Genomic DNA, 144179 nt, shown 5'->3' on the forward strand with positions numbered 1-144179 from the left:
CCTAGTGCTGTCCCATCTGGATTACCAACTCTTTATCAGGGTCTAAATCTCTTTCAAATCCGATTGTTGCAACTCATTCAAAATACTTCTGTTAAACTGCTTCACAGTGCTAAATGCTTTGATAGGGCTATCCCTCTGCTGCACTCTGAACGCTGGTTTCTAACTTCCTGTTGCATTCCTTTTAATACACCTTCACTTACCAAGCTTTCTATTCTGGGACTCCATTGGCCCTCTATAATTCTGGGCAAACCAAATGGACTGTATAGGTCTTTATCTGTCGTCATTTACTATGCTACTTGTATCAGTGTGATACCTGTATGGGACTCTGATGAAGATCTACTTTTCAGTGTTCCGTACTGTATTCATGGCTTACATGTATGAGTGTGACACTTGCATGAGGCAGCATTCCGTGCTGTATTCATGGTTTGCATGTATCAGCGTGACACCTGCATGGAGCTCTGATGATTTACATACAACATAAGCTATATGAAGTGAACCTAAGTATTTATGCCACTGGGGACATGAGAGAAAAGCATATGACATGATTCAAGGAATTATAACGAGGCAGGATGGTGGTTGCACTGCACAATTTTTTGATGGAGGTGGTGGAGAGAAAACCAATTACAGGATTCAAGAAAGCACGGGACAAGGACAGAGCAATGGGGAAGTGAGGGGCACTGCTGGAGAGAAGATCTTTGATACTGCAGCAGGAAGGGGAAAGGGCAGAGCTTATCTGTTACCCAATGTCTTCAGCAGAATTCATATTCTACAAGACCAGAGCTTTAGGTGGAAATGATGTTTAAGGGCACTTTTAGCCATACTGGATTGTGCAGGACCAGTGTGGCAAAAGGGTTCATCTGGTTTCACTAATGTGCAGTGCTGTATCTCTATTTATAATGTCTCAATATTTGGGCAACTGACAGCTGCTGTTATTTTAAAAAGCATGAAAAGTCTCTGGCAACGATAGCTTCAAAGGTTTCTGACATTTCAGAGCTTCAGGCTGGACTCAGAGGATTTTGTTTTTTCAAAATGGGGGGCTGGATCCTTGCATTATTTTCTAGGTGATCAAAAAAACATGTTATTCAAGCTAGCAGAAAGAGCACAGGGATTCAAAGATTAGATACTGGGAATGGTGTGAGTAACATAGTAGATGACGGCAGAAAAAGACTTGCACAGTCCATCCAGTCTGCCCAACAAGATAAACTCATATGTGCTACTTTTTGTGTATACCTGACTTTGATTTGTATCTGCCATTTTCAGGGCACAGACCGTAGAAGTCTTGCCCTGCACTAGCCCCGCCTCCCAACCACCAGCCCCGCCTCCCACCACCGGCTCTGTGAGTGAGGGAGACACACTGCATTGGGCTCTGGGGTTACAGGAATGGTATATATGAGTGAGAGAAGCTCCCTGCCTCTGAGGTGTGCAGACAGGCTGCAGTGGGCATTTCCCAGAGGAAAGGGGATGGGATTTGATAGATTGCCTTTCTGTGGTTACAATTGAAGTAGTTTATGTATTATATATTTTATCCACTCCTACCCTAGCTGAGAAAATATTTAGCCGACCTCATGTGCAACTTTTTTTAGATTAGTCACCTTACTTTCTTACTCTCTTACCATCTTTGCTTTGCCCTTCACTATCAATTAAAATGTTCTATTACGTATTGTGTTGACATTGTAAGTAGTGTACTATGCCATACTTTTTATCGTTATTTGAATATTTTTACTGCTGTAAATGTCTATTGCTCATGTTTGATTTATTCTTACTGTACACTGCCTTGAGTGAATTCCTTCAAAATGGTGGTAAATAAATCCTAATAAGTAAATAATATACAAGTACTTATTTTGTACCTGGGCATGATTACCGCGTGAGTAGCATGTCAGCCCTTACGCTAGATCAATGGGTGGTGGTAAGGGGTCAGGCAGTAAATAGCCACAAGCTACTTTTTGCCCCCATTGAAAAATGCCTTTTTGCCAGCCGCAGTACAGTAAAAGGACCCCTCAATTGCTAAGCAGTTGGAATGCATTAAGACTTCGGATTCTTTCAGGATATGACATCATTCGATTCCTTCTTTCTTGATGATGTCACAGAACTTGATTACTGCACACTTTTGTGAATACAGTACTTATGGAACTCGCATGATTTCTCACATGTGATGACAGGGTAAGCCAGTGACCAGGGCCAGCCTAACCATTAGGTATGACTAGGCAGTCGCCTAGGGCAGATGCTTTGTAGGGGAAGCGATAAAGAAATACAGCCTGACCGCCACCAAACAAAGAGGTACTTTTACCAGTAGAGAGGGTGGGCAGCTTTCAAAAAGCACTTTAATGAGATATTTCAAGGACGGGTGATATTGGGTGTTCATGATTGTTTAGCCCAAGAGGCCTAAATGTTAATGGGGGGGGGGGGGGGTACATAAGATTTGTCTATGGCATCTAATATCCTTGTGCCAGCCCTTTCAGCAACTAAGGTGGCCGGATCATATCCCACTGCTGCTCCTTGTGATCTTGGGCAAGTCACTTAACCCTCCATTGCCTCAGGTACAAACGTAGATTGTGAGCCCTCCTGGGACAGAGAAATATCCAGAGTACCTGAATGGAACTCACCTTGAGCTACTACTGAAAAAGGTGTGAGCAAAATCTAAATAAATAATTATGGCCATGCAGTGAAACTTTAGTAGAAGTTACCTAGTAGATGATGACAGCGGATAAAGACCTGTATGGTCCATCTAGTCTGCCCAACAAGGAACCTCATAGCATAAGGTACGATGTGAGCTTGAACCTGATGGTGAGAGGCAGAAAAATCGCATAACCTTGCGGTGGACCTGGGAGATTGTACCTTCAGGTCTGATATGAGCCATCTTTATTGTGCCACGTCAGTCACCTGCCAGAAGTTCTTCTCACACCATCAGCCTGCGTAGGAAGGGGGGAGGCGGTGGGGGGTTCCACCCCGGGTGCACGCCGCTGGGGGGGGGGGTGTTGGCTCTGTTGGTTCCTTGCTCCCTCTGCCCCAGAACAGGTTACTTCCTGTTCCGGGGCAGAGAGAGCAAGGAACCAACGGAGCCGACGCAGCTCCCAGCAACGTGGACTCAGGGGCGGATTGGCCCTGCCGCCCACCCCTCGCTTCTAAATCAATTAAGAATGTGCTCCGGGGGGGGGGAGGGTGCTCTCCGGAGGGGGGGGGTGCGCGCTGAGGGGGGGCGCCGTGCTGCACCCGGGGGGGGGGGGGTGCGCAGCGGCGACCCGCCCCGGGTGTCAGCCGCCCTCGCTACGGCACTGGCTGGACACATTGACTTTTGTCCCTACCACCCATTTCCAGTTTCCAGATTACTCCTTAATCTGTTTACAAGTGCGAGATACCATTTCTGGGTAACTCTCCTTTGGGAAACATCCTTTACTTAATCCACCATCTGTGACTTCATAAACCTGCGTTTCAAAACTGGCTACAGATCAGCCCCTAATGCAGGGTTCTGGTAGCCGTAAAGTCACGGAGAAAACTGGATTCCTTACAGGCTGTTAGTCCCTGTATGGGACCAGTTAAAGAATTGTCACAGCCCTACAGGCTAACCCCAGTGATACAGGACACAAAGAACTGTAAAACACGCAGAAGGAGTAGATTTGAATTATGAGATAAAAGTCTCATACTTTATTTGAAACCTGGTTAAAAATATACTCTACATTTTCAGCTTGCTTCTAAACGTAAAAGTCATTGCTCCTCTGTTTTGTGGGTATATATTATTTAAAAAACAGGGCCCCGGGTGCTCCCACCTCTTGTATGTATGCATATATTGTCGTGTGTGAGTGTGTGTGTGTGTATGTATGTATGTAAATGTATATATATATGTGTTTGTGTGTGTCTCTTTATAAGGAAGGACCCTTCCTGCATGATTATTCCAGGTAGGTGACCCTACGTGGAAGTATGCACAAAACTGGAGATTTTAAACATATTTTCCCTCCATCTCTTGAGGAGATCGCTGACAGTTTGATGTTACACTTGGAAGGAATTTCCAAGGTAGGTGCAGCCAGCGAGCAGCGTCATTAGTCCAACTCCGAGCAGTGTCCTCCGGGTTCTCACATTAATAATAAGTCTCTTTTTCAACCCAACCTGCCAAGGGATTAAAAAAAAAAAGAGAGAGAGAGAGATAATAAGCAACTTGCGCTGCAAACCAGACACTGCCAGAGATCATGGGAAGCAGAGTGGAGCCAGCAGGGATTCCCAATATTCTTTATTTTTTAAGGTTGAAAAAAATTTGCTTAAATCCCATATGCCCAAATTTGCAAGCATTCTGCTTCCCCTGAAGTCAAATTTATCAAGAGAAAGCCAGGAAGACTGGAACAGACAAGTGTTCACTTCCAGTGTGACATAATGGCGCATTTCCCCTTTCTTTCATTTGCAGACTCGGGCCCAGGGCCGGCCCAAGGCAAGATGCCGCCTGAGGTGGAGCTAACATGCCACTCCCCCCCCAGGCTGAGATGCTGCTCCCCCTGTAGAAATATGCTCCCCACCCCATGCCGAGATGCCTCCCCCTTCCGGGACAAGATGCTGCCTCCCTTCCTACCTCCAGCCCGTTCGTGGTGTTTACCTCATCACTTTTTTTTTTTGTTACATTTGTACCCCTCCCACTCATGGCAGGCACTATGCGGCAGGCAATGGAGGGTTAAGTGACTTGCCCAGAGTCACAAGGAGCTGCTTGTGCCGGGAATCGAACTCAGTTCCTCAGGACCAAAGTCCACCACCCTAACCACTAGGCCACTCCCCCCCAGGCTGAGATGCTGCTCCCCCTGTAGAAATATGCTCCCCACCCCATGCCGAGATGCATCCCCCTTCCGGGCCAAGATGCTGCCTCCCTTCCTACCTCCATCCCGTTCGTGGTGTTTACCTCATCACTTTCCAAACCCGGCAGTGACAGCGATTCCCATATGCTGCCCTTCCACCGGCATCCGCCTCTTCCCTTTACTGCGGCTGCCTGAGCCTCTGATGAAACTGGAAGTTACATCAGAGAGGCAGCCACAGTAAAGGGAAGAGGTGGGTGCCAGCGGCAGGGCGGTGTATGGGAATCGCTGCCGCTGCCGGGTCTGGAACATGACGAGACAAAACACAGCAAAGGGGGAGATGCCTCTCCTGAAGAGTGCCTCAGGTGGCCTAATGGTCGGGCCGTCCCTGTCTGTGTGGGAGACTCAGTGGAAACAACCTGGGAAAGTGTGTCTCGTAGGGTAGCAGGGGCTCTTTCCTTTACAGAATACTAGTCTAACAGGTGAAACATATGCCATAGAGTGGGGTGTAAATGTCAGAGGTATGCATGAAATGTACCGGCTGATATAGCCAGGAACAGCTCCTGGCTGGATAAATAGCACTTAACTGACTAAGGACTAATATTCAGCACGAGATAGCTGGTTATCTCCGCTGAAAATGACTGCTTAGTGCATAGGACTAGCTTCTATATATGGCGCCTGAAAAATCTTTGCAGAAAATCATTTCTGCCTAAGCATATTCTATAAGCAGCTCTTAGATTTAGGCACGGTGTATAGAATACGCTTAGTTGATAACCTAGCGCCTAAAAGTGCCTGCCTCCATTTAATGTGGCGTAACTCCCAACGTGTAGATTTAGGCACAGAGAGTCATATTCTATAACCGTGCGTGTAAATTTTGGAACGCTCATAAAATGCCCATTTCCCCACCTATAACCATGTCTCTTTTTGCCTGAACACATTAAAATTTAAGTGCGGTGCGTTACAGAATACGCTTAGGGAGTTCTGTGCGTAAATTCTAATTATTGCCATTTAGTGCTCATTGTTTGCCTGTTAAGTGCTGTTAACACTGCTGATTGGCTTGTTAAATCAATTAAGTTATGCGTGCTGTTATAGAATATGCTTGCACTTTGGCGCAGAACGCTAGGCACACTGTATAAAATCTGGGGGATAGCGGCTAACTGGCTATATTGCGCAGTATAACCGGCTAGCTGTGAATATTCAGCACATTGCCGGCTAAGGGGTTCTTTTACTAAGCTGCGGGTTTGGGGGGGGGGGAAGGGCCCTGCGCTGGTGGCGGGGGCTCTCACCACGTGGCCATGCGGCAGGGAGCACTTACCACCACCCATTGAAGTTGGAATAAGGGCTGTGGCACTAACCGGGCGATGCCCGATTACCGCCGTGCTAGTCATTTCCTGGGGTTTTCTTTTTCCCCTGGAAATGGCATGTGATCAGGTCAGGACTACTGCCAGCGGCCATGTTGGGCTTACCACCGCTCTGTAAAAGGGCCCCTAAGTTTGGTGACCAAATCGGGCCACCCGAATAACAGGCCCTTAGTTGAATGCTATAAACTTAACTATCCTGGCTAGCGCTGAAAATTAACTTGGCTGGTTAAGATTAAAAACAAACTGGAGATTCAAGGCTGGTCACCAGAAACAGCCTGGCATTGAATATAGTAACATAGTAAATGATGGCAGATAAAGACCTGTACGGTCCATCCAGTCTGCCCAACAAGATAAACTCATTTTACATGGTATGTGTTAATATCTGGGATCAATGCTGACCACAGGATTTAGCCGGCCTGCCTCCCACAGGCTGAATATTGACTGGGCAGAGCATTCTGTAAGTTACATGTGTGTGAGCCCCGCCCAGACCCCACCTATGTGCACACCTATCTGTAAAATGCACTGTATGTAAGATATGTGCATAAATCTACAGAATAGTGCTTAGGCAGAATTTTGGCAGTTATGTGCCTCTATGCACACATATGTGGAAATACGCCTTCATTGTAATCATTGAGCCTGCAAATAGGTGGGAAAATGTGGGATACAAATACAACAAATAAATTCAGGAGTGCATTTGGGTAGAAATGTTTGTGTGCATTTTATAGAACTATGTTCAAAAGTCACTCCTAGAATAAACTTGTCAAAAGTCTGATTAATTTCACTTTTTAAAGCACCTAATTCACCCATGACTGAATGAGACCGCCAGGGCCACCGAGAGACAAAGCCAGCCCTGGGGCAAACAATGAGAAAAGCTCTTGATCCTCTTACAGTCAGTCTCCCTGCAACCTCAATCCCTCTAAGACATGCCTCCCCCCCATTCTGAACATAACCCCAATCCGATCGCCCTAGCCATCACCTCCAACACCCAAATCGTCATCCAAGGTCAGACCACTGCAGCACATATCCTGCAGGACCCTCAGGACCAAGAGCCCTCTCAGAATAAAATTCCCCTTGAGTCAATTTCTCTTTCAGCCATCCTACCTGCCCCCCCTACCAGGGATCTCCATGACGTTAACGCGCCTATATCATTGCATTTTTATAGGATGTTTGTGTGATAAAGGGGCTTGGAAATTAGGGGTGGGGTTGGGAAAGGCTGAAGATCTGCCCACAGCACCCTCAATTCCTGCTTTGGCTCTGCCAAATCTAGAACTGTGTTGATCTGAATCAGCTGGCAGACCTCTGTGATGCAACAGTTGCTAAAGAGTGTACACCCCTGAATGGAAAACCAGAACTGGCTCTATCTGATTTCTCTCACCTCCTGGATCACGACGCAGGATCAGCTTGCGGACTTCATCATACACAAAGATCAAAAGGCTGTAGGGGAAGGCACAGAACCACCACGTGACCCTGTGGGTTGGGGGAAGGGTGGATGGAAGAAAAGATGTACAGATGACGCCCCCATCGATAGCAGACTCTTGACAACATCTCAATACTCCCCCCACCCCCCACCTGCGGAGTCGGAGGAGAGATTGAATGAGGATGGCTGCCCATCAGTTCCTCCTCCTAAGCAAGTTAATGGTCAGCTCTACGCCAAACTCTAGGCAGTGCCAGGCAGTGAACATATGCCAAAGGGTTTTGCCACCAAACTGTTTTAAGTAGTGAAAAATCAGCAGGAGGGTGGGAAGAGTGGATTGTGTGTGCAGCAAAATCCTGGGCAGCTCCTCAGAAATTGAAAATGAATCCGAGCAATTCTGAATTGGATTCTTTAGCTATACCTTTTGGATGCAGAGAGGTAGGACTACATCTGCAACACACTGACATTGTGTGAGAGGAGCACCAGGTGTTACATGCAAACGCTGCATGGTTATTTACTACTACTACTTATCATTTCTAAAGCGCTACTAGACGTACGCAGCGTTGTACATTTGAACATGAAGAGACAATCCCTGCTCGACAGAGCTTACAATCTAATTAGGACAGACAAACAGGACAAACAAGAGATAAGGGAATATTAAAGTGAGGATGATAAAATAAGGGTTCTGAACAAGTGAATAAGGGTTAGGAGTTAAAAGCAGCATCAAAAAGGTGGGCTTTTAGCTTAGATTTAAAGACGGTCAGAGATGGAGCTTGACATACCGGCTCAGGAAGTCTATTCCAGGCATATGGTGCAGCAAGATAAAAGGAATGGAGTCTGGAGTTAGCGGTGGAGGAGAAGGGTGCAGATAAGAGAGATTTACCCAGTGAACGGAGTTCCCGGGGAGGAATGTAGGGAGAGATGAGAGTGGAGAGGTACTGAGGAGCTGCAGAGTGAATGCACTTATAGGTCAATAAGAGGAGTTTGAACTGTATGCGGAAACGGATAGGAAGCCAGTGAAGTGACTCGAGGAGAGGGCTAATATGAGCATAACGACACTTGCGGAATATTAGTTGTGCAGCAGAATTTTGAACAGATTGAAGAGAAAATGACTTTTTATAAAATGCCAACCAGCATATAAATATGTGTGTTTGCATGGCATGTATTTTTATTGTGGGCGTGCACATGGGAAGAGTTTGGACTCCCCTTGCACAGTGTAAGCATGAGCAGTGTGAGCAAGTATGCACATGGATTATACAATACAATGATTTAAATGCATTGGCCCCGATATTGAGACAGCAGGAGTTAGACAGGCTAACTCTTGCTATCTCTGGCAAAACCAGAAATTCAATGCCGGGGCCATATGCGGCCACCAGCATTGAATTTCCGTGGGTTTTTTTGGTGCCTCAAACATAGCTGGGTTAAGCCGATATTCATCAGCTGACCGGCTAGGCTCTAGTGGCCAAAGATAGACCTGCTATTTACGTGGGTCTATCTGGCCGCTAAGCTTAACCAGTCAGTCGCTGAAAATCAGCGGTAACTGGCTATTTTATTTATTTATTTTAAAGATTTCTAACCCGCCTACTAACTAGGTGGCTGCCATAAAAACTTACAAAATGGACACAGCTGCTAACTGGGATATTCAGTGGGAGATAGCCGGATTGAGGGCATTTAATTGGCCAGGTGCCATTCCTGGCCGGTTAAATACTTTTGAATATTGGGCGGATTCTTGCAAAATTTAGATGCGTTCATTTATATTAGCTATAGGACTGATGTAAACAATGAAGGTGTGCATTTCATAAAGAAGCCACCTATGTTTTTTTATAAAAGAAGCCTTAAAGTAGACACCGATGTTCAAAGCTTACCATGGTCGCAATGTTTGACTGAGACTGGTTGTAGCCAGTCTAGCATGCACATTATTCAGTGTCCAATGCACAAAGGATTTCTGCATCGCTTTTACTGTTCGCCGCAGCAGCTACTAATAATCCTATGCAAATGTATTTCAACGAGCTCATTAGTATTACAATGAGCATTCCGTCCGATGCACAGACATTTCCAAGTACTGCACAGAGAAGAGCGACTACCTTAAATGTTCAAAATTTTCCGGCAGGTCTGGAGCTGTCGTTGAATGAGGATGACTTCTCGATGCAGCAGTCTGCTTCCACAATTTCTGCTTACATTTTTTAACAGTATCTGCACGTGTGTGACATATGCCATGTGCATGTATTTTGTGTGTGTGTGTGTCCCGCACATAAGAGTAGTATTAAAAGTTGTTGTAGAGCAAAAGAAAAAAGGAAACTCCAATGTGACATCACTGGATGCACACCTTTTTTTTCCTGGGCATACGAAGAACACGGATGCTTACTTGCAGAATTTCCGTACATCTTATGCATCCGATTTCCTTTGAGGATCGATCAATATTTCAAAATCAGTAAGTTCAACCACAGTATTTAATGGTGACATTTGAGCATTGGGGCCACAGTTCCATAATTACCCTCTGAGCGTGCAGTGAGGAACCTCTATGCTGTCATCAGTGGAAGGTATTCCTGGTCTGGTCTTTCTTACACATAGCCCTGAGTCCATGCAGAAACCTCAACATTGCTGATTAGGAGAGAACTGTATAGAAACAGCGACTTGATGTGCTTTTATTTCATCAGGTTTATTTGGAAGAATGAATGTAGATCTATTTTTTACGTCAAAGGTCCGAAATTATGGAATGCGCTGCTCATTGAAATTCGTTTAATACAGAATATGGATCAGTTTAAAAAAGCTTTAAAAACTCATTTATTCTTTTAGGCCTTTGGTTCCCTTGATGGATGATATTATTTTGTACTATACAAATCTAAACCGCTGTATGTTTTATTGTTACAGTAATTTTTATAGTTTGTTGAGTAAATAAATATTTTTTATTGTATTGTCCTTTTATACTTTGTATATGGCTTGTTCCCCGCTTAGACTCTTGCAGATATAGTGGGTTATTATAGCTAAAAGCTTTGCGTGTGTTCTTCTTTGTGTAGATTCTGCCAGTGTTTCATAACAAAAGTACGTGTATACATCATCTTTGAAAAGTACTCATGGGACTGGTCTTTTCTGGGTTAAATTATGTGCATATATTTGAATTTTCAAAACTGTGAACATAAGTGAAATTTCCTACCCAAAACTGCCTTCGGGAACACCTCTTCATACCCGAGGTGGCGGAACACTTTGAGGTTGGAGAGGCCAAACAAACCAATCTCCAGCCCTTCCTCAAAGTTCTTTGGTTGCTGATGCTGGGTTGGACCATGGCCCCAGTGGCTCACCCTATTCCGCTGACCTGCGTTAAACAGCAGGTGAAATTATGCATATATAGGCTGTCTATGTATAAAGTGATCCGCATATTGGGTGGCTAATTTTTGTAAAAAGATCACTTCTCCACTTAAAGCACTGCTTTGCCTGCAAAACACCTTTGAAAACGATCTTCCGTACTTACTTGAGGGGGTACATTCGGAGTGCCACATCCATGCCAGGGCAGTACGAGAGGAAGGCAGCCAGTGCGGTTTCTTCCAGAAGGCCAAAGATTAGAATCTTGTTCCTGAGAGAAAGTGCAATCATAAAGCAGGCATCACTTTTAGTCTCCTTGCAGAGTTGTCATGGCAAGTTGCTTTAAGAATGGTATTTGCCATTCCTCCCACTGTGATCACTACTTTAGCAGTGGCCTCACTTCAAGATGCAATATAACCCACCCATTACTAGTTACCCTCAGAATGGCAAAGACAAGCTGAATCAGGTCTGGTATTGCCCCATTCACACAATGGAACTCAGTCATGCCCCATAATCTTGGGGCCATCTGGTACAACCCAAGCACCCAGCAGTGCAGAGCTGTTACCAAAGAATCAGCTTCCCCCCAGTCCGTCATGCATTCCGAGAACATACTTCATTCCTTGCTGGAAGACAGAGTTCCTCCGGGTCTTGCAGATGATCAGATCGGCCCACTGAACCACCACAATGCTTGCAAAGAAGGCCGTGTGACATGTGAACTCCACCACCTTGCGCTGCTCGTAAGTCTGCAAAGACAGGTCATATGACATCGATGCTCAACCTCTGCATTGTGTCTCAGTATATTTAAGAAAGGGTGAAATCATGTGGAGAATGGCTCATGGAACTCTCTCCGCCCTCTGTACATGTGTGTGTGCATGCTTTCTTTAACCCAGAAAAAGAGTCAAAACCACACAATGTGGAGGAACCAAAACCTTCTACAGAACACAACAGAAAATAACCAGTGCGCAGCGTAACTCTAAAGCGACTCTCTTTAGAGTTATGCTACGTGCTGGTCATTTTCAGTATTGTGCTTCTGAATTTGTGCATTGGAAGACCTTTTGACTCCACTCCTCTCTCTACTCATTGGGCATAGATTCACAAGACTCCTGATGTGGCGGATATGCCAAAACCGGCATTGTGTCGAGTCTAATCAAGTCAAGCCCCTGTGATGAGTTTAATCAAGTCAAGACCCTGTACTTTGTATATCTACAAATAAAGGACTTTTTATAAGTTATGCGGTGTTGGAAGATTCATCGTTGCCCTTCATCTCATTAACCCAGAAAACAGGTTCAGGGGAAATGGATTCAGCCCCTTCAGGGGGAGCGATTTCTCTACCGAACCAATGCTAATGTTGAAGGAAAATTTTGATGGTGACTTGTCTCAGTTCCTTTTCTCTTTCTTACCAGGAAACTGTCTGGGACTCACCCATTCTTGCCCATAACTGTCTTCCAAGTCATTGCGGGACCGATCATCCCAGTCTAGACGGATGCCCAGCAATCGCGAAGGCAAGAAGCCATTTTCTGCCAGGATTACAAAGTAGGTGAAAAAACCTCCCAGAGCCTGAATCATCCCTGGAGGAGGAAGACAGACACAGAATTAACAAAGGAAAAGGGAATCAGGTTGGGGGGAGGGCGAGATGAAGTATTACAGAGGACATCCATGATCTAACCCAACTTCATGTAAATGCCCTAGTCCAGTGGTTCCCAAACCTCTCCTCAGCAACTCCACAGTTGCTCAGGATTTAGGATATCCAATTGAATATGCATAGTATAAATTTAACACAAATATGTTTCATGCAGTGGCGTAGGAAGGGGGGGGGGTGGTGGGGCGGTCCGCCCTGGGTGCACGCCGCTGCTTGCTCTGCCTCGGAACAGGTTACTTCCTGTTCCGGGGCAGAGAGAGCAGGGAACCAGCGGAGCCGACGCAGCTCCCAGCAATGTGCAGTCGGGGCGGATCAGCCCTACCGCCCGTCCCTCGCCGCTTTGCGAGGTAAGTACGCGCTCTAGGGGGGTGCGCTCCAGAGGGGGGAGGGTGTGCCGTGCTGCACCGGGGGGGGGGGGGGGGGGGGGTGGCAACCCGCCCCGGGTGTCAGCTGCCCTCGCTACTGCACTGGTTTCATGCATATTCATTGTGGATATCCTAAAAATCCAACTGGTTGGGGCCCTCTCAGAAGACCCTCTGCCCTAAGCCTCTTGCACATTTAGACGGCTTGGAGTAACTTTGTAAATAATTTTGTCCGTGTGTAAAGCATGTTTTATAGATGGAAGATTGTTGTGTTAAAATTGCATGGGGGTGGAGTTGTGCTGAATGTTCATACTTTATAAAATCCATGTGAATACATGTAGAGAGCATGCACACATGTTCACCTGCCTCACAGCAGATATTAATCTATGTTACAACATTTATGTATTAGGACTATTGTAGGAATCTATTTTATAAAAGGACATAGGCATGTAAATAGTACATTTAAAACAAATCGGAGAAAATTTTTCTTCACCCAACGCATAATTAAACTCTGGAATTCGTTGCCGGAGAACGTGGTGAAAGCGGTTAGCTTAGCAGAGTTTAAAAAGGGGCTAGACGGTTTCCTAAAGGACAAGTCCATAAACCACTACTAAATGGACTTGGGAAAAATCCACAATTCCAAGAATAACATGTATAGAATGTTTGTACATATGGGAAGCTTGCCAGGTGCCCTTGGCCTGGATTGGCCGCTGTCATGGACAGGATGCTGGGCTCGATGGACCTTTGGTCTTTTCCCAGTGTGGCATTACTTATGTACTTATGTAATAGGCGTGGTTTTTGACCTTTCACATAGATGACCCCCGTCGATCAGTTGCCTCTAGTCACAGTATTTCAGCTTCCTTCTCCAAGGAAAGTCAAAGCAGGGAGCCAGAAATGAAGGAGGCCACAAGAAGCTCTGATGTGTTTCGATCCGATTGAGTTCCTGCTGCTGGAAAGGGTTTCTTGGACTGGGTGCTTCTGAATACCAGTGAGACTCTCAACCCTCCACCAACCTCACAGATGATTACAGTCAGCACTGACCATCCCCTCCACTGTCCCCACCAATGACTTCAGTCAACATAAACCATCTCATCGATATCCCTCAGAGTGTAACAACTCTCAGATGGCATATTCCAGTGACTAAGTACATACCGCCCGAGATTCAAAAGTATTTAACCGGCCAGGAACAGCACCTGGCTGGTTAAATACTCTCAAGCTGGCTATCTGCCGACATTCAGAGGGAGATAACCGGCTATCTCCCGCTGAATATCCCGGTCACTGGCTATGTCACATGACATAGCCGGTTACCACTGATTTTCAGTGGCTAACCGGTTTAAGTTGAGCAGCCAGATAGACCCGCGTAAATAGCAGGTCTATCTTTGGCTGCTAGAACCTAGCCGGTCAGCTGATGAATATCGACTTAACTGGCTAGGTTTGCAGCTCCAACCCCCCCCCCCCCCCCCTGAAATTCAATGCTGGTAGCTAGATACAGCCTCAGCATTAAATTTCCTGGTTCGCCGGTGACAGCGGGAGTTAGCCGGTCTGACTCCCGCTGTCTTAATATCAGGGCCTTAATGCACATTCAAGTGGTTCTCCCCTCTCTCCATTTCAAACTGAAGTCAGTAAAATAACGTCAGATTTGCTAATTACTGTACCCAGACTGACACTTGAGCATCCGGCATGCCGAAAATGGTATAGAAATTTTAAGCAGCAGAGTTGGAGGAGGAGGAAGCAGTGTGCATCAAGGGAAGCATGAGCAGTCATAGCAGGAAGGTATTTCCAAGCCACAAATGCAATGGAGGGTATATAAGAGAGAAGGGCTCAGGGACAGGGGAAAATAACACCACCAGTAAAGCAGGGTGAGACTGAAGTGCTGAAAGCCAAATCAAGAATCAAAACTCATTGAGTTTCCAAGGGAAAAATCGCTGAGTTCGTTGCAAATGAAAAATACAATTTTTTTAAACTTTATTTTTTTGGCTATGCTGGTTGACTATTTTAAAAGTTTCTTCTGCAGTTGATACACCCCTCCCCCATGGTCCACTATTTTTCTCCTTCAACAAGTGCAGTCTAGTGAGAAATGAACTCTTTGATTCGCAGAGGTCGTCAGATTTTTACATGCTAAGATTCAAGGACTGGGCCTTTTTCTTATATGCTACGTTATTTTATTTGAACTAAGAAGATCTTGCTGATGTTAATTTTGGGGGGTGGGGGCTGCTCACCGATCTGGCCATAGGCCATGCTGATCAGGCGTTCGTTCACCAGCTTGTCTGTCTTGGGGTTCCGGGGCTGTCGCTTCATAATGTCACTCTCCGCAGCTTCATATGCCAGAGAAATGGCAGGGACCTGCAAGAATTGGTTTTGAGGATGGGGGGAAGAAGGAAAATCAGGAATTTAGTTGATTTAGAATCTTTGTGCTCCTTATCATACGCTCACATCAGTACTTATCAGGTTCTTATCCTGACACACAATACTCTCTAAACAACCAAACAAAGCAAACACTGGGCCTTCAGGATTGAGAAAAATGTAGTTCTTTATTTATAATGGAGACCCGACACGGTCCGTGTTTCGGCGCACAAACGCCTGCATCAGGGGTCAAGGGACTCCTATAGGTCAGCAAGATAATAAGTTGACAAAGATGTGGATTGTTCATTCCACATCTTTGTCAACTTATTATCTTGCTGACCTATAGGAGTCCCTTGACCCTTGATGCAGGCGTTTGTGCGCCGAAACACGGACCGTGTCGGGTCTCCATTATAAATAAAGAACTACATTTTTCTCAATCCTGAAGGCCCAGTGTTTGCTTTGTTTGATTGTTTAGTTGTTCTTGTATACTGTATTCCTTCTCTTTTGTGACTGTACACAATACTCTCTACCAGGCGCATAGCCAGATCTCGGCGGGAGGAGGGGCCAGAGCCCAAGGTGTAGGGGCACTGTTTAGCTGCCTCCCCCTGCCGCCGACCCCCATGCCGCTTTGGACCCCCCTGCCACTGCAACCCCGCACAGCTGCTGCCGCCCCCCGCCACTTTGGACCCCCCCACTGCCGCCCGCCCCCTGCCCCGCCGCCGCATCAGGTACCTTGTTTGCTGGCGGGGGTTCCCAATCCCTGCCAGCTGAAGTCTTCTTCAGCGCCGGTCGACTCCGGTGCCTTCGTTGTATGATCATCTGTTTCTGACACCTTATACCCTGCACCATGCATGCAGGACGTAAGGCGTCAGAAACAGATGATCACACAACAAAGGTGCCGGAGTCGACCAGCGCTGAAGAAGACTCTTCGGCCGGCGGGGATTAGGGACCCCCGCCAGCAAACAAGGTACCTGATGCGGGGGCGGGTGGCGGCGGGGTCAAACGTAGAGGGGGCCAGGGCATAATCTGAGGGGGCCCATGCCCCTGTGGCCCCATGTAGCTACGCTCCTGCTCTCTACACTGCTATGCCTTCTTATCTGGCAGCTTTGACTATTCCTTATACATCAGCTCGCGCTCTATGATCCCTTACTGATAATAGATTGGTTCTTCCACCTCCTTCTAGGGCTAGAAGGGAATCAACATTGCCTCAGCTTTTTTCTTTCTTTCTCCAGCGCTGTGGAATTCATTACCCTAATCTATTGCATTAGAAAGATCCTATCCACTTTTTCGCACTACTTTAAAAACACGTTTTTTTCAATTAGTTTTTGGCTCCTATTGATTTTTTTTGTAATCTATTTGTCTGGCAGTATTCCTGCAGCAAGGAACGATCAGGAACATTTTGTGACATATTCTGGGCTGTGTTGTTTGATTTTATTTTGAACGAATGAATTGATTTATGTTTCTTGTTTGAATGGAGTATTTGTCTACTTTCCTATAATTTTATGGCGTTCTTTTAGATAGTTTTATTTTATTTTGTACATTGTAAACCGTTCTGACTTGCTTTGCGCATAGTAACGGTATAGCAAAAATAATAAACGATAAATGATTTCTAGGCTCTAGGTTGTGTCCCTAAAGTGCTGGACAAAGAAGAAGAAGCAAGATATAGCCAAAGGCGAGGTTTACACACAGAGAGGTTAAGCAATATGATCCACCAGCCATGGCATAAACACACCCATCCAAATGTGAATAACACAGTAACAGGACAGGTAAAGACCAATTAGCCCATCCAATCTGTCCAGCTTTACCGATCTCTACTGCTGCCAGACATAGAAGCTTGAGTGTTGAATCACTTTTGGTTGTCTTCCACTTTGGTTCTCAACCATCCGGGGTAAATAAGCAAAGAAGTTTCTATTTTAAATCCAACACCCAGGCCCTCCACCCTAGGTGTTAACACCAAGCTTCGGAATAACCTAAACAGCTACCAAAAATAATGATGTTGTTGCCCGAACATGCACGCCTTGTGTGCCCTTGTGGTCTTCCTGGATGATACCTGGCCGCCATTGACCTGCCAGCATTGACTCAGTTGATTTCTAGCAAGTTGTAGCTTGCTGATTCTAACCCGGCTACCCCATGGCCTGCAGATTCACCAGGTCAAACTTTCGTTATTGTTTTCTCCTTTTCTCTTCTCCTCTTGTTTCTGCCCTTGAGGAAGTAACGGGTGGGTTGTTTGCAGCCTCCCAATACTGTTCCTATCACTGGCCTCTACCTGTCACAGGCTTGCTTGAATTCTGTCACCACCTTTCCCAGCACCCACTACCCTCTCAGTAAAGACGAATTTCTTTGTCTTTCTTCTGCCCCTTTCTCTTTGCAATTTCAGATCAGGGAGGAAGGTTTAGAGGAAACGTAAAATAAATAATAGTGGCAAGGGAGGGGGACTCTCTGTGGTAGTCCCACTCTTCAGATCTCATCTCCGTGTTATTTATTTATTTATATTTATTGCATTTGTATCCCACATTCCCCCACCTATTTGCAGGCTTACATAAATTTGTTGACATTGTCATATCAAGATATCTGATCCAGTTAGTAATGTGTAGCGATCAAGGAAGGGAAGAGGGAAGAAAGGAAGAAGGGAAGAAGGAAGGGAGTGCTTAAGATAGTTGTATAAGGTGAGCTTTCATGATTGAGTGGGTTGGTGAGGTGACTTAGTAACATAGTAACATAGTAGATGACGGCAGAAAAAGACCTGCACAGTCCATCTAGTCTGCCCACGATAAACTCATATGTGTATACCTTACCTTGATTTGTACCTGTCTTTTTCAGGGCACAGACCGTATAAGTCTGTCCAGCAGTATTTCCCGCCTCCCAACCACCAGTCCCGCCTCCAATCACTGGCTCTGGCACAGACCCCGTATAAGTCTGCCCTCCCCTATCCTAGCCTCTCAACCACCAACCCCTCTTCCCCCCGCCACCCAATTTCAGCTAAGCTTCTGTGGATCCATTCCTTCTGCACAGGATTCCTTTATGCCTATCCCACGCATGTTTGAATTCCGTTACCGTTTTCATGTCCACCACCTCTTGCGGGAGGGCATTCCAAACGTTCGCCACCCTCTCCGTGAAGAAATACTTCTTGACATCTTTCCTGAGTCTGCCCCTGAGTGAGGTTATAGGTGTTCATTGTAGGCCTTGTTGAAGACGAATGTTTTCAGAGATTTTCGAAAGATAGTTGTTTCGTTGATTGCTTTCAAGTCTGTGGGTAATGCATTCCATAGCTGCGTTCTCATGCCTAGGGAGAGGCTGCAGAGATCCCTTATGCTTGACAGAACAGGTTAAGGCTGTGAGCTAGTATTACGTGCTGCCTTTCTCTGTGGGTTCCTGCCCTTTTTAATCCAACAAAATCCTGGGGCTCCTGAGGTCCCTTGGGTGGGGGAGAAAGAGGAGGAGGAGGGAGTCTCTGATATGAGCAGCAGATGCTTGCCAGCTCACAGGTACAATCTACAAGGAACTAAAGCCACAGCCTTCCAGTCTGAACTAATAACTAGGATAAAAGAGAGTTAACATTAGGTCCTCAGTTTGTCTGTCATTTTTTTTGATTTTGGGGCATTTCTTTTTCAGTCTGTTTCACACATTTGTTTTAATAAAACATTTTAACATGCCTTAAACGTTTTTATCACATGCCAGTCAACTTCATGCCCATTAATTCTTAGGTTAACAGGTGTTAAATTGATTTAGTATGCACTAACAGGACAAGGCCTCGTGATGCAATTGGTAGGTCACTTGAACACTGCACCTATGTCCTAAGTTCAAACGCCACTCTGGGATTTCCATCAGGCAGTTCAGCCTCTGGCCAACTTAACCAGCCATCCACTTTCAACTGATGAATGAGTACCAGGGCTTAGCCAGGAGGTGTTACGGCCACCCTGGACCTACCTGTCATGAGTGCCGTTGCTGCTGCTACTGCCCGGGTGAAGCTGAGAGGATTTTAAGGGGGAGGCTGGGTCTGACAAGGGTGTGTGTAGACCACAACGCACCTACCTTAAATATGCCACTGACTCGAGTATAAACTGGCACGTGATATTTTAGGTAATTTTTATGGAAAAGAATTCTTAGTTTATACTTGAATATATATGGCATATTATCTGACATTTTGTGTATGGTGCCAGTACTGTGAGTATATGGTGTCTGGAAAAAAATGGGACCCCTTACATAGTTTGGAAATACTTTACAATTGTTAAACCTTTAGTATGACCTTTGAAAATACATTAGTATAATGGTTTTTTCTTAGTTAATTCATAATTTGTATTCAAAGTGTCTTCCTTCAACCTCGACATATTCATGAAGTCTTTGATGCCACTGAGTTGTTGGCTCAATGAATTCTGAGATTTCATTAATTAGGAGCTCAACTGTTTTGCAAGCTCAATGCGCTGGAGCTCCATCCTGTTGGAAAATAAAGTAGTCAGAAACGTCTCGAATTTCAGGCAGATGTTTCTGCTGCAGTAAGACATTTTTGGGTTATTTGGAAAAATGTTGGGGGGGGGGAGGGTCCATAGGCGCCCCGTATAAGAGGCTTGGGGAGGCTAAGCCTCCCCAGCCGAATCGTCGACTTCCGCTTGTTGTGGAGCCCACCCTCCCGCCCCGCGGATTTTTATCTTTTATTTCCGTGGCAGCGACGTCAATGAAGAAAAAGACTACAGGCTCGCCGCCAGCTTCTCCCTTCTCTCTGCTCTCGCGGAAACAGGAAATGCATCACGGGACACTGTGTGCAGAGAGAAGGGAGAAGCTGGTGGCGAGCCTGTACTCTTTTTCTTCATTGACGTCGCTGCCACGGAGCGTATGGAGGTAAGCTCCGCCCCCTTTAGCCTCCCCAAACAGTTGGGCTACCGACCGTCTATGGGGGGGTCCCCTTGTTTTCCAGACATCACGTATTTATATATATATATAAAACATTTAGAGGGCTGTTTACTAAAGCTTAGCTCGAGTTATCTGCAGCAGAGCCCATTTTATTCCTACAGGCCCTGCTGTAGATAACTCGAGCTAAGCTTTAGTAAACAACCCCCTTAGTAAGAGATTAGAGATGTATCTTGCCCTTAATATCTTGTTGGTATGGGCTTTCATCTGGTTGACAAAGCCAAGAAGCACCAGCTAAATCCATGTGCCACAGCTGTTGCAGTGGAATGGCTGCACCGTCACTGTTTTCTAGCTTGCAAAATGGTACAATATAGCCTATAACAAAACCCAAACAGAAGGATACCTTTCACAGGATAAACAGAAGAAACAATGGAGGTAGGGGAGTGAACCTGCGACGCTAGGGTTCTGTTTATAAGAATTCTTACATTTTTATCTATTTTTTTAAAATATTTATAAATTTTGTGTGTTGGTACTGACTAGCGGTAGTGCTCATTTTTTCAAAAGTTGGTTAAAGGATTTTAAATTTCATTAAATCTGCCCCCCTCAGTTGATCCGAAATATAATAGTAACCAAGCTCCCTTTACTCCTTCGTCTTTTGCACAATTTCTCCTACAAATATGGCACTTTGACGGGAACTAGGCCTTCTCTGGAGGCCTGATGAACTCACCATGTCAGTGCCAAGGTCAATACACAGGATGGTGACGGTGCCCAGGGGCAGAGGAATGTTGGCAATGATGAAGAGGAGGAATGGAGTGATCTCCGGGATATTACTGGTCAACGTGTAGGCAATGGACTTCTTCAGGTTATCGAAAATGAGTCGACCTGTGGGAGACAAGTTGCTCACAGTTATGTTAAATTCTGTAAGGTGTTTTTAATTTAGCTCACACCTTTTTCAACAGTAGCTCAAGGTAAGTTGCATTTGGGTAGGGTCATGGATTTGATATACCGCCTTTTGTGGTACAACCAAGCAGTTTACATTTATTATTACATGCAGGTATTTTCTCTGTGCCTAGTGGTCTCACAATGTAAGTTTTTGTACCTGGGGCAATTGAGGGTTAAGTGACTTGCCCAAGGTCACAAGGAGGCACAATAAGAATTGAACCCAGTTCCCCTGCTTCTCAGCCCACTGCACTATACATTAGGCTACTCCTTCACTCATTCAGGTACACTAGGTATTTCCCTGTCATAAGAACATAAGTGATTTCCTTATTGTCTAATTTCATGACCCCGTAACAACATAAGTATTGCCATACTGAGACAGACTGAAGGTCCATTAAGCCCTGTATCCTGTTTCCAACAGTAGCCAATCCAGGTCACAAGTACCTGTAAGATCCCAGAACAGAAAAACAAATTTTATGCTGCTTATCCTTGAATATGCAGTGGATTGTCCCCAAGTCCATCTTAATAATGGTTTATTAACTTTTCTTTTAAGAAATTATCCAAACTTCTTTAAACCCTGCTAAGCTTACTGCTTTTACCACATTCTTTGGCAACAAATTCCAGAATTTAATTACTCATTGAGTGAAGGAATATTTTCTATGATTTGTTTTAAATGTACTACTTAGTAGCTTCATTGTGTGCCCCTTAAGAGTTATTCTTTTTGGAAAGAGTAAATAAGCAAGGTGGGTGGATATAACTGTATAAACCCTGTTATGCAATTGTCTTTTAATCTTGTATGTGAGAAAATGGAAGGATAAGTGAGTTCTCCAAGATCACAAGGAGACACAGTGAGATCTGAACCTTGACTTCCTTGGTTCTCAGCCCACTGCTCTAACCATTAGACCACTCTTTGACTCAAATGATTTTGGTAGTGGTTTGCCCAGGCCTTTAAATCTGGCCAAAAGATTCATTTTGACTATATCTACCTAATTTCTGTTTATTACACCTCTTATTCACATCATACTACCACCTATCATCTGATATATAGAAATGCAACGTGCTCTATATTAGAGAGGACAGGAGTAAAAGTACTGAGAACCTGTGGTCCTATTTACTGGCATTTTTCTGAGGGTTTTGCCAAAGTCATACGTAATCCCATTCTTCTCAACATCAGACTTACCTTCCTCCACTCCCGTCACAATAGAGGCAAAGTTGTCATCCAGAAGAATCATATCTGCTGCCTGCTTAGAAACGTCAGAGCCAGCAATGCCCATAGCAATTCCAATGTCTGCTTTCTTCAGAGCCGGGGAGTCGTTCACTCCATCTCCCGTCACCGCCACAATGGCGCCCTGAAGTGGAAATGGAAATTAGGTCAATTATATTGAAGTTACAGGGTATCTTCCATCCCAATGAGATGCTTCTACACCACAACAGCAGCACATCAGAGTTATACGTAAATGGTACCAGACACAGCATCTGTTCATTGAGTCAACAAAGGCAGGGGGTGGGGGGTTGGAAAGAAAGGATGTTCCACTCAATACTTGGCCTTGACCTCATCCATTGAGGGAGTGTTAATGTGACAATGGTTATTTAGATCTTCAGTTGTGCCTGATTAAGTGGATGCATAGCAATTGTTCAGAGTGAATGGGTTGAACAAATGATAAAGGGATTAAATTATAGGTTGAATGGTATGAGGTGTGGTATACAATAGGGTATATGGAAATTACTCTATACAAGTAAAGGCCTTTGTAGAGGTTTTGATGTCTGGAGAGATTGTTCAAAGTATGTGGTGTTGTACTGGTCAGAAATGAAACAGTTAAAGGACTAAAAATGGACGTTCCAGTCATCACCCAATACAATGTCTAAAGAACAGGATAGGGGTGTACACACCCACTGAGGTCTGAAGGGGAACCATGGTGAGTGTTGCTGGTCCCTCACAAGGGACCATGATTCAGAAGCATTGATTACAGAGGGGGGAAGGGGAAAATAACCATGAAGATAATAGAAAATGAAGGTTCATGGCACAGCAGCCCAACAGAGGCAGGTTCCAACGGAGCTGAAAGCCCCATGGAGCAGTAGGGAAACTGCAGGATTAAAACTAAAGAAGGTGTCCTAGTTTATTTTTCTTCTAGATAGCTCTGGGAAAATAATTACTAAATGATTATTCATTTTCCCAGCATTTTGAGTTGGCTTGGGTGATTTGGTGGGAAATGCTGTGCGCTGTTATGTGCAGGACCCTGGTTTGATTACTGGGTCCTGCAGGAGGTGGCAATTTAAATTAATTATAGACTCTTCTAGACAGCCTATTCAATAAACAACTGATCTAGACAATTTACAGTAGTACGTAGCCAAAAGAAGATAAGCATTACATGATACTTAAAAACAACTATTCCATCTATTCACCAAATCCAATCAAACACTACCCATAAGGCAGTGCAAACAAATGAGCTGCAGTGGTAGCACTTGGAGTCCCTCAGGCTCTGGGGGGGTGGAATCAAATCCTGAGCATCATAGAAAGATTGGCATATTGTGGCCATGGCTAGGCTTAAAGTCATGTTGTTTGGGTCTCTGGAGGGAGTTGTGATCTGTGGCCCCCGGCTGAGATATGCCACTGTAATGGTTATGTTAAGATGGTAATGTATAAATGGGAGGAGGGAGGGGAGGTGGAAGGTTGTGTCATTGTAAGTAAAGGCTTATGGCATTATAGCCTGATATAAGCTGGTCTCAGCTGAGCTGAAAATATAAAGATGAAAGAGGAAACTGTCAGGCAGCCCTCAAAAATATATAGCTCAGAGCTACCCAAACTCACATCAGGGGTCATGGCCTAGACGGGCCCTCCATAGGACATCACTGGTCTGTATCGCCAGGGGGACGCATGCTTGGTAATGGGCCATAGAAAGATTGATAAGCGCTGCTGTAGCCTGTGCTATGTCAAATTATGAATTAAACCTTCTTGCAAACTTTCCTACAAATGGGTTTTTTATGATTGGAAAGGTTGAAACATTAGAAAGTTTGGATTAGAGATCCTTGGGTATAAAGATCAGTACAATGACGAGGAAGGACTTTCAGTGGAAGATCAGGCCATCAGGGTGATGCTCTGAGATCAAGGATGGGTCAGTGAGGATGTACATGGATGACACTATGGTACTGGAAACGGGGCAGTAAGGAGTAGGGTTTGATGATGCTTTGGGGGAAAGAATAGGGTACGAGCAACACAGGTTGTATTAATGATCCTTTTAGGCTTTGTGCCTAAATTGAAGTTATGCATAAAACACTAGCAGATGAGTCATAGAAGGTGGTCTTTCTATGCCTGTCCTGTCTAGTAATTGATGCACCCTAGTTTCCAAGTTTATTAAAATTTGATATACCACCTACAAACCAGCCTAGGAGGTTAACAATGTTAAAAACAATAATAATCTAAAAATGAAAGGAATGCCATTTGTATCAGGAAAGAAAGACGAAAGAAACACACACACACAAAATATCAGCAGATATAGGGTAGCTTCCACAGATGCCCACCCGGGGGCATGATGCAAAAGGGAGCACCCTCCAAAAACTTTAAGTACCAAAAGCAACAGTAAATAAAAAAAAAAATCTTCAATTGCTTCTTAAAAAGTGGTAAGGACAAAGGAGCCAGCTCTGTGGGTGCTTGAGCACCTCCAATATTGAACAAAGTCTTGGACTGTGTCCAGGAAGAGGTGATTTCTGTTAGGCTTAGCATCCCCAATAATTTAGAAAAGTTGGCTCCTCTGAGTAAGGACATTTCTAAGCATAAAGTAAGTGGCAATATATTCCACAAAGAAGGGCCAGACGCATGAAATGATCTGGCTCACAATAGAGCAGAAACAATTGCCCTAACGGAGGGAAGTACTAGTTGGTTCTATGAGGACGACCTAAGCACCCTCACAGGAATATAAGGAACCAACTGGCTCAAAAGATAATGAGGAATTCCTGAATTAAGTATCTTACAAACTAGATAAAGGATCTTAAAGGTTATGCTATAGTAACATAATAAGTGAAGGCAGATAAAGACCTGTATGGTCCATCCAGTCTGCCCAACAGTCCCATTCATTATCAATTCAAGATTAAATCAACAATGAACGTAAGAGGTGTGACATGATTATATTTACAAGAATTCATCAATAACTTAATGGCTAGTGTGCTGCAACCTGTATGACATCCACAATCCTGACCTGTCTTTGGCAGCCTTCCACAATGATGAGTTTCTGCTGTGGGGAGGTGCGGGCAAACACAATTTCAGTGTGGTTTTTAAGAAGGTCATCCAGCTGCTCGGCGGTCATATCTTTCAGGTCAGAACCATGGATCACACAGGCTTTGGCTTCCCTGGGTACCACAGACAGAAAAAAGGAACAGTGACAGGGTGTGTTAGTTACAGACCATCGGGAAGCTATGTCAGAGAGTCTAAGACAGAACTATTGACTGCTAGAGTAACCCAGTGCCAAGGGCCTCTTCCATTTATTTCAAAGCTCCTAAGTACATCACTTTATTTAACCTGTGTCTTGCTTAGCTTTCCTTTGTTCTACCTCTTGGTACCCTTCCTCCTTCATGCACCATCAAGCAGCAGAAGACATGAGACTTAACATGAAATGTTCAATACTGGTAGTAGTGGGGGAAAAAAAGATTAGCAAATCAATTTACAGACTGGTCAATATTCAAAATGATTTAACCGGCCAGTAATGGCCGCTGACCGGTTAAATCACTTGTGCAGGGCTATCCAGTAATTCTGCTGAACATTAGTAATTAGTGTCTAAGTGAAAGCCAGCTATTTTAGGGATGTTCCAGGGGCGGAGTCAGCACTTGGTTGGTTAAGTGCTGACTCCGCCCCTACCCTAGCTGAGCTATTTAACCATCTCTCTGACCTCATGTGCAACTTTCTTTAAATTAGTCCCCTTACTTTCTAACTCGCAGTGGCATTCCTAGGGGGGCTGGCACCCGGGGCAGATCGCCGATGCGCCCCGCCCCCCGGGTGCAGCGCCCCCCCCCCCCCCCCCCCCGATGCAGCGCGGACCCCCCCCGGCAAAACAACACCCCCGCGAAGGAACCCCCTCCCCCCCGCCGGGTGCACACTGCCGGGGGGGGGGGGGGTGCCGCGCGCGCCTTTCCTCTGTTGTTCGATGCTTCTTCTCTGCCCCGGAACAGGACCGCACCCACCGCCCCCCCCCCTAGGAACGCCACTGCTAACTCGGCTTACTCTTTTACCTATCTATATGTTCCATCTTTGCTTATACCCTACACTGTCAATTAAAATGTTCTATTACGTATTGTGTTGACATTGCAAGTAGTATACCATGCCATACTTTGTATTGTTACTTGAATATTTTTACTACTGTAATTGCCTATTGCTCATGTTTGATCTACTTTTACTGCACACTGCCTTGAGTGAATTCCTTCAAAAAGACTGTAAATAAATCCTAATAAATAAATAATTCAGCACTTAACCAGCCAGGGTAACCACATAAAATGGGATCACAGAAAACACAGTCCTATATTTATGCAACAATCCATGGCTAGTGAAGTTCTGAATATCAACTTAAGTGGCCATGTGGTAGCTGGCATTGCATAAACCAAATATCAAATGCCGAAGCCCTGACATGGCCAAGCATTGTCTATCCAGAGGTCAAGAAAACATTGTGTGTGCAGTCAGTCTTTTGTTTCCCCCAAATGTAATTCTATGCAAAATAATCCCTGTTTCAAAATGAATTTCACTGGAAAATTAGGGCCTGTGCAGGATGGTTGGTTTAGTAGTGACAGTAGTATGCCTGTGTCTGAACTGAGCTGGTTTTTATGGTCAAGCAGGGAGGGAAAGTTCAGTTTTCTTCCCCTGGATCTGGGCATGATCCATCTTGAGTTTCCACTTTGGCCCGATTGATACCTATGTGACTCCTGTGCCGTTTCCGGGGCCTCAGAGATATTCTCTTTTGGAGTGGCAAGTTGTGCAGGAAGATCAGAGCCCTCCTCAGAGGGTGTCATCATATCCCCTGAAGAGAGAGTCCTTTGCGCCAATATAGAGAACAGTCAGTTGCTGCCCCCGGTGATGTGGTTCCTGTGACTGCAGGCAGGAGGAGAGAGAATCCACCCTGACTCCAGAAAGGTGAAATTTTTATCTGCAGGCCACGGAGGTGTAAAGAGGAGTCCAGAGGTGCTCATGTGTGTTTGGAGCAGAAGATGAATTATTGGACTTTGTGCATAAGATCTTGCTAAAACCTCTGAGAAATCCTCTACCCTTGTCAGAACACAGCAACCAGGCTTTCGTTATTCCATTCTAATTCAGAAGCCAGGATCCAGAATTGTATGGCATAGTTACCCAGGGTTTGTGATCCTTGTTGTAGTTTAAGAAGCTCTGAGGCTGTGGAAAAGGTCTTATCAGGCTACTCAAAAATCCTGCAGAACTGATCCAGAAACCCACTTAAGTTGTTCAGCACAACATCATTCCGCTCCCACAGTGCAGATGCCCACGCTAGGGCCGGAACTGAAAGAAGTGAAATAATATATGCCACTCGGGCTCTGTCAGAGGTGGTCCATGCGTGAAACTCAATGATTTGGCACTGATTGAGGAACCCCCCTGCAGGTTTTCAGGTCCCCATCATACTGGGGGGGGGGGGGGGGGAATTGAATGCCAGAGGTAGTCAGAGCAGCAACTGGGACAGAACTGGCTCCCATGGCCTGATGCGCTACAGTCCCTTGGAGGTGATCCATGTGCTGAGTCAAGTTCTGGACCGTACCTGAAAGCTGCTGGAGCAACTGCCCAGCTGGTGACTCAGTTCAGCTCATGGTTTCCGCAAATCCATCACAGGATTAGAAGGTGAGCCCTTGGGCCACCGCTGAGCCCCACCTGGCAGATCAGGAGGGTCCTGCCCTGGTTGATGGTGGAAGAGTCCAGCCCAGGGAAACTGGTGGCAGGAACTCGTGAGTGAAAGGCAAAGGTGTCAAGCAGTACTGAAACTGAGGTGTAGCGCAGAGCTGGGGATTAGGGCGCTGAGCTGAGACTAGAGCACTGAGTAGAGACTGGAGCGCTGAACAGAGGCTGAGACTAGAAACTGGATGGAAGGCAGGCAGGTCCGAGGAGAGGACAAGGCAAGGAAAGCCGGCAGCAATATGCACATACAAGCGCTAGGTGACCTTACAGAAGTAAGGCGGAGGGGAATCTGAGTGTTTAAATACCCCCCACCAGATGATATCATCGAGGAACGCAGGAAACTGCTTCGGACTGCTGGGCCTTTAAATCTAGTGCTGTGGCCCCCTACTGACGTCTCGATGCTGAGGGGCGAGGCTGGAGAGCGTCGGGCCAGTTGAAGATGGCACTCGCTGATGAGGGCGATGAAGATGTCCCGCGGTGAGTTGGGGGTCCAGAGCACGGCCGGGGGCATGACTGCTTATCATCAAGCACCCTAGAGATCTGCCCAATTAGTACTTTAAAAATTGTTTCCTTCTGGTTATGTCTGCCTCACATCCTCCTTACATTCCTCTGGTTCTGGCTGTTCCATTGTATCTCTCTACTGGTTGGTACCAAACAGTTTCTCTGCCTCTCCTGTGAACTTCTCCCTCGGATTTCTGCTCCCCAGATGCATAACTGTATATTGTTTTGCACTAAACCTTAACTGTCAAGCACTCAAGCATCCCTTGAGGTTCTTTCAGATGACTCATTCTCAGGCCTATGTACCGAGCTGTGAAAAGGCAAACAATGCATGAAATCAGAAAATTATGCATCTTATTGGCAATTTGGCAGGTTAAATCAGGTGCACCCTGAATTCTAAAGTAATGAGGTCTGTTGCATGCAAAGCAGATCATTATTATGCAAAAGGAGTAGCACAGTTTCTGAAAACTTTGCAGAATGAGCTACTCCTGAAAAGTTGCTATTATTATTATTATTTATTGCATTTGTATCCCACATTCCCCCACCTATTTGCAGGCTCAGTATGGCTTACATAGATTTGATATCATTGTCATAGCTGGACATCAGATACAGTTAGTTATGTGCGGCGATTAGGAAGGGGAGAGGGAAGAAGGAAGAGAGTTGTTAAGGTAGTTATAGAGGGTACATAAGTACATAAGTATTGCCATACTGGGAAAGACCAAAGGTCCATCAAGCCCAGCATCCTGTTTCCAACAGTGGCCAATCCAGGTCACAAATACCTGACAAGATCCCCAAAATGTACAAAACATTTTATACTGCTTATCAACAGAAATAGTGGATTTTCCCCAAGTCCATTTAATAACGGTCTATGAACTTTTCCTTTAGGAAGCTGTCCAAACCTTTTTTAAACTCCGCTAAGCTAACCACCTTTACCACATTCTCTGGCAACGGATTCCAGAGTTTAATTACACGTTGAGTGAAGAAACATTTTCTCTGATTCGTTTTAAATTTACTACATTGTAGCTTCATCGCATGCCCCACGGTCTTAGTATTTTTGGAAAGCGTGAACAGACGCTTCACATCTACCCGTTCAACTCCACTCATTATTTTATAGACCTCTATCATATCTCCCCTCAGCCGCCTTTTCTCCAGGCTGAAGAGCCCTAGCCGCTTTAACCTTTCCTCATAGGGAAGTCATCCCATCCCCTTTATAATTTTCGTCACCCTTCTCTGCACCTTTTCTAATTCCACTATATCTTTTTCGAGATAACAATCTCTGCCTTGTTCCATAATTGAGTGGACTTAGTGAAGTTATAGGTTTTCATTGTAGGCCTTGTTGAAGAAGAATGTTTTCAGAGATTTTCGAAACATAGTTGTTTCTTTGATTGCTTTCAGGTCTGTAGGTAATGCATTCCATATCTGCGTGCTCTTGTAAGAGAAGGTAGTGGCGTGCATCAGCTTGTATTTAAGTCCTTTGCAGCTGGGGTAGTGCAGGTTGAGAAATTTGCGGGATGATCTTGTGGCGTTTCTGGGAGGTAGGTCCACGAGGTTTAGCGTATAGATTGGGGCGTCTGCATGAATGATTTTGTGTACAATTGTGCTATACCTCAAGAGGTATACTTAACTGTCTTTCATGAGCATCACCATGCTTTGGTGCCTGGCATTGGTCCTGGGAGGGACTGTATTGTTAAAGAGGCTAAAACCTCTATCGTGTAACACTCTTCCAAAAATCCCTAGTGGTCAATGTTACCAAAAAGAAGTCCCCTCGCTTCTCTTGTCAACTTGGCATATAAGTATTTATTTATTTATTTATTTATTTATTTGTAACATTTATATCCCACATTTTCCCAGCCATTAGCAGGCTCAATGTGGCTTACATAATACCGTAAAGGCAATCGGCAAGTCCGGTAGATGTTAAACAAATACAATTTAAAATAAGGGTTAGGTAAGGTTAGAGTAAAAAGGTACAAAAAGAGACAAGGAAATAAAGGAATATATAATGTCCAATGCGATGTAAGGTATTGATGAATTGTAGAGTTGAGGCCGGTAGGGTAGGCCTTGCAAAACAGATAGGTCTTTAATGATCGCCTGAAGTTTTGATGGTCGTGAATCGCTTTCACACTCTTTGGTTGTGCATTCCACATTTGTGTACTTAAGTAAGAAAAATTGGATGCATAGGTTGATTTGTATCTGACTCCAAAGCACCTTGGATAGTGGAGGTTCAAATAAGTACATGGCACTCTGGTTCTGTTTCTGGTTGGAAGATCTATCAAGTCAATCATATATCCTGGGGCATCACCGTAGACAATCTTGTGGACCAACGAGCAGATTTTGAAGGTAATGCGTTTCTTGATTGGGAGCCAGTGCAGTTTTAATCGGAGAGGTTTAGCGCTATCGAATCATGTTTTATCGAATATCAGCCTGGCAGCTGTGTTTTGGGCTGTCTGGAGTTTCTTCAAAAGCTGTACTTTACCCGCATATAATCCATTGCAGTAATCTGCGTGGCTCAAAACCATTGATTGTATCAAGTTACGGAATATTTCCCTCGAGAAGTAAGGTCTTATACGTTTAAGTTTCCACATAGAATGAAACATCTTCTTTATAATGGAGTTATCTTGGCTCTCAAGTGTAAGATGGCTATCAATAGTAACACCTAAGATTTTGAAACTATCAGAAATATGAAGAGAATAAAAAGATAGGGTTGTGGGTTTATAATTATTGTATGGAGATGAGAGGATAAGACAATGTGTTTGTAAAAGCTGCAGGCCGTCACATTAACCCCACTCAGTATAAGATTCCCCCTTCCCCTGCACAGTTCCCCCCATGACACCCAACCAGCTTACCCCATAGCCTGGGATTTTTATGGGGCAGATGTACAATTAAATAAGAGTTGGCCTACTGGGTCAGATCAAAGATCCATCTAGCCCAATATCTTGTTTTCAACAGTGGCCAGTCAAGGTCACAAGTACCTGGCAGAGTCCCAAAAAGTGGCAAGGTTTCATGCTTCTTACCCCCGGTGATAAGCAGCATCTTTCCCCAGGTCTGCCTTAATAACGGTTTCCTCCAGGAATTTTCCAAACATCTAAACTCAGCTCAATAACTACTTTTACCACATCCTCCAGCAATGAGTTCCAGAGCTTCAATATTTGTTGAATGAAAAATGTTTTCCTGTTTGGTTTAAATAGACTATTTAGTAGCTTAAGAACATAAGCATTGCCATACTGGGACAGACCGAAGGTCCAACAAGCCCAGTATCCTGTTTCCAACAGTGGCCAATCCAGGTCACAAGTACCTAATAAGATCCCAGAACAGCAAAACAGATTTTATGCTGCTTATCCTAGACTATGCAATGGATTTCCCAAATCCATCTTAATAATGGCTTAATTTTCTTTTAGGAAATTATCCAAACCTTTTTTAAACCCTGCTAAGCTAACTGCTTTTACCACATTCTCTGGCAACGAATTCCAGAGTTTAATTACATGTTGAGTGAAGAAATATTTTCTCCGATTTGTTTTAAATGTACTATTTAGTAGCTTCTTTGCATGCAATTCACATCTACCTGTTCCACTCCACTCATTATTTTATAAACCTCTATCATATCTCCCCTCAGCTGTCTCTTCTCCAGGCTGAAGAACCTTAGTCACTTTAGCCTTTCCTTATAGGAAAGTCATCCCATCCCCTTTATCATTTTCATCACCCTTCTCTGTACCTTTTCAAATTCCACTATATCTTTTTTGAGATGCTGTGACCAGAACTGCACAAAGTATTCAAGGTGCGGTCGCACCATGGAGCGATACAAAGGCATTATAACATTCTCAGTTTTGTTTTCCATTCCTTTCCTAATAATTCCTAACATTCTATTTGCTGTCTTAGCTGCTGCTGCACATTGAAATGAGGGTTTCAACGTTTCATCAACGATGACTCCTAGATCCTTTTCCTGGGCAGTGACTCCTAATGTGGAACCTTGCATCACGTAACTATGGTTTGGGTTCCTCTTTCCCACATGCAGCACTTTGCATTAAAAGTTATCTGCCATTCGGATGCCCAGTCTTTCAGTCTCATAAGATCCTCTTGCAATTTGAATAATTTTGTGTCATCAGCAAATTTATTTACCTCACTAGTTATTTCCAGCTCTAGATCATTTATAAATATGTTTAAAAGCAGCGGTCCCAGCACAGACCCTTGGGAAACCCCACTATGTACCCTTCTTCATTGAGAATACTGACCATTTAACCCTACTCTCTGTTTTCTATCTTTTATTCAGTTTTTAATCCACAATAGGACATTGCCTTCTATCCCATGACTTTCTAATTTCCTCAAGAGTCTTTCACGGAGTACTTTGTCAAATGCCTTTTGAAAATTCAGATACACAATATCGACCGGCTCACCTTTATCCACGTGTATGTTCACCCCTTTATTATAGTTTTTGTATGTTTTGAACGAGTAAATAATTGATTTGCGTTTGCTCGTTCCACTGCATTCAGGATTTTACAGACCTCTATCATATCTCCCCTTAGCTGCCTTTTCTCCATCACTCCTTCATCCCCTCCCCAATAGTGAAACCAAAATGGCACTGCTGACCCTAGGCTCTCCTTTGCCTTGCTTGGCACATCAATCACAATCAAAAGATTTTGAGAGCTCCATAAAAGCCCTACCTGGGGTTGACCTGATTGAGGGGAATGTTCAGTCGGTCAGCTATGTCCTCCACTGTTTCGTTGCCTTCTGAAATGATACCTACTCCTTTGGCTATGGCTTTGGCTGTGATGGGATGGTCACCAGTAACCATGATCACCTTGAAAGAAAATTTAAAACAACACATTAAAAGATGCCAACTGGTCTAGAATACTTTGATGAAGGAATATGGGGAAGTTGAGTTCATCGGTGTCAAACTTAAACCCAGTGCACTGCACTGAGCCCGGATACTCAAGGCTGAGCTGTTTCCGGTCACCGGCACTGAATATCTGTTTTAATCTGGCCAGTTTCAATTTAACCAGCCACGCCGATTTTCAAAGTTGGTGAAGTTGGAGCCGGCCAAAATTATTCTATGTATTGCAGTGGCCAAATATGACCACCAAACTGAGCCAGCTCAGCGGTGAAAATCGCTGGATATCCAGTTATATCGGCCGATATAACCGGCTATCTTTAAACAGCGATATTCAGCGCCGGATAGCCGGCGAAGTGCCGTTTCGCCGGCCAAATCGTTTTCAATATTGGCTCATAGAGAATTTGAGTAGAACCAAAATTAGAACTTAGTCACGAAGAGACAGCGACCCGGTTCTAATTCCATCTCTTTAATAACTGCTGGGGAGAACCATTTGACTATAGAGTCCTCTGACTGCCATAGTACTCTTGCCAGAGTGGTCTATAGACAGAGCTGGGGAGGAGCTGGTGCTTATCTGGACAGCAGCAATTTTTAGTACCACTATCCATATATAGGTATCGGTGTAATACAGGCCACAGAAAAAGCCATGCTACTTGTATCTTGATTGGCTATCCAGATAGAGGCTGAATATCGCTGCTACTGGCTCTGACTGCAAGCTCCAGATGTTCGACAGTAGCCATTCTATGGATATGCCTGGAATTCTAGTGGAAACAGCACCACCCACTGGCAGGACTGTAGATGGAGGACCCCTGCTGAGCTTAGAGGGAACAGTGACCTGCCTCCACTGCATGCAAATCTCTCTCATGAATATTCATTGTGGATATCCTGAAAACCTGACTGGCAGAGGTGCCTCCAGGACCAGGTTTGGGCACTAGCTGGTTAAGAGCCAAGGAATATCAGCAGATATCCCCCGCACGAGTAATTCAAACAGTCAGGAACCTCTCCCCGGTTAACTTGTTTTGAACATCAACCCCAATGTTTATTAACAGACTTGCTAGGGTTTGACGGCTAAGCCATTTACAAAGAAAGCTGTGATAATATGGGAGATCCTGGTGAGAGAGAAAGAGACAAAGTGAGACAAAAAAGACAGGAATTAGAAAAAGAAAGATGGGAAAAGGTAAAGGAACTGTGAAAGGTAGAAAATAGAATGAAGATAGAATAGGTGAGAAAGGAATGAAAGATGTTTGAGGGAACATGATAGAGGGGTGGCCAGGTACACCAGGATGGGCTTTTGGGGTTTGTACCTTGATCCCTGCACTCCTGCACTTCCCCACCGCGTCTGGCACAGCAGCCCGAGGGGGGTCGATCATGGACATGAGGCCGACGAAACACAGGTTGTCTGTGGGGAAGTTGAGTTCATCGGTGTCAAACTTAAACCCACGAGGAAACTTATCGTGTGGCAAATAGCTGTGACAGAAACCTAGGGGGAGAAAAGAAGGAGAATTAATGGGGAACTGCTGGGCAACAAAAATCTTCTGCAGCATCGTAGTCTCCTTTCAAAGGGATCTGTCGGAATTTCTGCATGTCTTTTAGCCGACCAAGGGATTCCTTTGTACAAGAAAATGTGGGTTTTAGCACACTAGACTGCAGTAACACCTAGCTCGTGTTGAACAGCCTGTGTAATAAAAGTCCAACATTAACTATTTAGCATGGGATGGAGCGAGAACCAGGCAGGATACGGGCAGAGATTGGGCACGTTGCAGTCAGCGCACGGTAGATACTGGGTGCTGTCAAGTGTGCACGTAACGCAGATGCACCTAACGCCAACTCAATAGATTAGGAGCATCCGCACTCATAGAGCCTGAAAGTAAAACGTGTTAAAGAACACGTCTCTGCGAAAACTGCAGGGGGAATGCTGGACAGGCCTCCAACAGTTACTGGAGTTGCTTTTAGCTATTAACCCATGTTAGGTGCAAGACCCTAAAACTCTTTAGTAAACATACCTCATAGAGATTAATTAGGCACTTCGCGGTTTTGTATGTACATATGTGTGTGTCTGTGGAAGTTCTTGTCTGAGAGATAAAGAAACTCATCCGAACATTACATGCAGAGTCAGCGGCAGAGCTGGGATTAGAATCAAAGCTAACAGAGTTAGTGTGACTTTCCCCCAAGTTCATATAAGATCAGGGGCAGAGCTGGGATTAGAACTGAGGCATGAGGAGATACTGGCCCAAGGTCACATACCTCCAGATATTCAGACCACGGGAGATAGCGTGCACTGCACTGAGCCCGGATACTCAAGGCTGAGCTGTTTCCGGTCACCGGCACTGAATATCTGTTTTAATCTGGCCAGTTTCAATTTAACCAGCCACGCCGATTTTCAAAGTTGGTGAAGTTGGAGCCGGCCAAAATTATTCTATGTATTGCAGTGGCCAAATATGACCACCAAACTGAGCCAGCTCAGCGGTGAAAATCGCTGGATATCCAGTTATATCGGCCGATATAACCGGCTATCTTTAAACAGCGATATTCAGCGCCGGATAGCCGGCGAAGTGCCGTTTCGCCGGCCAAATCGTTTTCAATATTGGCTCATAGAGAATTTGAGTAGAACCAAAATTAGAACTTAGTCACGAAGAGACAGCGACCCGGTTCTAATTCCATCTCTTTAATAACTGAGGGGTCTTCTAATCAGCTGCGTTAGGCGCTAATATTGGCCTAACACGGGATGCATTAAACTGTTCCGTGCTGGTTTTGCCATGTGCACATGTTAACCATGCAGTAATTGGGTTTTCTAGTATATTTTATTTGAGGGGGCGTGTCAAGGGGCGGAGAGTGGGTGTTCCTGCGCTAACCAGTTAACACATCTACGTTACCAAGTGCTAATTGGTTAGTGCAAGGATAACATGGGATCCCTTACCGTGGAGGAGTGGCCTGGTGGTTAGGGTGGTGGACTTTGGTCCTGAGGAACTGAGTTCAATTCCCGGCACAGGCAGCTCCTTGTGACTCTGGCAAGTCACTTAACCCTCCATTGACCACCGCATAGAGCCTGCCATGAGTGGGAAAGTGCGGAGTACAAATGTAACAAAAAAAAAATAGGTGGTGGTCAGTGCGCCCGCGGTAATTGTTTTAAAATGCCACATGCTAATGGCAACATTAGCACATGGCCATTATTGGAAACAATAGAAAATTGAGGTTTTAATGGCCTTAGCGCACAGAAAAGACCCGCTTAAGGGCATCCTAAGGCCAATTTTTACCGCAGCTTTAGTAAAAGGAACCCAGAGTGATCTAATCACATCTTTAAAACTTAAATCTGGAATCTAGAACTGCATCTCCCTCAAGGACTCCTTTCTTTTTGGTTCTTCTATACTCCCCTGGCAGGGCCGTGCCAACACAGTAAGCGCGGTAAGCACCGCAGGGGGGCGCCTGCCTTCAAGGGCGCCGCGCCGTAGTTGTATTTTTTTTAAAAAAACCTTACTCCTCCGCTCCATCCCCGATTCCCCGGTGCTTTAAATTTACCTCACTCCGCCTGTCTGACGTCTCTCCACCAGCCTTCCCTTCGCTCGTTCGTTCCCTCTGTGTCCCGCCCTCAAGGAAATGACGTCAGAAGAAGGCGGGACACAAAGGGAACGAACGAGCAAAGGGAAGGCTGGTGGAGAGACGTCAGACAGGCAGCGCTTTCACTGACGTTGCGCAGATGTCGGAGGCGGAGAGAGGTAAATTTAAAGCGCCGGGGAATCGGGGGGGGGGGGGCGCGCCAACTAATAGTCTGCAGGGGGGCGCCAGAGACCCTAGGCACGGCCCTGTCCCCTGGAGTCAGATCTGGCAACTCTGACACCCAGTCCCGGATAATTGCGACTCTTTTGGGAATGGACTCACCTAGGACTCTTTCCCCAAGTCCTCCCAGTTCGAAATAGGCATTCTGAAAGGCTTCTTTCAGCTCCTCATCCAGCGGCTGCTCCTGGCCCTGAAGAAGGATGGTAGAGCAACGGTCCAGGATCCTTTCAGGTGCTCCTTTCATCACCAGAATGTACCCCTCAGGGTTATCTGCCCGCTCGTGAATCGACAGCTGGAAACAAGCAGGCAACACTTAACACCCGCACCGCACGCAGTCACCACACTGAAAACAAGCATTCAGACTCTTCACAGCAAAATAGGGGCCAGCTTTTCAGAATGAAAAAAATATCCCTTGTAAATTATACATTTTGTTCCCTCACCTTCCATTAAAATGCATCAAACCTGATTAATACATGTGAGGGTTTTGTTCAGTGCTGTTTCAGAAGTCTGTGGCAGGTTTTTTAATTAAGTTTTTATTTGCTTTATGAGTTTTTGCCCCCCCCCCCCTTCCCACCATGTTCTTTCCTGGACCCTGTAACTGCACAGTGCATTCGTGTTCTCAGCCCCTGGGGCTTCCATAAAATGAAACAGCAGTAACACGTGAAATTAGTTTGTGGTGGTGATGTTCCCAGAAAGTTTGGGAGGCTCATCTGAGCTCCGAGTTCTGATTTTAATGTCTCAGAACTACACATTGATAAAGAAAAATACGTAGACCCTGAATCTTTAACAGGATGCTTGCTTACAGAATACTGCCGTCTATATGGGTAGCCTAATGGTTAGTGCAGCAGCCTATGGAACTGGGTTCAATAACCCCTGTAGTTCCCTGTGACCCCAGGCAAGTCACCTAACCCCCCATTGCCCCAGGTATGAAATTCAGATTGTGAGCCCACTGGGGATGAATAAAGTACCTGCATATAATAAATGTAGATGATTTGAAAAGAAGCTGACTCAATTTTCAAGTGAGCAAACGCAGTGATTGCTAAGATCGGTCCCTGTCAGTGGCGTAGGAAGGGGGGGCGGTGGGGCGGTCCGCTCCGGGTGCATGCCGCTGAGTGGGTGTCGGTTCCTCTGGTTCCATGCTCTATCTGCCCCGGAACAGGTTACTTCCTGTTCCGGGGCAGAGAGAGCAGGGAACCAGCGGAGCCAACGCAGCTCCCAGCGACGTGCACTCGGGGTGGAGCGGCCCTCCCTCCCGTCCTTTTTCCTACGCCAGTGGTAAGAATGCGCTCCGGGGGGGGGGGGGGGTGCCGTGCTGCACCCGGGGGGGGGGGGGGTATGCAGCGGCGACCCGCCCCGGGTGTCAGCCGCCCTCGCTACAGCACTGGTCCCTGTAATCCCTGAAGCAGCAGTTCAGCAAAACGCTGGCCGCCGTCAGAGGGATCAAGTCTTCAGTTAAAACAGATAAGTTCTGTTTCTAATCCATTTTCTATGGAGAGAGTGGTTGAGGCCTGGAATGTCCTCCCGAGGGAGGTGGTGGAGAAAAAAAGCTGTGGCAGACTTCAAAATGGCGTGGGATGAACACAGAGGATCTCTAATTAGAAAATGAATGGTATAAAAAAAACAAAACTTAAAGGGCTGCAAGTGTATTTGCATTTCAAATGGTGCTTAGATGGTGACTCTGGCTGTATCAACTAAGGCTGGTGCTGGTCTGGCTTGTACGGTCTGAGTCCTGCATATAGCAGTCCAGTTTAGGATGGGCTGGAGAGAGCTTTGACGGAAACTCCAGCAATTTGGAACGCGAGGACAGAGCCGGGCAGACTTTTACAGTCTATGTTCCAGAAACGACAAAGAAAGACCATGACTACTACTACTACTACTATTTAGCATTTCTATAGCGCTACAAAGCGTAGGCAGCGCTGCACAAACACAGAAGAAAGACAGTCCCTGCTCAAAGAGCTAATAATCAAATAGACAAAAAATAAAGCAAACAAATCAATTAATGTGTACAGGAAGGAAGAGAGGAGGGTAGGTGGAGGCGAGTGGTTACAAGTGGTTACGAGTCAAAAGCAATGTTAAAGAGGTGGGCTTTCAGTCTAGATTTAAAGGTGGCCAAGGATGGGGCAAGACGTAGGGGCTCAGGAAGTCTATTCCAGGCATAGTATATAATATAAAGTATATAATCTCACGTTTATTGCTGATTTAATCTTGAACTGATAATGAGTATGGCTGTTGAGCAGACTGGATGGACCAATCAGGTCTTTATCTGCCATCACTTACTATGTTACTATGTAATGATTTTTCACTGCAGTTTTTTTTTTATGCCTCTGAAGTAATTGCCCAAAATCTGCTGCTGGAGGTTGGGCTCTGAACCTTTTTCCTCCATTTTGTTGTTTAATTTTTACTTTAGCTCTGTCTTTGTATTGCGGTATTGAGCATAACGAATGGGGGTAAATTAATAGGCCTAGTCTTGTTTTGTTGGTATATAATTTATTTATTTATTTATTTATTTATTGCATTTGTATCCCACATTTTCCCACCTATTTGCAGGCTCAATGTGGCTTACATAGTTTTGTTAACATTGTCGTTCCAGGATATCAGATACAGTTAGTAATGTGCAGAGATTAAGTAAAGAAGAAAGAAGGGAGTAATTAGGGTAGGTATAGAAGCTGGGCTTTCATAACTGAGTGGGTTGGTGAAGTGGATTAGTGAGGTTATAGGTTCTCATTGTAGGCCTTATTGAAGAAGTATGTCTTCAGAGATTTGCGAAAGATAGTTGTTTCGTTGATTGTTTTCAGGTCTGTAATTAATAAATGTAAACCACTTTGGTGTATCAAATTCATGACCCTTTACATAAATGGCAGTTGCATGCTTAGCCGTGATTCTCTAATTACAGGCTAAAATGCTATTGCATGTAAATTGCTAGAGGGCAGAGACAACATTTATGCAGACGACTTCCAGAATACTCTAAACTGCACACACAAATGTCACATCTAAGTGCTAACATTTACAGGAGCCACAGACCTGTTGTAAACATCAGCGCCTACATTTCAGCACAGGATGAAACAGGGTAGGGCTAAATGGCAATTTTTCTCATTAGAGGAGGGTGAATAGTGGAGTGCCACAGGGATCTGTATTGGGACTGGTGTTATTTAACATATTTATAAATGATCTGGAAATCGGAACAACGAGTGAGATGATTAAATCTGCAGAAGACAGAAAACTATTCAAAGTTGTTAAAATGGAAGACTGGACATCAAAATGGCAGATGAAATTTAATGTGAACAAATGCAAAGTGATGCACATTGGGAAGACAAATCCAAAGCATAGTTACCTGATGCTAGGGTCCACGGTAGGAGTCAGCACCCAAGAAAAAGATCTAGGTGTCATTGTAGATTAGATTGTCTATTAGATTGTAAGCTCTTTGAGCAGGGACTGTCTTTGTTCTATGTTTCTGCAGCGCTGTGTACGCCTTGTAGCGCTATAGACATGCTAAATAGTAGTAGTAGTAGTAATAAGTAGTAGTAGTAGTCTTTGAGATTCCGGAATCTTGCTGCTCTTTGGGATTCTGCACAGAATGTTGCTACAGTGGGACTCCGGAATCTTGCTACTCTTTGAGATTCTGCACGGAATCTTGCTACTCTTTGTCCTTTTCCCTTATTTGTCCTGTCTGTCCTGATTAGATTGTAAGCTCTTTGAGCAGGGACTGTCTTTCTTCTATGTTTCTGCAGCGCTGCGTACGCCTTGTAGCGCTATAGAAATGCTAAATAGTAGTAGTAGTAGTAATTGTAGATAATACACTGAAATCTTGTGCCCAGTGTGCAGCGGTGGCCAAAAAGCAAACAGGATGCTAGGAATTATTAGGAAAGGGGTGGCAAATAAGACCAAGAATATTATAATGCTTCTTCATCTCACTTTGAGTATTGCATTCAGTTCTGGTCGCTGTATCTCAAAAAACATATAGTGGAATTAGAAAACGTTCAAAGAAGAGCAACCAAAATGATAAATGGGATGGAACTCCTCTCGTATGAGGAAAGGCTAAAGAGGTTAGGGCTCGTCAACTTGGAAAAGAGATGGATGAGTGGAAATATGATTGAGGTCTACAAGATCCTGAGTGGTGTAGAACGGGTAAAGGTGAATCAATTCTTCACTCTTTCTAAAAGTACGAAGACTAGAGGACACCCTATGAAATTACATGGAAATACTTTTAAAACAAATGGGAAGGGAAATGGGACTTGATATACCGCCTTTCTGAGGTTTTTGCAACTACATTCAAAGCGGTTTATATATATTCAGGTACTTGTTTTGTACCAGGGGCAATGGCGGGTTAAGTGACTTGCCCAGAGTCACAAGGAGCTGCAGTGGGTATTGAACTCAGTTTCCCAGGATCAAAGCCCACTGCACTAACCACTAGGCTACTCCTCCAGAATGGCTATTCTTATGTTCATATGCTAGCATGCTATAAGGACGCTTATGTACATAGGTGACCTTAGTACTGCTCCCGCTAAGCTGAGCGGGAGTACTCCACTGACAGTCCTGCCAGTAGGGGGCGCTGTTTCACTAACACATCTAAAATAGTGAGGGACAGGTAAGCTCTGCAGGACTCCAGGGAACCTGCCTGTCCCTAGCGACTAATAACACAATATTGAAGCACTGCCCCCACTGGCAGCAATGCAGCGGGAGGACTCCAACTCAGCTTACAGGGAACAGCGTAATAGGCTCACTACCTATGTTATTCTGGCATCGAAGTGGTGGAGTCCTGTTATAGAATTGTCTATTTAGCTTCCACGCATATCCTTACTCCAGTTAGGGTTTCCAGCTGACCCAGCCCTGCTTTTGCCCCTGCTGTGTAGCAGGGTTTCTAGTTCTGATTTACAGATGTTTAGGGGGGGGCAGGGAAGAGCAAATTAGGATGTCGGAGGTAGGCAAAGTGAGACAGGGAGGATAGAGAAGACAGGAAATGGCTTTTTTTTCTCCAGCCTTTGGACATATGATTTTAGGTTAGAGATGGAACTGAGTGGCGGCCTGGCTTGAGAGGGGGGTTGTCTTTGTCTTTTCTTTATCTCTTGAAATGCATATTTTTCCCTTGGCAAACAACATTTTGCCAACCTTTCTTTGGGGGTCTTGACTTGCATGTTTCACTTCAGTCCATAGACCATTATTAAATTGACTTGGGAAAATCCACTGCTTATTTCTGGGATAAGCATCATAAAATATATTGAGCTTTTCTGGGATCTTGCCAGGTATTTGTGACCTGCATTGGTCACTGTTGGAAACAGGATACTGGGCTTGATGGACCTTTGGACTGTCCCAGTATGGCAATACTTATGTACTTATGAGGTAGAGAGGAACAGAGAAACTGGAAGGTGGGAGAAGTGAGATGAGGAGGAACAAGGAACTCAGGATTTTGGTGGCATAAGATAGTAGAGATCTGGGAGCAGATGGAGAGGTAAAGGAAATGTTGGAATGAGGGAGTTAGGATATAGAAGGGGTAAGTTAGGAAAAGGAGAGTAGGGTAGGGTGGGGAAACTAGTAGGAAGCAGGATAGATACAGAATAGGGTAGAGTGAGGGAAACAGTATGAAGTAGGGTGGGATGAACAGGAGATGGGATAGGGGGGTTTAAAAGTAGAAGAGGTAAGATGGAGAGGGGAAGGACGTGGTGGGATGGAAAGAGATGAGTTGGTAGGGGAGAGATAATGTACTAGGCCACAGCTGATTCTGAATTGTTAGGAAGTGCCAGGCCCCAGCCTTTGCCAGCTCTGAGTATCGCTTCAGGCTTCCTGGAATGGAAGCCACTTAATAATATATCAGAGACTCTCTCTTGTTAAATGCCTTCCAGTGGGCTGCATGCAGGATATCAAGGGGCAGGTGAGGAGCCTGTACCTGCTGGCCTACAGATTTATGATCATTATTTATTAATGGACCCTCGGAATTGCAATGGGGTTCTTTGAAACGAATAACTGTATTATTCTGATAATTCTCTGCCTCGCTTGTGCTCTCAAATCTCACACCCGCCTTCCGTGCTTCCCCAGGACTCTCTCACAGAGAATGGCAGAGTGTAGCAACCACCCAAAAATGTGCCATTATTTGTAAGCGGTAGAAAGGTGAATTGTTCTGACAGTATTAAATGCTGGCTGGAGGCTTTTATGCCTTACAAAGCTTTGGAAATCAGGAGTTGGAGGGAGAAACAGAGTGAACAGTCTTAGAACATAATTTAAGTCCTGGCCAAACCCCCTCCCCCCTCCTGCCAAAGCAGAAAGACATGCAGAGCTCCAGACTGAATTTCCTGCAATATACAGAAAGAAAAATGTTCCGCAGCAAAATCTGTGAATGCAAAACTTTGGGTTCGTGACTCCACCCTAAAGTGGGGGTCTTTTTTAACCTGACCTAAAAGCGAAGGGCTCGATGTTCAGCCAGTGGCGGTCAGCAATGTGCTGATTGCCACCGGTGTTAACCTTGGAAATTCTGCAAGGCCATGTCTGGGCTCTGGCATTGAATTCCCAGGTGCACAGAGGTGGTGAAAACATAGCCGGTGAAGTGCGATATTCAGCACTTAACTGGCTATGGTGGATCTCGTAAAGATAGGACTGATTTTTATGTGTGTACAATCGATTTTTCACTCTTTCAAAAAGTACAAAGACCAGGGGACACTTAATGAAATTACATGGAAAGACTTGTAAAACAAATAGGACGAAATATTTTTTTACTCAAAAAATAGTTACGCTCTGAAACTCATTGCTGGAGGATGTGGTAACAGCGGTTAGCATATCTGGGTTTAAAAAAGGTTTGGGCAATTTCCTGGAGGAAAAGTCCATAGTCTGTTATTGAGGTGGACGTGGGGGAAGCCACTGCTTGCCCCAGGATTAGTAGCATGGAATGGTGCTATTAACTGGACTTTTGCCAAGTACTTGTGACCTAGGGCAGTATTATAGGACATTAACGTTTTTAACGTGTGTTAACCATGTATGTGCATTAACCATGTACATGCCTACAATATCCCTATAGGTGCCTACATGGCTGACATGCATGCTAAGTGTAGGCATTCTATAAACCCTAACGCACCTTAGTAAACAGGGCCCTTAGATTGTCCACTGTTGAAAGCAGATACTGGGCTAGACAGACCAATGGCCTGACCCAGCAGTGGCGATCATTGGTCGGCTGCCACCCAGGGTGGATTGCCGCTGAGCACCCCCTCCCCTACCCCCCACCGGTGCAGCATGACACCCCCCCCCCCGGCGCATCAACACCCTCCCAGGCGCATCAACACCCCCCCCCCCCCCCCGGGTGCATTCTTACCTGCTGGGATCAGCCGCGCGGCTGTCGGTTCTGCAGGTTCCCTGCTCCCTCTGCCCCGGAACAAACCTGTTCCAGGGCAGAGGGAGCAGGGAACCAGCGGAGCCGACAGCCATACGGCTGCTTTCTGCACCCCTCCAGCGGCATGCACCTGGTAGGCCACTGTGACCCAGTATGGCTATTCTTATGTTCATATGCTAGCATTCTATAAGGACGCTAATATACATAGGTGACCTTAGTAATGTTCCCTCTAAGCTGAGCAGGAGCACTCCACTGCAGGGGCGTAGCCAGACATCCAACTTTGGGTGGGCCTGGACTCAAGATGGGTGGGCAGAAGAACCCCTCCCTGTCCCACAGGTGATTTGGTCTCTCCTTGTTTCACCTGCATGCCATCTGCTATTTACAAGGTATGCAGGAGGGACAGTAGTTGGGAGTTTTCAGCTGGTGAGGCTAGGGAATCAGCATAGGTGTGCTGCTACTAGGTGGGCCTGGCCCACCTAGGCCCACCCTTGGCTATGCCACTGCTCCACTGACAGTCTTGACGGTGTGGGGGGGCACTGTTTCACTAGCACATTTACAATAGTGAGGGACAGGTAAGCTCAGCAGGACTCCAGGGAACCTGCCTGTCCCTAGCAACTGAAAACACAATATTGAAGCACTGCCCCCACTGGCAGCAATGTAGCTGGAGGACTCCAAATCAGCTTTTATGCGGTTACCTTGGCTGGTTAGGTGCTGGCTCCATCCCTGGAACACCCTCAAAATAGCTGTTTTTAGCTTGGGTGCTAACTGGAGATTTTCAGCGGCAGCAACCAGTTAAGTGCAACTGAATATGCCCGGTTAGCCCTGGACAAGTGATTTCAATTGGTTAAATATCAGGCCCTAAAATTTTGTGACTCTGCCTCAGAAAGAGAATATTAATTCTATGACCGGCCCATAAGCTAGGTTATTCCTTTCGTGTCATACCTGATATTTGTTGGTGGAGTTGAATGGGATCTCAGCCACTTTTGGGTTCTTTTCCCTCATCTTCCTAACAGACCCACAGGAGAGTTCGATACATTTCAGCAGTGCTGACTCCGAGGCATCCCCTGCTGTGTCTCGCTACAGAAGGACAACAGAACCACAAGTCATGCAAAACCAAACAGGACTATTTCTGTTCAGTAGAGACAGGAGCAGGACAATAAATCTCTTCATAAAGGCAGTTAATAAACCCCACTAAATAAGTAAAAACAAATATAATGGGTAATGCAAGAGAGGGTGAATGAGTTGGCTCCTTCTGAGTTTAATTTTCCTACTTGTGTAACCATTCAGTTTTTTCAGTAATCTGGGTACCTTTGAAATAGCCACTTTGTCTTGTCCAGCCTTGAAGACCGCACGATTGCACAAGCCAGCAATGCGGGCCAAGGCAGCCCATGTTGGAGAGCGCTTGTCAAAAGTTGCACCTGAAAGGCAAAATATCAAATGAGATACAATTCCGAACCTCTAATCCATCTGAACCATACAAACCACTGGTCAGACAATCTAGGTCTCCTGGCTTTAGAGTTCATTCGGAGCTAGCGTTATCAGTTTTAGCGAGTGCAGGAGCTATGAGTTTCTCCTGCTCACTTCTAAGCCAGTTCTCCTGCTGGGAGAGGCTGGGAATGTAGGAGCTGTGAGCTCTCATGCACTTTTCCCTACAGCACCTCCTACTGGGAGAAGATGAATGCAGCAGCTGTGCTCTCTTGCACCGTTCTCTACACCACCCCTTGCTGTGAGAGGCTGTGAATGCTGGAACTGTGCGCTGTCTTGTATTCTTCCCTAGAGCACCTCCTGCTTAGAGAAGCTGGTAATGCAGGAGCTGTGTGCTCCCTTACACTCTTCCCCATAACACTTCCTACTGGAGAGGCTGGGAATGCAGTAGCTGTGAGCTCTCTTGCACCCTTCTCTATGGCACCTCCTGCTGGGAGACTGGGATTCTACAAGCTGGGAATGCAGGAACTGTGTGCTCCCTTACACTCTTCCCCATAGCACTTCCTGCTGGGAGAGGTTGGGAATGCAGGAGCTGTGTGCTGTCTTGTTGACTTCTCTATAGCACCTCCTGCTGGAAGACTGGGATTCTACCAGCTGTAACCTCTCTGAAGCCAGCATACTGTACAGTAATTACAGAGTGTGAATACACCTGGAGAATGAATGACTTCTCGGCTATCACCATGGCCAAAAAATAGCAACAGCCTGTGCCTCTCACCTGACTGATCCTCTGTGGTGTCGGCCTCATGGATCTGGTTGTCAAACCACATATGTGCCACGGTCATGCGGTTCTGAGTCAGGGTCCCCGTCTTGTCCGAGCAAATGGTGGAAGTAGAACCCAGTGTCTCCACAGCTTCCAGGTTTTTCACCAGACAGTTTTTGCGAGCCATTCGTTTGGCAGTGAGGGTCAGACACACCTATGGTGTAAAGACACCGTCAACTGAATGAGGTGGAGCGAGGACGAGAGGCCAAAAGAGAGAGGGAGAGAAGAGAGAAAAACAAGTACAGGTGTAGGGCGACTGTGATAGACACCAATAAGGTCACCCAGACTTTGATTCCCCTTTCTACCCCTACTACAGCTTGCCTGGACCCCCCCCCCCCCTCCCAAAATAAGACTGCCCCAGTCCTGATGTCTCCAAGTCAGCTTTCCTGTTGCTGACATTTTGACACCAGCTCAGTGTCAGCTCATGCTTTGATCACGCAGGGGTAAAAGTCTGAAGTTATGCTGAGCTGACAACATTTTCACAGTGATGGGAAAGCGGGCAGGAAGTACACACGTTCTCCTATGGGCGGCAAAGGTGGCCTAAGGGAGACGACTTGGGAAGGCCTGGATCTGTTGAGGGTGTCCAGGAAGCAATGTTTTGGGAACAGAGGCAGGAGATCTTGGGTCTGGATGTATCTGTTGTTGTGTTGTTGGGGGTGGGGGGAGGGTGCCAGTTTGGCTGATGCATTGTACTCATTGACTATTCTACTCTGTACTAGTGATGTTACATCCTGGGAGAGAGGAAACAGGCACCGAAGAAATAGACAAAAGAGAGAGAGAGAGAGTATTAAAAGTGAATCAAAGAGCCAGCAAACAGTTGACCATATCTGCACTAAAATGGCCACAATTTCCACACCCAAGGTTAGCTACCTACCGTGACTGTTGCCAACAGACCCTCAGGAACGTTGGCCACTATGATGCCAATGAGGAAGATGACGCCCTCCAGCCAGCTGTAACCAAGGATGAGGGAGAGGATGAAGAAGGAAATACCCAAGAAAACAGCCACGCCCGTGATGATGTGAATAAAGTGCTCTATCTCCATGGCAATGGGAGTGCGGCCCACTGCCAGCCCCGAGGCCAGAGTGGCGATGCGCCCCATCACTGTGCGGTCCCCCGTTGCAATCACAATGCCCCGAGCCGTTCCTGCAGTGAAGAGCCAAAGGAAACGAGGACAGTGGTTTGACTCATTTTTGCAACATTAAACACTGGTCAGAGTCTTTTATGCCTGATACTGACTTTGAACTAGAGGGAGAAAAAGCCAAGGTGATACAGAAAACTGTATCTCAGCTGAGACTGAAGAAGCCTCTAACAAACCTAAGGAATTATTTCAAATTATTCCAGTGAAGGTACATGAGAGCGGCTCTGATATATTGGTTGCTTACATTTGTCAAAAGATTATAACTCTCAAGGAGGGTTTGGGGAGGAGCGATAAAGCTGTTGGTGATTCTAACTCCCTTATAAGTGTCAGGGATTTAGGTAGGAGAGACAGGGAGAAGTACTGAAGGAAGGTAAATTCTCAAATTTTCATCTGTTATCCTTGAAGGATTTGAAAAGTGTAATAAAGAGTAAAATGGTAGAGACTATTATAAAGAACAAAATTACAGAGCATTTATTTATTTCTTGCATTTGTATCCCACCTTATCCCACCTCTTTGCAGGCTCAAAGTGGCTTACAATATATCATGAGTAGTGGAAGAATGTTAGTAAATGAACATTTAGTATTGCAGGGTTTTGGTCGACATGATGATAATAAAACAAAGTAATAGTATACAGGCAGATATTAAGAGACAGTTCTGAATAAAGGTGGGCGAGTTGTGCATATTCACATTGGTTGATCTTTTGGTAGGCTTTATTAAAGAGATGGGTCTTCAGTAATGAGCGGAAGTTCGTTCTTTCGTAGATCGATTTCAAGCTGCACGGCAGTGTGTTTCATAACCGTGTGCTCAGGTAGGTAAAGTTTGACACATGCATTAGTTTGTATTTCATTCCTTTGCAGCTGGGGAAGTGCAGATCAAGGAATGTGCGGGATGATCTTTTGGCGTTCCTAGGTGGTAGGTCTATCAAGTCTGACATGTAAGCTGGTGCGTCTCCATGGATAATTTTGTGAACTAGTGAGCATACCTTGAACGCGATGCGTTCCTTAAGTGGGAGCCAAAAACATGGATTAATGAGACAAAGCCAACATGAATTTAGTGAAGGGAAATCTTCCCTCACCAATCTGTTACATTTCTTTGAAGGGGTGAACAAATATGTGGATAAAGGTGAGCCAGTTGATAGTGTGTATCTGGATTTTCAGAAGGTGTTTGAAAACGTACCTCATGAAAGACTCCAGAGGAAATTGGAGAGTCATAAGGCATTACTTATGTTCTTACTAGTAAAAAAAGGCCCGTTTCTGGAGCCAATGAAACGGGCGCTAGCAAGGCTTTCCTGTGCCCCCCCCAACCCGCCGTCGATGTGGACGAATTGCTCCACCTCCGCCCTCAACGTCATAATGTTTGATGCAAGGTCGGGGCCCAGAGACTGTGATTTTCGAGGCTTCAGAGCTTCGAACATACGAACCTTGGCTTCAGTGATGTCAGCAGCCAATAGAACGTTGAGGGTGAGTTTTATATATATAGATACTGTGTTCTTTATATTCAGTCCCAGCTAGATTATTTCATCATTGTTCAGATTCTATGCTACTGTAGATGTTGGGAATTATTAATGCTTCCTATCTCAGGGCTGGTTTCCAGAGCGACTACGGGAAGCTGTGGTTATTCTGATTTTGAAGAAGGAGAATCTAGATGACAGAAATTTGGCAAATTTTCGTCCGGTTTCAAATCTGAAATTTATGGATAAATTGATTGAAAAGGTTGTGGTTTTACAACTTGGATGATTATTTGGAGTAATCTGGGGTTTTCCTCTTTCTGAGCAGTCTGGGGTTTTCTTAGGGTTTGCTCTTTGCATGTATCCAGGAATTTTTGCCAATCATGGCTCCTTTGGACAAATGTGAGGACTGAATTTTCAGTAGTGTGATAGAATTCAGATCTTTTAGAGATGGTGACAGTAAGATTGAGGGGGGGGGAGATGACTGGGGGGTGGACACTCTAAGGAGGGGACAGTTGAGCTGACTGTGTTAATATGTCCTTATCAACCAATAACCTGTGACATTAAAATGTTACATTAATTCAAACCTTGAAAACAACATTACAGTTCACAAACTAATTCCCAGGGGAACTCTCAACTTTCTCAACGTCTCCTACAAAAAAAGGCTGTAGGTCTGTTGCATTGCTCCTCAGTAGAGGTCATGCCAACAAGCTCCATCTCATCAGGGGACAGACTGGTCCTGATTTCAATTTCTTGGGAAAAGCAGAAACTACAATGCCATGCAGGTGGTGGGGGAAAAAAAAACCCAGGATCAGATCAGTCTCATTTGGAAAACATGGAACCAGTTGGTGGACTCATATTTTTTAGGGTTAGAGCTGAATCTCAGGTACTGTAGCCGTCTTTTGCAGGTCAACCCGAAAAGGGCTGATCCTGTCTTGGGTTTGCCCTATTACAAAGGAAAATAAGAATCTATAGCGCCCTGCATGCCATGGGATGAAACCAGGACTGGATGAGCTTATTTAGGTTGTTGACCTGGGCTGAGGTGGCAACCTTACCCTACCCTTGCCTATCATTGATGATTTTTTTTTTTTAATTTCTGGACTTTACACGCAGGAGCAAGCAGTGGAAATAGTACATGGGAGATGGGGTAGAGGGGGGGGGGGAGGGCAGGTTAATTCAGGCTTGCAAAGCCAAAAGAAGGGGAGAAAAAAAAACTTTTTCTGGGAATGACTCCAAAGAGTTTTCTTGTCTGTCTGCTTTGTGAGTTTATTCTGCCCTCTGGTGGTCGCAGGCAGGCCTGGCATCACTCTTCCTTGCAGCCACAAAAAAAGAGTTAAGAAACCCAGATTAAGCTAATACATTTCTTGACTTGCTTAAGGAATATATTTTTTCTTTGTTTGATAACCTTTTATTCCCAGATTCTGTAAAGGCTGCCCAAATTTGGGAGCAAACTAATTAGTTAATGAGTCATTAATAATTATTGATGTTAACTGGCACTAATTAGGACATGTATGGACCTGCCTACGTGCTATTCTATAACACTGTGGACCCGATATTCAGCCGATGGTCAACTGTGCATTTGCTGGACGTATCCCGGATTTACTGGACGTTTCCCGGATTTGGCTTCCAAAGTTAGACACCAGGAGAAATCCACATCAAACATGAGTCCATAAAGAGCACTCATAGTAGTATAGTAAATGACGGCAGATAAAGACGTGTATGGTCCATCCAGTCTGCCCAACAAGATAAACTCATTTTACATGGTATGGGATACTTTATTTGTATACCCAAGTTTGATTTGTCCTTGCCTTTCTCAGGGCACAGACTGTAAAAGTCTGCCCAGCACTGTTCTTGTACTAAGTTCTAAAGCTAATGTCGAAGCCCCTTAAAATTTACACTCCAGCCCATCCCTATCTATTCAGTCACGATCAGGGCGTAGACGTAGACCGAAGTCTGCCCAGCACTGTTCTTGTACTAAAAGTTCTGAAGATTCTGGAATCCTAAAGAGTTACAAGATTCCGGAATCCCAGTTAGCAGCATTCCATGTAGAACCCAAAAGAATAACAATGAGCACGTAACCCTGGTGGACTGTGCCTAATTTTGGGGGATGCCCCTGACCTGCCTATGCCCCTCCCCTGACCACACCCCCTTTTTGGTTGCACATGAGGCACTTTGAGCGTGCAGCATTATAGAATAGGAAGCAGGCAGATCTGTAAGCAAATTGAGATTAGTGCCAAACATACTTCAATAATTGATTATTCATGACTCATTAATTACTTTATGCATAAATCTTGGATCCGTGCCCAAATTTGGCCGACCTTTATAGAATCTGGGGGCAAGTGTGTGCGTGTGTTATGGAAATACTAACACTGACATGCATTAGAGGTGCCAATAGCTCCCAGTTATGTGCATAAGTCCTAGGAGCTATTTTAGAATTGTAGATGTCAATGGTGAGGGGGTGTATATCAGAGGTGTAGCTAGGTGGGGTGCTAGGGGAGCGACTGCCCCCCAAACGGACTTCTGCTGGCGCCTATTTTTCAGGCAGTGTGCCGCATCTATGCAGTGCACATGCATGCCTATGTAGTCTGCTCTCCGCTCCCCCTGGTGTCACAACTTGGCTACGCTACTGGTGTATATATGGGTGAAGCATGAGCAGGGTCATGGGTGAGATAGCAAGCGACATATGCAACTTCTAGATTACTATATGTTGTATACATTGCATGGCATACTCAGGCTCACCAACCATTCACCTGTCAAATGTGGGCATGCCTAAATGTCAACACCAATGCCAGTGGCACACCCTGAAGCCTTTATAGAATTGGCGCTAGGTCTACCTCTTGGTGCCAAGTTATAGAATTGCCCCATGGGGATAACTCTCAATAGATCGCCCAAATTTAGGTGCCAGGGATCATGCATGCTAAGTGCAACTGCTGTAATAGAATACTAACGTAAGTCCGCATTACGCACCAGCAGTTACGACAGCCAAATGGCTGGTGGAAATGCTCATGTCTAACTAGGCAGTTAGACACGTAAATGCTTGTTTCTTGCCCCTGACCTGCCAAAGCCCCCCTGGGGTTGCACGCTCTGGAATTCATTGCCATTATCGATTTGCTGCATACCAGACTACCGAATATTTTGTAAGAGTCTCAAAGCCTACTTATTTGTAAAATACTCTTAATTATAATCTTAATTATGTGATTAAATTTTATTGTTAAGTCCGGGAGGATTGGTCCTGTTGTCTTACCATGTGATCTGCATAGAACTATCAATGGTAACTGTGGAATAGAAGAATCGTGTAACATAACATAACGTAACTTCCAATTAGAACCAAATAACACCAGTTATAGCCCATAATTGGTTGTAAAAGCCAATTAGCATCTAATTAATCTATTGAGCTATATATGCAACTGAATTATTCTATAAGTTGCACACACAAGGTTACGCGCTAGTCGGAATTTTGGGCATGAAACTTTCTAGAATTAGGGAGTTATTATTATTATTATTATTACATTTGTACCCCGCGCTTTCCCATTCAAAGCAGGTTCAATGCGGTTTACATAATAATATGGATTACAGAGTATTGATAGAGAAAATATAAGTTAATTATAGCAGAAAATAAAGAGATAGGTAGGTATATATAAAAAGAGATAGATAGGTAGACATCGTCTGCGTAGATGAAAGGGTTAAGGCCTTGGTTGGATAAGGACTTGGCTAGTGGGGTCATCATTAAGTTGAAGAGGGTCGGTGATACTGGTGATCCTTGTGGTACTCCACAGTCTGCTTTCCACGGTTGACATATATGGCTCTCGGATATTGTTTCGAAAAGCAGATATACATTTAGCAGGGCACAAAATTTATAACTTCACCAAGTAGCACCATGTGCATGTAATGGAGGCAGAGGGCAGTGGCGTAGCCAGGAATTTTAAACAAGGGGGTGTGTATCCCGCATGTCCCCCCCCCCCCTCCCGGAATTTTAAAATCAGGCACTCATAGACTGCCTGTGGCCAGCACCGGGACTTTCTCTCTGAACCGTCCCACCGTTCACAAAACAGGAAGTTGCATCAGAAGAGGCGGGACGGTTCGGAGAGAAAGTCCCAGTGCAGGCCATAGGCAGCCTATGAGTGCCGCCACCACTGTCTGGGTGACGACTGGAGCAGAGATGATTTTAAGGCACAGGCAAGGGGCCCGTGTCTGGCAGGGGGTACATACGCAACACACGCACCTTGAATAAATATGCCGCTGAATGGAGGTAAAGCCAGGACTGGCTTAACCTATCCCTCAGAACCTGGAGCTACTCTTCTGACCTAAAAGTCACAGCATGGAAGGAACCCAACAGATTATAAAAGAACTTTTATCATGGAAATGTCTAGTTTGAAGCCTTTTGTACTGAAAAATGTTACCTGCTGTGCACTATTCCTATCTCCCGGGGATATCTAAATTCTTCTATCCTAAGGCAGGATATGATTGTAAACTGTTTATTATCTCTAGCAGACACATTGTAATTAGAACTTTGATACCCTGTAACTACACAGCAGATACACTGCTAAATAAATTTACACCTTGGACTGTTGTTATATAGCTCTGTGCAGCACAATGAGTTCAGTTCTGCATGTCTCCGGCCAATTTTCTCATGACAGGATAGGGGGAAGTGGGGACGAAGATATCTGATTTTTTTTTTTTTTTTTTACATTTGTACCCCGCGCTTTCCCACTCATGGCAGGCTCAATGCGGCTTACATGGGGCAATGGAGGGTTAAGTGACTTGCCCAGAGTCACAAGGAGCTGCGTGAAGTGGGACTCAAACTCAGTTCCTCAGTTCTCCAGGACCAAAGTCCACCACCCTAACCACTAGGCCACTCCTCCACTGTTGCTACTATTTGAGATTCTACATGGAATGTTGCTATTCCACTAGCAACATTCCATGTAGAAGTCGGCCTTTGCAGATCACCAATGTGACTGTGCAGGCTTCTGCTTCTGTGAGTCTGACGTTCTGCACATATGTGCAGGACGTCAGACTCACAGAAACAGAAGCCTGCGCAGCCTTCTACATGGAATGTTGCTAGTGGAATAGCAACATTCCATCTAGAGTCTCCAATAGTATCTATTTTATTTTTGTTACATTTGTACCCTGCGCTTTCCCACTCATGGCAGGCTCAATGCGGCTTACATGGGGCAATGGAGGGTTAAGTGACTTGCCCAGAGTCACAAGGAGCTGCCTGTGCCTGAAGTGGGACTCGAACTCAGTTCCTCAGTTCTCCAGGACCAAAGTCCACCACCCTAACCACTAGGCCACTCCTCCTGGAGCCTGAATTTTGCAGAACCAAGGACATTTTTCCTCAGATGGCTACATAACGCTGTAGCTCAGCAAAGCCGCCTGCGGTGAGCAATGCAACAGGTGGGCCTGACATTTTCAAGAAGAACATTTTAGCCTGTCTTCCCGCATAACCAGTTGTGGCTGGAAGAAACAGCATGGAGTGCAATCTATGCCCTGTAACCCTGTCTGGTATACTGTACACCACCCCCCCTTTCCCCAGCTTAGTCTGTGTCTCCGATAACAGCTTGGCAGTGGGCTTCACTGGGGAGGGGGATGTTTTGCACGAGCAGGAACAGTCTGCAGTATGTGGAGCTGGAGGGAGGGAGAGCATGGAGCAAAGTTTAAGAAAGGTTCTTGTTTCCTTGGCGTAATGTTAATAAATAGAAATAACACAAAACAGGAAAGAAAATAAGATAATACCTTTTTTATTGGACTAACTTAATACATTTTTTGATTTTCTAGCCCATTATAAACCAGGGGCGTAGCCAGACACCTAATTTTGGGTGGGCCTGGGCCCAAGATGGGTGGGCAGAAGAACTCCGCCTTGTCCCACAAGTGATTTGGTCTCTCCCTCTCTCGCCTGCATGCCATATGGTGTCTCAACCATCCCCCCTTCCCCTGCATACCTTTTAAATAGCAGATTTTCACCAGCAGCGAGCATCAACTAATACACACTGCTCATGTTGGCCTCATAGTCTTCCCTCTGAGGCAACTTCCTGTTTCCGCATAAGTGGGTATACATCAGAGGGAAGGCTGTGGGGCCAGTGTGAGCAGTATGTATCAGTCACTGCTCACTGCAGGCGAAGATCTACTATTTACAAGGTACGTAGGAGGGACAGTTGTTGAGAGTTTTCGGCTGGTGGGGCTTGGGGTTCCCTGCCAGCCACATCATAGGTGTACTGCTACTGGGTGGGCCCGAGCCCAAGGTGGGTGGGCTTGGGCCCACCCAGGCCCACCCTTGGCTACGCCACTGTTATAAACCATAAAATTCTACTGTTCTGTCACCACCTTATCAGCCATGCATCTCTCCTTGTCTTTCATCCACCCAACCTCCCTGTTTCTCACCTAACCCACCCCGCCCTCTTCCTGTGCTTTTGTGTTTCACTTATATGAACTGATATTTGTCAATATTTGTTTATTTTTGATCTGATGAAGAAGGGCTACCTTCGAAAGCTAATCAAAAAATGTGTGAAGTTAGTCCAATAAAAAATGTAGCATCTTATTTTCTTTTCTCTGTTTTGTTTTATTTCTAAAACACATCACTTAACTCTTGGTGTAATGGAAATAAGAATGATGGAACATGTCTCAGGCTAGGGTGACAATGAAGGTTGGGTGGGAAAGTGGAAGATAAGTTTGACATGGGGTTTGAGAGGGCTGAAAAAAATGTAAAGAACTGTCCGATGTCCTGGAACATAAAACATTTATGGGTCGATATTCAAAGTGATTTAATCGGCTAGAAATGACTCCTGACCAGTTAAATCGGCTGTTCAAGGCTAACAATTAATTTTCAGTGGCACTCAACTGATTAGGTTCAAAGAAGAGTGACCAAAATGATAAAGAGGATGGAACTCCTCTCGTATGAGGAAAGGCTAAAGAGGTTAGGGCTCTTCAGCTTGGAGAAGAGACAGATGAGGGGAGATATGATTGAGGTCTACAAAATCCTGAGTGGTGTAGAACGAGTAGAAGTTACGATTTTTTTTAACTCATTCCAAAAGTACAAAGACTAGGGGACACTCAAGGAAGTTACATGGAAATACTTTTAAAACAAATAGGAGGAAATATTTTTTCACTCAATGAATAGTTAAGCTCTGGAACTCTTTGCTGGAGGATGTGATAACAGCGGTTAGCGTATCTGGACTTTAAAAAGGTTTGGACAACTTCCTGGAGGAAAAGTCCATAGTCTGCTATTGAGACAGACATGGGAAGCAACTGCTTGCCCTGGGATATGTAGTATGGAATGTTGCTACTCTGAGATTCTGCATGGAATCTTGTCACTCTTTAGGATTCCAGAATCTGGCAATTCTTTGGGGTTCTACATGGAATGTTGCTACTCTTTGAGATTCTGCATGGAATCTTGTCACTCTTTAGGATTCCAGAATCTTGCTGTTCCTTGGGGTTCTACATGGAATGTTGCCACAATTTGGGTTTCTGGCAGGTACTTGTGACCTGGCTTGGCCACTGTTTGGAAAACAGGATACTGGGCTAGATGGACCATTGGTCTGACCCAGTATGGCTACTCTTATGTTCTTATATAGTGCTGCTGAAAATGAGTGGTTAGCACTGAACTGAAAACGGGCTATTTTAAGGGATGTTCTGGGGCAGAGTTGGCGTTTGTCTGAAATTCAGCACTTAAACAGCCAGGTCAACCACTTAAGTAGAACTGCATAAAGGTCAGTCTTATCTTTATGTGGTAACCCATAGTTGATAAAGTGTTAAATATTGAACTTAACAGGCTCCGCGTTTGCTGGCGCGCCTTTAAGGGTAGGACTGGGGAGGGCTGTAGTGTGCGGTGGGCATCTGGGCAGAGCCTCTAGGCCCTCAGGCATTGCTCGGTTGCCCGAATGGTCAGTCCGCTCCTGGCGTCCATTATAATATTGAGTGCCAAATTTGGGGATCAAGACCTTATGCCTGATGAAACCAGGTGTAATTCTCGCTGTCCAATTGAGCACACACCCCTGGCATTCTGTAACACTGCACGCAAATTTTAAGAACACCCCTGACCCGCCCATGCTCCTCCCATGGCCACTCCCTCTTTGGGGTTGCATGCTATAATATTTGGGCGAACAGTGTTATAGGCTAGCACATAGCAAGATGTGTGTCCAATTCCAAATTAGTGCCCATTAGTGTCAAATTACCACACAATTGTCAGCACTAATTTATTTAATGAACTTTATTAATCGCCCTTATGAATAGATTCACCCAAGGCGGAGATTGAATTGTGAGCCAGTTTAGTTGGGCGTACATCTTGAATCAGTGCCTAATTTTGGATGCCGTATTTAGAATGTGGGGAATAGTGTGTAAATGCAAGGGGATCACATAGGAGAGGCAGCCACCTACACACACAACTTACAGAGTACCGTAAGTTAAGAGCACCCTCATGATGTTTATTTATTTTATTTATTTGTTACATTTGTATCCCTCATTTTCCCACCTATTTGCAGGCTCAATGTGGCTTACATAGTACCGGAGAGGCTTTGAAGTCTCCGGTGTACAAATACAAGGTAATGTTGTGAGAGGATAGAGTTCATGTAGCACTGTCACATTAAGGAATCGTACAATGGAAGAGTTGAGTAATGTCCATTACGTACTTGAGTTTTGTTGTGTAGTTTAAGTTGGGTCGGTAGGGTATGCCTTTTGGAACAGGTTAGTCTTTAGTGATTTCCGGAAGTTTAGGTAGTTGTACGTCGTCTTCAAGGCTTTTGGTATTGCATTCCATAATTGTGTGCTTATGTAGGAGAAACTGGATTAGTTTAGGTGGTTTAGGTGCCTGCAGTTATGTCAGGCCTGTAGCTTGTGTAAATATGGGTGCCTGGGTTTTAGGCACACTGATGCCCCATTGCACTAGTATTGTGTAATGGAATCTGGGCACCTAGATGATGTGGGAGTCACAGCCGAGTGGTTAAGGCGATGGACTAGAAATCCATTGGGGTCTTCCCATGCAGGTTCAAATCCTGCTGACTATGGGGCTGCAAATTTGTCTTCTTTTCCATAGAAATCAAACAAAATAAAACATGGAAAAGAAAATAAGATGATACCTTTTTTATTGGACATAACTTAATACATTTCTTGATTAGCTTTTGAAGGTTGCCCTTCTTCGTCAGATCGGAAATAAGCAAATGTGCTAGCTGACAGTGTACATTTGCTTATTTCCGATCTGACGAAGAAGGGCAACCTTCGAAAGCTAATCAAGAAATGCATTAAGTTATGTCCAATAAAAAAAGTATCATCTTATTTTCTTTTCCATGTTTTATTTTGTTTGATTTCTATTGATAACCTTAAGAGTGGACTAACACGGCTACCACACTCCTCTTCTTTTCCAGAAACAGGAAGGTGGAAGAACTGGAGGACAGGAATTGAGACTGAAGGGGGACTGACCGAGGAATAATGTCAGGAAGTATTTTTTCAACGAGAAAGTGGTGGATACTTGGAATGCCCTCCTGCGGCAAGTGGTGGAGATGAAAAAACGTAATGGAATTCAAAAATGTGTGGGATAAACACAAAGGAATCCTGTTTAGAAGGAATTGATACAAAAAAGCTCAGCAGAGACTAGGTGGCAACACTGGTAATTGGTAAACAAAGCCAGTACTAAGCGGACTTCTACGGTCTGTGCCCTGAAAATGGCATGGACAAATCAAGACCAGGTGTACATATGAAGTATCACATACCATATGTAGTGAGTTTGTCTTCTCGGGCAGACTGGATGGACCGTACATCTACTATGTACTATGTTAGAAAGAACTCTCGCTACGTGGCATCCGTTTCTAGACTTGCCCTCATAGTTCAGGTAGAGTGAGAGGTGGAGCAAGGCAGCAAAATTCAGGTGCTGAATGGATAATTTATATGGCTAGTTTAATAAAATGGAGGGTGTCGGTGGCAGTTAATGGTGGATACATCTATTTAGCACAGCTGACAAATCCCCTAATATTCAGTGTTTTGACTAAACGCTGACTACCCTGATACTATGCCCTGATATTCAGCTGCACAGCTGTAGAGAATCTCACTTGTGTGCTGTGTTGTCAAATAAATTAGGTTGTATGTCCATGTGGGATCATTATTTGAGTTTAACTTTCCAAAGCCAAGTCCATGCGTCACGGGACCCCTGATGAAGGCCTGTGTGCCGAAACATGGCCTATGTTGGGTTTTGCCTGTATGCAGTATTGAAGGACATACTTCTAGTTTGTTGTACTTGAAGAATAAACAATTTTGGACATTTTAACTGGTTGGCTTGGCAAATTGTGGGTTTTTTTTTTTTTGGTGATTTCCACTTTTGTTTTTTGCTTGCTGTTTTTCTTGTGGAAAGGTTTTTTCTTCTTTTGTTTTTTTTGCCCCAATATTCAGCGCCAATCTTAATATCGCCAGTGCCTGCAAAACTGGAGATCACCCCGACTCTGCCCACAGACCTCCTTTCACAAATCGGATACTGCTACAGCGGACAAAATAGATATTCAGCAGGATTATCCGGTTAAGTGTCACCGAATATCTCCAGGGCTGGCAGCAGGATTTAACCAGATAGAAGCCTTTCAGTTAAATCCCATTGAATGTAGACCCCTCACTGCTAAATTTTAAATTAACACACTGACTGCTGACACTACAAATTCAGCCCAGTGATTTTTAGGTTTTTCCCCCTTCTCCATTATTGTCTTCCCCTCACTTACCACTTTCTCTAATGCCCCCCCATCCTCTTTGCTCTATCTATCTCTTTCTCCCCTCTCTCATGTTGTGATATCATGACTAGTAGAGCAGTATTTCCCTGCCATTATGCTGTTGGTTTTTTCTCCATCGTTAGTATGTGGAGGAACTTGGGTTGAATTTCATAGAGTTCACCTTTGGTTATAATTCTGCTTAATGTGTGTACTCTGTGAACATCCTTTGGACCCCTGAGGCAGACGCCTTTGTGCGTGGAAACACGGACCGTGTCGGGTCCCTTGAATAATCAATAAAATGTATTCATCAACATCATTTCCCAAGTTGGTTTAGTCTATGGTCAGCCTCTACTCCTTTTGTACTGTGTGGATTTATCGTAGAAGTTTTTCCTGTTTTGCTGTTTCTGATCCTAGTAGAGCAGTGGAGCCATGAGAGGGAAAATGGAGGGCCATCAGCTTCCATGAATAAGAGTCATCAGTGAGGAAAAGGCATGAAAAAAAGTAGCGGATCTGAGGCAGGCAAGAGGAGGGGGAGAGTATCAGGCAGCAATGGTGGTGTTTTTCCCCGTGTTATCCAGTAAACGTGGATTTTTTTTTGCTTTCTTTTTTTCCACTGGGGATAACAGAAACCCCACACGTATATTAAAGGATCCTTCTGGGCTTCTTGCAGGCAAGCTGTTTATCAAAGCTACAAAAGCTAAGATTAAGGGGTAACCATCAGAGGAAGAGATTTTTCCCTCAAAGAGAAGTCAAATTTTGGAATGTTTTGCCCACAGAAGGAGTTGCAGCTTAATCAAAAGAAGTTTGGACAAGATTTTAGAGGGAAAAGATATTGTTGGGTGTGATGATACAATTACATGGGGGGAGAGTGAAGGGGATGGAAATGCTGGTCCAGCAATTCTGACGGAATAGCCAGATTTAGGGGTTGGAAAGGACAATTTTCACTGTTGTAGAATAAGTTACTGATGCGCTGGGTTGTCACCTTCCCCTCGAACATCCGTCTTGTGGCAAGGGCAAGACTCCTGAAACGGGGGAAAGAGCAACAAAGGGCAAAACTGGTTCTCCAGTCACCTCTCCTTCTTGTGCTCAGGACCTCAGCTGAGGCTGGGAAAACCTGTTCTAATAAATCCATAACTCATATACCTGAATATGCAACGTGTCTTGAGCCCACGAGAACTGTATTTACTCACAGTACCAGCATCAGCAGCTCAAAGGGCTGCAGCTGAGTGCTACACTTTAGCCGACTTGAAGTGGGCTCTGGATTTCTGCAGCTGGTGAGGCTTGAGGTATTTTTAATTTTATGTTGAAATCATTTTTATTATTATCACCAAAGAATATTTCAAACATGAGTAATAAGCCATTTCCAACATACCGCCCCCTCCCCCCCAACTCCTTGTAGGTGAAAACCAACCGTTAAGTGAGTCACTGTGAGAAAAACCCAATTCTATTGGTTCAAAAGTCTGCTACGTGCTACAGGGTGTAAGGTGTCCCAAAAGCGCTCCCAGGTCTGCTGAAATTGTTTACCGTTTTTAGAGGAATTGCTCTTAATCCCTCACCGCTCTAACTTTAGTAAGCCTATCATGTGTGTACGCCACATGCTCACTGTCGGAGCGTATTTTTAATTTTAATTTTGTCGGTGTGAAGGTGGGTGGAGGGAAGAGGAAAGCACAGGAAGGCAAGGGAAATGCCCTGATATAAGAGCCAACTATGTGGGTACCAGTGGGTGTTAAACATCCCAATGTTGAGCAAGCTCCTTCATTGTGTCCAGAGAGGTGTAATTTGTATTGTGTTTGGCATTCGTAATCATTCTGAATTTTTTAACTGACAGCACGACATTTTTATAAGAGAGGAGGCCAAAGAAGTTTTTGATTTAACAACAATTATGTGCAAATTTTCATCGTTGTATAATATTACACTGCAACATCTGAGATTGATCAAGACCCCTGAGGCAGGTCTTAGGGCCGAAACATGGCCCTGTCGGGTCATTTTTTAGAAACCCAATAAAGTTTTTTTTGGTATCCTCCTTAGTTTCTCCTCACTTCTTTTTGTTTCACATCTCACGGTACCGTGAGGTTTTTTACCTCCTTTTTTTTTGCTTATTTAACACATATTGCCACCCATGTTAACAGTTGCCTCCCCCTCCCCCCCCCCAAATTAATATCTGGCTATGTTCCTTCCACATACACAAGATATTTAGGGCACAGCGGTCAGTGTCAGATGTTCCCTCACCTTCCACACAATTGGTTGAGAAGAAACAGATGTTTCTGGTCTCCAGAGGGTTCTCATGGGTGAATTCCGGTGATCGGGTCTGTGGCTCAGACTCTCCAGTGAGGGACGAGTTGTCAACCTGCCAAGAGGTCAGAAAAGTGCTCAGCCAGGCCTAATCTTATATTACCAAGCTATTCTGAGACAGAAGCAAGGCAGGGACAGAGCTGTACAGTGATACAGAGACCGTGAGAGAGGGAAGGCAGCTCGAAGCAGAGACAGAGAGGGAATGTGATGGATAATACACTTTCTTGAGTTCCTGAGAATGAAATTCAGGCCTTCCTCTGCCACCCCAGATTGCTAGACCTTAGCAAGTTATTTGGTAGCACCTCACAATGATTTCTGGTTTAGTACATGCTGTTCCGCTGTCATCATTAGGACTCCTCTGCTGGAGGACAAGGTATACTGTGCAATGTAAACTAGGTCCCCCACCAGCCTCCTGTGATCTCCCCCAGCTCTGCTAAAAATAAGCACAAAGTGCTCCTCTTGCTAAGCCATCAGACAGTAGACCTCTGTGAAGAGCTGAGCTGAGGAAAGAATGGCCAAAAAATGAGAATGAGAGCCAACACATTATATGCAAATTTGGCATCTAGCTAGTTATGATTTACTGTCAAATGATCATGTAATCATTTTTCCCACTGAAGCCACTCCCTGCTTCTAAACTCCATGACTGATCTCTCCCACAGAAGGCTCCACACCTAGGGGCCAATGGCTTAATGAACACCTTCCTAACATACGTGTAATGCCAAATTTCTGCTTTGCCAATGCAGTAAACAACTTATTTGCAAATAGCAGTGGTGTTGCTAGGACTGAATAGGCCCCGGGCGGAAAAATTAAGATGGACCCCCTATAATACAAGCTCTCCCATGGTAATGAGGACTGGGGGGAGGGGAGGAATCCTTTCACAGCTCCTGAAACAAACCTTGCAAAAAGCAAGCAAACCTCTATGGAAAACCTGCCACAGTAAATCCAAATAATTAATAGAAATAGAAACTGAAATGCAAGTATCAGAGATATATATTTCCCAAACTGACATATTCCAATTAATAAATTCAGAAAAAAATGACTTTTTTCCTACCTTTGATGTCTGAGTATTGCTTTCATCTCAGTGTCTCTTTTCTGCTTTTGCTTTCCAAGGTATCCTGGCCTTTTGACATTTCTTCTTTTTTTGTTACATTTGTACCCTGTGCTTTCCCACTCATGGCAGGCTCAATGTGGCTTACATGGGGCAATGGAGGGTTAAGTGACTTGCCCAGAGTCACAAGGAGCTGCCTGTGCCTAAAGTGGGAATTGAACTCAGTTCCTCAGGACTAAAGTCCACCACCCTAACCACTAGGCCACTCCTCCCCTCCATGTCTCTCTCTCTATGTCCACAATCCATCTTACTTCTGCATCCCTATCCATCCTGTCCAGCATCTCCCCTCTGTGTCCAGCAGTGCCACTTTGTCCCTGCTCCTATGCTCCCTCCATGCTCAACATCTCTTCATTCATTCATTTAAGTATTTATATACCACTTAGACCTAAGCGGTTTACAGTTTCATTTCTCTGTGTCCCTGCCCCTCCCCATGTCCTGCTTCTCCCCTTTCTCTTCCATTTCATCTGCAGCCCCACCTCCACCCTGTGGTCCGGCATCTCTACCTCCCTCATTCTATTGGTCCATTGTCTCTCCCCTCTGGTCCAGTGTATGTCTCTCTCTCTCTCTCTACTTTCCCCTGTTCCCCTTTTCTTTCCCCTACCATTTTTTTCAGGGTTTTTCTCTTTCTTCCTTCTGTTTCCCGCTTCCAAGATCCAGCATCTCTTCCCCTCTCCTTTACTCTAGGTCTCTCTCTTCCCCTTCCATCAGATCCAGCATCTCTTCATTTCTTTTCCTCTTGTCACCATGACTATTTCTCTGTCTTCCCTCTGCTTCCCTCCTCCACCGGTCCAGCATCTCTCCCAATTTCTTCCCCCTCCCCCTTGCTTTGGGTTTCTCTCTCTCTCTTCCTTCTGCTTCCTTCTCCCCAGGTTCTGCATCTCTTCCTCCTCCTCTCACAAGTCCTAGCATGGGTCTGGAACCTCTCCAGCACCCCCCTCTGTGGAGGTCCTCCAGATGCACAGCAGTCGCTGGCAGAAGCAGCTCTAAAAACAGGCTGTCTGCAAGTTGGCCCTTCCAGGGCCTTTCCTCTGCCATGTCCAGCCCACAGGAAGGCGGGCTGCAGCAGAGGAAAGGCCCTATTGGGGCTGGCCTACAAGCGGCCTGTTTTCAGAGCTGCCTCTGCCAGCAACTGCTGCGAGTCTGGGGGAGGACCAGCGTGGGGGGGGGGGGGGGGAGGGTATGCTAGAGTGGTGCCAGACCCACGTGCTGGGGTGGGGCAGAGGAAGGAAGGGATGCCAGACTTCCAGAGGAGGAGGAGGGTTCACATGCAGTTGACTCCTCCAGGCAGCCCTGGGTGTTTTGCCATGCTTGCTCAATGGTAGCTACACCCCTGGCAAATAGGATCTGTGCAAAACTCGTGCCCTAACCAGGAATTTCACATGGGATGCATTGCACACAGAGTTCAGTGCTAAGGGCAACTAGTACCATGCATATGACTGGGCAGATGCTAGAATGCTAGTCTGCATAACATTTTTGTAAAACTGATATTTGTTGAAGCATAGAATAGCATTCCAGCACATGCATAGATGTGTGCTGATATATTTCTTCTGCTCAGACCTGTAAGCAGCTCGAGTGCAGAACCATCTGCTCTGAACAGTCCTGCACTCTGTGTTTTCTTAAACCCATGCTGTTCATGGAGGCTACAAACAATGTTGTGGATCTTGTATGTTCACAACTAAAAGGAAAAACAGGCATAAATCCCCATAAACACTACTGGAGAACAACAAGCTATAGCAGATCTACACCTTCTCAGATTTGGCATTGTGCTTAACTTCTAGAATAGCCTCAATACCATTGATTTTAATATGTTGTGTGCCGATGTCTAACACATGGCTTAAGACCCCTTTCTGCCGTGTACACCCACAAAATTGTGTGCCCCTTGCCCGGAGTGGAGGAGTAGCCTAGTGGTTAGTGCAGTGGACTTTGATCCTGGGGAACTGATTGCTTCCCACTGCAGCGCCTTGTGACTCTGGGCAAGTCACTTAACCCTCCATTGCCCCTGGTAGAAAATAAGTACCTGAATATATGTAAACCGCTTTGAATGTAGTTGCAAAAACCTCAGAAAGGCGGTATATCAAGTCCCATTAACAACATTCCATGTAGAATCTTTAAAAAGTAGCAACATTCCATGTAGAACCCCAAAGCATAATAAGATTCCAGAATCTCAGCCTATTTGAGATTCTACATGGAATGTTGCTATTCCACTAGCAACATTCCATGTAGAAGCTTGCCCTTGCAGATCAGCAACGCGGCCTTCGCGGCTGCATTGCTGATCTGCAAGGGCAGGCTTCTGCATGGAATGTTGCTAGTGGAGGAGTAGCCTAGTGGTTAGTGCAGCGGACTCTGATTTTGGGGAACTGGGTTCAATTCCCACTACAGCTCCTGTGACTCTGGGCAAGTCACTTAACCCTCCATTGCCCCTGGTACAAAATAAGTACCTGAATATATGTAAACCGCTTTGAATGTAGCTGCAAAAACCTCAGAAAGGTTGTATATCAAGTCCCATTTCCCCTTTACAACACAGATATCACCAGATGCACCATCAGCCAAAGCCCCTTTCTCCTTCCCTTTTATCTTATAGACGGCAGGTAAAAATTCTGCTTCTCCCCTCCCTTCTTTTTACCTTGCAGCCATGTGATGAAATGATCCGGAGGTCAGCCGGGATGCGGTCTCCCCCTTTAATCTCCACAAGGTCGCCACTCACCACCGCCTCTGCGTTGATTTGTAATTTCTCCCCTTCCCGGATCACCAGGGCTTGCTGCAGGGGAAGCATAAAAAGCAAGATTTGTATTTGATTTTTGAAACATTTCTAAATTTATGGAGTAACTTTAGAAGGAACGTCCCATGTGTTAAAGTGTAAAAGTATGTTTTGCAGGTGGAAAGTAGCTTTGATAAAATTGTGCAAGGGCTATAGAAGGAAGAAGCACCAAAGGCAGTACCTATTTATATGTGATCTGTTTGTGTTTCTGAGGACCTAGTTTAGGTATGATGGGCACAGTGTGCTGCTGCGGCTTGGAAAGCGAATAGAATGTTGGGTATTATTAGCAAAAGATATGGAAAACAGGTGTGAGGATGTTATAATGCCGTTATATCGCTCTATGGTGCGACCGCACCTTGAGTATTGTGTTCAATTCTGGTCGCTGCATCTCAAGAAAGATATAGTAGAATTGGAAAAGGTGCAGCGAAGGGCAACTAAAATGATAGCGGGGATGGGACGACTTCCCTATGAGGAAAGACTAAGGAGGCTAGGGCTTTTCAGCTTGGAGAAGAGATGGCTGAGGGGAGACATGATAGAGGTATATAAAATAATGAGTGGAGTGGAACAGGTGGATGTGAAGCGTCTGTTCACGCTTTCCAAAAATACTAGGACTAGGGGGCATGCGATGAAACTACAGTGTAGTAAATTTAAAACAAATTGGAGAAACATTTTCTTCACCCAACACGTGATTAAGCTCTTGAATTCGTTGCCAGAGAACATGGTGAAGGCAGTTAGCTTGGCAGAGTTTAAAAAGGGGTTAGACGGTTTCCTAACGAACAAGTCCATAAACCATTACTAAATGGACTTGGGAAAAATCCACAGTTCTAGGAATAACATGTATAGAATGTTTGTACGTTTGGGAAGCTTGCCAGGTGCCCTTGGCCTGGATTGGCTGCTGTCGTGGACAGGATGCTGGGCTCGATAGACCCTTGGTCTTTTCCCAGTGTGGCATTACTTATGTACTTATACACATACTCACATTTAGACCTCCTTTGGAGCAGGTGTAAATTTGTGTGCTATTGAGGATAATCCTGGTAGTCTATTTTATAAAAGTGCAGAGCTGCCTATGCTTGACATTTCCCATTACTGCCTGAAATGAACTTACCCCCCCCCCCCCCAAAGAGGTCATTTCATAAGTGATTTGAACATATAAAACAGTATTTGTCATGCTTCAGTAGGCACTCGTACAATTGCTTTGATGTAAACATGCTAAAAATTAGATAACGCTGAACCCTCGTGTAGGTGATACACATATAGATATTCCCTTAGGTAGAGGTGGGGTGCAGTTGCAACTTCAGAGGTTCTCAGACTTGTCCTGAGGGATTTCCAGCCAGTCGAGTTTTCAGGATATATTCAACAAATATGCATGAGCCATATTTGCATACACCGTTTTAAAGGATAGGGGTGGGAGCCACTAGTGTGCTTTATAAAATACACATGTAAAACAGAAAGGAGAATTTGTGCAAGGGTCAGAGCAGGTGTAAATGCCCAGATCTACATGCAGGGGGAAACACCTATAAAACTACTGCTTATCCCTGGGGTTGCTTACATGGAAGTTTGCTACTCTTTGGAATCTATGCCCTTATTTCCTCCGGATTGGACTACTGCAATATGCCCTACTCTGGGTTGCCACAGTACATCTTAAAACATCTGCTGACAGTACAAAATGCAGCTGCCTGCCTTCTCTTAAAAGCAATGAGACAGGATTATGTCATTCCCTTACATAGTAACATGACAGCAGAAAAAGACCTGCACGGTCCATCCAGTCTACCCAACAAGATAAACTCATATGTGCCACTTTCTGTGTATACCTAACCTTGATTTGTATCTGTCATTTTCAGGGCACAGACCATAGAAGTCTGCCCAGCACTATCCCCGCCTCCCAACCACTAGCCCCGCCTCCCAACCACTAGCCCCGCCTCCTACCACCGGCTCTGCCACCAAATCTCGGCTAAGATTCTGAGGATCCATTCCTTCTGAACAGGATTCCTCTATGTTTATCCCACGCATGTTTGAACTCCGTTACTGTTTTCATCTCCACCACCTCCCGCGGGAGGGTCATTCCAAGCATCCACCACTCTCTCTGTGAAAAAATACTTCCTGACATTTTTCTTGAGTCTGCCCCCCTTCAATCTCATTTCATGTTCTCTAGTTCTACCGCCTTCCCATCTCCGGAAAAGGTTCGTTTGCGGATTAATACCTTTCAAATATTTGAACGTCTGTATCATATCACCCCTGTTTCTCCTTTCCTCCAGGGTATACATGTTCAGGTCAGCAAGTCTTTCCTCATATGTCTTGTAACGCAAATCCCATACCATTCTCGTAGCTTTTCTTTGCACCGCCTCAACTCTTTTTACATCCTTAGCAAGATACGGCCTCCAAAACCTTTCTGAAGCAACTTCACTGGTTACTCGTGTCATACTGCATTTGATACAAGATAGTTGATAAGATACTCTATCTTGCTACCCCCTCCTACTTAGCCTCAAGCGTTAGGTTTCATACATCACCCAGAGTGCTCTAATCATTGCATGATGGCCGCTTGAGCCTTTCACTTGTTCGTCTGATTCACTTTGAATCAACACGCCAACATTCAATTTACTTTGTGTCTTCCCATTACGGAATTCAAAGCCTCTAACCCTACGTATGGAACCCCACTTCCCCAAAATGAAGGTGACTATAAACGCTTATTTATTTCAACTAGATTTTCCCGCTTAGGATGCAGTGGTGCACTGGTTCTTGGAGCAAAGAGGTCTCAGTCTTTGTTCTTTTTTTACTCTTTCCTAACTTTCTTTCTCCTTTCCTGTTGACCAATGGTGTTGTTTTCTGCTCGTGAACATTTATTGATAGCAATCCATGTTGTTGTATTCTGCAAGACTGCGGTATATCAACTCTAATAAACCATAAACCGTCCTGCCAGCTACTAGTGAACTGGATCAGAATCTATTGGAAATAAGATCCTGGGCTTGATGGACCTTAGGTTTGTCCCATTATGGCAGTTCTTAGGTTCTTATAAAGGCAGATAGGGACATATGTTACCTGTGTAGGCAACCTGATAACAAAATTAAATGACCCTTTTTACTGAAGCTTTAAGAGTGAAATTTAAAGAATTGTTATTTGTAACATTTTGCTATATAAAACCAAATTTTGGGAACTAGAATTATTAATGTTGGGTTATGAAGTTGTGAAATATGCCATTATTTTCTATGAAATTTTTTTCTGATTATATAACAGTTTTACATTGATCGGCCATTAATCTGATCAATGCCTTATTACCGCACTTTGTGTTAGAATAGTATATATAGTACTTACCTACTGTACATAATCTCCTTAATTATATAATTTAATTGAATAATCAGTTAATTAGCTCCAATAATTGTTTTTTTAACAAGCAATTATTGGCCCTAATTAGATTTAAGTGGAACTTACGCGTGCAAATTTAGACTGGGACTTGGCATGTCCGGGTTACAGAAAGGTGCTTTAATTGAGCACAACACCTCCTTAATTCCACAGTGATTGCTGTCCCCCCACCTCTTCCTTGAAAGTGAAACCAGCAAGGGATACCAGGATCTAAGACAGCTTCAGGTATTCTGGATATTCTTAAAATAGCAGCATGCTGGTCTAAGGAGCAGCCTAATGTTTAGTGATGTGGACTGAGAGCCAAGGGTTCCAGGTTCAAATTCCACTTCAACTCTATTTTTTTTTTTAATTATGAGTCCTCCAGGGACATAAAAATAACTACTGTACCTGACTATATAAGACAGCTGCAAGACTGAAAGCTGTTGAAGTGATGTACATTCAAATACGGTAGGTATTTTTCTGTTCCTGGAGGGAACACGTTTACCGAAAAATAAAATCACGAACAGCTGAAGTGGGATTTGAATCTGATTCTCAACCCACTGCTCAAACTATTAGGCTGCCTCGCTGCTCTGCAGAGATGTCTGTGTGGCCATGACGTTCCCTATGCTGTCATCTATTCCTGGGCTTTGTAGGTCATCATGTAAAAGTTCACAACACCTAGTTTTATTTTTCCACTATTAGCAAATTTAACTAGAAAAAGCTTGCACCAAAAAAGGTGAAGATGAGCAAAAATCACGACTTTTCCACTTGTTTCCACTTCCCTCTTTTTATTTTTAATAGCAGAATCCTATAACACTTTTGAACTAAACTTGCTACCCCCCTCCTCCCACTTTGTTAATGTCTTGTGATGGAACAGCTTTCCAAACTGCAGGATGTTTGCAAAAGTATTCAAAAAATAAAAATCACCAGCATCAGAGCTTTCTTCTCCATCCTGAGTATCTCCCCAACGTCCTGCATTTATTTGCATACTCAGTGCATTCTACCTGCTTCTGCACTGCCTGACTTTCTGCATTCCCTGTGCTGATGTTCTCAGATGATTCTACAGTGAGGAAGAAGAGGAGGAAGAGACAGTGTTACCTGAGGCACCATGTTCTTAAAGGAGTCCATGATCTTGGAACTTTTCGCCTCTTGATAGTATGAGAAGCAGCCGGTGACAATGACGACAGCCGCAAGCACGGTTCCCAGATACAGCTGTCAGGGGAGGGAGAAGCAGGATTAGTGAGGTGTGACATAGGTTTTTACCATAGGCAACAGCAGTGTATGCTTCACACACACACACACTTGCACACACATATGCATGCATGCATGCACATACACAGATGCATACACACATATGCACACACACACATGCATGTGTGCACATACACAGAGACACAGAAGCACACATGCACATACATATGCACACACATGCATACATGCATGCACACACATATGCATACGCACACACATAAACACATATGCATACATACACGCATACACATATACACACATACACATGTGCACACACATACATGCATGCGTGCACACATGCATATACATATGCACACACAAATACACAGGCACACACACATGGACACATGCAAACATTTGTGCATGCATGCACACACACAGACGCATACACACGCACACAAACAGATGCACACATGCATATGCACACACACACACACAACCGCACAGATGCATACATACAATAGAAAAACACACTGAGCACAAAACATCCAAAAACATCTAGGAAATGGCCATTTTCGAAACAAAAAGATAGATGATTTTCAGGTTCGAAAATGGCCATGTTTATCGCTTAATTTTTGGATGTTTTCAGCAAAATATCCAAAGTTGTATTTAGATGTCATATCGGAAATGCCCCACCACATATAATACAACTTAGTAGCAACGTTTTCCAGTGCCAAGTTTTGAGTGCCATTTACTCCAAGTGGAGTATACGTGTGGGTGGAGCATGGGCGAGTCATGGGATGTCACCAAAGCGCGCACACACAACTTATACTATCAGCTGGGCATTGCATGGTGCACTTAGGTGCACCACCTTAGACAGCCTTTGAACTGCCATAAGTGGGAGCACCTACGTTTTGGCATGCTAGTGTACCTTAAATTAGTAGTGTGTAATGACTTAAGTGCATCCTGAAGCCATTATAAAATTGGAGCTAAGCGCGTCCCATGGTGGCACCAAAATCATGGTGCCAGGTTTCATAATTACACCCCTGCTGGTGTATCTCATTTATTTGAAATATTCCTTGCTTTCTTCAAGCAGCAGTACCATACTCACATTATCATTGATTGGCTCGTCTTCCATCACCATCTGGATAGTGTAAGCCAGAAAGCAGAGTACGGCTCCAATCCATAGCAGGATAGAGAATCCACCAAAGAGCTGACGACAAAACTTCACCCACTCAGGGGTGGTTGGGGGAGGAGTGAGGGCGTTCGGACCTTGTTGGGCAAGGATCTCTGCCGCACGGGCATTAGTCAAACCCTGCCATAGTGATGAGCATAGAAAGAGAGTTTGGGAAAGGGGGAAGAATGGAGAAAGGAAGACCGAAAAAGGATGAAATAAGAAACAGAAGCCGTAAGTTGATATAATTTTTCTGGCCCATTCTTTCCATGTTCAGCCCAGTATGCCCAAGAAAATGCATCATTTTCATGATGCTTGACATAATTTGATCAGACCTTGTCAACCTCACTGCAGTGCATGCTGGATGATCACATGTTTTCTCCATGCCACCTGCTATCAGAAAAATAGTGTAACCACACGAGATCAGGTGAGTCCACTGAGCATCAATATGATGATCTCCTGACCCAGGTCAATCCCAAGAGTGAATCCCAATTCAGTTGTGGTTTTAAGTTTGCAAATCCACAGATGCAATCACAAGTAATTTAGAAAAGGATCAGCTGACAGCCTTAGCCACCAACATGAGACTGAGCTAGGGAGGACAGAGAGAGGAGGAAAAAGATTGTATGTAGCGTAAGACATAGGAAGGACTGTTACTTACTTTGGAGAGGTCAGTTCCATATTTTCGTCCTATTTCATCAAGAGATAGTTTATGATCATCCTGTCAGGAGAAAGATCAAAGGTCAAAGCAATATGATCTACTGAGCAGAACAGGGGGGAAAGCTGTTGTAGAGAGAGGCCTGCTCTTCTGGAATTTCATTATTTTCTACTCTAAGGTCATCAAATAGCTCCAGATCATTGGGGGATAGATTGGACCAGTCATGGGCTTTGCCTCATTGCATCCAGGGAACTGCAGACCTGTTTCTATAAGCAAAGTAGGACCAGACTGGCCTTGTGACTGTGTTATCGTTTATCATTTATTAAATTTGTTATATCACCAGCCCTATCATGACACTTAAGATCTGGACTCAGATGTCCTGGCTGATGAAGCTCAATGGTGTCACAGAAGTTTTTTCTCTCCTTGCTCTAGGTATCTGCACTGGCATTTCAGGAGATAGGGGAGGCCTTATGCCCTTATGCTTACATAGTGTGAGTAGATGGGAAAAGCAGGGTCCTATTATACAGTGGAATGATTCATAGACTTCAGAATCCCATCAACATCCCAGAGAATTGAAGTCAGGAAACCCATCGGTATTCCTATTCAAGGGACTGCCCACCCTCCCCAAAGTTCTGGGCCTGAATTGCATGCCATTGTCACTGCTCTCCTTGCACCAACAGGAAAATTGCAAGAATGCTTAAAGAAGAGAGACCATAAAACCCCAAGAGAGGGTCAATGGTCACTCTTGATCTGAAGTTATTTGGCAACACTGCTGACTACAGCAGCAAATGGACAATATGATTAAAGCCAGAAAATCCTTCTACACCATAAAACATATGAACCAGGTGTATTGTAAAGTAACAGGGGGGAAATTTGTCTTTGATCTAGAGGGAAAACTGTTTCTGGAGAAGATGGAATTTCCCTCTCTGATACCTACAAGGTAAGCATTGTCCAGCAAAAGGTTATGGCTCTCACTTTATTTATCATTGAACATTCTCACCTTTTTTCAACTATAAATACAAAGTGTAAAAGTTTACACTTGATTGCTGGGAGTTTTTGGTATCTGACAATGATCCCCTTTCCCATCCCCCTTCCTTGGTAGTGAAGTCTCTGAGGAATCTTAATTATGACAAAGACTGGACTTACCATGGCCACCTCCTTCTTCAGCTCATCCAGTTCCTTCTCCTTCTGCTTCTTCTTTCCCCCACCATTTTCGGAGGTGTTCGCCGCTGGCGAATACTCGCGCCCTGTCTGTGGCAAGAAAGTTCAACATTAGAACACCAGAAATACTAGAGGAACAGTGAAAAGAACCAGGACAAGAAATGTACTTTAGTGATCATTACATGAAAATCCTCTGAGACTTTTGGTTTGCAGGCTGGAATCCCATTTCTCTTTGGGTCTCCAAGTATTCCCCATAATAGCTACACTGCTAGAAATGCCAGGGTTGTTGTTAGACATTGTGTGGAGGCCATAAGATCTACTTGCAGGTAAAGCTTCCATCAACTTCGGACAAGTTTAGGGCTTGTCATTGCCCTCCTCACTCCCCATTACACTGATCCCATGAATGGTTTGTACAGTCCATAGTAACTGGCATCCTCATTGGTAGCGGTCAATTATTGAATGGACGTAGAATTTGAATTTACCGCAAACTATGATTCTTTTAGGGAAGGGTTGTCAAGAGTTTGGCAGGTCAATATGGAAGAAGCTCACATATCACTATCCATATGCTTCCACTCTCTACATAAAGGTAAGACTTTCCGGGCAAGTCTAAAAATTTGTGCCTCAGTCTAGGTGTCCCAATGCTGTGTGCTTTTTTTTTTTTTTTTTAATTTCTTTATTTATAAGTTTTTGTTTACATCCAATAACATAAACATGAAATATCAGTAATCAAATTAAGGCAATTCAATACATTTATAACCGAAGCGGTTTAAAGTATAAAATAAGATTTACATTTGTCCCCAATATATAGATCAAGATACTAGGAAATATACAAGCTATATAATCAAACAAAAATTATTTACAATGGGAGGGGCTATCTAGATGCCTACAGTCAACGTTAACAGCGCTATAATTAGGGAGGCAAAACAGTGGGTGACAACATTTTCTTTGATGAGATGAATTCTAACAATTTCGAAGGGGAAAAAATTTATAATTATTCATTTCAAAAGTTACAAAACATTTACAGGGAAACTTTAGCAAGAAAGTAGCACCCAATTTAAACACTCTAGATTTATAAGATAAAAAATTCTTTCCTTCTTTTCTGCGTACTTCTTGCCATGTCTTGAAAAATTTGAATCTTTTGCCTCAAAAACATTTCATTTAAATGGCGAAAATAGAGTCTTAAAATGTTATTTCTATCAAGTTCAAGAGCAAAGGAAACAATCATTGTGGTCCTCTCTGTTATAAGTTCCAGAGAGTTTTCAAGGAACTCAGTCAGATTTAAATTTGGAGTTATCTGTGGTTGTTTGTTAGAATGTTTCACCATCCCTGAAATATATTGGGTCCTCGTTATAGGGGGATATCCCTCCATAGGAATCCCCAATATCTCACTAAAGTACTTTTTAAGCATATTCAGAGCTGAAATCAGAGGTGACTTGGGAAAATTCAAAAGCCGCAGGTTGTTCCTCCTCCCATTATTCTCCAAGTATTCTATTTTTCTTTCTTGAATTTCTTTGTGTTTAATCAAGTTTATCGTTAAATTCTTTAATTGTTTGACTCCATTCTCAACCACCTCTATTTTCCCCTTATGTTCTTGAACATCTGTAGTCAAGGTTTGACAAGTCTGTTTTAAGTCCTTAATTTCGCCAGTAATAGAGACATTCATCTGCAGTAATGTCTTGTTCACCCCTTGGATTGCTTCCCACAATGTCTCCATTGTCACCCTCGTCAGTCTTACCATATCTCCAATTTCCCCGGAAGGTAGATCCTGGATTCTAGGGGCAGTGACCAGCGTCTGTCCCTGACTCATTGTTTCTCTCATCAGGGTCTGTGCGCCGATAGATCCTCCTTCCACAAACAGCAAGGCCGCATTCTCCAGCTGCTGCGGTCCTACCGGCGTCAACACACTTCCGGGTTGTGGAGGGGGGGGGGGGGGTGAAATCGGGAGGACTCAACGTCACTCCCTCAGCACTGCGCTCGGCTCCCAAAGGGGTTGAGCTCGTTGAGGTAGGCATCTTTTCGCCCAGGGTCCCGACTCCGTAGCTCTCCAGCGTCATCTGCCGCAAGATTGGAGTCGACGTCGGCACCATGGAGGTAGGGGCCAGCGTTTTCCCCTTTCTCTTTCCCATCTTTAAAATCGGAAAGAGAACTTCTGTTGGCTCTACGATCGCTGGAACTGCGGCGCTCAGGACTCACACAGCCGTTAGCGCCGCCATCTTGATCTCCAATGCTGTGTGCTTTTTTTTTTTTTACTTTACATTTTTTATTTACAAACGTAACAGTGTATTGCAATTGTACATTTACAGGTTCTTTTATACCCCCCTCCCCCCCCAAGAACCCCTCCCCCTTCCCCCGCCCCTCCTCCTCCCCTCCCTCATCCCCTTCCCGCCCCCCCCTTTCCATTTGCTACTACTCCATTTGAGACAGATCCTTATTATTTTATTGACCTCTATCATATCTCCCCTCAGCCGCCTTTTCTCCAAGCTGAAGAGCCCTAGCCGCTTTAGCCTTTCCTCATAGGGAAGTTGTCCCATCCCCTTTATCATTTTCGTCGCCCTTCTCTGCACCTTTTCTAATTCCATTCTATCTTTTTTGAGATGCGGTGACCAGAATTGAACACAATATTCGAGGTGCAGTCACACCATGGAGCGATACAAAGGCATTATAACATCCTCATTTTTATTTTCCATTACTTTCCTAATAATACTTAGCATTCTATTTGCTTTCTTAGCTGCAGCAGCACACTGAGTAGAAGGTTTCAACGTATCATCAACGACGACACCTAGATCCCTTTCTTGGTCCGTGACTCCTAACATGGAACCTTGCTTGATGTAGCTATAGTTCGGGTTCCTCTTTCCCACATGCATCACTTTGCACTTGCTCACATTAAACGTCATCTGCCATTTACACACCCAGTCTCCCAGTCTCGTAAGGTCCTCTTGTAATTTTTCACAATCCTCCTGTGATTTAACGACTTTGAATAACTTTGTGTCATCAGCAAATTTAATTACCTCACTAGTTACTCCCATCTCTAGGTCATTTATAAGTATATTAAAAAGCAGAGGTCCCAGCACAGACCCCTGGGGAACCCCACTAACTACCCTTCTCCATTGAGAATACTGACCATTTAACCCTATACTCTGTTTACTATCTTTTAACCAGTTTTTAATCCATAATAGAACACTACCTCCTATCCCATGACTCTCCAATTTCCTCTGGAGTCTTTCATGAGGTACTTTGTCAAACGCCCTCTGAAAATCCAGATACACAATATCAACCGGCCAGTGGCGTTCCTAGGGGGGGGGCGGTGGGTGCCGTCCGCCCCGGGTGCACGCCGCTGGGGGGGGGGGGGTGCCGCGCGCCTGTCCGCTACGCTCGTTCTGTGCTCCCTCTGCCCCGGTTACTTCCTGTTCTGGAGCAGAGGGAGCATGGAAACGAACGAAGCGGACAGGCGCGCGGCACCCCTCCCCAGCGGCATGCACCCGGGGGGGTTCCTTCACCAGGGGGAGGGTTGCACTGCACCCGGGGGGGGGGGCAGGGCGCATCGGCGATCCGCCCCAGGTGTCAGCCCCCCTAGGAACGCCACTGCAACCAGCTCACCTTTATCCACATGTTTGTTCACCCCTTCAAAGAAATGTAGTAGATTGGTGAGGCAAGATTTCCCTTCACTAAATCCATGTTGACTTTGTCTCATTAATCCATGCTTTTGAATATGCTCTGTAACTTTGTTCTTAATAATAGTCTCTACTATTTTGCCCCGCACCAACGTCAGGCTCACCGGTCTATAATTTCCCGGATCTCCTCTGGATCCTTTTTAAAAAATCAGCGTTACATTGGTCACCCTCCAATCTTCCGGTACCACGCTCGATTTTAAGGATAAATTACATCTTTCTAACAGTAGCTCTGCAAGCTCATTTTTCAGTTCTATCAGTACTTTGGGATGAATACCATCCGGTCCAGGAGATTTGCTACTCTTCAGTTTGTAGAAATGGCCATGCAGTAAAATTGCACTTACTGCGTGGCCACGCGGAGGGGGGAGCACTTATCGCTACTCATTTAGGTGGAGGTAAGGGTTTCTGTACTAACCCAGTGGTAACCGGGTAGTACATGGTGCTGCCCGATTACCGCCAGGTAACTCCATGAGGAAATATTTTTCAAATATTTCTGCTAGCTCCAGAAATGCCGTGCACTGGGGTGGAAGTATCGCCGGCACCCACGTTGGGCCGGGGGTAGTTCCAGATTGCCCACGGTGGGCTTACTGCCGCTTCGTAAACGGGCCCCTTAGTGAATAGCACTCAGGCAGAAATTTGGCAGTTAGTTACATAAACACACATATGTATGCATGTAAATGCTATTATTTGAGACATTTACACACAAATGTTCACACCTATTACACTCAAATCGCTCCTTAGTGTATTTCATTTGATGTGATCATACAACTTTGGATACTGGTTATAATGCAGCAACCTGCTCGTACAGCTCTTCCAGGGGAACTGCGGGGCTCCTTTGCTTTTTGACTGTAATTAAAAGGAAAGTCTCATCGCAGTCTAAAAGCCATGTAATTATGTGACTGTGGGTGACTTGACATTCTTGCCTGTAGTGGCCCTGCTGATTCTGGGAAGAAGAGAACATTTTTATTTACATGACCTGTTTATTTATTTTTTTTAACTGAATTCCTATTTCATCTGACATTTGCAATCCAGTTTTCCCAATGGGAAAAGCCCAACCGCAGATCTCAGCTTGCCGTGGGATGAAGATGAAAAAAAAATGGATCATGAAAACATCTGGCAAACTTCTTGTTTTTCTAGCTTTTGAAGTCCAGGTGCATGGAGCTCCGGGTTTCCAGTGGATTCAAATCCTCAGGGTCAGCAGAGCATCCATGTAATGGCAGTTCTGGTCGTTCTCTGAGAACCACAGGTCTACAAATCCATAAATTCAAATGGAGGAAAAGCAAGACTGGCTCAGCCTGTCTCGGATGGCACAGAGTTCTGGGGAGACCCTAAAGTGGGCCCACTTTCAAAGCAACAGCATCAGGGGCTAATTTTGCTCCAGACTTGGATTTACAAAAGACTTGGAGATCAAAAATGATGGTAGACCCTAGCAAAATGCGAAATAAACTGTGGGAATTGACAATGGTGGAAAACTGAGCCAATGTCTTAAAGCAGAAAAGATTAGGGAGTACATTAAAGGTGACCCTGTATGGCTTTTCTTATGTTCTCATCACTGCCTCTATGATTAACCCTACTTATTAGGGATGGACTCCCAAATCTACCTTTCTACCCCTGATATCTCACCTTGCATCCAAACCAAAGTTTCAGCGTGCTTGTCTGACATTGCTGTCTGGATGTCTCAACGCCACCTGAAATTAAATATGACCAAAACCGAGCTTCTCATTTTCCCCCCCAAACCCACCTCCCCGCTCCCCCCGTTTTCTATTTCTGTTGATGGCTCTCTCATTTTCCCTGTCTCCTCAGCTCGAAACCTTGGGGTCATCTTTGACTCTTCTCTCTCCTTCTCTGCTCATATCCAGCAGATTGCCAAGACCTGTCGTTTCTTTCTTTACAACATCCGTAAAATCCACCCCTTTCTTTCCGAGCACTCTACCAAAACCCTCATCCACACCCTTGTCACCTCTCCTTTAGACTACTGCAATCTGCTTCTTGCTGGCCTCCCACTTAGTCACCTCTCCCCTCTCCAGTCGGTTCAAAACTCTGCTGCTCGTCTCGTCTTCCGCCAGGGTCGCTTTACTCATACTACCCCTCTCCTCAAGACCCTTCACTGGCTCCCTATCCGTTTTCCCATCCTGTTCAAACTTCTTCTACTAACCTATAAATGTACTCACTCTGCTGCTCCCCAGTATCTCTCCACACTCGTCCTTCCCTACACCCCTTCCCGTGTACTCCGCTCCATGGATAAATCCTTCGTATCTGTTCCCTTCTCCACTACTGCCAACTCCAGACTTCGCGCCTTCTGTCTCGCTGCACCCTACGCCTGGAATAAACTTCCTGAGCCCCTACATCTTGCCCCATCCTTGGCCACCTTTAAATCTAGACTGAAAGCCCACCTCTTTAACATTGCTTTTGACTCGTAACCACTTGTAACCACTCGCCTCCACCTACCCTCCTCTCTTCCTTCCCGTTCACATTAATTGATTTGATTTGCTTACTTTATTTATTTTTTGTCTATTAGATTGTAAGCTCTTTGAGCAGGGACTGTCTTTCTTCTATGTTTGTGCAGCGCTGCGTACGCCTTGTAGCGCTATAGAAATGCTAAATAGTAGTAGTAGTAATGTACACGGGCAAAAGCTGTTGGCTCATTTTCAGATACTTCCCAATGTTTCCAAATTTTGGGGTGTTTTTGCCCCAATTCATTTCACACATTCTTTTTAATACAATTTTTTTTAATGCATCTCTGAACATTTTAACATGTTCAAATCAATTGTATTCAAGTTGCAAAATCACTGATCCAGACACTAGTACCTGCTGTCTGGATAACTGTCCCTGATTGGGCTTATCTGGTAATTTTTGGCAGAACTATCCAGATAGTGCTGCTGAAATCATTACTGACTGTTTCAGCACTATCCAGAGTCTGAACAGCAACGATACACAGTCTGTTATCCAATAACTTAGGCCGTCCTAAGTTATCCAGATACGTTATCTGGCTAGTGGATTGATTATTGCCATTCTATCCAGATACTCAGCATCCGTATAGTGCAGCTGAATATCTGAAGATTTTTAACCACTGTAGCTGGCATTTAAAATAAAATGTCGACCTTAGTGACTGAATATTGACCCACTGGCGAACAACTGAATGCATATCCCTACTGCCTATAGTTTTCTCTCCATTTCCTATCTCTACTCCAGGCTACTGGCCTTTCTTAGCCAGTAAAACTCCTCTTTGATTTTGTACTGCCGTGAGGCCCCCCCCCTACAAACACATTCATCATGATAAGTCTCTCTCATCTCTCCTTCCCCAGAAAAGAAAGGAATCTGGAAATAAATCTCTCTGCTTTCCTCCCAAACTCCTGGGACTAATGACCAAAGCTGATGACTCCATGGGCAACGGATTGCTATTGAAGAAAAAAAGAGTCTGGTTAACTCAGACCATGAGAAAAGTTATAGGAGTGGCCTAGTGGTTAGGGTGGTGGACTTTGGTCTTGAGGAACTGAGTTTGATTCCCACTTCAGGCACAGGCAGCTCCTTGTGACTCTGGGCAAGTCACGTAACCCTCCATTGCCCCATGTAAGCTATATTGAGCTTGCCATGAGTGGGAAAGTGCGGGGTACAAATGTAACAAAAAAAATTTAAAAAAAAATAGCACCTGCTTCACAAATTAGTAATCAGCAAGATGAAGGGAAAGACTGTCTTTGGGATGAGTAGTGACAACTTTGTAAAATTCTTCTTCTCTATGACTTTCTGTTGAATCTTCTCTTTTGGAGTGTAAGGAGCTTGCACATCTCCTCAGTTGCAACCATCTCTTCTCCAAGCCAGACACCTCTGAGGAATTAACCCTGTGGTATCTTGCGTTTTATCAGTCTGACAGATGGGGATCGAACATGAAATGTCATCTCCCTTATTTCTCGTTTGCAACAACTTGTCCATCTCTAGTTAGACCTTTGGATTTTGACTATGGGCTTAAAGTTATTGTATTACTTATGGCCTTCTCTTCAGAGGAATTTGTTTAGTCAGCTGTGAGACCAAATAAATCCTAATAAATAAATATGATATTACTGATGACTCCTTCTGTTTATATTCAGATCAAAAATTCTCTGATCAAACTGAAGGTGGGACACTGAGGAGACCAAATTGGGTGGAAATCGCATTGTAAGAATGATGCTCAACTTGCAACACACAAAGTGTACTCTTGTCCTTAAAGGCTCATGCCTCAATAAATTGGTTGGTCTATAAAGCACCACCATCAGCTTTCTTATCATTTTTTGCTAAACTTAAGGTGATCTCCAATATTTCCCAAGGCTGGAAATAAATAAATGGAATTTAGAAGTTTCAAGTTTATTGGGATTTTGATATACCGCCCTATGGTGAGGGCCTTCAGGGTGGTTTATGTTAATAGACAGGATAGTTTAAAATAGGCTACTAATAGAAGGAGGGGGAAAGAAAGGATAGATCTTAAGAAGAAAAAGGAACTCCATAAGTGAAGCCTGGAAATAGAGGAGGAAATGTGCTTATAAGTGCGATCTAGATATTGACAATCTGTATAGACAGTGGATAGAAGTACACCAAATCTAATTTTTCCATTGACAGTCTGAATTTATGATTAGATTCTTCCATCATTTTGCTTTTCCTCAGTACTTTTTCTGTTCAGGCCTGTATGTTGGAGAGGATGTGGCTTCCAAGGATTCTATTTATATATGATCTCCTTATGTTCAAGTTTTTGGGTCCACATTTTTTCTGAAATCTTGAAAGTTGGATTTTGGATTGAGTCTTCTTCAGAGTTGAGGCTGTTGGGTTATTGGGGATCAACAAACTATACCTTCAAAAACAACCCACCTCCTGCCAATACTTAAATACCTTGATTAGCGTTGACTTCAAACGCTGACCTCAACAATTAAATTTATACCCAGAAATTTAGCCCTGGGGGTATCTACTTACTGGGGCTGAATATGTGGGTAGTTAGCAGTTGCCAAGACTTATCCAGGTACTGTTGATATTGAGCGCCAGTTCTCGGATAACTATCCAGATAAGTTAGGACCATGAAGGAATTTGTTGAACTGGAAAAGGCCCATAAGCTGAACTATTGACCTTCCTGATCTACAAATTTCTAGATTTCTTCAGTGTCTGACATACAAGTGTGAAGCCAGTACAGATACTTCCTGTTCCGGGGCAGAGGGAGCATGGAAATGAATGAAGCTGACCGGTGCGCGGCACGCCCCCAGCGGCGTGCACCCGGGGCGGACCGCCCCCACTGCCCCCCCTTGGTACGCCACTGCCCCTCCCCCCCCCAGTTTTCCATGATATATTTACTGTTTTGAGTTGAACTGATAGCATGAGTTATCACTCAATCACACATGGTGTATTAACTGAGTCTAAGTGAATCTCCCTGTCTAATCTTCCCTCTTGCTGTTGCCAAAGTTCTGGTTGTGAAAAGGTCACCGACAACCTCTTTCCCTCGTTTGCTACATGCCTTCATTCATTCCAACTGTAAAGTATCCCTCTTGTATCACAAATCCAAACGAGGACTGGTAGATTGACGGGGAGGGGGTTTTCTTCTGAGGGCAGGGGAAAATAAGATATTCTGCACCATTTTACAATGGATTTGAAAAATCACAACAAATCGAGGAAATGTCTCTCTCAGATATCATGAGAATATTTTCCATTTGGCAAGGTCTACTGCTGTCGGCTCAAGCATATCATATTACAAAAAAAGCAGTGGTGGTGGGGGAGGGAGGGAGGGAGGGAGCATATTAAGGGGAAAAAGGGAAGAAGGGGGAGAGCAGTAGAGTGGAGTACAAAAGAGGCAGTGTTTAGAGCTTCACAGAGATTAACAGAGGCAGAGGGAAGAAGCCACACAAGCAAGAGAAGGATGACAAACACCAGCCAAGAATAAATGGAATGCTAAGACTCGTACATCTCACCCCAAGAGGGCAGAGAAAGCTCATGGGAGTTGGGGAGGGAGGATATGGGGTATCAGAAAACACAGGAGTTGGGGCTAGGACCCTCTGTCCCGTCTCTCTGGGAGCACAGACGTAAGAGCAGGTGAAAAAATAGATTTGTTTTGTTAGCAGAATTGAACAGAAGGACAGGACCTGGTAAATTGAGAATTGTTTTCTGCAGGATTCTTGGCCCAGAGTGCATGTTCGCTTCTTGGTGGCACTCCAAGTCCCTGCAGAGGCTACCGAGGAGCTATGCGCTTCCAAGGCAAGACCCCAGTAAGATCTGCAGAGCATCAGAAGGGAGGGTGGCACCCGGAATACATATCTCTGCTTTAGGGTGAATGGTGTGCTACTTTTTAAATGTTGTATACTCTTGAGGGTGGGGGTGAAGGGAAAGAGAGTTTTAAAAGCCAACGAGATAGAAGACCGTCTTTAAAAAGACCCCCAGAAGTATATGTTTGTGGACCCTAAGGATAGAAAGATTAAGGAAAGCATAGAGAAATGGGAGAGCTGTGATGTATTTTTCCTGTTTCTGGACCGAAAGAGTAGAATGTTACCAGATCATCAAGGCTGTTGAGAGGGGGGAGGAGGGGGCAAAATTCCCCGGGCCCGGCCGCAGCGCCGGCAAGCTTCTTCCTGCCTGCTACCAGGTCTGTCCTCTCCTGCTCCTGCATGCTGCCCAGGATCTGGATGATTGCATTAACACGATATTGCGTTAATGCAATCATCCGGGACCCGACTCCTGGCACAGACAGTGCAGGAGAGGATAGAGAGAGGGAGCAGGTAGAAAGGTTAGGAGTGGTGATCCGAGTGTGTGTGTGGGGGGGGGGGGGCAGGGATGGGGCGAGGCGGTGGCCAGGTGGGGGGAAGGCACACGCGTGGCAGTCCAGTCCTGCCCCGGTCCTGGCTGTGTCTCCCAGTATCCAGAATTTTTGTAGGTATTGCCGTTCCTAGAAACTATGCGCACCGTTATAGAAAACACTCAGTCCACGCCTAATTTAGGTGCGGGCATTTATACCAGGTTTTAGTTGGTGTTAGTGGTTGCACCTAAATTTAGTTGCAGGTCTGGATACCTGAATGCGGAGTCCCACAGGGATCCTCCCTCTCACCGAATGTAGGTTGAGGTAAGTACGTGAAGTTTCAGACCTGTTTCTGGTGGGAAGGTCAATCAGATTAAGCATATAGCTCGGAGATTCACTGTGAATGATCTTGTGGATTAAAGCATGGACCTTGAAGTTGATACGTTCTCTGACAGGGAGCCAGTGAAGTTTTTCACGAAGAGGAGTTGCAGATTCAAATTGAGATTTGCCAAAAATAAGTCTTACTGCTGTATTTTGGGCAAATTAGGGCCAATTAGTGCCAATTAACTCCAATAATAATTGATTATTGGTTGTTAGGACTGGGAGGCATTCAATGAAGCTAAAATGAATTGGAGAAAATGTTTCTTCACTCAACGTGTAGTTAAACTCTGGAATTTGTTGCCAGAGAATGTGGTAAAGGCGGTTAGCTTAGCAGGGTTTAAAAAAGGTTTGGCCGGCTTCCTAAAGGAAAAATCCATAGACAATTATTAAAATGGACTTTGGGAAAATCCATTGTTTATTTCTGGGATAAGCAGCATAAAATGTTTTGTACTTTTGTGGGATCTTGCAAGGTATTTGTGACCTGGATTGGCCACTGTTGGAAACAGGATGCTGGGCTTGATGGACCTTTGGTCTGCACCAGTGTGGCAATACTTATGTACTTATGTATCAAGGCAATTAAGTTACATGAGTAGCTGGCAGTATTCTGGAACCTGTATGCACAATTTTGCACACTAACCCCCAAATTCTATAAAATTCACTAAAAACTATGTGTACATTTTAACTGAATAATGAGCCAATTGGTGCCAATAATTGTCCCCAACAATCAATTATCAGTACTAATTGGCTTCAGTTAGAAATTATCGGCTGGATTCTATATAGCGTGCCATGCCAAAATCTAAGCGTATTCCATAACAACGTAGATAATTAATTGACTTAACATCCTAATCAGCATTGATAACAGCACCTAACAAGCAATAATGAGCACTAATTGGCAATAATTAGAATTTACATGCACAACTGGCTAAGCGTATTCAGTAATGTACTGCACCTAAATTCTAATGCACGCAGTTCAAAAGGAGCGTGGTAATTGGGCAGGGAAATGGGTGTTTCGTGGACGTTCTGAAATTTACATGTGCAGTTATAGAATATGGCCCAGTGCGTGTAAATTTATGCTCAGGGATTTACACCACATTTTTGTTGGTTTAAACGGATGCTCCTACTTTTATCACAGGGTCTCTTTGCATAAAATGTAATTATTTATTTATTATCACATTTATATCACACATTTTCCCAACTGTGTCAGGCTCAATGTGGCTTACATCGCACCGTCATGGCAAATGTCAATCCAGTGAATTAAACTAAAACAAGATATAACCTACATAAGAAATAACGGAAAGGACAGTGAAGAAACAAAAAGAACTGGAAAACCAGGGGGAAAGAAGGAAGGGTAAGTGAGCCCAGAATTGTCATTAGATTGATGCGTGTCTAGAAGTGGAGACACGGGTTGAGTCCTTGTGGTAGGCTCTTCCAAATAAGAAGGTCTTGAGAGATTTCCTGAAATTTAGATGGTTTGGGATGGATTTGGTAAGGCATTCCAGAGCTGTGAGCTGATGAAGGAGAAAGATGAAGCATATGTGGATTTAGACTTGAGACCGTTGCAGCTTGGGTAATGAAGGTTTAAGTAAGAGCGGGATAGTCTTATTGCATTCCTGGGTGGTAGGGTGATTAGATTAATCATGTAGCCTGGAACGTGACCGTAAAGAATTTTGTGGACTAGCCAATGCAATTTCTCTCGAAGGGGTGTAGCACTTTCAAATTTTGATTTACTGTACCTTAATCTGGCCGCTGTGTTTTGGGCGGTCTGGAGTTTCTTAATAAGTTGTACTTTACATCCTGCATAGACTCCATTGCAGTAATCCAAGTGACATAATATGATGGACTGTATTAGGCGCCGAAATACCTCTCTCGGGAAAAATGTTTTAATCCGTTTGAGTTTCTACAGCGAGAAGAACAACTTCTTTGTGGTGGAATGTATCTGACCTTAAAGTGTAAGTTTGCGGTCAAGGGTGACTCTCAGTATTTTTAGGTTCTCTAAGATGGGAAGGGTGAGGTTGGGAGTGATTAAGGTTGAAGGTCTGAACTTGTTGTGTGGAGATGATAGAATAAGGCAGTTTGTTTTTTCTGCATTCGGTTTTAGTTGAAAAGAAGTAGCCCCAAAGTACATTGTGTTCAGACCATGATTAATTTCATTGGCGATCTCGGTCAAGTCATGTCTGAATGGAATATAAATTAAGACGTCAAAATGGGACCTGTGCTAAAATAGCATGTTGTGGTAAAATAACCTGTCTTAACAATAGCCACTTTGATAACTTCCTCCTTTAGTGTGAAGACGTCAGACTCACAGAAACAGAAGCCTGCGTGGCCGCACTGCTGATCTGCAAGGGCAGGCTTCTGTTTCTCTGTCCCAGGAGGGCTCATAATCTAAGTTTGTACCTGAGGCAATGGAGGGTTAAGTGACTTGCCCAAGATCACAAAGAGCAGCAGTGGGATTTGAACCGGCCACCTCTGGATTGCAAGACTGGTGCTCTAACCACTAGGCCATGCCTTAACCCTGTCAGTGCCTGCTCATTCTTCCTGCCAGCACATATCATAGTCCCCACAGGTGGGTGCCACAGGTTAGAGTAAATGGAGCTTTCAAAATTGGTGTAAGGAACCCACTAAATCCAGGAGAGTTGGGATTAATAGGGGGTGGGGAGAAAGAGAGAGAGAAAACATTAATGCGTAACCGGAGTGAACCTGTTGAACTTTTGTAATCCATAAGTGATCGTTGCTGCAACGGAGCAAGATTGTGGACGGTTATTATGGCATGGGCTTATTGTTTGTTTGATTAATGCTAATAAAAATAATTTTTAAAAAAAAGGAATTTTCAAGCAAACCTTGATATGTTGCCATGTTAAAATGTTTGAACTCCAGAGGAAGCTCTCTATGGCATGATGAAAGTGCTAAGGCAAACATTTGAGACTGAGATCATAATCCACATACCCTGGCTTAGAAATGAGGTTCATTACTGTCATGGTATGCACAAAAGTGACCTATTTGGAGACAAGTCCTCCCCCCCGAAAGACATTCAGTATAGGAAGAGCCTATTCACGCAGCATATCAATATTTTTTGTTACAGTTGTACCTGGCACTTTCCCACTCATGGCAGGCTCAATGTGGCTTACATGGGGCAATGGAGGGTTAAGTGACTTGCCCAGAGTCACAAGGAGCTGCCTGTGCCTGAAGTGGGAATCGAACTCAGTTCCTCAGTTCCCCAGGAACAAAGTCCACCACTCTAACCACTAGGCCACTCCTCCACTGTTGCTACTATTTGAGATTCTACATGGAATGTTGCTATTCCACTAGAAGTCGGCCCTTGCAGATCACCAATGTGGCCGCGCAGGCTTCTACACAGAATGTTGCTAGTGGAATAGCAACATTCCATGTAGAATCTCCAATAGTAGCAACATTCCATGTAGAATCTCCAATAGTATCTATTTTATTTTTGTTACATTTGTACCCTGCGCTTTCCCACTCATGGCAGGATCAATGTGGCTTCCATGGGGCAATGGAGGGTTAAGTGACTTGCCCAGAGTCACAAGGAGCTGCCTGTGCCTGAAGTGGGAATCGAACTCAGTTCCTCAGGACCAAAGTCCACCACCCTAACTACTAGGCCACTCCTCCACAATATGTATTATTCAATGCAGAAAATCTGAAGAAGGATGCTAGGTTGGGAAAACTGGCCCAATGTCTAGAACAAAATCAGACCGCATCGCCGTAAGATTAGATTCCACAAAGCAGACGAAGGTGACACCTCCAGGGGGAGCAGTTTTTGGCACCAAAGTACTGCATCAGTGATGGTTTGATCAGTATACTCAAAGGAAATTGTAAAACAGTGACAGCACTAAAACTTCTGAAGTTAAAATAATCAGGTGGTTTGAACCCACTAAGAAAGGACTTACTAAAGATCTGGATTTCCCGAATGAGCTATAACATTCTACAGCCTGTCTTCCGATCACCAATCAGCCTCCCCACTCACCCCAAATTATCACTGCAATTCTTTTCAGCATTCATTTTCTAGTGATGCCATGTTTTGCTCATTCTGAGAAATTGTAGCCCCCAAAAGCTAGTCAAGAACTGTGTTAACTTAGTCCAGTAAGAAGGCATTTCATACTAACATATAGTAACATAGTAAATGATGGCAGATAAAGACCTGTACGGACTCATTTTACATGGTATGTGATACTTTATATGTATACCTGAGTTTGATTTGTCCTTGCCATTCTCAGGGCACAGACCATAGAAGTCTGCCCAGCACTCTTCTTGTACTAAGTTCTGAAGCTAACGTCGAAGTCCCTTAAAATTTACACTCCAGCCCACCCATATCTATTCTGTCACAATTAGGTCGTAGACCGTAGAAGTCTGCCCAGCACCGGTTTTGCTTCCCAGTTACCGGCGTTGCCACCCAATCTCCGCTAAGATTCTGTGTATCCATTCCTTCTAAACAGAATTCCTTTGTGTTTATCCCACGCACGTTTGAATTCCGTTACCGTTTTCATCTCCACCACCTCCTGCGGGAGGGCATTCCATGTATCCACCACCCTTTCCGTGAAAAAATACTTCCTGACATTACTCCTGAGTCTGCCCCCCTTCAACCTCAATTCATGTCCTCTAGTTCTACCACCTTCCCGTCTCCGGAAAAGATTTGTTTTTGGATTAATGCCTTTCAAATATTTAAACGTCTGTATCATGTCACCCCTGTTTCTCCTTTCCTCTAAGGTGTAGATGTTCAGGTTGACAAGTCTTTCCTCCTTTCCTTCTATTTTTCTTTTATGAACCTATATTCTTGCTGCAGTATTGGAAACTCCGTGTTCACCTTGCCATGGACCTGCCAGGCTCAATTCTTCTTCTCAGAAAGGGACAGAGGTGCAACCCCAACTGCATATAGAGATTTGCCTGAAGGTCATGCACAAACCCAAATGTGGCCTTACCACAAAAGGATGGTAATGGTGGTGGTGGTGGTGTGGTTGGGGGTAATTCTTGTGTGATGTCCCGGGAGGGGGGCATAGGCACGCAAAAGTAAAATCAATCATTTTATTCAGTGTAACAGAGCACTGCTGCACAGGTAAAAATCCCCATAGAATCTGCCTCTGCAAGATCACATCTCTAAACATTTTTCATACTAAACCAGGACACAGCAACCTTTACATTGTGACGTGACTGAATAGGAAGAAAAATGACAGCAAACAACTTCTCATGATAGGTTTAGTATCGATTAGAAAATTCAGGTACCGATCTAGTAGAGGTGCGGCTTTAAACCAAGGTCTGAGGATGTGTAAAAGGTTAGCTTGTTCCTCTGCAGTCAGCGATAGTGAGGATTTCATGCCTGTTTCTTCTCTTTACTGCGAGCACAAGGACCCATAACTTTTTCTGGTTTCCTTTAATAGGGTGGGTAAATAAAAAAAAGACAGGGCAGAAGGAAGATGTGCTAAACAAAGAGTAAAGAGGGAAGAGTACCCTAATGGTTAGAGCAAAAGGCTTAAATTCAGGGAAGCCCAGTTCAAATCCCACTGCAGCTCCTTATGATCTTGGGCAAGTCACTTAACTTTCCATTGCATAATAATTACGTAATTAGATTGTAGCCCTACAGAGACAAGGAAATAGTGTACCTGAATGTTCACAATTTGATAACCTACAGGCTTGCGGGTGGTATATAAGAAATAAAATATGTATTGAAAAAAATTGTACTGTCATTCAGAGGTGAGAGCTGCATAATTCCAGAGTGGTATTTGCAAAAATATTGTGTTGCAAAAAGTGTATGGAAAGAACAGTAGTCCAGCATGTGTATGGATGTATTCGCATGCAACTCCAGACTACTGCAATCTGCTTCTTGCTGGCCTCCCACTTAGTCACCTCTCCCCTCTCCAGTCGGTTCAAAACTCTGCTGCCCGTCTCGTCTTCCGCCAGGGTCGCTTTACTCATACTACCCCTCTCCTCAAGACCCTTCACTGGCTCCCTATCCGTTTTCGCATCCTGTTCAAACTTCTTCTACTAACCTATAAATGTACTCACTCTGCTCCTCCCCAGTATCTCTCCGCACTCGTCCTTCCCTACACCCCTTCCCGTGCACTCCGCTCCATGGATAAATCCTTCTTATCTGTTCCTTTCTCCACTACTGCCAACTCCAGACTTTGCGCCTTCTGTCTCGCTGCACCCTACGCCTGGAATAAACTTCCTGAGCCCCTACGTCTTGCCCCATCCTTGGCCACCTTTAAATCTAGACTGAAAGCCCACCTCTTTAACATTGCTTTTGACTCGTAACCACTTGTAACCACTCGCCTCCACCTACCCTCCTGTCTTCCTTCCCGTTCACATTAATTGATTTGATTTGCTTACTTTATTTATTTTTTGTCTATTAGATTGTAAGCTCTTTGAGCAGGGACTGTCTTTCTTCTATGTTTGTGCAGCGCTGCGTACGCCTTGTAGCGCTATAGAAATGCTAAATAGTAGTAGTAGTAGTAGTAGGGGGCATTGGAGCCGACGCTGTGGGTGCTTGAGCACCTCCAATATTGAGAAAATTCCTTGTATGTGTCCAGGGAGGGGTTATTTCCATTGGGCTTAGCACCCCCAATAATTTTGAAAAGTTGGCTCCTATGGGGGGGGGGTGTTGTGCATGTAAATAGCAGGTTACTCTCCACCCACCGTCTAAATGAGGAACACATTTAAAGAACCACCAATGAGGTCTCCCCAATTACTACTGAAAACATGAAATGAGAGTAAAACCAGGACCGACTCAGATGACCTGGCACCGTCTTGCCACAGAGATCAACAGCATGAGGCAAAACAAAAGTAACCCATTAGGGGGTTTTTTGTCATTTTTTGAGCAACCACTTTGAATTTCAATAAGAAATTTTACGTACTTATTTAGTCATCATCCTATGTAATAATTTGCACCTCCAACGTTCCATGTCTGGCTGCCTGGGTTAGTAACATCTCCTGACGTCAGCCAGCCTCCAGTGTTCCATTCCCCCTCACTGTCCCGCCCTTGCGTCAAGACGTAATGACGTCAGAGAGCGGAACAGTAAGAGGAAAGGGAACGCTGGAGGCGAGCTGACGTCAGAAGGGATGTTACAAACGGAACGGAAGTCAGCGCCAGCCAGCCAGAGAACGTTCAGGTACAAATCGAGGGGAGGAGAGAATCGTGGCACATCGAGGGGAGGGAGGGAAGGGCAGGGCAGAGGAGAATTGACGGACATGGATGGGATGGGAGGACAGTAGAGGAAAGAATCGCGGGACACTGATGGGAGGGCAGGGAAGAGGAGAATCGCTGGACACGGAGAGGAGGGCGGGGGAGAGAGAAAAAAAAAGCTTACATGACAGCCTTCCTAGGGCCTATTTCATTGTTGATGAAACGGGCATGGTTACACTAGTACTTACATATTACCACGAAACAACATTTAATTATCTTAAGCTATGTTGATGTTACTGACATTTTAGCATAAATACCTAGTGATTTTCGATTGTTAAAAATGTTTGAGCTAAATCACAGTGAAATAATGTCATTCAAATGATACAATTAACAATGGCTCCAATATTCAGACAGCGGGAGTTAGTCCAGCTAACTCCCGCGGTCGGTGCTGAGTCCAGATATCCAATGCCAGGCCATTTCCGGTGACCAGCATTGAATATCCGATTTATTTTTGGCCAGTTCAAACTTAACTGGCCAAGCTGATATTATGCACTAGCCAGTTAAGTTTGAACCAGCCAAAGATAGGCCTGGTATTCACGTGGCCAAATATGGCCACCAAACTTTCCTGGCCAGTTATATCGCTAGCTACTAACTATGAATTTTCAATGGGTCATGACCAGCCATCTCCTGCTGAAAATTTGAGGATATCCATTTATGGGGCCGTTAACTGGCCAGGTGCCAATTCAAATGCTTTTGAATATCGGGAGGGGGGGGAATATGTCAGAATTTTGCAGTCACTGTGATTTCTCAAAGTGTCTACCCCCAGCTTTAACAGAGGCCTTCAATCACTTTGGGAAGTTCTTAAGAGCCTTGTCGATCGGTCCCTGTGGCGGCCTGTCCCTGGGACCACTTCCCTATGAGGAAAGGTTGAAGCATCTAGGGCTCTTCAGCTTGGAAAAAAGATGGCTGAGGGGAGATGTGATAGAGGTCTATAAAAGAATGAGTGGAGTGGAATGGGTAGACGTGAATCATTTGTTTACTCTTTCCAAAAGTACTAGGACTAGGGGGCATGCGATAAGGCTACAAAGTAGTAAATTTAATACGAATTGGAGAAATGTTTTCTTCACTCAATGTGTAATTAAACTCTGGAATTCGTTGCCAGACAATATGGTAAAGGTGGTTAGCTTAGCGGGGTTTAAAAAAGGTCTGGACGGCTTCCTAAAGGAAAAGTCCATAGACCATTATTAAATTGACTTGGGGAAACTCCACTGCTTATTTCTGGGATAAGCAGGGTAAAATGTATTGAACTTTTTCAGGATCTTGCAAGGTATTTGTGATCTGGATTGGCCACTTTTGGAAACAGGATGCTTGGCTTGATGGACCTTTGATCTGTCCCAGTATGGCAATACTTATGTACTTATGTAGATCATCTGCAGCAGTTCCTTGAGTTTGGCGATTGTTTGTGGCTTTGGGTGGAGCTTGTGAAAGGCCTCCAACATTGCTCTACAGACAAAAGTATATGTCACAGTGATGTCATTAACAGTAAGCTTTTTTTTTCTTCAAATAATGGTAGTTTTACAGTGCAAATATTTTTGAACGTGCAAAAATTACTGAGTGGTCATGCTAAAAAGTCTGTAAGTTCGCCATGTTTAAAGATAATCTCATTCAACTTGACACACTTACGTAGATAGTAACAACAAATAAAGCTGTAAAATTTCAAGTTAAAATTCCAAGCGGTTTCTGAGAAAATAGCAGAAAACTCTAGGGGGTTACTTGTTACCCTGTAGAATGGCAAAAGTCTCCATAAGACACAAAAGGCAAGACAGGGCAGCAGAAAAGACAGGGGAAATCCATTAGGTAGGCTCTGGTTTTGTGTAGTAGCAGCAAGAGCCCATGCCCATGATGGATTTCTTATATTTCCATGATGGAGTCAGAAAGGCAGTCCCTTGCTGAGATGAACTCCCGAGCACAATGTAGACTGAGCCTCTAGGACTGATACTTTTAACTACCATGTTTGCTCTCAGATCCCTGGCCTTGAGGTAGGGGAAAGAAAGCGTTTTGCAAAAATGTAAGAATTCTGCAGCTCATCTGTGGTGCACAATATATTCTATATGTTACTGTCTGAATAGTGAGGCTTTACTGCCTATGAGGAAAAATGTACAGAGCCTGAAAAAGATGGTTTCCACAGCTGCTTAACAAGTGAATGGATGGGACTGGTTTCTGGAGCTCAAGTCATACGCATCTAAATAACATAGGCAGCCGAGACCCCTCGGGCTTCATGGTATTTGTGATACAAAATAACAACAGGAATCATGGTATTTCTTAAAATGGCATAACTTGGCCGCAGCTTTATTTTAATTACAATCATCATAACCCTGGGTATACCCAAGCCAATCAACCTTCAGGCTTACTAGCCAACCCAGTCTGCCGCTATTAGCAAGACTGACCAACTAGATACAGAGCTCCCCGCCGCACAGCAAGGGAGCTCAACCTTAAGCGCAGCTACCCCGCCAAAGCTGCAACATAGTACATATGTTTTCACATCGACTTTCTTTTCAGGGGGGGGGGGGGGCTGGGTGTAGGCTGGATGCCCGAACGTCGGAAGAGGACATCCGGGCTCCGGCTCGGGGTTATATACCCCTTCTTCACCCCACCCATCCCAGCGGAGTGCTGCTGCACGGCGGGAAGATTTCCCGCTGCTCCTTGCTCGCACCCAGCTGGGATCCTCGCGCATGCTCCTGTCAGGGCATTGCGCCATGTTAATGGCGGCTCCGTGCACCCGGGGGGGGGGGGGGGCACTGTGCCTTGCTTAAAGCTAAGTACTGTGCAAAGGCTTGTTCAAGCTGTAATGCTTTTCAGTGCTTTCTCGCTTTTAACCTAGAATAATACTTATCATTTGTATAAAACAATTGGACATATGAAATAACTAAATATGTCCCTGTCCTGAAGAGTTTGTAATCTAAGTGGATAATTCATGCAATGGGAGATACAGTCTAACCCAAGAGGCATCGGAGGCACAAGTGGGATTTGAATGTTGGTTCCTGCCTGTTGTTCTAACCACTAGACCCGCTTCCACTCATTTACTGTTAAAATGGGCAAACAGCTTCACCTTTACACAGGGGTGTGCTGGTAAATTTTTAACAACAGGCTCTTTCTCCGGACGTAGCCAGCTCTGCAGTCGGAAGGGCCAGGAGTGGTGGGGTGGGGTGGGCGAGCAACACTTGCCTCTCTCTCCTCCCTCCCTTCGTGCGGGCACGCTAGACATACCTTTGCTGGCAGCCAATAAATGGACTGCCACCACTCCCAACATCTTGCTCTAAGCAGCATGCTGGAACTTCTCTCACATGCTCGAGAAGTCCCAGCCTGTTGGCCAGAGCTGGAAACAAGGAGCAGGGAGCAGCAGTAGTCTATTTACTTGGCTGGCAGGGCTCAGCATCCCCACCAGCAAAGTAAAAGAGAATTCAGCAGGGGGCCCAAGCCCACATTTTGGGAGTCAGTTGTTAAAGTAGCCATGGAGGGCCCTACTTTAACAACCGGCTCCCAAAATTCTTAAAAACTTAACAACCGGCTCTTGCGAGCCTGCTCCAGCACACCACTGCCTTTACAGGCCTTGCTGTAAGGATGTGATGACTGTATTTTGATCCTTTTCTTGCAGCTAGTCAGGGAGTTCTCTCTCACTTCTTTCCTCCTCATTTTAACCCTTTCTCCCTTCCCTTCCCTTCCCTGCCTAGCCAAGCCATAACAGCCCCAATTCTAGATCAGGAATTACAGATAGCAGCTCCTTTCAGAATTCAGCACATGCACTCCCTCAGCAGACTATTCGGGCAACCGGGCAGTGCCCTAGGGCCTAGAGGCTCTAGGGGGCCCAAAGGCTCTGCCCAGATGCCCGGCGTGCTGCTGGTGATCTAGTGGCCTCAGCAGGGGGAGGGGGACATGTTCTTTCCTGCCTGTCCTCTCCCGGCACCACCGTATTTTCAAAATGATGTCCGAGACTGTCGAGACCCGCGAGACTACTGTGGGAAGTCTCGGCTGCCATTTTGAAAACACAGTGGTGCTGGCAGGTGGGGGAATAGCGGCAGCGCAGTGGGCAGGAAAGAACACCCCTCCCTCCCCCCACAGAGGCCACCAGACTACCAGGACCCCTCAGGTAGGACCGGGGCAGGGGGGGCATCAGCTGCGGCAGCAGAGGGGGTGTTGGGCAGTGGCCGGGCAGGGGGCCCAGACCATCCTCAGTGTCCGGGGGCCCAGACCAGCCTTAGTTCGCTCCTGCTGAGCAGCATCATTAGGAGCTACTGATGTGTGGTGGCTGGGTCTGCCTCCCCTTCCCTGGAGCTTTGAGCACCTCCAAACCATCCCTAAACCAAGGGACGTGCAGGGTAGCATGCAGTGCTGATCTGAGGCATCCACAGCCCCTGTCAACCCCCTGAAAGAAACACTTTTGATTGTAAGTAGTTACAGAGATGGAGGGATGGTGTGATACAGACTATTGCACAGTTTTCTGTGTCCTATGGGGGTTACGCTGAGTTAAATAGTAGGCATTGTTCTTGAAAGCCTCAGCTCTGCAAAATTCCTGAGTGGAGCACATGGCTAATCTCTGGAGCTATTTCTCCCACTGCTTTTTTTCATTCTTGCTACAAAAAAAAAAAAAAGAGATAATTGTACCAGCTCAGGGGGACAGGGTGGTGATGTATATTTGGCTTGGCTCGTTCCTACAGGGATTTACTTCTACAGTCTCTGTTCCACTAGCACTCTTAGGGGTCCTCTTACTAAGGTGTGCTGAAAAATGGCCTGTGGTAGTGTAGACGCGTGCACGCAGAATGATTTTTCAGCGCACCTGTAAAAAATGCCTTTTAATAATTTTTGCCAAAAATGGTCGTACGGCACAATAAAAACTGCCGCATGTCCATTTTGGGTCTGAGACCTTACCGCCAGCCATTGACCTAGTGGTAAGGTCTCACGCAGTAACCGTGCAGTAATCGTCTACGCGCGTAGGATGATAATTACTGCCCGGTTTTTGCTGTGTGCCAGAAAATAAGAATTATTTTCCCACGCGTGTAGCGGACACCTGTCAAAAATGAAATTACCACAAGAGCCACACAGTAGCCGGGCAGTAACTCAAAACTGATGCGGATTGGGCGTGCATAGGCGCCTACGCAGTTTAGTAGAAGGGCCCCTTAAACATTTATACAGCACTACAAGGCGTACAGAGGGTTATACAAACACATAGAAGAGAGAGTGCCTATTCAGTAGAGCTTTCAGTGTAGTGGCAGACACTGAGGACAGATGGACAATGGGGAGCGCTCAGGATTTTATGGCAGCTTTCACTTCAGACCTCCCAAAACACGGCAGCCAGACTTAGAATTATACGGTCTGTGCCAGATCCAGTGGTGGGAGGTGGGGCTGGTGGTTGGGAGGCGGAGATAGTGCTGGGAAGACTTATACGGTCTGTGCCAGAGCTGGTGGTGGGAGGCGGGGCTGGTGGTTGGGAGGCAGGGATAGTGCTGGCCAGACTTATACGGTCTGTGCCCTGAAGAGGACAGGTACAAATAAAAAGTAGCACATATGAATTTATCTTGTTGGGCAGACTGGATGGACCGTGCAGGTCTTTTTCTGCCGTCATCTACTATGTTACTATGTCTATGTATGTATATTTGGAAAAACGCGATTTGACAGCGCCAAACCCCTCTGAGAAAAACTACACTGGCTCCCAATCAAAGAATGTATTGCTTTCAAAATCTGCACCCAAATTCATAAAATTATCTACAGGGATACATGACAGACCTCATAGACCTACCAACCAGAAACACAACAGGATCAACAAGATCACACCTAAATCTCCACTACCCAAGCTGTAAAGGACTCAAATACAAATCAACGTATGCATCCAGCTTTTCCTACATATGCACACAACTATGGAACGCATTACCAACAGCCGTAAAAACAACGTATGACCATCTAAACTTCCGGAAATCACTAAAAACTAACCTGTTCAAAAAGGCATACCCTACCAACCCAACTTAAATGCCTGAACCCAACAACACAACAAAACCAAAGCTCGTAATGGACATAAAATAACTCTTCCTCTCTACGATTCCCTAACGCGTCTGTCACACATGAACCGTATTCTACCACAAAATCGCTTTGTATTTGTTCATACCAGAATTGGCGAATGCCTTTACGGTATTATGTAAGCCACGTTGAGCCTGCAAATAGGTGGAAAAATGTAGGATACAAATGTAACAAATATAAAAAACATATGGTGGAATTCTGTTGTAGACTCTGTAATAGGAACTTTTGTTTGAGGCGAAATACAGCAAAACAGCTGCAGTTATGGAAGTCATTGACCACTCTCCTGACTACCCTTACTGTAAATAAACACCAGCACGGTCTGCGGAGCTCACCGTCTCACCATGATATACGTGAACTGGGACAGCCATGAAATATTTGCAAATGATGGGGAGAGGCAGGTTGGGAACTGAAAGCAATGTCCACAGCAGCGGAATTTTAGGTGGAAATTATGGAGGAGTTAAGTGGTTGTATTGGAATAGGTGAAATGTCACAATTTTAAAGGGGTGGGGGCGGTCACTGTGTGTGAGAACTCTGCTCTTCAGAAGCTAAGCCAAAGGAGTGTGTGGAGAAGAAGGGTAGAAGGCAACCTAAGCAATTAGCGTCAGCAATTTAAAGAATCTCATTCCCGTTCCAGAAGCTGAATGCACATCTCTGAAATTTGTAGGGGACAGACCACCACGAGGCACAAAGGCTTTTGTGCCTATATGAAACTGAATTATGTCATGGCAGGTGAGGCTAAATGTTGATGAGCCGCACAGCTCCCTCTTCCCTATAGAAATTGATTTACAGAACCTCCAAGTTCCCTAGTTCCAGTCTTGGATTTCTAACAACCTTATCCTTGTGCAGCATTGATTTCAAAGGGTCAGTTCAGGGACTACAAATCCCACACCCTTTGCGATTAAGTTCAAACTCTGGGCATATGTTGACATTCCAAGTTTAAACCACTGCACATTTTACTTATACACCATTTTGTACCTGGACAGATTGTAAAGTCTTCTGCTGGTTCAGAGAAAAACTGGAATGGCTGGATCTGCTATTTGATAGAGACTTAGGGCCCTGTTTACTAAGCTGGCATTTTTAGCCTGCACTAATGCTAAAGACACCCATAGGAATATATTTATTTATTTATTAACTAGTAAAAAAGGCCCGTTTCTGTAGGCAAGGAAACGGGCCTTAGGCAGGCAATTCCCCCCCCCCCCCCCCATGCTACGGCCCCCTCGAACCCACCCCCTCCCGCGAACCTGTCGATCCCCCCCACCCCAGAATGCCGAAAACTGCCGCCACCGTCGCCGCCGTTGTTGTGCTACCTTCCCTTCCCTTCCCGTAGGTTGTTCAATCATCTTCTTAGAAAGTTTAACTCCGTGCATCTGACGTCAGACGCACGGAGTTAAACTTTCTAAGAAGATGATTGAACAACCTACGGGAAGGGAAGGGAAGGTAGCACAACAACGGCGGCGGCAGTTTTCGGCGTTCCGGGGGGGATCGACAGGTTCGAGGGAGGGGGTAGGTTTCGAGGGGGCCATAGCGCGGGGGGGGGGGGTGACAGCTGATTCCGAGGCAGTAGGAGGAGTAGGGAAACACACGTCTCCCCTTGCCTTGGAATCAGCTGTGTTGACGTCAGTGACGTCCATGCGTGTCTGCCTCGCAGACCACTTGCAGCCAGGGAGCCACGGTCCCAAGCATAGAACGTTGGAGGTGAGAATTATTATATAGGATGACTTTTATACCACACATTAGCCCGAAATTGACTCAAGTTCAATGTGGCTTACAAACAAACAATAAAGTGAATAAAACATAATAATGTACAGAATATAACACAAATTACAGTAAGTTCAAGAAGCAAATTAATACATGTATAGTAAGTAACCAGGGATTTAGACTATCTCAAGGACATACAAAAAGTTAAGGGTGGATAGGTGAGAGCATAATTAGGCAGGACTGTCTCTAGCTGAAAATGCTAACGCACCTTAGTTCACAGGGCCCTTAGAATATTCCATGATGGGGAACCATTTCTGTTACAGCAGAATGGGGAAGCATATAGAAAAATGTGTTTTCTAAGGGGAATATCAAATTATTTATTTATTTTTATTTATTTGTTACATTTGTATCCCACATTTTCCCACCTGTTTGCAGGCTCAATGTGGCTTACATAATACCGTAAAGGCATTCGCCAAGTTCGGTAGGGGACAAGTACAAAAGAAGTTATGGTGGTATAGGGAAGATAAGGTTCAGTCACATGGGGTTAAAGGTAGGAGGGTTTGATAATGTCCAATACGATCTTTGATAGTGAAGTGTTGCAGGGTTGAGGCATTTAAGTTGGGTCAGTCGGGTATGCCTTTCCGAATAGGTGAGTCTAATGATTTCCTGAATTTTAGGTGATCGTGGGTTGTTTTCACAGCTTGTGGCAATGCGTTCCACAGACGTGGAAGTTGGACGCATGGGTTGTCTTGTATTTTAGTCCTTTGCAATTTGGGTAGTGGAGATTGAAGTAAGTCCGTGATGAGCTGGTACTATTTCTGATTCTGAGATTAATCAGGTCAATCATGTAACCTGGGACTTCATCGTAGATAATCTTATGGACCAAGGTGCAGGTTTTGAAAGTGACGCGATCTCTGATAGGAAGCCAGTGCAGTTTTTCATGGAGTGGTGTGGCGCTTTGGAATCGTGTTTTACCAAATATCAACCTGGCTGCTGTGTTTTGGGCTGTCTGGAATTTCCTTGTGAGTTGTTCCTTACATCCCGCATAGATTCCATTGCAGTAGTCAACGTGGCTTAGTACCATTGATTGAATTAAATTACGGAAAATATCCCTTGGGAAGAAAGGTTTTAAACGCTTTCCACATTGAATGAAACATTTTCTTTACGGTAGAGTTGACTTGGGTCTCAAGTGTGAGATTGCGATCAATGGTAACACCTAGTATTTTGAGACTATCAGAGATGGGGAGGGAATGATCTGAAGTGAATAACATAGTAACATAGTAGATGACGGCAGAAAAAGACCTGCATGGTCCATCCAGTCTGCCCAACAAGATAAACTCATATGTGCTACTTTTTGTGTATACCTTACCTTGATTTGTACCTGTCCTTTTCAGGGCACAGACCGTGTAAGTCTGCCCAGCACTATCCCCGCCTCCCAACCACCAACCCCGCCTCCCACCACCGGCTCTGGCACAGACCGTATAAGTCTGCCCAGCACTGTCCCCGCCTCCCGCCACCAGCTCTGCCACCCAATCTCGACTAAGCTCCTTAAGCTTAGGTTAATAAGGTTGTGGCTTTGTAGTTGTTGTGCTGGGATGAGAGGATAAGGCAATGCATTTTATCAGTGTTCAGCTTCAATTGAAATGAATTTGCCCATGAGTGCATGGTGTTCAATCCACGCTTGATGTCATTAGAGATTTCTGATAAATCATGTCTAAAAGGGATGTAGATTGTAACATCATCGGCATAGATGAATGGGTGGAGACCTTGAGTTGATACGGACTTGGCCAATGGGATCATTAGTATATTGACGAGTATTGGTGATAAAGGTGAACCTTGAGGAACTCCGCAGTCTGATTTCCATGTTGTTGATATATTTGTGTTAGATTTTACTTGGTATGACCTGGTAGTCAGAAAGCCTTTGAACCAGTCAAGTACATTTCCACCAATTCCAAAATGTTCTAGAAGTCGAAGAAGTTAACCATACCGAATGCACTCGACATGTCAAATTGGAGTAGTAGTATGCTTTTACCTAAGGCTATTTCACTCTTGAATTTGGACAGGAGAGTGACCAGCACAGTTTCGGTACTATGGGATGGGCGGAATCCAGATTGAGATTCATGCAATAGAGAGAACTTGTCCAATTAGTTAGTGGGAAGAAACAGTGTTTCCTCCAAAGCTGTTGACTGGCTGCATTTCTGCAAGTCAGGCTGTTCCTCTTCTGTGTTTCTTTTTTTTGGGGGGTGGGGGGGGGTGGGGAGGGTAAATGGGGACAGAGGCAGTTTCCTCCTGTCCCTTCATACCTCCAATACAATCAGAACGAGGACTGGGATCTGGCAGCATAAGCCTTCATTTGCAACTAGCAGGGAATTTTCCCTCTGCCAATCCTCAAATGGAACCTGCAATCATGGTCCCCTGAATCTGGCCACAAGGTGTCACCCTTAAATAATGCTAAAAATACAGGGATAAATCAAAAATATTAATACCAGAACCATAAACTATAACTCAAAAATGTTTGTTACTGGTAATACATTTATAGAACATGCAAAACTTTTATTCATACTGCTATAAACAATTGCATTTAAAATCCACTATCAAACTAAAGAGATGAGATGAGGAAACCTGATGCACTAAAGATAATCTCATAAATCAGGGCCCCTTTTACCAAGCTGTGTCAAAAGGGGTCCGGCACTGGTGTCAGCATGTATTTTACACGCACACCGAGGTCCCTTTGACCGCAGCTGGTAAAAGGGAAGTCTCACCTTCCGGCAGGAAATGGCCATGCGGCAAGTAAAGCACTTGCCACGCAGCCATTTCAGGGGGCAGCCCTTACCACCACGCGTTGAGGTGGCGGTAAGAGCTCCTGTGTTAACCCAGTGGTAACCGGACAGCATGTGGCACTGCCCAATTACCAGCATGTACATTCCGACGCTACAAAAATTCATTAATTTTTGTAGCGATGGAAATGACGGTATGCTAGGGGTGGGAAGTACCGCTGGGCTGCTGTGGTAGCCTGGTGGTACTTCCTGTATAGCGAGTGGTAAACCCACGTTGGGCTTACTGCCGCTTAGTAAAAGGAGCCCTCTTAAGACCTAACCACAGTCTATAACATCAATGTCACAGTCCACAAAAATGTTCCCAAATCTGTGAAGTTCAAACTGTTAGTGCTTCCAAATTCAATATCTTGAAGTAGCTTGAGACAAGCCAAAATATTATCATTTATTCAGAGATGTCCAAAAGCAAACCTTCTTGATCAGGGCTATATGGAAAAAGCCCATGAGGGATATCACCCCCTCCTTTTTCAAGCTCCGAAGATTAAAAGATTCACCAAATCTTCTGTTATCAGTATAAAATCCTCAGGTTAAAGTCTGTCCTCAGTATAGATCAATATTTCACCACTTGGCTTCCTTAGGAGGAACAGAGTTCACCGGGGATAAAGTAGGGAGTGGGACCCCAGCCAGATCAACCTTAATGGTCAAAAAACGCTGATTGACATTGCTGTTAAAGACTGTGCTTAGATCTTAAGAAATTGATTTATGAGATTATCTTTAGTGCACCAGATTCCCTCATTTCATCTCCTTAGTTCGATAGTGGATTTTAAATGCAGTTGTTTATGGCAGTATGAATAAAATATTCTATAAATGTATTACCAGTAACAACAATTTTTGACCCTTAAATAATGACCATGACGCCTTTCTTCCAATCATGGACCCTCTCTCTGACCACAAGGTGTCACCGTAAAACAATGCTCATGACCCTGGTATGTCAGGTTTCAGAAAAGGGCTCCTACTGAGCAGTGGGGGGGAGGGGGTTAGGAGAGGTCACCCCCCTTAATCCACCAGTGGTTTACGTACCCCCAGAAAGTGAAACTGGCAAGGGATACTTGGCTGTAATAGCTTTTGGGAAAAATAAATATTTATGGTTCTAAAATGGCTAAGATAGATTTTGCTCATACCTTTTTCAGTAGTAGCTCAAGGTGGATATTTCTCTGTCCCAGGAGGGCTCACAATCTAAGGTTGGACCTGAGGCAATGGAGTAATTTTCCAAGATCATAAGGGGCAGCAGTGGGATTTGAACCGGCCACCTCTGGATTGCAAGACTGGTGCTCTAACCACTAGGCCACTCCTCCACTGGCACTTATATTCTGGCACTTAGGGGCATAAAGTGCACAACCTTCAGACGTCCCAGCAATGAAAAACAAACTTTAACAGAATCATAATCCACTCAACCTCCGCATTCAATCCATATGGTTCAATAGCATTTAAAGACAAAATCCAACATTGCTCTTTATAAGTAAGTAGGGCTTCGATATCTGCACCTGCTGAAGAGATGTTTAAAATGATGCAACCACCATTATTTGGCTGTGGGTGAAGTATGAGCTGGTTGAGAGGTAAACTAGCCTTTTGCTTTCTTAAATTTTGTCAAGATTTTACATGCAAAGATATGATGAAAAAAAGACTGATGAAAAATGTATGTAGAAATTGATATCCCTTTGGACGATTTATGTGGGAATATATTCACTATTGACTGTTTCAAAAATATTATTTAACTATCCATGTATATGGTTAAAGATTATAAGAGATATATATATTTGGGACATTCTTTTGTGTGGATATTGTAATGTAGCATACTATGCATTTGTCACAGCCCCTGGTCGTGACCGGCAATTCTACTTACTGGTGGGGGACGTGGTCTGATGGCATCCCTTGCTGACTGGCAGAGGCTGCCACATGAGAGATATCTGGGCTGCATCGGCCCTGTCAGGGGTGGGGTTCTCTAGGGCATGGGCACGAGCCAAACGTGCAGCTTTGAGGACCACAACAGGAAGTCCTGCTGAGCCCAAAGTAGCTCTGCTTCCAGTTCAAGCGGTATTTCCTGGAGCTCCCCGCCCTCAGTTCTCGCCTTCACAACTGTTCAGCCTTGCTGCCCGTGGTTGCTGGCCTGTTCTGAATTCCAATCTTCAGCTGGTTCCTGAGTTCCATTCCACAGCTCTGTTCCTGAGTTCCAGTCTTCAGCTGTTTCATGAGTTCCAATCTTCAGCTGATTCCTGAGTTCCAGTCTTCAGCTGTTACATAAGAACATAAGAGTAGCCATACTGGGTCAGACCAAAGGTCCATCTAGCCCAGTATCCTGTTTCCAACAGTGGCCAAGCCAAGTCACAAGTACCTGGCAGAAAACCAAATTGTGGCAACATTCCATGCTACAAATCCCAGGGCAAGCAGTTGCTTCCCCGTGTCTGTCTCAATAACAGACTATGGACTTTTCCTCCAGGAAATTGCCCAAACCTTTTTAAACCCAGATACACTAACCACTGTTACCACATCCTCCGGTAAAGAGTTCCAGAGCTTAACTATTCGTTGAGTCAAAAAATATTTCCTTCTATTTGTTTTAAAAGTATTTCCATGTAACTTCCTCGCGTGTCCCCTAGTCTTTGTACTTTTGGAATGAGTAAAAACTCGATTCACTTCTACTCATTCTACGCCACTAAGGATTTTGTAGACCTCAATCATATCTCTCCTCATCCATCTCTTTTCCAAGCTGAAGAGCCCTAATCTCTTTAGCCTTTCCTCATACGAGAGGAGTTCCATCCCCTTTATTATTTTGGTCACTCTTCTTTGAACCTTTTCTAATTCCACCACATCTTTTTTTGAGATACGTTGACCAGAACTGAATGCAGTGCTCAAGGTGCAGTCGTACCATGGAGCGATGCAGAGGCATTATAGTATTTTCGGTCTTATTCACCATCCCTTTCCTAATAATTCCTAGCATCCTGTTTGCTTTTTTAGCCACCACCTCACACTGAGCAGAAAATTTCAACGTATTATCTACAACGACACCTAGAACTTTTTCAAGGTTGACCCTAGCATCAGGTAACTCTGATTTGGATTATACTTTCCAATGTGCATGAACTTGCATTTGTCCACATTAAATTTAATCTGCCATTTGGATGCCCAGTCTTCCAATTTCCTAAGGTCTTCCTGCAGTATTTCACTGTCCGCATGTGTTTTAACAACTTTGAATAGTTTTGTGTCATCTACAAATTTAATCATCTCACTCGTCGTTCCGATTTCCATATCATTTATAAATATGTTAAATAGCACCGGTCCCTGAGTTCCAGTCTTCAGCTGTTCCTAAGTCCCAGTCCGCAGCTGTGTTCCTGAGTTCCAGTCCGCATCTCTGTTCCCGAGTTCCAGTCTTCAGTATCTGATCCTGAGGTCCCGTCTGCTGCTCTTTTTCGAGTTGCAGTCTTCCACAGCTCGCTCCTGAGTCCCAGTCTCCTGCAGCTAGTTCCTGTGACCCGGTTCACCATTCCTCTGTCCCTGTCTCCTGATTCGTGGTTCTGGTGCCAGAGATCCAGTATCCAGTTCGGTCTGGTGGTGGCTTTGTCTGCCGTCCATGGAGTTCTCCCTGCTTCAGAGCCAACGACGGCCAAAGGGCTCACTATTTCGACGGACAGCCATACTCTGTATTGTTTTGAATATCTTTACTGCAGTAATTGTCTATTGCTTATGTTTGACTTATTCCTGCTGAACACCACCTTGAGGGAATTCCTTCAAAAAGGTGAAAAATAAATCCTAACAAATAAGTAAATGAAATGTTTATAATTATACTGAGGGACGGCAGTTTACCTCGGATGGGGCTTTCAAAATTGTCCTCACCATTCCTGTTGCTAATTCCCACCTGCACTGAAATATACGAACAGGATGAAAGAGAGAGACTGCAGCCTGGCTGCTTTCCACTAAATTAGCTCCGCAGTGGACAAGTCTTCGCCAAGGCTTCAACAACAAAAAGACATCCTTTGACCTATAAGCTGAGCAAACACTTTTGGAAGTCACAGAGGGAACATGTTTGTGTATGATCCCCCCAGCTCTTGTTTTCACAGTGTGACTCATTTCGTTGGATGGACACTTAAAAAAAAAAAGAAAGACAGAAATGTTTAGCATGCAGTGGAGATAAGTCTGTGCCCACTAGACTGCTACATCAAAAGGATAATCCAGGACATGATGACATGAAGAGAAAGGAAACCATGCTAACACCACTCAGTACCACACTATGGGGTCCTTTTACTAAGGCATGGTAGGCCTAACATTGGCCTACCACTCGGTCAAAGGGTACTACCACGGGACGGACTGAAGCATCCCGTGGTATTTTCCTGCTCAGCCTGTGCTAATCCCACACTGGAGAATATTTTTTCTTTTTCAGCGCAGGAGGTGTGCTTATGGGAGTAGACATATCTACGTTAATCATGTAGCACGGGCACATTACCTCCTAAACAGGTGGCGGTAAAGGTCCTGCTGTAATGACCACAAGCTAATGGGGAAATTATCACGTGACCATTACAAAAATAAAGGATGCGGACGTTTTACCGGCACACTAAAGGTGGCTGCAGAGCATGGTAAACCCACACGCTAAAGGTAGTGCGGGGCACTTTTTAGCCCTAATTCCACAGGAACCAGCATCTTCATAGGTGGCCTTTGCATGTTACACCGTATGAACTCCAGAAGGGGGCGCTTTTTGGAGCCCTGACAGTGTTAAAGTGATTATTAGCAGTGACTCTGTGAGACTGAAATAATCTCTATCTTGGTATGTGCAAAATTAAAACATTTGGAGAAATTACCCTAAGAAGAACCATGGATTGTCCTGGAGGATTCCCAGCCAGTCAGTTTTCAGGATATCCACAGGGAATATTCATGAGATACAGTTACATGTATTGTCTCCATTGCATACAAACTTATCTCATGTTCATTCATTGTGGATATCCTGAAAACCTAACCTGCTGGGAGTCCTCCAGAACAGATTTGGGACCCACTACTCCATGTTCATAGGGGTTGGCATCCCTGTACCTCTCAGATTATCAGATTATCACTGGGTGCGAGTTTGGCCATTAGGTGAGCTGTGTAAGGTGACAAGTCACATCTGCCAATTTTTCACAAGACCCAATGACAGCAAAACCTTTATTGTTTTACAATGGGCGCCCTACGTCTTGCACTGATACTGTACCAATCTTAGGAATTGGAGGGGGAGGAGAAGTGTTAGACCTCAGACAGTTTTACTGGCTGACCAACCTCTCCCCAACCCCCCACGTCTTTAAAACAGAAAACTTAATGAGTTGCATATGTGTTTCCATGTCAAGTGGTGTTTAAATGGCGACTCTGGTTGCATCAACTAAGGCCGGTGTTGGGCAGGCTTGTACAGTCTGAGTCCCGCATATAGCAATCTGGTTTAGGAAGTGCTTGAGAGAGCTTTGATGGAAACTTCAGTAATTTGGAGCGTGAGGACAGGTCCGGGCATATTTTTACAGTCTGTGTTCCAGAAATGACAAGATGGATTTGGATAGGCTAGAGTGGGCTTTGACGGCAACTCCAGCAGTTGGAACATAAGGACAGACTTATGGTCTATATTCCAGAAACACCAAAAAAAGACCATGATCAATCATATAATATCATTCTCGTTGTTTTAATCTTGAATTGATAATGAATATGACTGTGGGGCAGACTGGATGGACCATTCAGGTCTTTATCTGCCTTCACTTATTATGTTACTATACATCTAAGTCACTCTTCACCCTTACTATATTACACTGGTTTGTTGACTCCTCACAGCTCTGAATGTTGGTGTAGGCTTTCACAGAGATTTCTGAGGTCAGAATGATAATTCTTGGTTCACCTTTTCTGAATGATGCTAAATGATTCCATCTACTCCTCACTGGATAGATATCACTCAGTTGTCGTTGTCTCTTTAGATCTGTCTTCTGCCTTTGACTTGATAGACCATTCTCTGCTCTCTTACCATCTGAGTTGTATTGATATCAAGGAGCACAGTTCTCTCGTGGTTCTCTAGCTACTTGTCCAGCCGCACCTTTCAGTTCATTTTCAACCACGCCCAGCAACTTAGCAAGTCCGGCACGCACCATGTGCTACAAGCCCCCAAACAGTACTGACACACCCTTACACCCTCGATACAGAGGCCGTCAGAAGAGAGAAGCTGCCCTGTAGTATAAGCGTTCCCTTGCTGATGTGCAGTGATCATTACCTGGCTGAGATATCTCTGTTAGCAGACATTTGACTGTGAGTCAACTGCTTTACAAGTCATTTTGCATCAAAGATCAATAAACCCCTGACGCAGGCCTTTACTGCCGAAACACGTTACGTGTCGGGTTGTTTTTATTGATTTGAATAAAGACCTTGTTTGGGAAGACACCAACTGTGAGAGGACTCTTTTTTGGATCCACTGTTTTTGCTTCTCCTGTGGAGAGATCACCTTCTGTGGGTGTTTACACCCTTACTCTGCCCATTTTGTAAGGGAAGCCAGTGGAAGGGATGCAGTTTTCGTGCCCCAGCTTCCCTTGTGCCCTGTGTGGCCACACTGCACGCACATAGCTTGCTACGGCCCTTACTTCTTAATTTGATCTTAAATCTGGTGTACCACAGGGTTCCATCCTTTCCCCTGTACAGTCTTCTGTTATACTGACGAAATCCAGATACTTCTGCACGTTAACACATCTATCACAATCTATTTCTCTCCTTAATAATTGCCTGCAGCAAGTTTTCACTTGACTCAGATCCAACCTCCTCTTTCTATTTAAATGTGAATCCATATGTTTCCCCTCTCCACATTGCTCCCTCCCTCCTGCTCCATCTGTCGAGGACTAGCCCATTCCCTACAAAGATTCCATTAAGATTCTTGGTGTCATTTTTGACAACAAGTTTATATTTAAGCTTTAAATTAACTCAGTCATCTGGGCATAGGCGCCGACTCCATGGGTGCTGTGGGTGCTCGAGCACCTCCAATATTTCACCCACCGGAAGTTCGTTCCCTCCCTCCGTCCCTCCGAGTTCCAGGGTCGTCGTCCCTCCCTCCTTCCCTTCGAGTTCCAGGCCCCCTCCCTCTGAATTTTAAAAGTCATCTTGACTTACCTTGTCGGGGTTATGGCAGCAGGCAGCAGCGGTAAAAAGCATGCAGTTTTCCCTTCTCTCTCTCTCTCAGCTGTGGTCCCGCCCTTGCGGAAACAGGAAATGAGGGCAGGACCAGAGCTGAGAGAGAGAGAGAAGGGAAAACTGCACGCTTTTTACCGCCATAACCCCAACGAGGTAAGTCAGGATGACTTTTAAAATTCGAAGGGAGGGGGCCTGGAACTCAAAGGGAGGGAGGGAGGGTGGGAGGGACGACGACGACCCTGGAACTTGGAGGGAGGGGGACCCTGGAACTGGGAGGGAGGGAGTGGATGGGGGACCCTGTGGAACTGGGAGGGAGGGGGGACCCTGGAACTCGGAGGGAGGCGGAGGGGGGATGAGGGGGGGGACAGGGGAATGCACCACCTGTAAAAAAAAAAAAATTCAGCACCCCCAATCATTTTGAAAAGTTGGCTCCTATGCATCTGGGCCTCTTTTTTTTATCTCTCCATCATATCTGCTCACTGAAATCCTTCCTCCTAATGTCCTTCGTCCACTAACTCATACTCTGGTTATATCACACTTAGACTACTATAATTCTGTATTCTGGCTCCCCTACGCACTCTTTCAAGCATTTACAACTCACCCAATTACAGCTGTCAAACTGCTTCATAACGCACACCGCTTTGATCAAGTCATCCCTCTTCTCAAGTCTGAGCACTGTCTTCCTGTTACTGCATGTGCCATGTTCAAACTCCTTGTCATGGTTTAAAAAATCACATTTACTGTCTGCCCGTGGCAAAGCCATGGGTGGGCTGGGGCCCACCCACTTTGGGCTCAGCCCCATCAAAATCAGTGCTCCAATGGTGTGGCCGGCAGAGATCTTCAAACCCCACCAGCTCAAGACCTCCTCCCAGCAGAAGAAACACTTACAACCTTTGCAACCAGTGGCAGTGTCCCCAAGCTGTTGCCACCCCACCCCTTGCGCATGCTCATTTTGCCTGCATGCACAGAGACTAGCCATGTCAGTGGCTGGTGGATACTGTCACCGACTGCATAGGACGCAAGTGTTCCTTCTGCCAGGAGATCTTCACCTTGCAGGGCTTGCAAATCCCTGCCAGCTCAGGTATTTCTTTTGGTTTGGGGGGGGGGTCGAGATTTATTTGTTTATTTATTTGTTACATTTATATCCCACCTTTTCCCACTTATTAGTAAGGCGGACAGGGAAGAGAAGAATTTTCACCCAAAAATTAGCCATGCCACTGCTGTCCACTCCTGCTTACCTCAATAAGATTCTTCTTCAACAAGGCCTACAATGAAAACCTATAACCTCACTAAGTCCACTCAACTATGAACGCACACCTTCTATAGCTACCTTAACAACTGTCTTACTTCTTCCCTCTCCTCTTCCTTAATCACTACATACAGCTAACTGTATCTGATAACCAGCTATGACAATGTTATCAAAGCTATGTAAGCCACTATTGAGCCTGCAAATAGGTGGGGGAATGTGGGATACAAATGCAATAAATAAATAAATTCCCTACACTCCCTTCAGTTTCCTTCGCTCTGCTGATCAGAACCTTATTTCACTACAGCCACAGTCAGAACTCCACCTAACCTCTTCCCAGGATACTGCCTCATGCTACCTTGGTCCTAAATTATGGAACGAGCTCCCACGAGGAACCCACTCACCCTGTCTGCCTTCAAAAAGCTCCTCAAATCTCACCTCTTCTCCCAGTCCTTTGGCACAACTGCTGACTAACTTCTTTGTTTGTCTGCCCCCCTTTCTCCATCTTTCCCTTCTCCCTTTTTAACTTTGTGAACCACATTGAAGCCGAGTCCAGTTTCAAAATTTCTGGTTTTGGATTGGAATACTGTTATATTTCCAGGAAATAATTTTCATTTTAGTACTCCCATTAATTACATTTATACCTGAGTAATGCCATTTAATCTGTCCTGAGCAGAGGCAATTCCAGAGGTAAAGTCTGGATTTATGTATATACTTTTGGGTTTTCAAAAGGATGTACATACATTTTCGTGAAAGTTTTGCGCATACTATCTAGCTGATGGAAATGTGTGTGTGTTTGGTTTCAAAAAGAAGAGAATGGCGCACATCCTTGCAATATATCCAGCTGCAAACTATGCCAAAATATTTCACAGGACCCCACGGTCATTCACAAAGGAAAAATATTCAACATTAAGGAATCCTTCACATGTTCATCTTCCAGTGTGGTATATATCATTCAGTGTAAAAAAATGCAATGAAGGTTGCTACATTGGAGAAACAAGTCAGATGCTAAAGAAGAGATTTAATTTACATAGACACCATATGAAAAATGCTAGTACCGATAAGGATGTCACCCCTGTGGGGCAGCACTTTACAAAACCAGAACACTGTACCAGTGATTTCATGGTAAGAATCCTAAAAGGGAACTTGAAAAACAATACAGGAACGTAAGACCTTTGAAGTCAGAATGATTCAATATTTTGACAGGACTTAACAAAGATCTGGGTTTTCTAGCCCATTATAAACCATAAAATTGTACTGCTTTGTCACCCTCCTGTCTCCATGCATATCTCCCTGTCCCTCATCCACCCAACTCTTCCTGTCTCTCACCTATCCACCCCCATCCTGTTATACTGTCACTGAAATGCTTTGATGTTTCACTTATATATACTGTCATCTACCAACATTTGCTTATTTCTGATCTGACGAAGAAGGGCAACCTTCGAAAGCGAATCAAGAAATGTATTAAGTTATGTCCAATAAAAAAGGTATCATCTTATTTTCTTTTCCATGTTTTATTTCTATTGATTACCTTTAAAAGTGGACTAACATGGCTACCGCACCTCTCTACTTAAGTGGGTAATTTCCAAAGAGAAAGTATTCATTGCAGGAAAAGTTAGATGGGCTGTAACAACACTATCTTCCTTGTGGGCATTTACTTGGGCAGTGCAACTGACTATTGCAGGGGTAGATAACCACAGTCCTCAAGGGCCACAACCCAGGTGGATTTTCAAGATTTCCACAATGAATATGCGTGAGATCGTTTTGCATACAATAAAAGCAGTACATGCAAATTAATCTCACGCATATTCATTGTGGACAACCCAATTGGGTTGTGGCCCTCGAGGACCCTGGACTATCGACTCTGCCACGCCACTGCCTGAGTAGTGCCAGGGAAGTCTGGGGGTGCAATCTGGGAGGAGCTTGCAGTTAGTGGGTACTGGCCGTCTTCAGTGTCGGTGCCCACATAGCTAAGCGGAAGATGGTCCTATGTTTTCCTGAATGTCGTCTGGCACCTGCGTAACTTCCAGGTCACTACCTGGCCACAGATATCCAACATCAGTGCCCAGACATGGCCCAGCATTGAATATCTAGTCTTAAATATGCCAATGCTTGCAGCAGCTTAAAGACCACTGATGCTGTGGGCTGAATATCAACCAGTATGTTTGTGTCTGAGGCAATGGAGGGGTCAGTGACTTGCCCAGGAGCTCAAGAAGCCACAGTGGGATTTGAACCCTAGCTTAACCTGATTCTCCTCCACTAGTCCATGATTACCTGGGAGATTCAGTAGGTTTGAACCCTTTGGGCCATTTTTTAGATGGGTGGGGGGTGTCAGAAACAGCCCTCCGATCCAATCCAATCTGGCATTTGTATCCCGTTTTTTCAGTATGAGAATCAAAGTGGGTCACAAAATTAAAATCATCTAATAAGAAGCAAAGAGAATCAATTAAAATACTAGCCTGTAAAGATACTGGGAGAATGTTCCACATCCTGCTAGATTGATAACCAAATGAGCTTGTATGAAATCTTTTTGATAAGACTCCTTTAACTGTAAGGAAGCTCAAATTTAGTGTAGACCAAAATCAGGGAGTAGATCTGAAGGAAGGACTGGAGAATAATTGAATGTGAGAGCTTGTGCAAAGACCGTAGATAACTTTAAAAACCGCACATGCAGCCTTAAATTCTACACATGCGTCCACTGGCAACCTTCACAGTTGGCCCAGAAAGAAGGTTAAAAGCCCCAGCCGTAGCACAATGCAATGGTTAGCTATCTTTATGTGGCTGTAACCCCATTTTAACAGTAACAAACTACCACATGACAACCCCCCCCCCCTCAAGCCCTACCCTGCTGACTGTGCTGCTGTTCCCAGCCATTCAGTTTAGAATTGGAAAAGGTTCAAAGCAGAGTGACCAAAATGATAAAGGGGATGGAACTCCTCTGGTTTGAGGAAAGGTTAAAGAGGTTAGGGCTCTTCAGCTTGAAAAAGAGATGGAGGAGGGGAGATATGATTGAAGTCTACAAAATCCTGAATGGTGTAGTAGAAGTAAATCGATTTTTTTACTCGTTCCAAAAGAACAAAGACTAGGGGACACTCAAGGATGTTGTGGAAATATTATTAAAACAAATAGGAGGAAATATTGTTTCACTCAACAAACAGTTAAGCTCTGGAACTGTTTGCCGGAGGATGTGGTAACAGTGGTTAGCATATCTGGGTTTAAAAAAGGTTTGGACAAATTTCTGGAGGAAAAGTCCATAGTTTGCTATTGAGACAGACATGGGAAGCAACTGCTTGCCCTGGGATTTGTAGTATGGAGTGTTGCTACAATTTAGGTTTCTGCCAGGTTCTTGTGACCTGGCTTGGCCACTGTTTGGAAAACAGGATACTGGGCTAGATAGAACATTGGTCTGACCCAGTTTGGCTATTCTTATGTTCTTATGAAAAGCTGCTGTACTCCCCATTTCCCATGCAACTCGTGCAGGATTGATGAGAGGTGTGTACTAATGACTGTTTTTTAAATACCCCCCTCCCCAGTTGTGACTCCAAATGCTGATTTTGTGACTCTAATTAGGATCCCGACCCACAGTTTTGGAAGCGCTGGTATAATGGTGGCAATAGAAGTCAGGGTACACACAATACCAGGTTCTGAAGGAGCTGTAGGTTCTCTGGGCCTACGTACGGAGGTATCACTGAGTTACAGAGAGGAGGATGTGGGAGTAAAAGTGACAGGGAAATAAGGGATGGAAGGGAAATGGAAGAGGAAACTCCCCCTCCCCCTCACCCCCAGTAGCTGCAACTAAAACTGAGGCTAAAGGAGCTGGATGAAGCCACAGGCTCAGAATTTCTCAATATTTGTCTTATCTTAAAAATAATGGTGCTTTCTTGAGAGGCAAGACATCCAAATGGAAGAAGAACATATGTGGAATTCATTTGTTTCAAACAAAATTTGCCAAAAATATATACTTCAGTCAAGCTGTTTTCTATGAAGATCCTATAATAGGGAACCTTCTGGCAAAATGGGGAGGGGCAGACAAAACTTCACCCATTTCACCAACCTGCCAATGGCTTCCTTTTTTATTTCTCTATTTTGAACTGGCAAACTGCAGCAGAATTAGCAAATGTTGCTATTCAATGCCTTTCAGGTGAGAATTCTCTCGTTAGTGTCTTCGACAAATAGTTTTACACAGCATGGATAGTTTCGAGACTCAGAGCAATATGTTAGAAACGGCATTTCTAGGCTTTTCTGGGACAATCATTCAGGAGGACATGGTGATTTCTAATTCAAGATAGAACATCTGGGTTTGTTCCCAGACCTGGCTCCTGCTCTTCAGTTTACGGGTGCAGCACCCCCCCCCCCTCCCAAATGGGAATCCCAGCCATTGCTACTACTACTATTACTTTTCATTTCTATAGCGCCACTAGACGTACGCAGCGCTGTACACTTGAACATGGAGAGACAGTCCCTGCTCGACAGAGCTTACAATCTAATCAGGACAGACAGGACAAATAAGGGAAAAGGACAAAGAGTAGCAAGATTCCGGAATCCCAAAGAGTAGCAAGATTCTATGCAGAATCCCAAAGAGTAGCAACATTCCGGAATCCCAAAGACTACTACTACTACTACTTATCATTTCTATAGCGCTACTAGACGTACGCAGCGCTGTACACTTGAACATGGAGAGACAGTCCCTGTTCGACACAGCTTACAATCTAATCAGGACAGACAAACAGGACAAATAAGGGAAAAGGACAAAGAGTAGCAAGATTCCGTGCAGAATCTCAAAGAGTAGCAAGATTCCGGAATCCCACTGTAGCAACATTCTGTGCAGAATCCCAAACAGCAGGAAGATTCCGGAATCCCAAAGACTTCTACTACTATTTATCATTTCTATAGCACTTTTAGACGTACGCAGCGCTGTACACTTAAACATGAAGAGACAGTCCCTGTTCGACAGAGCTTACAATCTAATTAGGTCAGACAAACAGGACAAATAAGCGATAAGGGAATATTAAAGCGAGGATGATAAAATAAGGGTACTGAACAAGTGAGTAAGGGTTAGGAGTTAAAAGCAGCATCAAAAAGGTGAGCTTTTAGCTTAGATTGCTCCGAAACTTGAGTTTTCAAGCAACAACTACTAGCTGGTTCAAGTATGCTATTGTGCCAGGTTCCAGAGAGAGCTGTGGTCACCTGTATCTCTCAGATAGTCAACTATCCCACCCCCAAAATTGCTAAGGGGCTCTTTTCTTAAAGGGTTGGCATGCAACAATAGGCTTGCCTTGTGGCTACCTTAGCAGCCCAGAGGTAATTCTGCCTCCAGCATGTGCCATTTTCATTGCTACCAAAATTCATTTCAACCAGGTTAGCGTGGAAGCTTTTACCGCCACCTCAATGGATTGCGGTAAGTGCTGCCCCCCCCCCCCAAAACGGGCCTCGGCGTGTGACAAAAACATGCACTGCCACTAGTGCAGGGCCCCTTTTATGGCAGCTTTGTAAAAAAGACCCTAAGAGAGGGGTAAAGGAAAATATAAAAACTTCCCATTTGGCTACAAATGAAGTCTTACAGTGCCACAAGCGTCAGAAACAGAGAAAATGATTGTATTTATTTATGTATTGCATTTGTATCCCACATTTTCTCACCTATTTGCAGGCTCAATGTGGCTTACAGAGATCTGTTATGGCATCGCCATTCTAGGATATCAGATACAATTGGTGATACAAAGAGATTAGGATGGGAAAGAAGATCTAAGAAAACAGATATAGAAAGATGACTTTCAAACTGGGGTTGATTGGTGAGGTAGTATAGTTAAGCTATGGGTCCTCTTGTTGAAGAGATACGTCTTCAGGGATTAACGAAATTTAGATATTTCGTCGATTGTTTTCAGGTCAGTTGGTAGTGCGTTCCACAACTGCGTACTCATGTAAGAGAAGGAAGTCGCATGTATAAGCTTGTATTTTAGTCCTTTACAGCCGGGGAAGTGTAGATTAAGAAATTTTCGGGATGATCTTTTGGCATTTCTGGGAGGCAGGTCCACAAGGTTTAGCATGCAGGTAAAAACCAACCTGACCTAATCAGTCTGCCCATCATACATCTACTAATCTCTACTATGCATTCCTCTCCCTCAGAGATCCTCTGTGCTTGCCCCATGCTTTCTTGAATTGAGATACAGTTTTCATCTCCACCACCTCCACCGGGAGGCTGTTCCAGGCATCCACCACCCTTTCTGTGAAGAAATATTTCCTTAGATTACTCCTATCCCCTTTCACTGTCATCCTACACCCCCTCATTCCAGGGCTTCCATTAACTTAAAGAGCAGAAGAAAATCGCTGGACAAGAAAAATATGTGTATTGTTCAAGAACTCTCTGTGAAAATTGTTAAGCTGTAGCTCTCAGGGATCCCTGGGAGCAACTTTGGCCCAATATTCTAAAGCATGTGGGCAAGACGTGGGATCACCTTCGGTTGTGTTGCATGTGATGTCATCTGTGATCTCATCAAGGCCTATATAAGTTTCTCTGATTTCTGATGTTCTTGTTTCAGCAGCATGGCTGCTCCCTGGGGTATGGCAAAATTTTGTGGGGTGCTGATTAAACAATTTGAAAAGGATAAGACCTGGCCACAGCATTTTAATTTCACGCAAGTTCCAGCTTCTTACCATGTTATTGCAGCTGAATGAGATCTATTAACTGGAAAGCTCTTGTATTACATTCTGTTACATCAACCTGCGTCAGATATACATGTAACAACGCAGAGAGGGTTCAAAGCACAGAACAAAGTTCAAAGCATAAAAAAGTAGCAAGAGCCTTCAAAAACGGAGCAAGTCCTTTTATTCCACAGCGTAGATCAATGCTGTACATCAGTGACTCAATCTTGTATATCAGTGACCCAACACGGGCCGTGTTTCGGTGCACAGCGCCTGCGTCGGGGGTCATTTGACATCAACAGTCCAATATAAGCTTGCCCTGTGTCTCAGCTGAGGACAAAAATTAGGAACCTTGTCCAAACGCTGTATAGAAATCCCAACTTGGCGTATCCATACATACATGTAGTCATCCCCTTACAATAGCATGGACAAGACATGTTTTAAGTGACATTACGTTATTATTAATATTTACAGAAGGATTCCACTCCAGAGCATACAACAGGTGGAATATGAGAGTAGAAGGAAAACCTCTGCTACAGTGTTATATTGTATGAGATCAGATGTACTAAGGGGTTTCTCCCATTTTGTATCTTTCTGGAAAATGCTTGCTACATTTGGGTACACGGTGAGCAAGATCAAATCTATGCAACAATCTTATATATGATAAATATTTATTTATTTATTTATTTATTTACTTATTTGTTGCATTTGTACCCCATATTTTCCAATCTATTTGCAGGCTCAATGTGGCTTGCATAGTACCGTCAAATATGGACCACCACTGAGGTCCAGAAAAGAAAATATTGACCGGCTTTGAGCAGGGTGTTATATTTTCCACTGGAAGATGAAACCAACTGTCTCTCTATATTTACCGACTGAGTTTATTTTTTAAAAGACTTCAAATAAAGAGGTTCAATGATGTCGTCGGGTGGAAAGCTGGTCAGGTGGGGTCTCCATGCTTTGAGAACTTTTCAGGTTTCTTACCTATTGATGAATACAAATATAACGATGTATAGATATAGATCAGATGTATCTTTACAAATTCCGAGTACAAAATATTTTTGTTCTTTGGTCTTCCCTGGTTGTATTTCTTCCAGCTCAGTTGTAACTGCATCTTTCCCACACCCACAGTCTTGTAGAGTTGCTGCAGTGACCACTATGGGCCAGAGGACACGATGCTTGGTGTCCTTCAGAATCTGACAACCATGAGTCCCTAATTTGAGTGTCATTCCCTTCAATTGCCACAATATCTACCCCAATCCTGTTTGGAGCTGTGAATGTTGCCTTTGCTGTACCCCCCCCCCCCCCAAACTCAGCTGACTCAGGAAGTTGGAAGTCTTGTCCTGGCAGTTGAATGAGGAACCATCTATGGGGGGGGGGGGCTATAAAGGACTTATCATCTGAGCCACCCTATATTTCAGTTTTGATATGAGCTACAGCCTAAGAACCAGCTAAGCCAGGGTTCAAATCCCACTGCAGCTCCTTGTGAATTTGGGCAAGTCACTTAACCCTCAACGGCTTTAAGTACAAACTCAGAAACAAAAAAATATCCACTGTACCTGAATGTACACCACTTGCAGGCAGCATATAAGACACTAGCTAAAAAATTCAAACAATTCGAAAAGCGCTGTCAATTCTGATAAAAGCTGTACTTTGATAAATCATTGGGTTTATTGGATCAGACTTGTAAAGCACAAGTTTAATTTATTTATTTATTTATGGGTTGCTTATATCCCACATTTTCCCACTTATGCAGGCGCAATGCGGCTTACAGAAAGTTAAGTAAAAATTACAAAGTTAAAAGCGTAGAAAAGTATGCAAGAAGCAAAAAGGGGGAGGAGAATCTAACAGTGTGAGCTAGGCAGGGTAAGGGACAAGGGGGTGCATCAATCAACAGCGGAAATTAGGGAGTAAGTCTTGGCAAAAGATCCTAAAAATGACCTGTTATATGTTTCTCCCCTACTTGAGCAATAAATCTCCCACTAGAAAGGAAATCTATCAAATGGCCCAGGCGGTAACCTGTAGACCACTCATGCAAGTTAAGCAGGTCCACAGAATGAGAACATCCTTTCAGTGCACATGGGCTGCTGTGTGGCTCTCTGCAGCCCCTGGGGGGTGTTGTTTACCTCCAAAGACTCAGAAATAGAAACCCTAAATATACCCTGTCTTCAACGAAGCGTAGATGCCGACCAAAGGTACTGACAGAGAGTGTTGAATGTTAATTATATACCGAGCATGATTTAAAGTCAATTGCTGGAAAACGGGAAGAACCAACATCTCCATAAAAAAAAAGCTGAAAGCAGGAAATATTACGTTAAAATCTGCAATAGAAAAAGCATTTTTCTAATCATCAAATGCTGAACATTTTGAAATGACTGCACAGCTTAACTTTCTTGTAAAAAAAAAGCATTTAGCAATGTTTAAAATAAACTTATTAAACACCATAGACCAACTGTCTTTTGTTTTGTGATATTGCCTGAGTGAGATATATTCCCAACCCTACTGGTGATACAATTATTTGGAAGCCAGATTTGCACCCCCCCCCCAAAAAGATCTAAATTCCAAGGAAATACTGTTTACTGTGTCTCAAGTCCATGGTACTCACCCCTCTGCCCATCTTGAGCTGACTGCAGCAGGGGAAAAGCAGGAGAGAGGGCACCCGGCACTGCTCAGAAAGAACGAGCTATTCTCCTTTGAAAAGAAATACAAACAAGTAGATGAATTAGTTCTGTAAATAGATTCTCCCTTCTCTCTCTCTCTTCTTCCCAGGAAAGAAGCACTTGTTGAGAGAAGGGTTACTATGGGCAGGATGACTCCTCCCTCTCCTCTCCCCACTGCCCTCCTACTAACCCCTCTCTTCCAATACCAGCTGGGAAAGCTGGGACTCAGCTGGCAGACCATCCTTTTGTGGAAAGCAGGGCTGGTGAAATGATCCTTCTGCATGCCTTCTACCCCTTCTCGCTCTCTTCACTTGAATTCAAGAAAATTTGCTTGCATGCCTCAGACACGTGTGGCTAAGATGTAGCATCCCAATTAGGGGTCCTTTTTCTAAGCGGCGCTAAAAAGTGGTCAGCGCTATCCCTAGCGCAGGTCTTTCCCACACACTGAGGACACTTTTCCTTTTAATGGCCATGCAATAATTTCCCCATTAGCGTGTGGCCATTAGCATAAGTACATAAGTATTGCCAGAATGGGACAGACCGAAGGTCCATGAAGCCCAGCATCCTGTTTCCAACAGTGACCAATCCAGGTCACAAATACCTGGCAAGATCCCAAAACAGTACAATACATTTTATGCTGCTTATCTTAGAAATAAGCAGTGGATTTTCACCAAGTCATTTTAATAATAGCTTATTGACTTTTCTTTTAGGAAGCTAGCCAAACCTTTTTTTTAAACCCCGCTAAGCTAACTGCTTTTGCTACATTCTCTGACAACAAATTCTAGAGTTTAATTACACATTGAGTGAAGAAACATTTTCTCCGATTCTTTTAAATTTACTAGTTTGTAGCTTCATTGCATACTCCCTAGTCCTAGTATTTTTGGAAAGAGTAAACAAGCGATTCATGTCTACCCATTCCATTCCACTCGTTATTTTATAGACTTCTATCATATCTCCCCTCAGTCATCTTTTCTCCAAGCTGAAGAGCCCTAGCAGCTTTATCCTTTCCTCATAGGGAAGTCATCCAATCCCCTCATTTTCATCGCCTTTCTCTGTACCTTTTCTAGTTCCATTATATCTTTTTTGAGATGCGGTGACCAGAATTGCACACAATATTCGAGATGTGGTCGCACCATGGAGCGACACAAAGGCATTATAATGTCCTAATTTTTGTTTTCCATTCCTAACATTCTATTTGCTTTTTCAGCCGCTGCCGCACACTGAGCAGAGGGTTTCAACATATCATCAACGATGACACCTAGATCCCTTTCCTGGTCGATGACTCCTAATGTGGAACCTTTCATTACGTAGCTATAGTTCAGGTTCCTCTTTCCCACATGCATCACTTTGCACTTGCTCACATTAAACGCCATCTGCCATTTGGATGCCCAGTCACCCAGTCTCGTAAGGTCCTCTTGTAATTTTTCACAATCCTCTTGCGATTTAACAACTTTAAGGGGGTCTTTTATTAAGGCGCGCTCGCATTTTTAGCATACGCTAAAAACAGGTGTGCGCTAAACGCTAAAGACGACCATAGGAATACATTGGTGTCTCTAGCATTTAGCACGCGCCTCTTTTAGCGCACACTAAAAATGCCAGTGCGCCTTAGTAAAAGACCCCCTAAATAACTTTGTATCATCCGCAAATTTAATTAGCTCGCTAGTTACTCCCATCTCTAGGTCATTTATAAATATGTTAAAAAGCAGCGGTCCCAGCACAGACCCCTGGGGAACCCCACTAACTACCCTTCTCCATCGAGAATACTGACCATTTAACCCTACTCTCTGTTTTCTATCTTTTAACCAGTTTTTAATCCACGCTAGGAAGTTACCTCCTATCCCTCTAGCACATGAGCCCTTTCTGCCACCCACCGACCGAGATGATAGAATTCCCCTTTATCCTTTTAAACAAGCCATGCTTAAAAACAGTGAAATAAAATTAGAGAGCAGAGAAAGAAGACTCACAGGTTCTAGTTCGTACCGGGTCAGATTTATTTGTTTAGATTTTACTCACACGTTGTTCGGTAGTAGCTCAAGGTGAGTTACATTCAGGTACACTGGGTATTTCTCTGCCCCTGGAGGGCTCACAATCTAAGGGGTCCTTTTACTAAGCTGCGGGGAGAAGGGCCCTGCGGTAGCAGCGGGGGCCATATTTCCTGCGTGCCAGGGCTCTTTTTATCGCAGCTGCTAAAAGGCCCCCCCATCAAAATGGCCATGTATTAAGCTAACTCTTACCGCGTGGCCATGCGGCAGGAGCATTTACTGCCACCCATTGAGGTGGCGGTAAGGGCTCCCACGGTAAACCCGGCGGTGACCAGGAAGTGCACAGCGATGCCCGATTACCGCCAGGTTAGTATCGTGCTTCAGAGAACAAAATGTCTGGAGCGCTGGAAACGGTGCACGTTCCATCCAGAACTACCGCTGGCAGCTGCATTGGTCTAGCAGATTAGTGAACAGTAAGCCTGCATTGGGCTCTCTGCCGCTTTGTAAAAGACCCCCTAAGTTAGTACCTGAGGCAATGGAGGTTAAGTGACTTGCCCAAGATCACAAGGAGCAGCAGTGGCCGCTCTTCCTCTCCACTTTATTTCTTATCTGATGGCAGAATACAGGTGCTGTTTTCTTCAGGATTAGACAGGGTTTTTTCTTCTCATTCTTTTCTGGGACATCTTTGATTTTCTTTATCAGCTTTGAGATTGTGTATTTCTTTTATCCTTGTACTTTGCATAGTATAAAGGTTATTTTTAACAGGTCACCTAGGTGGGGAAACTGTGTAGCCGTCTATTTGAGGCTACTTTACAGACAACATAAATACTTTGTAAAATATTCTATGAATATTCGCACAATTGTGGGTAAAGTGCACCTGGAGCTGGGGGGGGGGGGGGGCATCGCAGCATTTAAGTGTGGGCCTGTGCTTAAAAGTACTGAGGGGAAGATGTACAAAGCTTATCGTGGTTGCAACGTTCGCTTTAGACCAGTTGGAGCCGGTCTAAAGCAAATGTTATGTAGCGTCTAAATGCACAAAGGGGTTTTGCCTGGCTTTAACCGTTTGCCATAGGAGCAGTGCCGTACTGAGGGCTAATGGCACCTGGGGTGGGTCGCCGCTGCGTACCCCCTCCCGGGTGCAGCACGGCGTGACCCCCCCCCTCTGCGGCGCACCCCCCCCCCCCCGGAGCGCAACCCCCCCCCCCCCCGGACCACATTCTTACCTGCGAGAGGGCCGATCCGCCCCGAGTGCACGTCACTCGGAGCTGCGTCGGCCCCGCAGGTTACTTCCTGTTCCGGGGCAGAGAGAGCAGGGAACCAGCGGGGCCGGCACCCCCCGAGCACGTGCACCCGGGGCGGACCGCCCCTCCCAGCCCCCCCTTAATACACCACTGTGTAGGAGCTACCGAGAATCCTTTGCCAATGTATTACAAGGAACAGTATTATGAGATGCATAGAAAGGAGTGCCTATCTTTAACATGCTAGATTTTACGACAAGTCTGCTTCTCACAGGTCTCCCACTTAGCCATCTCTCTCCTCTTCAATCTGTTCAAAATTCTGCTGCACGACCAATATTCCGCCAGTGTCGTTATGTTCATATTAGCCCTCTCCTCAAGTCACTTCACTGTCTTCCTATCCGTTTCCACATACAGTTCAAACTCCTCTTATTGGCCTATAAGTGCATTCACTCTGCAGCTCCTCAGTACCTTTCCACTCTCATCTCTCCCTACATTCCTCCCCGGGAACTCCGTTCACTGGGTAAATCTCTCTTATCTGCACCCTTCTCCTCCACTGCTAACTCCAGACTCCGTTCCTTTTATCTTGCTGCACAATATGCCTGGAATAGACTTCCTGAGCAGGTACGTCAACTCCATTTCTGGCCGTCTTCAAATCTAAGCTAAAAGCCCACCTTTTTGATGTTGCTTTTAACTCCTAACCCTTATTCACTTGTTCAGAACCCTTATTTTATCATCCTCACTTTAATATTCCCTTTTCCCTTATTTGTCCTGTTTGTCTTGCCTAATTAGATTGTAAGCTCTGTCGAGCAGGGACTGTCTCTTCATGTTCAAGTGTACAGTGCTGCGTACATCTATTAGCGCTTTAGAGATGGTAAGTAGTAGTAGTAGTCTTTGGGATTCCGGAATGTTGCTACTCTTTAGGATTCTACACAGAATTTTGCTACTCTTTGGGATTCCGGAATCTTGCTACTCTTTGTCCTTTTCTATTATTTGTCCTGTTTGTCTGTCCTGATTAGATTGTAAGCTCTGTCGAGCAGGGACTGTCTCTTCATGTTCAAGTGTACAGCGCTGCGTACGTCTAGTAGCGCTTTAGAAATGAAAAGTAGTAGTAGTAGTGAATAAAGTTGTACTATACCAAGCATCGTCTAGTTTCCATTCTGTTTCAACTTTGCTGTGCTGTTTGTGCCCCATAATCACTTTTCCAGATCCAAGCACAAGGTGAATTATAGTCAGATACATAAGGGGAATGTTTCTGTTTCTCTGACTCACCAATTCTGTAATATACAAGACACTTTACAGGACTTTATTGGCCCCAAGTGAACAACTGTTGCCGAAGTGTCCCCAAATAAGTATATGAAATATTTCTGTAAAATATTTTTATTTTCTTTCTCATCTCCCGCTTTCCTCTTGGTTTTCACATTCCTGATCTTTCTCTCTGTCTCTTCCTCTCTCTGGTTCTCCTACTTTCTCTCTTTCTCTGTCCCCTTGGAGCAAAGAAACTGTTCTGTTTAAAAAAATTGGAATACAAGCCGGCCAATATTCAGCCCGCAGGAAGTAGGCCGGCTAAGTACTGTGATTGGAGCTGAGCTCGGATATTCAATGCCGGGCCTTTCCAGGGACCGGCATTGAATATCCAGGGTGTTTTTTTTGGCCGGCTCAAGCTAAGGGGTCCTTTTACTAAGGAGTGCTGAAAAATGGCCTGTGCTGTTGTACGCATGTGTGTTGGACGCGAGCAGGTCCATTTTTCAGCGTGCCTGCAAAAAAGGCCCTTTTTTTTGGTGGACGTGCTGCAAAATAAAAATTGGCGCACGTCCATTTTGGGTCTGAGACCTTACTGCCACCAATTGACTTAGTGGTAAGGTCTCACTCGTTAACTGGGCGGTAATCGTCAGCGCGCATACACTGCTGATTACCGCCCGGTTAGCGCCATGTGGTAGAAACTAAAAAATATTTTGGGATGCGCGTAAAAACTGGAATTACCACCTAGAGCTCACTGCACCCGGGCGGTAGTTCCTAATTGACACAGGTTGGACGTGCATAGATGCCTATGTGCCCTAGAAAAAAGGGCCTCTTAGTGAATAGTTAGCGCTGGACACTTAAGTTTATCGCAGCCAAAGATAGTACTGCTATTTAGGCGGTCCGATTTGGCTCCTAAACATAGCCGGCGAAGCACTGAATATATGCGGCTAGCTGGTTATATCACGCGCCTAGAGATCCGTGCTAAAATCCTACTGTATAAATGAAGAGTGACCGACATGCCGCCCATGCGCGGCCCGTCACAAATCTCTTCTGAATTCTGACGTTGACCGGCGAACACCGGGCGGGCGGGGATCGTCCGATAGCAGCTCCGAGGCGCACTCCGTCTACGACAGGTACGATGAGCTGCTGCCGCCGCCGCTGCTGTGACCCGGGCGCTTTCCTCTGCCACCATCCCCCAGGGCGGCTTTTCTGGGCGGGGGCTCGGCTGCACCCGACGTTGCTCCGACCACTTTCTTGCCCGTTTTAATGGGCTCAACGGCTTGTCCAAGCATATTCTATAATAATGCGCATAAATTAATTGGCTTAAAAAACTAATCAGCGTTGATAACAGCTCAACAAGCATTGCCAAAGGCCACAGAAAACTAAAAGCATTTCTGTACAGAAAATTCCTGACGATCGATCCAACCTAACGTAAAAGACAGACAACGCAACAATTCTATCCAGTACACAGCACTCCACTACCTCTCATCTATCTTTCCTCTCCCCGTCATGCACCCCTGACCTGTTCTTGGCACAAACTGTTTATCTGAGTATTCTTGTACATCTGAGTTATATTTGTAAATCCGATTGCCTCCTATCGATCACCTGACATCAATCTGTAAGCACAACAGAACTTAGGGACCCTTTTACTAAGCCGCGTAAGCGCCTATGCATGCCTAATGTGCAGCAATTCTGAATTACTGCCCGGCTACTGTGTGGCCTGTGCGGTAATTTCATTTTTTACGTGTGCTGAAAAATATTTTTATTTTCTGGCGTGTGGATGGTAATTTGGCATTTTATGCGCGTGAGACCTTACTGCTAGGTGGAGGTAAGGTCTCAGACCTAAAATGGACACACGGCAATTTTCTTTTTGCCGCAAGTCTGTTTTTGGCAAAAAAATTTTAAAAGGAATTTTTTACAGGTGCCCTGAAAAATGATTTTGCGCATGGCCAAAACACGCATCTACGCTACTGCAGGTCATTTTTCAGCGCGCCTTAGTAAAAGGGCCTCTTAATGTAAGACACACAGAACTGAGTCCCCAACTCGGACATAAAGTAAAGTAATGAGCACTAATTGGTACTGCTCAGAATTTACACACACAACTCGCTAAGCGCATTCTGTAAAGCAGTGTGCCTAATTTCTAATGCAAGTAGGCAAAAAGAGGCATGGATATGGGCGTGAAAATAGGTGTTTCGTGGTTGTTCTGAAATTTCAACACATACTTATAGAATTCTAGTGGAACCATGCCCGTTTCCTCAACAATGAAACGGGCCCTAGGAAGGCTGTCCTGTAAGTTTATTTTTTTTGTCTCTCCCCTGCCCTCCCCTCCATTCCATGTCCAGTGATTCTCCTCATCCCTGCCCTCCCATCCGTGTCCCGCGATTCTCTCCTCTACTGTCCTCCCATCCCATTCATGTCCATCAATCCTCTGCCTTGCCCTCCCCTTCCTCCCTCCCCTCGATATCCCGCGAGTCTCTCCTACCCTCGATTTTGAACATCCTCTGGCTGGCTGGTGCTGGCTTCTGTTTCGTTTGTAACATGCCTCCTGACGTCAGCTCACCTCCAGCGTTCCCTTCCCTCTCGCTGTTCTGCCCTCTGACGTCATTACGTCTTGATGCGAGGGCAAGACAGTAAGGGAGAATGGAAATGGAACCCTGGAGGCTGGCTGATGTCAAGAGATGTTACGAACCCAGGCAGCCAGAAATGGAACGTTGGAGGTGCAAATTATTATATAGGATGGTTAATTAAGGCACAATCATTGATTTAATGGCCATTAATTTGGTTAAGGCTTGGAAAAGAGACACATGAGGGGCGATATGACTGAGTGGTGTAGAACGCGCTTGGATTTACGCCTCATTTGTGTTGGTGTAAATGGATTCGCGTAGTCTTAGGTGCTAGGAAGCCAACTAAGCGCATTCTATATACCGCACCTAAATCTAGGCGCCGCATATAGAATACATTAGTTGGCACTGATGTCTGCGCCAATTTTTAAGGTGCCATATATAGAACCTCTCCCTATGTGTTAAGTGCTGATAGTCAGGGGAGATAACCAGCTAAACCATGCTGAGGGCACACTGAAAAACGGCCTGCATTAGTGTAGGCGCGTGTTTTGGACTCGCGCAGGTCTATTTTTCAGCGCGCCTGTAAAAAAAATGCCTTTTTTGGGAGGGGGCCAAAAATTGTCGAGCAGCAAAATAAAAATAGGTGTGCATCCATTTTGGGTCTGAGACCTTACCGCCACCCATTCACTTAGCGGTAAGGTCTCATGCGTTAACCGCGCGGTAATCATCGACGCGTGTACACTGCCGATTACTGCCTGGTTAGTGCCGTGCATTCCAAAATTAAAAAATACTTTCGGCCGCGCATAAAAGAAATGGAATTACCGCCCAGGCCACGAGGTAGCCAGGCGGTACTTCCAAATTGACGCTCGTAGGCGCCTACACAGCTTAGTAAAAGGGCCCCTGAATATTAGCTAGACTAGGATACCAGAGAGAGAGAGAGAGAGTGTGAGGGAGGGAGGAAGCCCCATTTTTCTGCAGTTTAACATACATTACAGGGCAAATAACATACATTATTGCTTTAATGAAGCTCAGTAAATTCCCTTCCTCCCAAACAATGTATTGTTAACTTCCAGAAGGTGAAAACAGCAGTGCAGCCTTTTATTCACATTTTTCCAGTCACTGCTGACATGTAATTTGCTGCTTCAATGAAACTGCGACTGTATTTTTTATGTAAAAAATGTTACACTGGCAATATGCAGGGCCATAGCGAGTTATATGTGGGCTGTGGGCCCAAGGAAAGCAAGGATGCCAAAATTGTGCCCCGTCCACTGCTTCCCATGCTTGGCTGTGATGCCATGTGTGGGGCACGAGCACTAGGGGGTGTATTGCAGAGAGTGTGTTTCCAGCTCAGGAAGCTCCTGGGCACATAACATAGTAACATAGTAGATGACAGCAGAAAAAGACCTGCATGGCCCATCCAGTCTGCCCAACAAGATAAACTCATATGTGCTACTTTTTGTGTATACCTTACCTTGATTTGTACCTGTCCTTTTCAGGGCACAGACCGTGTAAGTCTGCCCAGCACTAGCCCCGCCTCCCAACCACCAGCCCCGCCTCCCACCACCGGCTCTGGCACAGACCGTATAAGTCTGTCCAGCACTATCCTCGCCTCCCGCCACCGGCTCTGCCACCCAATCTCGGCTAAGCTCCTGGGCACATGAACTTACTACTAAATATAGGAATTCAACGCCACGGACAGCTCCCCCTTCCCCCCCTTAACCTTGGTGCAGAATGGGGGAGAGAGACAGAGAAGTAGATACCAGAAAAGAAATTGAAGGGAAGGAAGAGAGAGTAAAAAATTGGGGGGGGGGGGGGGGATGAGACCAAAAAAGGAGAAAGAGAGAACTAATTAAAACTTGAGAGTCTAACCTCAAAGCAGATTAGACACAGGGAGTGCATAGCAATTCTTTTCTTTTCAAATCTGCTTTTAATTAATCTTTATGTTGAAAATGCCTAATGGTATTAGCAAGACCAGGGGCAGGTGTGCTCAGCCTGTGGCTCTATCCTGGTGTCCGATTCATTACAGCCTTAAGCTCACTCTTAAAAGAGTCCTTTTACAAAGGTGTGCTAGTGTTTTTAGCACGCGCTAAACGCTAGAGACGCTCATATATTCCTATGGGCGTCTCTAGCGTTTAGCTCACACTGATCATTAGTGCACGCTAAAAACGCTAGCGATCCTTTGTAAAAGGACTCCACAGTGATCAAACCAAAATCCCAAACAAACAATGAAGTGGTTTTAATATGACAGAAATTGGATTTATAGCCCAGGAAAGTGAAATCCTGCATTTTCTTATGGTACAGTCAGGGCCGGTCTTAGTAATTGCGGGGCCCTGTGCAGACCAGTTCAGTGCCCGCACCCGCCCTCCCGGGCCTGCACCCCCCGCCTCCTTGATGTGCATCCAGCACGTTTCAGTACAGAGCGGCAGACAGTGGCAGCAAGTTTCTTATCCTGTCAGCCGCTGAGCCCAGAGCCTCCTTGCTGCTGTGTCCCGCCCTTTTAGAAGCAGGAAGTGACATCAAAAGGGGGCAGGATGCAGCAGCGAGGAGGCTCTGGGTTTCGGCAAATGACGGGATATGAAAATCGCTGCCACTACCTGATACTTTCTACTGAAATGTGGATTAAGATACGGAGCAGGGAGGTGTTCCAAGAGAGGAGGACAGACGTGCCAGAGATGCGGTGCCCCTAGGAGTGTGGGGCCCTGTGCAACCACCCCTGCTGCCCCTGTCTAAGACCGGCCCTGGGTACACGGTTAGCACACGCACTAATTGTAGGCACGTTAAAAATGATAACGCGCCTTAGTAAAAAGGGCCCTTAGACTGGCCCTGTACAGAAAATTTTATTTTTATTATTAGGATTTATTTACCACCTTTTTGAAGGAATACACTCAAGGCGGTGTACAGCAAGAATAAATCATACATAAGCAATAGACAATTACAGCAGTAAAAATATTCAAACAACAATACAAAGTATGGCATAGTCTTCTACATTACAATGTCAACACAATAATCACAAAATTATCTACGGTGAAGCCCCGGGATCCATGACAGACCTGATCGACCTACCAACTAGAAACACATCCAAATAAACACCTAAATCTGCACTACCCAAGCTGCAAAGGCCTCAAATACAAATCAACGTACGCATCCAGCTTTTCCTACATAAGCACACAACTGTGGAACGCATTACCAAAAGCCTTGAAAACTATGTACGACCACCTAAACTTCTGGAAAAAACTAAAAACTAACCTGTTTAAAAAGGCATACCCTACCGATCCAACATAAATGCCTGATCTCTGCAACACAACAAAACTAAAGAACGTAATGGACATAACACAACTCTTCCGTTGTACGATTCCCTAGTGTGGCTGTGCCACATGAACTTTATCTTACCACAACATCACTTTGTATTTGTAACGCCTCTCCGGTACTATGTAAGCCACATTGAGCCTGCAAATAGGTGGGAAAATGTGGGATATAAATGTAACAAATAATAAATAAATAAAATATTTTAATACACTGCATGGGCTATAAGCAAAGATGGAACATATAGATAGATAAGAAAAGATACAGCAAAAGTTCTCCTTGCCCTTGGTACCCACACACTGCCTACTTCCCCCCCCCCCCCCCCCCCCCCCAACTAACTTTGCTCTGAAAATAACCTCATCTGCAGGGGGAGGAAAGAGTCGTTTAACCTGAGATTTTGTTTTTATTTATATTTGTATTCATAACCTCTTCCGAGATAAAATTTTAATGTACACTTGGTTATCTTTGTAGGACTTGATTTTTACATTTTCATTTTTTTTATCATTTTTAACTTATGTTTGATGTATACTATAGTTTTATACTTTATTTAGCAATGTATATTTAATGCACTGTCATTGCTTAGGGGCCCTTCTATAAAAACTTAGCACATGCAAACGCTAAGTTGTACTAAAAGGGCCCCTCAGTTTGTTGTATGCTTTTAGTTTTAATTTTTATTTCATGTTTAAGTTGCAGACAGCTTTGCTGTATGATTCCAAAAGTGGTACTGAAAAAGTAATAAACTAAACCAGGAGAGATGAATCTCTACTTTTTAATTTTTTCGTATTGAAACTCAAATATCACAACATAAAATGAACAAGTCTTAAGTAAAAAATACAGCACAGTCCACACACAAATGTCATGAAGAAAGCAAGCGCTGACATGACATCACTGTTTGCTCTGCAGCTGCTGACACAAATGGGAGGCCTAAGAATTCACAGGGGATGCCAGCAGCCCAAAATAACATAAATGCGTAATGTAGCTCTGATGGAAGCCTGTTTTTAGCTACAATTCTGTTCCACTCAAACCTTTCCTCACCAGGATAATTACCCAATAATGATCACCTAGTGTTTATGACAATTATAGCAGACAAACATATCCACCTCGGGGTCTGCCACAAACTTTACCTGATGAAGTCATTACATGGTGATGTCACCTAGTACCATGAAACAGAGTCAACTAGAGCTAAATAAGATGAGGATAATTTAAAGTCAATAGTGGTTAAAAGATAGAAAACAGAGAGTAGGGTTAAATGGTTAGTATTCTCAATGGAGAAGGGTAGATAGGGGGTTCTCCAGGGGTCCGTTCTAGGATCGCTGCTTTTTAATGTATTTATCAATTATCTAGATATGGGAATACCTAGTGAGGTCATTAAATTTGCTGAGAACACAAAGTTATTCAAAGTTGTTAAATCGCAAGAGGATTGTGAAAAATGACAAGAGAACCTTACGAGACTGGGCATCCAAATGGCAGATGATGTTTGAGCAAGTTCAAAGTAATTATTATTATTATTATTATTATTATTTATTGCATTTGTATCCCACCTTATCCCACCTATTTGCAGGCTCAAAGTGGCTTACATAATTTTGTTACACACAGTTAATCCTGGATGTCAGGTACAATTATTGCTGTGCAGAGATTAATTAAGGGAAGAAGTAGAGAGAAGAAGCAAGGAATTTAATAGGTATATTAGACGATGGGTTTTCAGAGGTGGATTAGTAGGGTTCTGGGTTTTCATTGTAGGCTTTGTTGAAGAAATATGTCTTGAGGGATTTGCGAAAGATAGTTGTTTCGTTGATTGTTTTCAGGTCTCTAGGTAGTGCGTTCCATAACTTTGTGCTCATGTAGGAGAAGGTGGTATCATGCATCGTCTTGTATTTTAGTTCCTTGCAGTTGGGGAAGTGCAGGTCAAGAAATTTGCGGGATGATTTTGAGGCATGTGGGAAAGAGTTACCCAAACTATAGCTACATAATGGAGTGGAGGAGTAGCTTAATGGTTAGTGCAGTGGGCTTTGATCATGGCAACCTGGGTTTGATTGCTCCTTGAGACCTTGGGCAAGTCACTTAACCCTCCATTGCTCCAGGTACAAAAAAAGCTTAGATTGTGAGCCCCTAGAGACAGAGAAAGTACCTGTATATAATGTGTACAGCGCTGTGTATGTCTAGTAGTGTAGAAATGATTAGTAGTAATAGTAGTAATGCAAGGTTCCACATTAGGAGTCACCAACCAGGAGTGGGATCTAGGTGTCATCGTTGATGATACATTGAAACCCTCTGCTCAGTGTGTGGCTGTGGCTGTGAAAGCAAATTGAATGTTAGGTATTATTAGGAAAGGAATGGAAAATAAAAATGAGGATGTTATAATGCCTTTGTATCGCTCCACGGTGCGACGGCACCTCAAATACTGTGTTCAATTCTGGTCACTGCATCTCAAAAAAGATATAGTGGAATTAGAAAAGGTACAGAGAAAGGCGACGAAAATGATATCGGGGATGGGATGACTTCCCAATGAGGAAAGGCTAAAGTGACTAGGGCTATTGAGCTTAGAAAAGAATCAGCCCCATTCTCTATTTCTGTGGATAACACGCTCATCCTCCCTGTCTCATCAGCTCGTAACCTTGGGGTCATCTTCGACTCCTCTCTCTCCTTCTCTGAACATATTCAACATACTGCTAAAACCTGTTGTTTCTTTTCTGTACAGCACCAGTAAAATTCACTATCGCAACTTGCTTCTCACAGGTCTCCCACTTAGCCATCTCTCTCCTCTTCAATCTGTTCAAAATTCTGCTGCACGACTTATATTCTGTCAGTGTCATTATGCTCATATTAGCCCTCTCCTCAAGTCTCTTCACTGGCTCCCTATCCATTTCCACATACAGTTCAAACTCCTCTTATTGACTTATAAGTGCATTCACTCTGCAGCTCCTCAGTACTTTCCACTCTCATCTCTCTCTACACTCCTCCCCGGGAACTCCATTCACTGGGTAAATCTCTGTTATCTACACCCTTCTCCTCCACCGCTAACTCCAGACTGTTCCTTTTATCTTGCTGCACCATATGCCTGGAATAAACTTCCTGAGCCGGTCCATCAAGCCTCATCTCTGGCCGCCTTCAAATCTAGGCTAAAAGCCCACCTTTTTGATGCTGCTTTTAACTCCTAAGCCTTAATCACTTGTTCAGTACCCTTATTTTATCATCCCCTCTTTAGTAATTCCCTTATCTCTTATTTGTCCTGTTTGTCTGTCCTAATTAGATTGTAAGCTCTGTCGAGCAGGGACGGTCTCTTCATGTTCAAGTGTACAGCGCTGTGTACATCTAGTGGCGCTATAGAAATGATAAGTAGTAGTAGTAGTAGATATGATAGAGGTTTATAAAATACTGAGTGGAGTGGAACAGGTAGATGTGAATCACTTATTTACTCTTTCCAAAAATACTAGGACTAGTTGCATGCAAAGAAGCTACTAAATAGTACATTTAAAATAAATCAGAGAAAATATTTCATCACTCAATGTGTAATTAAACTCTGGAATTTGTTGCCAGAGAATATGGTAAAAGCAGTTAGCTTAGCGGGGTTTAAAAAAGGCTTGTATATCTTCCCAAAAGAAAAGTCCATCAGCCATTATTAAGATGGACATGGGGAAAATCCACTGTTTTATTCCTAGGATAAGCAGCATAAAATGTATTGTACTGTTTTGGGATCTTGCCAGGTACTTGTGACCTGGATTGGCCACTGTCGGAAACAGGATTCTGGGCTTGATGAACCTTCGGTCTGCCCCAGTATGGCAACACTTGTGTACTTTTCTTTTTGCTGGAATGTAGAGGGTCCCTGATTCAGTTCCCGTATTGGTCTTCCACATGCTGGAGATGTGGATTCTGTTCTATTGAGGGAGGAGCAACATCTCATTCCATAGCATCCAGAGACTTGTGGGTTATGTCCATCTACCAGCAGGTGGAGATAGAGAGAAACTAGAGTGCTGCCATATAGTACCCTGTACAGTAGCTACCTCTTCAGTATTCTCTCTATCTAGCAGGTGGTCAGACATACTCTCTGGTCTCTGTATTTGGTGCTGGTTTCTGAAATGATAGTCATTGGAACCTGTGGGGTTGAGTTGAGGCAGGCACAGGATATACCTGGTGGCAACAGGTCCCTTCCCGTCTTCCTCCTATCTCTCCTTCCTTTGGCTCCCAGCCTTTTTGCTGCACTTAAATAAAGCTAGAACACCAACCTGGAGATCTGGAGATTGGCAGCTGTGAGAGAAGGGTGGCAGTGGTTTGCACCTTCCTGCCTTGAGGCTCGCTTCTTTGGAGTGTTGGGACCCCTGTATGATTATTGCTCTGACCCCTCACGTTTTGAGTGGTCTGGTGACATCTGAGGCTTTTTCCCTCTTACCACATGTAATAGAGTGAATCTATCTGTCCACTTCAAGTTGTATTTTGATGGGTATAGTGTGGATATATTGAGCCATTTGTGTGGGTTAAGTGCTCTTAAGACTTCTCTAGGACACACCCTGAGTGATGAAAGAGTAGAACAGGATAGAAGGGCAAAAGGAGTCCTTCCTAGTACGATGACTCACTTGCCTGGTTCCTGACTCAATTCCCCATACTTCTGACTTGAAGGCGGTTGTACTCCTCTGTACCATCTTCCCAATCGCCTGCTGCTCATAATCCTGAGACCTGAAGTCACTTCATTGATTAAAAAAGTATATGGAAATGTTGAACCAAGATCTGCTAAGGTTTAGTGGAACTCTGGTATGTCCTCCAAATGGAGGATGTTGGAATAAAATTGATTGTGGACTGGAGTTCAAGGAAGTATTGGACAAGCAGAAAAGATCCCGAACTTAAGAAGAGCAGACTAGGCAAGCCTTGTAACCTTTATTTACCATTACATTTCAAAACTTATGTGAAGCCATGTATCAACACTCGGAGGATGCTGTACATCTACTTTCCCCCTCCTTTGTCAGTTTTTCTCTCTGATCTCCCCCATAAAAGAAGTCTTGGGAAGGTGCCGTGGCTATCTCCATCCTTACGATGTTGTTTTTGCACCCACTGTGCTTTCTCCAAGATCAAGGCCTTGCCTGGCTGATTCTGCATTGGGTTGGAACACAGGTCTTCTCTCGCAGCAGTATGCACCCTCTGCTTGAGTGGTTGTTGTTTTTGATTCGGGTTGGGAGCCTTGTACACAGCATGGGATTAAGCACTGCCAACATCCCCCTGACCCGCCACAGGGCCGTTCTGTTTTCTCAAGCCCCATTCGAAACTATTTTAAGTAAGTAATATTATAAGCAGCTAAACAGCGCAATTCATCAATCAGTAAATTTCCAGCTATAGAGAGAACTCTTTGTAGTGAGGTTTATTTCTTTCCAGTATCTGTTAAAGGAGGAAAACAATTATAGCAGATGAGTCTCTAATTGCAGTACAGATGTCCAGGAGCTGTATCACACTCAGACAAACCAGGAGTGTTATGGTGGAATTAGCCAAAGCTGATGCTCTACATGAACATTTCAGATTCCGTAAGTCCCTATAAAGAAATGACCTATAGCATTTTAAAATTCTCACATTCATCAACATCTCTGGATGCCATTGAGATGCACAACCCTTACAACAGGCAAGGCATTACGTTCTGAGGCTACAATACGGCTAGCTGAGGATATGTCCCCGGATTCTATATATCGTGCCTAGCGTTCCGTGCTGAAATCCAAGCATATTCTATAAAAATGTGCGCAATTTAATTGGCTTAACAAGCTAATCAGCATTGATAAGAGCACCTAATAAGCAATAATAAGCACTAATTGGCAATAATTAGAATTTAAGCGCACAACTTGCTAAGCGTATTTTGTAAAGAACTGTGCCTAAATTCTAATGTGCACAGTTCAAAAGGGGCGTTGTTATGGGTGGGGAAATGGGCATTTTGTGGGCGTTCCAAAATGTACCTGTGTAGTTATAGAATATGGCCCAGTGCGCCTAAATCTATGCGCCGGGATTTACGCCACATTTCTGTTGGTGTAAATGGATGCATTTAGTTTTAGGTGCTAGGATATCGACTAAGTACATTCTATATACTGCGCCAAAATCTAGGCACCGCTTATAGAATACGCTTAGGCGGGAATGTTTTCTGCGCGGATTTTTTAAGCGCTATATATGGAATCTGGCCCATGATGTCTGCAGTACCTTATGCCTATACAAAGGCTACATCATTTTCTGTGGCTGGTCCGTAGTTGTGGAATAAGTTACCAGGTTCATTATCCTGCTTATAATCGAAATTGAAAAACGACTATATTGCGACCCAAATCGGGAGATAGACGTTTGTCTCACAAAAACGAATAAAGCGGTATAATCGAAAGCCGAATTTGGACGTTTTCAACTGCACTCCGTCACGGATGTGGACAAAGTTGATGGGGGCGTGTCAAAGGCGTGGTGAAGGCGGAACTGGGGCGTGGTTATCGGGTGATCAGAGATGGGCGCCTTTCGCCGATAATGGAAAAAAATATGTGTTTTTAGCGAGAATTTAGGGCACTTTTCCTGGACCCTGTTTTTCCACGAATATGGCCCCAAAAAGTGCCCTAAATGACCAGATGACCACTGGAGGGAATCGGGGATGACCTCCCCTGACTCCCCCAGTGGTCACAAACCCCCTCCCACCACAAAATATGCCGTTTCACAACTTTTTATTTTCACCCTCAAATGTCATACCCACCTCCCTGGCAGCAGTATGCAGGTCACTGGAGCAGTGATTAGGGGGTGCAGTGGACTTCAGGCAGGTGGACCCAGGCCCATCCCCCCCCCCCACCTGTTACACTTGTGCTGGTAAATGGGAGCCCTCCAAACCGCCCCCCCAAACCCACTGTACCCACATGTAGGTGCCCCCCTTCACCCCTTAGGGCTATAGTAATGGTGTAGACTTGTGGGCAGTGGGTTTTGAGAGGGATTTGGGGGGCTCAACACCCAAGGGAAGGGTGCTATGCACCCGGGAGCTGTTTTACCTTTTTTTTTTTTTTAAGTGCCCCCTAGGGTGCCCGGTTGGTGTCCTGGCATGTGAGGGGGACCAGTGCACTACGACTCCTGGCCCCTCCCACGAATAAATGTCTTGGAGTTATTCGTTTTTGAGCTGGGCGCTTTCGGTTTCCATTATCGCTGAAAAACAAAAACGCCCAGCTCAAAAAAAAGATAAACGTCCATGTTTTTCGAAAATACGGTTCGGTCCGCCCCTTCACGGACCCGTTCTCGGAGATAAACGCCCATGGAGATAGACGTTTCCGTTCGATTATGCCCCTTCACGTCTATGTGCAGATAAGATGCGATTTAAAACATGATTGAAGACCCACTTTTTTGCATAGGCCTTCTTTTAAGAAGTGGGGTCTTTTGTAATGTGGGGTAAATTATCAGATGAAAGTGGTTGTTCCCTAAGTTTCTAATAGTATAGTGGGAAATGGAAGGTGGTTTGGCAGTATTTTAATGTTTGTATGTGATTGTTCTTGTGGATTTATGATTTTACGTATATATTTCTTATAAACTGCTTAGGTGTAAGTGGGGTAAAAAGTTTTTAAATAAATAATGTATTTCTGGGACGGGGCGGCTTAGACTATTTTTCAGGAGAAGGCATTTGTTACTACCTTGTGCAATTGTGTTTGGAAAGGCAGTTCTTAGGTATAAGTAAGTAAGAAGTAACCCTTAAATATTTATTTATTTATTTATTTATTTGTTACATTTGTATCCCACATTTTCCCACCTATTTGCAGGCTCAATGTGGCTTACATAGTACCGGAGATGCACTTGCAGACTCTGGTGGGAACAAATACATAGTGATGTTGAGATAAGAATAAGTTCATGTGGTCCAACCACATAAGGGAATCGTGCAACGGGAGAGTTGTGTTATGTCCGTTACGTGTTTAAATTTTGTTGTTTTGCAGAGGTCAGGCATTTATTGGTAGGATATGCCTTTTTAAACAGATGAGTTTTTAGTGTTCTCTGGAAGTACGTAGTTTTCAAGGTTTTTGGTAGTGCGTTCCACAATTACGTGCTTATGTAGGAAAAACTGGATGCGTAAGTTGATTTGTATTTGAGTCCTTTGCAGTTTGGGTAGTGCAGGTTTAGGTAGGTTCGTGTTGATTCGGATGTGTTTCTAGTTGGTAGGTCGATCAAGTCTGTCATGTATCCCGGAGCTTCACCATAGATAATTTTGTGAACCAGAGTGCAGATATATTTTATTAAGGGTTCTTGTCTGACTTGTGTTACTGTTAACCGCTTTGGTTGGCTTTTGCCAGAAGGGCAGTAGCTCCAGGACTTCAATACAGTAGCACTGTGCCCACTATTATTGTGATTGTTAGAAAAGTTTAGCTAAAGCCCAAGAAAAGTGTGATAAAATATCTCAGGATATTGAAAATTTCATGGCGGTTAATGATGGGCTGATGGCATTGACTCAGTCCCAGCTCATGCAGGGGGTAGCAGCTGGAAAGCACAGCCAGGAGCAAGAGTCAGCAGGAGATTGAAGAGGCAAATTGCACACAATGACTGTTCAGAATCAACTGGGCTTTTATCACAGCTGTATTTAACACTCCTTACCATGGTTATTTCTTGCATCATTTGTTGAGTTGTTTACAGTTCTTGGTTTTCGTTTGACATCTGTGCTGTGATAGCTCACTGGGCATTTTTTTCTCCCCTATATATCATGCACCTGTCTTAAATGAGTAGAAATGGTATGCTAGCCTCACTGGACTCAGCTTCCAAAGTCACAACTGGAGAAGGAACATATGCAGTCCCAAAACACCCTATGAAGAACATAGCTTTCTCCATGATTATTATGGCTGTCAGAATTTTGCCTCCAAGATCCCTGGGAAAGAAGATAAGAAGACTTGGCTGGGCAATTCTAGCATGTACAAATGAAGAGACAAGTTTATTTATTATCTCATTTATACCCCACAGTTTCCCAACAATGTCAGGCTCAATGTGGCTTATAATGCACCACAGAGGCAAGTTCCAATGTAGCAAAATGAAACTAATACAGCAAATCTACAAGTGATAATGGGGAAGAATAGGAATGGATGGGGATAGAGGGCAAGCTGGTAGGGAAGGGAATATGTCCAAATGTCTTTAGTTTGGTGTGCGTCCAGCAGTGGAGTCACTGGGAGAGCCAGCAGGGTAAGCATTTCTGAATAATATGGTCTTCAATGATTTCCGGAATGTTGGATGATCTGCAATGGTTCTAATGGACCTTGGTAAAGAGTTCCAAAACTGAGTCCCAAGGAAAGAGAAGGAGGTAGCGTATGCAGTTTTGTACTTGACTCCAGTGCAGTTCGGATAGTGGAGGGTAAGATACAAGCGGGCAAGACGGGACGCATTGCGGAGCGGTAAGGAGATGAGATCTATCATGTAGCTAGGTACTTCGCCGTAAAGTATTTGGTGTACTAGAGAGCAAAGTTTGAAGGTGATACGTTCTGTGACAGGGAGTCAATGTAACTTTTTTCGAAGGGGCGTGGCAGGCTCGAACTTAGAAGTACCACAAACCAATCTTGCCGCTGTGTTTTGGGCAGTCTGCAGCGTCTTAAGCAGTTGCCGTTTGCATCCGGCATACACTCCGTTACAGTAGTCCAGGTGGCATAGTACGATGGATTTTATGAGGCTTCTAAAGACTTCTTGAGGGAAAACGTACTGGTGATGGCACCACCAAAGAAAGGACCGATGACGACATGGTGGTGTCAGTGGAGTCACCTGTGTTAAGGAGTGGTGAGTGATACAAGACATATGTGGCCCCTCTTCTGGGTACTCATATTAGACTAAAGGCTCACTTCCAGGTTTCATTGTAGCTTCACAAGACACAAAAATACACCAAAGCGGAATCAGAGGTTAGATCCACCCTACTTCCTTTCCTTTGGAAATCTGAGTTTCTTATGGATCTTTACTGGGACCCTTTTCATATCTGTTACTCCTAAGGGCTGTATCTCTTCTCTGCAAATCTTCTCCAGCTCTAAATTCCTACAAATTCAAAGATTAAGCACCAGTTGGATAGCACTCTCTTTTTCTCCTCTCCTCAGGGGCACACTACAAACAGCTTCCAAACAACGCAAGGTTAGAAGTAACTCCATAGAGAGTCCAACATATACAAGAACACAGACAAAAGAGGAAAAGGCAAAGCAGAGAGGAGAGGAAAAAAAATAACAAATTGCACACACAGAGAGGGTAAAACGTACAACACAAAGTCCAAAGCAGCAGAAAAAAAGCACTAAGGGCTTTCAAAATAGGGACACAGATCTTTTTAATAACGTAGCTAAAATATCAATCTTGTATCAATGACCTGAAACGGGCCGCGTTTCGGCACACTAACGCCTGTGTCAGGGGTCAGTGAGATATTCTTGAACAATTCTGAATGTAAAAATCTGATGTACAAAACGGAGATACCTCCCCACACAATGCACACTGAATTATCTTCCTCTACTTTTCACAGTCGAATGTGAAACAATCCTCCATAGACTGGAAATGAATCAAATAAATTAAAATTTCAACCCACGATAAAATCCATATAACTAGGACCCAAGAAGCAAAGGAAAGAGCCCCGATACCTGCCCCAGAACACCCAAAAAAAAGACAAAACCAGGAATTGACAAAAGGCTATCCCTCCAGATTCTATATAGTGTGCCTAGAGATCCACGCCAAAATCAATGCAGATTCTATAACAATGCGTGTAACTTAATTGGCTTAACAAGTTAATCAGCATTGATTACAGCTCTTAACAAGCAATAATGAGCACTGATTGGCACTGATTAGAATTTACACGCACAACTTGCTAAGCGTATTCTGTAATGGAGAGCGTCGAACTTCTAACGTGCATAGGCAAAAAGAGGCGGGGAAATGGGCATTTCATGGTACATCAACAGCTAATGAGTCTAAGTGGTGAGGCATTCCTTTGTAAAATGCACAGATAGCTAGGATCAAAACTTTTACAGCCAATGGGCGGCCATTTTTGTTCCCATAGCAGAGGACAAACTGGATCAAAATGCTTTGCTCGGTAGGGAGTCGCACAGCAGTATTGATCACAAACTGAAGTCTTTTTAGGCTGCAAATAGGTAGTAGGGACCTCGGCAAACAAAGAGTTCAGTAATCCAATCTGTTAAACATCGAAGCATATAAAAGATTATCGTGGATTCAAAGTCAAGAAAAGTACCATATCATATTCTTTTTGTTTCGTTTGTCTTTGAGGAAGACCTGAATTCAGTTTTGAAGTTTTGCTTTTGTAATTCCCAAAACCTGTCTTTGGAAAAAGGATTTAGATGTATCCAGATGTGACGCAACAAACTCAAGAGAGAAGGAAAGCTTTTTTGCCTTAAAGGAAAGATACTTTGTCACTAGGTGCATCGTTTTTCTTTTGGCTTATCTTTGTAAATGCCTTGTTAAATATTTGGGGGCTAAATACATCTATTATGATCCAGAGCAGTTGTGAGCCTTTATAGACTTAAAGAAGATCATGAAAGGTTCTACTTAATTAAGATTTGAGATATTTTGAAGTTAATGGGGATTTTTTGTTCATGCTAATGTCATGTTTTTCTTGGTGTAAATGGACATGCGTAGTTTTAGGATATCAACTAAGCATATTCTATATACTATGCCTAAATCTTATAGATTACTCTTAGGTGAAAATGTTTTCCACTCAAATGTAAAGTTGCGCGCACAAGTTTATAGACTTTGGGGGTTAACCTTCAATTACCTCAGGTACAAATTTAGACTGTGAGTCCTCCGCGGACAGGGAAATACCTGTTGTATCTGAATGTAATTTATCTTGACCAACCACTGAGAAGGCATGAGCTCAATCCTAATCCCTTTAATCAGATCATAAAAGTCAGCTTTAATCGGATCATAAATGCCTTAATTTCGTCCAATTCTAAGAGGGTCATTCATAAACTTTGCATTCCCACGAAGATAAGCTTTTCTTGATTTTAATGCCCGAGTTTTGAGAATAAAGGAATTTTGATTTTAAAAAGCAAACGTATGTTAGCATGGGGGAAATTCAGGTCCTATGAGCATGGGGGAAATTCAGGTCCTATGAGGAGGATGGGAAGGGGGCCACTGGAGGATCTTGCTCTGAGCAAAGTCAGTGTTACAGGTTTAGTTCCCATATGTCAGGTAATGCACACCAGTTGGGACAAATCCTGGAGAAAATCACATTTCTCCGTTGCATCTGTAAAAGGTTTGATAGCCTGGTTCAGCTGTCAGTAGGAAACTGCTGGCAGGATCCAAGCTGTGTGATGGTCAGCCCACCCATCACACAGAGAGGGGTATAACCAGCAGAAGAAAGGAGGTGTTGATGCTCCTCTAGAAGTCACTGGTGAGGCCCCACCTGGAGTATTGTGTTCAGTTTTGGAGGCCGTATCTTGCTAAACATGTAAAAAGACTGGAAGCGGTGCAAAGAAAAGCTACAAAAATGGTATGGGATTTGCGTTGCAAACCGTATGAGGAGAGACTTGCTGACCTGAACATGTATACCTTGGTGGAAAGGAGAAACAGGGGTGACATGATACAGACGTTCAAATATTTGAAAGGTATTAATCCACAAATGAACCTTTTCCGGAGAAGGGAATGTGGTAGAATTAGAGGACATGAATTGAGGTTAAAGGGGAGCAAACTGAGGAGTAATGCCAGGAAGTATTTTTTCACGGAAAGGGTGGTAAATACGTGGAATGCCCTCCCGCGGGAGGTGGTAGAGATGAAAACGATAATGGAATTCAAATATGCGTGGGATAAACACAAAGGAATCCTGTTTAGAAGGAATGGATCTACTGAATCTTAGCGGAGATTGGGTGGCGACGCCGGTAATTGGGAAGCAAAACCGGTGATGGACAGACTTCTATAGTCTACGGCTTGGTCGTAACTGAATAGATAGGGATGGGCTGGAGTGTAAATTTTAAGGGGCTTCGACGATAGCTTCAGAACATTTAGTACAAGAACAGTGCTGGGCAGACTTTTACGGTCTGTGCCCTGAGAAAGGCAAAGACAAATCAAACTCAGGTATATATATAAATTATCACATACCAAGTAAAATGAGTGTATCTTGTTGAGCAGACTGGATGGACCGTTCTGTTTTTTATCTGCCGTCATTTACTATGTTACTATTACTATATCCACAGATCCAACAGGTTTTATTCAGGATATTGTATCACAATTATAAATTAGCAAGAAGAAAGGTTTCACTTTTAAAAAGGTTGTAGTCAGTAGACTACTGAGACACTACAACTGGGTCATAAAAGAGCAAGTCTAAATTTGAGCAGTGTTGATCAAGACGGACTGAGGGTCAATGGCATGTGTTCACAGACAACAGATAAAGTTCCTTAGCGTCCCTCCGGACCGGCCCAGAATGTGACTGATGGGTTGTGCACGCCTTCCAGTAGGTGGAGACTGAGAAAAAAACTGTAACTCTAGAGAGAGCCAATAAGAGCCCTTGCCAGCCAGAGAAAGATCCGGTAATCTCAGTCTCCAGCAGTCTCATTCTTGTACTTCTCTATTTTTCTGTATTTCCTGTATTTTTTCTATATTTTCTCTTATTGGCTTTATTCTCTGTGCACCCTTTTATTTCTGGAGGCAGAGGTACGCAGGGGCCTTTTTAGTGCCTCGGGGGTGCTAAACTCGGGTGGCCGGGTCCCTCCCCCCTTGTGCTCCCTGATATTGTTTCTGAGCTTTGTTTAAAAAGTCCCCATGTGTTTGATTTAGGGACTGAAGTTTAATTGGCACTGCTTCAGCCCCTTCTCAGAAGAGTGTCCTGTAAGCCAGGAGAGACAGCCTCACTGATTCTGCATTGAAAGTAAATAATGAAAAATAAAATTATTATTATTATAGCTCAGTTAATTTTTCCGTACAGTCAGTCTATTCTGTACATTATCAGCTTCCTCAGGCTCCTCAGGGGAAGAGCCTTAGAGGCAGAGAGAGGCAGCCACAAGTTAAAAAAAAATCCTAAGTAGCCTAGTGGTTAGTGCCGCGAATTTTGATCCTGGAGAGCTGGGTTCGATTCCCACTACAGCTCCTTGTGACTCTGGGTAAGTCATTTAACCCTCCATTGTCCCAGGTACAAGTGAGTACCTGTATATATGTAAACTGTTTTGGATGTAGTTGCAAAAAAACACAGAAAGGCAGTATATTAAGTCCTATTTCCCTTTCTCTTTCCCCTGTCTAACTTTATATGAATTCCCGAGTTCGGTTTGTCTTTGCCATTCTCAGGCCATGTCCATGGTCTCCCCGTGCTCCTCCCATATATTTGGCATATTTTCTGTTGGAAAA

The 144179-nt window shown here is 44.4% G+C and overlaps 1 protein-coding gene and 1 non-coding gene across 2 annotated transcripts; one reads left to right on the plus strand and one right to left on the minus strand.

Moving 5' to 3' along the window:
- Positions 1 to 3609: 3609 nt before the first annotated feature.
- On the minus strand, positions 3610 to 119715 carry LOC115457615 (sodium/potassium-transporting ATPase subunit alpha-2). The gene is made up of 23 exons (XM_030187105.1): positions 119549 to 119715; positions 73422 to 73526; positions 72279 to 72338; positions 71558 to 71761; positions 70354 to 70467; positions 65785 to 65919; positions 61991 to 62108; positions 47375 to 47643; positions 46456 to 46654; positions 45564 to 45673; positions 45198 to 45332; positions 37046 to 37235; positions 34474 to 34649; positions 33003 to 33139; positions 25166 to 25316; positions 22153 to 22321; positions 20761 to 20915; positions 15065 to 15188; positions 12267 to 12412; positions 11457 to 11587; positions 11014 to 11115; positions 7506 to 7597; positions 3610 to 4101 (listed from the first exon to the last, which is right to left on the minus strand). The coding sequence occupies exons 1-23, from the start codon at positions 119558 to 119560 to the stop codon at positions 4073 to 4075; spliced, it is 3063 nt and encodes a 1020-aa protein (XP_030042965.1). The 5' UTR covers positions 119561 to 119715; the 3' UTR covers positions 3610 to 4072.
- On the plus strand, positions 58000 to 58081 carry TRNAS-AGA. Its single transcript has one exon. It is a non-coding gene; the product is annotated as a tRNA-Ser (tRNA).
- Positions 119716 to 144179: the final 24464 nt, after the last annotated feature.

The sequence above is a fragment of the Microcaecilia unicolor genome, chromosome 14 (assembly GCF_901765095.1).
Source record: "Microcaecilia unicolor chromosome 14, aMicUni1.1, whole genome shotgun sequence".
Classification (NCBI taxonomy): Eukaryota; Metazoa; Chordata; class Amphibia; order Gymnophiona; family Siphonopidae; genus Microcaecilia; species Microcaecilia unicolor.

Bases quoted from the DNA above. Each gene is read 5' to 3' on its own strand.
- LOC115457615 (XM_030187105.1), bottom strand. The intron at 62,109-65,784 runs GTAAAAAGAAGG...ACCTCTTGGCAG, and splicing joins TTTCATCACATGGCTGCAAG to GTTGACAACTCGTCCCTCAC. The intron at 33,140-34,473 runs GTACAAACCCCA...TTTTCTTTCAAG, and splicing joins GCAGGAGTGCAGGGATCAAG to GTGATCATGGTTACTGGTGA.